At 35.7% G+C, this 144,179-nt stretch overlaps 6 protein-coding genes, 1 long non-coding RNA gene, 3 other non-coding genes and 5 pseudogenes across 11 annotated transcripts; 2 read left to right on the forward strand and 13 right to left on the reverse strand.

The window, feature by feature from the left end:
* The first annotated feature begins 28,103 nt into the window (after positions 1–28,103).
* TRNAY-GUA (transfer RNA tyrosine (anticodon GUA)) lies at positions 28,104–28,187 on the forward strand. Its single transcript has one exon. It is a non-coding gene; the product is annotated as a tRNA-Tyr (tRNA).
* A 2,367-nt stretch (positions 28,188–30,554) lies between these two features.
* On the reverse strand, positions 30,555–30,625 carry TRNAC-GCA (transfer RNA cysteine (anticodon GCA)). Its single transcript has one exon. It is a non-coding gene; the product is annotated as a tRNA-Cys (tRNA).
* Positions 30,626–31,378: 753 nt separating this feature from the next.
* Positions 31,379–31,466, forward strand: TRNAS-GCU (transfer RNA serine (anticodon GCU)). Its single transcript has one exon. It is a non-coding gene; the product is annotated as a tRNA-Ser (tRNA).
* A 3,768-nt stretch (positions 31,467–35,234) lies between these two features.
* On the reverse strand, positions 35,235–38,733 carry LOC143576829 (non-canonical heme oxygenase HOZ, chloroplastic-like). Its single transcript, XM_077060844.1, has 12 exons — positions 38,639–38,733; positions 38,403–38,450; positions 38,008–38,094; positions 37,744–37,842; positions 37,568–37,663; positions 37,412–37,477; positions 36,760–36,850; positions 36,617–36,684; positions 36,477–36,542; positions 35,657–35,707; positions 35,500–35,564; positions 35,235–35,362 (listed from the first exon to the last, which is right to left on the reverse strand). The coding sequence occupies exons 1-12, from the start codon at positions 38,657–38,659 to the stop codon at positions 35,305–35,307; spliced, it is 816 nt and encodes a 271-aa protein (XP_076916959.1). The 5' UTR covers positions 38,660–38,733; the 3' UTR covers positions 35,235–35,304.
* A 3,324-nt stretch (positions 38,734–42,057) lies between these two features.
* Positions 42,058–52,271, reverse strand: LOC143578647 (norbelladine synthase-like; annotated as a pseudogene).
* A 1,503-nt stretch (positions 52,272–53,774) lies between these two features.
* LOC143576848 (norbelladine synthase-like) lies at positions 53,775–54,656 on the reverse strand. Its single transcript, XM_077060858.1, has 2 exons — positions 54,456–54,656; positions 53,775–54,067 (listed from the first exon to the last, which is right to left on the reverse strand). Exons 1-2 carry the CDS (start codon positions 54,637–54,639, stop codon positions 53,775–53,777), a joined length of 477 nt encoding a protein of 158 aa, XP_076916973.1. The 5' UTR covers positions 54,640–54,656.
* A 1,026-nt stretch (positions 54,657–55,682) lies between these two features.
* On the reverse strand, positions 55,683–56,383 carry LOC143576838 (norbelladine synthase-like). The gene is made up of 2 exons (XM_077060851.1): positions 56,206–56,383; positions 55,683–55,975 (listed from the first exon to the last, which is right to left on the reverse strand). Exons 1-2 carry the CDS (start codon positions 56,378–56,380, stop codon positions 55,683–55,685), a joined length of 468 nt encoding a protein of 155 aa, XP_076916966.1. The 5' UTR covers positions 56,381–56,383.
* Positions 56,384–58,774: 2,391 nt separating this feature from the next.
* LOC143578657 (protein SINE1 pseudogene) lies at positions 58,775–60,524 on the reverse strand (annotated as a pseudogene).
* Positions 60,525–65,014: 4,490 nt separating this feature from the next.
* LOC143576859 (myb-related protein 2-like) lies at positions 65,015–67,637 on the reverse strand. Its single transcript, XM_077060865.1, has 7 exons — positions 67,514–67,637; positions 67,154–67,361; positions 66,989–67,065; positions 66,228–66,288; positions 66,041–66,119; positions 65,899–65,968; positions 65,015–65,671 (listed from the first exon to the last, which is right to left on the reverse strand). The coding sequence occupies exons 1-7, from the start codon at positions 67,517–67,519 to the stop codon at positions 65,108–65,110; spliced, it is 1,065 nt and encodes a 354-aa protein (XP_076916980.1). The 5' UTR covers positions 67,520–67,637; the 3' UTR covers positions 65,015–65,107.
* Positions 67,638–77,598: 9,961 nt separating this feature from the next.
* On the reverse strand, positions 77,599–78,913 carry LOC143577736 (uncharacterized). Its single transcript, XM_077061488.1, has one exon. The coding sequence runs from the start codon at positions 78,853–78,855 to the stop codon at positions 77,872–77,874; it is 984 nt and encodes a 327-aa protein (XP_076917603.1). The 5' UTR covers positions 78,856–78,913; the 3' UTR covers positions 77,599–77,871.
* A 418-nt stretch (positions 78,914–79,331) lies between these two features.
* Positions 79,332–84,456, reverse strand: LOC143577727 (uncharacterized). The gene is made up of 9 exons (XM_077061483.1): positions 84,356–84,456; positions 84,048–84,261; positions 82,555–82,911; positions 82,215–82,474; positions 81,880–82,021; positions 80,800–81,177; positions 80,587–80,718; positions 79,646–79,774; positions 79,332–79,577 (listed from the first exon to the last, which is right to left on the reverse strand). The coding sequence occupies exons 2-8, from the start codon at positions 84,165–84,167 to the stop codon at positions 79,649–79,651; spliced, it is 1,515 nt and encodes a 504-aa protein (XP_076917598.1). The 5' UTR covers positions 84,168–84,261; positions 84,356–84,456; the 3' UTR covers positions 79,332–79,577; positions 79,646–79,648.
* A 3,250-nt stretch (positions 84,457–87,706) lies between these two features.
* On the reverse strand, positions 87,707–95,857 carry LOC143577745 (kinesin-like protein KIN-7K, chloroplastic; annotated as a pseudogene). The gene is made up of 21 exons (XR_013143160.1): positions 95,629–95,857; positions 95,349–95,447; positions 94,700–94,789; positions 94,380–94,432; positions 93,775–93,840; positions 93,634–93,687; positions 93,431–93,490; positions 92,980–93,058; positions 92,039–92,106; positions 91,842–91,904; positions 91,417–91,520; positions 91,226–91,330; positions 91,022–91,127; positions 90,770–90,916; positions 90,353–90,532; positions 90,111–90,269; positions 89,809–90,018; positions 89,525–89,707; positions 89,409–89,456; positions 89,184–89,321; positions 87,707–88,418 (listed from the first exon to the last, which is right to left on the reverse strand). The product of XR_013143160.1 is annotated as a kinesin-like protein KIN-7K, chloroplastic (transcript).
* A 15,710-nt stretch (positions 95,858–111,567) lies between these two features.
* Positions 111,568–113,720, reverse strand: LOC143576870 (uncharacterized). Its single transcript, XR_013143011.1, has 3 exons — positions 113,253–113,720; positions 111,981–112,387; positions 111,568–111,614 (listed from the first exon to the last, which is right to left on the reverse strand). It is a non-coding gene; the product is annotated as an uncharacterized LOC143576870 (long non-coding RNA).
* A 7,284-nt stretch (positions 113,721–121,004) lies between these two features.
* Positions 121,005–121,648, reverse strand: LOC143576874 (dirigent protein 21 pseudogene; annotated as a pseudogene).
* A 2,122-nt stretch (positions 121,649–123,770) lies between these two features.
* On the reverse strand, positions 123,771–124,401 carry LOC143576886 (dirigent protein 21 pseudogene; annotated as a pseudogene).
* Between the last annotated feature and the right edge of the window lie 19,778 nt (positions 124,402–144,179).

Below are 144,179 nucleotides of genomic sequence, written 5' to 3' on the forward strand. Positions count from 1 at the left end.
CGTAGCTAAATGCCTGACTTGTTCTAAAGTAAAAGCTGAACACCAACGCCCATCTGGTTTGCTCGAACAACCAGAATTTCCTACGTGGAAATGGGAATGTGTAGCGATGGACTTTATTACCAAGTTACCTTTGACAGCAAGCAAACATGATAGCATTTGGGTAATAGTGGATCGTTTGACTAAGTCTGCTCACTTTATGCCCATTCGTGAAAACTACCGTGTTGAGCAACTCGCGCAGCTTTATGTCAAGGAAATTGTCTGCCGCCATGGTACTCCTTTGAGCATCATATCCGATCGCGATGGCCGTTTTATATCTCGCTTTTGGAAATCTCTCCAATCTGCGCTAGGAACTCGCTTGGACATGAGTACGGCATATCATCCCCAGACTGACGGTCAGTCTGAGCGAACTATTCAGACTCTTGAGGATATGCTCCGATCTTGTGTTCTTGATTTTGGAGGTAATTGGGATTCGCACCTGCCTTTGATCGAGTTCTCTTATAATAACAGCTATCATTCCAGTATCGGTATGGCCCCATTTGAAGCACTTTACGGTCGTAAGTGCCGCTCCCCGATTTGTTGGAGCGAAGTGGGAGAAGCTCAAATCACAGGACCCGAACTTGTTCAAGAGACAACCGATAAAATCGCCAAGATCCGTGATCATCTGCTGACTGCCAGAAGCCGACAGAAGAGTTACGCAGATCGTAGGCGAAAGCCTCTCGAATTTCAAGTTGGTGATCTTGTTCTCCTCAAAGTGTCGCCTTGGAAATGTGTTGTCCGCTTTGGGAAGAAGGGTAAGCTTGCTCCTCGTTATGTTGGTCCATTCAAGATTCTCGCGCGTGTGGGAAAAGTTGCCTACAGACTTGACCTGCCGCCCGCGCTCAGTAATGTGCATCCAACGTTCCATGTATCCAATCTCAAGAAGTGTTTAGCTGACGAGAACCTTCACATTCCACTTGATGAAGTTCAAGTTGATGAAACTATGCATTTCGTTGAGAAGCCTGTTGAGATTATGGATCGCGAGGTAAAGCAAACCAAGTGCAGTCGTATCCCTATCGTGAAAGTTCGCTGGGAGTCCAAGCGCGGAGCCGAGTTTACATGGGAAAGGGAAGATCAAATGAAGATCAAGTACCTGTAACACCCCGACCAAAGGCGGATTATACATCGGGGCGCCACATATTGCTTCATTACTCGCGACACTATTGGTGTCAATATTTATTAATACACATTTTATCGCGCACGCGCAGCGGGGAAAATGAAGAACATAAATCAAACATAAATTAATATATTATAAATTATAACATTCGAACAACATTAACTTGTCTTGATACATTTTAATTCTAGGTCCAAAAGTAAAAACGTCCTACGTGTCCACAAGCTCCAAAACAGCTACTGCAAACCTGAACATGTGTTAAAATAAACGTCAAACACTTGCGTGTTGGTGAGAAATCAAGTTTAATAGATAATCATAGATAATCACAGTAAATCTGCGCGCAACACGTGTATGTCTAGAGTTTAACAAGGGTGTAATCAGATTGTGATCAAGCCTAAGATAGTTCATAGATCATAGTTCAATCCATGCTCCCAATTGAGCATAAAAACGAGAAAACATCTGTGCAAGTGTAAACAAAGAAAACCGTAAACGATAGGTCTCCCGTGTTCAACTAATGGTACCAACGGAACTGCGGAATAGGCCGAACAAAGCGGTTAATGATACACACATACAAATAAACAGCCAAGTAAACGTCCTCAACACATGGGATACTGCGCGACTAAAGTTCATAAACAAGTTTAAGACTCAAGTTTTGTATGAACACATGAACATCCCAAAGCATTTAAAATAAAAAGGGATTAGATACGAGATAACTCACTTGATAAACGATGCGGTGATAGATGTGCAAGAATCAACTCTTAAACAAGCAAAGTTAACCTATAATTAAAGATTATTGTTTTAACGATTGGTTTTAAGTCTTGATTATAAGTTAGCATAATTAATAAGTAAATTATAATATATATTACCGGAAAAGCAGGAAGAACAAGGAGGAAGACGGAGGCAGAGAGGAAGACGGCAGAGAGAGCAAGGAGCAAGAGAACAGGAGAGATTAAGTGTTTTGTGTGTGATGTGTTATGAAAAATAATACTATTATTTATAGAAAAACCCTAGGAGACATAATCCCTAGAAAAGGGGAAAAGATCTCAAAAAGCAAAAGATTCCAAAAGCAAAAGATATCAAAAGATATGGCAGCTGCAGGGGGCAAGATAAAGCTGTCAGGGAACAGTAAAAAGCATGGGCGGATCAGATAAAGGTACTGGTCAAGCATGGCAAAAGCAGATCTCAAAAGATAATGTCAGTCACTTTTTCTACCAACCAATGGGGGTTGGTACGCATGCTGCGCCGAAAGTAACTATTCAGACATTAGATAGGTTAGGTCAACAGCACAGAAGATAAGACAACACAAAAGCAAACGGCTAGATTAAACAGAAGAAAACTCAAAGGTTTAGCGCGAGAAGGCTGAGTGCGCGAGCGCGAAGGCTGGCACAACAATCCTTAGCGCACTGCGGGAAGAATCACAAATCCTTAGCGTGCTGCGTGAAGAACAAGAATTCTAAGCGCATCGCGGGAAGAACATACATTCTTAGCGCATTGCGGGAAGAACATGCATTCTTAGCGCGCTGCGAGAAGAGTTCTCTTCACGCATCGCAGGAACAAGATGTCTTCACGCAGGCTTCCATGTAAGGAGTCTGGCGCGTGGAGCTGCAGACATCCTTAGGCGGGAAGAACCAAAGGACAAGCAAAGGAGGGAAACAAAGCGTAAGGGCGGGACGGCGACAAGAGGGAAAAGAAGGCGGAAAGAGAGAAGGAAGAGGGACGGGACGGCGGAACGAAAGAGAGAGAGAGAGGCGGGAAGGAAAATATATATTATTATAAAAAGTAAAATATAAGTATAAATATTAAATAATAAAAGAGAGATCGGGTCAGAGAAACGGGTACCTGGGTCGGGTCGGATCGGGGCAGATGTCACAGTCTCCCCTACTTTAAGAAATTTCGTCCCGAAATTTATCTCGAAGTAGGTTGCGCAGAGAACAGGTGCGGGTACTTGATCTTCATTTGATCTTCCCTTTCCCATGTAAACTCGGCTCCGCGCTTGGACTCCCAGCGAACTTTCACGATAGGGATACGACTGCGCTTGGTTTGCTTAACCTCGCGATCCATAATCTCAACAGGCTTCTCAATGAAATGCATGGATTCATCAACTTGAACTTCATCAAGTGGAATGTGAAGGTTCTCGTCAGCTAAACACTTCTTGAGATTGGAAACATGGAACGTTGGATGCACATTACTGAGCGCGAGCGGCAGGTCAAGTCTGTAGGCAACTTTTCCCACACGCGCGAGAATCTTGAATGGACCAACATAACGAGGAGCAAGCTTACCCTTCTTCCCAAAGCGGACAACACCTTTCCAAGGCGACACTTTGAGGAGAACAAGATCACCAACTTGAAATTCGAGAGGCTTTCGCCTACGATCTGCGTAACTCTTCTGTCGGCTTCTGGCAGTCAGCAAATGATCACGGATCTTGGCGATTTTATCGGTTGTCTCTTGAACAAGTTCGGGTCCTGTGATTTGAGTTTCACCCACTTCGCTCCAACAAATCGGGGAGCGGCATTTACGACCGTAAAGTGCTTCAAATGGGGCCATACCGATACTGGAATGATAGCTGTTGTTATAAGAAAACTCGATCAAAGGCAGGTGTGAATCCCAATTACCTCCAAAATCAAGAACACAAGATCGGAGCATATCCTCAAGAGTTTGAATAGTTCGCTCAGACTGACCGTCAGTCTGAGGATGATATGCCGTACTCATGTCCAAGCGAGTTCCTAGCGCAGATTGGAGAGATTTCCAAAAGCGAGATACAAAACGGCCATCGCGATCGGATATGATGCTCAAAGGAGTACCATGGCGGCAGACGATTTCCTTGACATAAAGCTGCGCGAGATGCTCAACACGGTAGTTTTCACGAATGGGCAGAAAGTGAGCAGACTTAGTCAATCGATCCACTATTACCCAAATGCTATCATGTTTGCTTGCTGTCAAAGGTAACTTGGTAATAAAGTCCATCGCTATACCTTCCCATTTCCACGTAGGAATTTCTGGTTGTTCGAGCAAACCAGATGGGCGTTGGTGTTCAGCTTTAACTTTAGAACAAGTCAGGCACTTAGCTACGAACACAGCAATATCCTTTTTCATGCCAGGCCACCAATAAGTTATGCGCAAATCCTTGTACATCTTATCGGCGCCAGGATGAATAGAATATCGAGATTTGTGCGCTTCACTCAGGATATCAGCGCGAAGATTCTCATCAAAGGGAATCCAGATGCGATTAAGATAGCAGAGAATTCCACTCAGATTAGGGACAAAAAGTGCTTCCGCGCCACACGCTAACTCGGCGCGAAGGTTACCATTACTGATGGATGCGCGCTGCGCGTCACGAATACGCGATTCAAGGTTGCTTTGAATCGGCGCGAAGTGAAGCTGGGTGCGCGGCAAGATACAGTTAAGCTGGCAGGGTTTTCGGCTGAGCGCATCGGCTACCACATTAGCCTTACCAGGATGATACCGGATCTCACAATCGTAATCGCTGATGAGTTCGTTCCATCGGCGTTGCCTCATGTTAAGTTCCTTTTGATCAAAGATATGCTGAAGGCTTTTATGGTCAGTGTAGAGGATACACTTAGTACCATAAAGGTAGTGTCTCCAGATCTTCAAGGCAAAAACAACTGCACCAAGCTCGAGGTCGTGAGTTGTATAATTCTTTTCATGAACCTTAAGTTGCCTTGATGCGTAAGCGATAACCTTGCCTCGTTGCATAAGAACACAACCGAGACCTTGATTGGAGGCATCGCAGTACACGACAAAATCATCATTACCCTCAGGTAGCGCAAGAACAGGAGCTTCACACAACAGACGCTTGAGCGTTAGAAAGGCTTCTTCTTGCTTCGAGCCCCAAATATACGGTTTACCTTTGTGCGTTAGAGCTGTTAAAGGCAAAGCGATCTTCGAGAAGTTCGAAATGAAACGCCGGTAATAACCAGCTAAGCCCAGAAAGGAACGGATCTCAGAAGGAGAGGATGGCGTAATCCAGTTCTTGATTGCTTCAATCTTGGATGGGTCGACATGAATACCCATCTTATTTACAACATGACCAAGAAACTGTACTTCATCAGACCAAAATTCACACTTGGAAAGCTTAGCATAGAGTTGCTCGGCTCTAAGCTTTTGCAATACCAATCGGAGATGTTGCTCATGCTCGGCCTTGGTCTTAGAATACACCAGAACATCATCGATAAACACGATCACGAATTTATCCAAGAAAGGCCTACACACCCGATTCATAAGATCCATGAAAACGGCGGGTGCGTTGGTTAAACCGAAGGACATGACCAAGAATTCAAAATGGCCATAACGAGTACGAAAAGCAGTCTTCGGAACATCTTCATCGCGGATACGCAACTGGTGATAGCCAGAGCGGAGATCAATCTTCGAGAAACAAGAGGCACCTTGGAGTTGATCAAAGAGGTCGTCAATACGCGGTAAGGGATACCGGTTTTTAATGGTGAGTTTGTTCAACTCGCGGTAATCAATACACATGCGAAACGATCCATCTTTCTTTTTAACGAACAACACCGGAGCACCCCAGGGCGAAGAGCTAGGGCGAATGAATCCTTTAGCAGTCAACTCTTGAAGTTGGCTGGCCAATTCTTGCATCTCAGCGGGTGCCAGACGGTAAGGAGATTTAGCAACGGGGGAAGCACCAGGGACAAGATCAACACGAAACTCGACTTCACGAGCGGGAGGGATACCAGGAAGATCATCAGGAAAAACTTCAGGAAAATCACGCACAACAGGGATATCGCGAAGCTTCTTTCCTTCATCGGGTTTAACCACATGGGCTAGAAATGCAATACACTTCTTCCGCATGAGTCTTTGGGCTTCGGCGCAAGACATAAGTTTAAGACCACTGGAGGGTTTTTCGCCGTAGATATGAAGATCACCATTTTCTCGAGGTATGCGAATCAACTTCTTGGCGCAAATAACTTCGGCGCGATTCTTCGAGAGCCAGTCCATACCAATAATAACATCAAAGCTCCCAAGAGGCATGGGGATGAGGTCGATCAGAAAATCGTTTTCGTTAAGGTTAAGCGTACAATCCTTGATCACAGAGTTAATTAAAACAGTTTCGCCATTAGCCAATTCAACTGAAAAATTTTCTTTTAAATTATCGCGCGGTCGCGCAAGCTTCTGCTCGAAGGCGCGAGAGATAAAACTTCGATCGGCGCCAGTATCAAAAAGCATAGATGCATAAAATCCGTTAAGCAAAAATGTACCATTAACTACGTCGTTATTCGCTTGCGCTTGGTGCGCGGTTATGTTAAAAGCTCGGCCACGCGTCACTTGGTTCGAAATTTGGTTCACCGGATTCGCTTGAGTAATCTGAACTTGTAGCCTTGGGCACGCGTTCCGGAAATGACTTGGATCACCGCAGTTAAAGCACGATCTGGGTCGTGGGTTTTGGTAAGTTGGCTGTGGGTTCTGTGGGTAGGCTGGTGGTGTTGGCGCAATTGGATTGGAGGGAGGGGTTCTACAGTACTCAACGGAGTGACCTACGCGGCCACATCGGTTACATTGTCGACACGGGACTTGAGGTGGGTGATGAAGTCTACAGGTTGGGCAAAAGGGTTGGTTTCCTGTGTAAGGTTTCTTAGTTGGCGGGGCAGGAAGTGCTGGATTGGTTAAGGCATAGTTGTGGACTACAGGAGGTGCTGGGTAGGTTGACAGTGGGTTAGGCGCGTAAACTGGTTGATAAATTGGTTGCTGGACAATGGGCAGGTTGGTAAGCGCATAGGCTTGTCTGCGCCTACGTTTCTGGTTATGGTTTGAGGGTTCTGGTTTGGTTTCTGTTGGTTCAGGGACAGTCTTGGTGGGTTTGGTCTTCTCAGTTCCCCGCAGGAACAGGGTTCCTGCTCTGACATGGTTGTCGCTGAGCACAGCGGCCAATTCGACGGCGTCAGAGAGGGTAACTGGGTTTCTGGCCCATACAGAATCTTGAATTTCCATGGGGAGACCCCCAAGGAATTTCTCGATTGCCCGGCGGGAAGGGGTAACAAGGTGAGGGACCAGTAAGCTTAGCTCGTGGAAGCGCGTCGCGTACTCGCGCGCTTCACCGCTGTATTGCTTCAAGTTCCAGAATTCTTCCTCCAGGCGCTTAACTTCGTTGGGAGGGCAGAATTCTCGCGTAAGAATTTCCTTGAATTCCTCCCATGTCATGCTAGAAGCAGCCTCTGCGCCACGCGCATGAGCTACTCCATTCCACCATGTAAGCGCTCTGGATTCCAGGACACTGGAAGCATATAGGGTTCGTCTTTCTGAGGGGCATTGGGTATGGAGGAAAGCGTTTTCAATCTTCTCAAGCCATTGGAGCATCACGGTGGCTCCTTCAAGACCTGTGAACTTCGGAGGGTTACCCGCATTAAAGGACTTAATGTTATAACTCGAGGTATTAGCATTGTTTTGGCTCAAAGCTTGGGCTATTGCGGCGGCCATTTCCTGGGAACGTTGCTGTCTACGCATGCGCGAGGCTTCTCTTCTCTGAAATCGGCGAGATAGCGGAGGCATTCTATAAAAATTTTAATTTTAGTTAATGTCTTGGTTTTTATCGCAAAGTTTTAATCTTATAAAGCTTGGTTTCACGGAGTTAGATACTATCAAAAGTTAAAGTAAAATAAATGATCCTAAATGCAGACTTAATAAAGGTAACAAATTCGAATCAAGAATCGACAATTCATGTATCACCATGACTTTCCGAATTCCCAATTTAAAATATACGGGCAAACGAGTATTGGAGATTGACGATTCATGTATCACCATGACTTTTCAATCCTCAATATAAAACATACAAGAAAATGAGCATTGGAGGTTGACAATTCATGTATCACCATGACTTTTCAAGTCTCCAACCTCAGAACATAATCGTAAATGGAAATTGAAAATCAACTATTCATGTATCACCATGACTTTTCGGATTTTCAACCCCAACAAACGAATATGTAAGTAAAATCAATAAAAATCGAAATTCACAAAAATCGAAATATCGCGGAATAAAATCATATACTGCGCAAGCGCGAGCATATTCATAAATAACGAGTAATTAACAATAAGCGCGCAAACATGAGATTTCTCTCATGCGCGAGAAGGGACTCTTAGGTATTCTAGGCCGTTACGTCTAACCACCTATCCTAAAGTCAACGAGCTCTGATACCAATCTGTAACACCCCGACCAAAGGCGGATTATACATCGGGGCGCCACATATTGCTTCATTACTCGCGACACTATTGGTGTCAATATTTATTAATACACATTTTATCGCGCACGCGCAGCGGGGAAAATGAAGAACATAAATCAAACATAAATTAATATATTATAAATTATAACATTCGAACAACATTAACTTGTCTTGATACATTTTAATTCTAGGTCCAAAAGTAAAAACGTCCTACGTGTCCACAAGCTCCAAAACAGCTACTGCAAACCTGAACATGTGTTAAAATAAACGTCAAACACTTGCGTGTTGGTGAGAAATCAAGTTTAATAGATAATCATAGATAATCACAGTAAATCTGCGCGCAACACGTGTATGTCTAGAGTTTAACAAGGGTGTAATCAGATTGTGATCAAGCCTAAGATAGTTCATAGATCATAGTTCAATCCATGCTCCCAATTGAGCATAAAAACGAGAAAACATCTGTGCAAGTGTAAACAAAGAAAACCGTAAACGATAGGTCTCCCGTGTTCAACTAATGGTACCAACGGAACTGCGGAATAGGCCGAACAAAGCGGTTAATGATACACACATACAAATAAACAGCCAAGTAAACGTCCTCAACACATGGGATACTGCGCGACTAAAGTTCATAAACAAGTTTAAGACTCAAGTTTTGTATGAACACATGAACATCCCAAAGCATTTAAAATAAAAAGGGATTAGATACGAGATAACTCACTTGATAAACGATGCGGTGATAGATGTGCAAGAATCAACTCTTAAACAAGCAAAGTTAACCTATAATTAAAGATTATTGTTTTAACGATTGGTTTTAAGTCTTGATTATAAGTTAGCATAATTAATAAGTAAATTATAATATATATTACCGGAAAAGCAGGAAGAACAAGGAGGAAGACGGAGGCAGAGAGGAAGACGGCAGAGAGAGCAAGGAGCAAGAGAACAGGAGAGATTAAGTGTTTTGTGTGTGATGTGTTATGAAAAATAATACTATTATTTATAGAAAAACCCTAGGAGACATAACCCCTAGAAAAGGGGAAAAGATCTCAAAAAGCAAAAGATTCCAAAAGCAAAAGATATCAAAAGATATGGCAGCTGCAGAGGGCAAGATAAAGCTGTCAGGGAACAGTAAAAAGCATGGGCGGATCAGATAAAGGTACTGGTCAAGCATAGCAAAAGCAGATCTCAAAAGATAATGTCAGTCACTTTTTCTACCAACCAATGGGGGTTGGTACGCATGCTGCGCCGAAAGTAACTATTCAGACATTAGATAGGTTAGGTCAACAGCACAGAAGATAAGACAACACAAAAGCAAACGGCTAGATTAAACAGAAGAAAACTCAAAGGTTTAGCGCGAGAAGGCTGAGTGCGCGAGCGCGAAGGCTGGCACAACAATCCTTAGCGCACTGCGGGAAGAATCACAAATCCTTAGCGTGCTGCGTGAAGAACAAGAATTCTAAGCGCATCGCGGGAAGAACATACATTCTTAGCGCATTGCGGGAAGAACATGCATTCTTAGCGCGCTGCGAGAAGAGTTCTCTTCACGCATCGCAGGAACAAGATGTCTTCACGCAGGCTTCCATGTAAGGAGTCTGGCGCGTGGAGCTGCAGACATCCTTAGGCGGGAAGAACCAAAGGACAAGCAAAGGAGGGAAACAAAGCGTAAGGGCGGGACGGCGACAAGAGGGAAAAGAAGGCGGAAAGAGAGAAGGAAGAGGGACGGGACGGCGGAACGAAAGAGAGAGAGAGAGGCGGGAAGGAAAATATATATTATTATAAAAAGTAAAATATAAGTATAAATATTAAATAATAAAAGAGAGATCGGGTCAGAGAAACGGGTACCTGGGTCGGGTCGGATCGGGGCAGATGTCACAGTACCCGCACCTGTTCTCTGCGCAACCTACTTCGAGATAAATTTCGGGACGAAATTTCTTAAAGTAGGGGAGACTGTGACATCTGCCCTGATCCGACCCGACCCAGGTACCCGTTTCTCTGACCCGATCTCTTTCTTTTATGATTTAATATTTATTTATACTTATACTTTATTTTTAATAATAATAATATATTTTCCTTCCCGCCTCTTTCTCTCTCTCTCTTTTTCTTTCCGCCGTCCCGTCCCTCTCCTTCTCTCTTTCCGCCTTCTTTTCCCTCTTGTCGCCGTCCCGCCCTTAAGCCTTGTTTCCCTCTTTTTCTTCTAACTCTTTTGTTCCTTCCCGCCTAAGGTTGTCTGCGCAGACCCCTTGCAAGGAATCCTGCGTGAAGACCACCTGTTTCAGCGATACGCGAGACGAACTCTTCTCGCAGCGCGCTAAGAATTGTAATTCTTCTCGCAGCGCGCTAAGAACGGTAGTTCTTCCCGCGACGCGCTAAGGATTTGTAGTTCTTCTCGCAGCGCGCTAAGAATCGTAGTTCATCCCTCGACGCGCGAAGAATTATAGTTCTTCCCGCGGCGCGCTAGGAATTCTAGTTCCTCCCGCGGCGCGCTAAGAAATGTGATTCTTCCCGCGACGCGCTTAGAAATGTAGTTCTTTCCGCGACGCGTTAAGGTTGTTTCTGTCTGCCTTCGCGCTCGCGCTCTCTTGACCTTCTGTGTCTGCCTTCGCGCCTTAGCCTTCTCGCGCTGAACCCTTTGAGTTTTCTTCTGTTTAATCTAGCCGTTGCTTTTGTGTTGTCTTATCTTTTGTGCTGTTGACCTAATCTGCTTTATGTCTGAAAAGTTACTTTCGGCGCAGCATGCGCACCAACCCCATTGGTTGGCAGATAAAGTGACTGACATTATCTTTGGAGATCTGCTTTTGCCATGCTTGACCAGTACCTTTATCTGATCCGCCCATGCTTTTTACTGTTAACCTGTCAGCTTTATCTTGCCCCCTGCAGCTGCCATATCTTTCCATATCTTTTGCTTTTGGATTCTTATGCTTTTTGATATCTTTTGCTTGATCCTGTTATAGATCCTTTCCCCTTTTCTAGGGATTATGTCTCCTAGGGTTTTCCTATAAATAATAGTAATATTTTCATAACACTAAACACACAAAACACTTAATCTCTCCTGTTCTCTTGCCCCTTGCTCTCTCTGCCGTCTTCCTCTCTGCCTCCGTCTTCCTCCCTATTCTGCCCTGCTTTTCCGGTAATATATATATATTATATATAATAATTTACTTATTAATTATGCTAACTTATAATCAAGACTTAAACCAATCATTAAAACAATAATCTTATTTATAGGTTAACTTGTGCTTGTTTAAAGTTGGTTCTTGCTTTATCTTACACCGCATCGTTTATCAAGTGAGTAATCTCGTACCTAATCCCTTTTTGCTTTTAATGTTTTGGGATGTTCATGTGTTCATACAAACTTAGAGTCTTAAACTTGTTTATGAACTTTAGTCGCGCAGTATCCCATGTGTTGAGGACGTAGACTTGGCTGTTTATTTGTATGTGTGGATCATTAACCGTCTTGTCGGTCTATTCCGCAGTTTTCATGGTACCATTAGATGAACACGGGAGAACTATCGTTTATGATTTTCTCTTTTGTTTACACATGCACAGTTTGTCTTGTTTGTGAGCTCAATTGTGAGCACTGGCAGTCTTATGAATCTTAGAGTTGGTCCCGATCAGATTACACCTTTGTTGAAAACCAGACATACACATGTTGCGCGCAGATTTATTGTTATCTATGTATTGTATTGAACTTGATTTCTCACCAACACGCAAGTGTTTGACGTTTATTTTAACACATGTTCAGGTTTGCAGTAGCTGTTTTGGAGCTTGTGGACACATAGGAAGTTTCTTTATTTTGGACCTAGATTAAAATGTATCAAGACAAGTTATTGCTGTTCGAATATTTTGCCTTATAATATATTGATTTATGATGATTTATGTTATCTTGTGTTTACCCTGCGCGTGCGCGAATGAATGTATTTATTAAATATTGACACCCAATAGTGTCACGAGTAATGAAACAATATGTGGCGCCCCGATGTATAATCCGCCTTTGGTCGGGGTGTTACAACAGACATACTAACCATGAGGCAAGTGACTGTCTCTAGGGCGAGTGAAGTCCGATTATGTGGTTTGTGCGTATGTTTAGTTCCAATGAGATGGGATTGAGACCCACTGAGTCGTTGAACACTATTGGTGTTATGTCATTACGAATTGTGAAAATGTTTTATTGAGTCAGCGTATTCACCAGCATATAGCTGACGTATTTTCAAACTGTTTTCTGGTAATCAAGAGTAAGGTATAGAGAAGGATATGCCAATGGAGATAGAAGATCACTAGGCATAGAATGCAGCTGGTGGCTCAGCTAATTTTGTAATGAAGCATATATATTAAACTTGTTTTAAACAAATACATTTTGTAAAACAAACAAGGGTATTTAATTCCCTATGTTATAAAAGTAAATATTTTAAATTAATATTTTTCGCTGCAAACTTTGATAAATTGACAAAAGTGATACCAACTGTGAGTCACACGCCTAGGTCCGAAGGCGGGGTGTGACATGGGGAATTGACATGCATCTTGCATGTGGAAAGAGAAAATCAATAAATGTGTTATCCCTATACCCTTACCCGTATCTAATACTTGATTTCACGTTGTTTTACCTCTTGCTTAACAATTGTATTGTGTATTAGGTTTGTACCTCTATTTTTCTCTGCTTCTCTTGATGTCATAATCTTTCTTGTTTTGGCTTTTCTCTCTCTCTATGACTCCAACGCCATGACCTACCTTCTACTGTATCGACAGACGATGATGATATGCTAGGCTGAGTGACAATGATGTGTTAGGCTTCGTTGTCGTTCTCTCCATCGCCGACGATTACCCCCAATCCACATGCGGAGATGCTACTCACCAGGTCAATTAGAAGGGTTACAACCCTACTATCTACAACGGCTTACGTTGATCATCGGATGATGCGTTTCAAGTGAAATCTCGAATCTGTTTGATTCAGGAACGTGCCCCCAAATAATGGAACACGAAAGCTAAGGTTACGTGATGTTAATTTCTGATTTGAAATTGATTGTTGTTACGGTAATGATAGGTTCGAGCCACTATACAAATTGTGCACAAACCATAAATTTTGTTAGGTCGTTGGGTTTTCAAATTGATAGGAAAATGAATTGTTTTTCATGCTAGATGTCTGTATAATCTCATATGGTGCTTCTTTATCTCTTATTTTGTAGTGTCTCAATTAGTTAAGAGGTGCATAGAAACATTGTGCAAGCAATTTGTAAGCTCATTTAAGAAAGGGTGTGATGTTTTGGAGTTGACTTTCAACATTGATAGTATCGTTCTTAAGTTTAGTACTCTGTGTGTTTCTGGTCATGGGGTTTTACCTGCTTTGATTGGTTAGCTAGGTATTGAAGATAAGGGCATAAATAGTTTAGTTAATTGGGTGTTTATTCATGCAGAGGGTTAATCATTTGCTTCAACTGAATTTAAAGTGGTGTAAATGTTGCTACCAAACTTCAACTGTCAATTTATCATTTTTCTGTAAACGAAAGTAATGTGGTGTAATGAGGCAAACATGAATAGGAATTGTAGATACATGTTGAATATAGTGAATCTTGAGACAACAGGGTCGAAGATATAGGACGACATGAGTAGCGAGTACTATGGAGTAAGTGTAACTAGATTTGTTTTTGCACTTTATTCATTTAACTTTTTTGCAATTAATGAATCGAAAGGTTGTCTAAACTGTTAGTGTGACATTCGTCAATTTCGGGTTTTGTTTGTATTCGTTTTTGTATTTGTTTATTATGTAAACCGACCCGATTTGTAAACCGAAGCTTATGTTATAATCAAAATGATGGATTTATGTTACAATATTGTTTCACACTTGTTGGGTCTTGAAAACATCCTACCTTTATTTTTATTTTTATTTATTTATTTATTTATTTTATTATTTTTTTTGTTGTTTTGTGTTTTTGTCTTGATCCATTTTGCATGAAAACTCTTGTGTCTCACACTCATATTTGACCACCAACATTACCCTATATATACACCACCTTTCCTCTTCATTTTCCCTTGCTACAACTCCAAAAAAAAAAAACTCTCTCAAACATCAAAGATTCAAGGTTATCTTCTTAAGTGTTCTTGAAGGATTTTGGTCTTTCATCTTAATTAGTTTATGTAGCCTTATTAATACTTGTTTATGGCTGTGCAACATATATATAATATACACCCCTTGTTTACCTTTGGTAGTTACTTCTCCGATTCCGGTCGGTGAGGTTTCGGACCCCATAAGGCAAGGTTTCATGGAGGACTTCGTGTCCTTGATATATATACATCTATATAACTTGTTCATACATATTAATCTTGCTTATTTTAGTTTGTTGGTCATGTTTACAAGTTCCATGGTTATGGGTTTTTAAGAGTCTATGCTTCGGTTTAACCGTAAATAGCTCTAAACCGTAAACCGAACTTTGTTACTAGTTTTGTTTGTTTAAACATACTTAGTGTTAGATCTAAGTTTCTAAAATCATTTTTACAAATTCTATGGTTATGGGTTTGTAGAATCTTATCTCGGTCTTAACCCGAAACACGATCCGAACCGAAAACCGAACTTTTGTTTAAAGACTTCATTGTTAACTTTTGGTATTTTTTATTTGTACATTATTATACAAGTTATTTAGTGTTTGGACATGTGGAAACCATCTATGAACTTGTTGTAAGATGGAAACCGAACCAAACCGATTCTTGCTCGCTTAAGACACACAAGTGTGTTTTTTTTAGCCATCAAGACTTGTATATTTCTTTAAAAATAGTTACAAATTGATTTTTAAATATTTTCTTAAGTACTTGGAAATGTTGGATCCAACTTGATCTCATAACAAAGTTTGGACCGACAAAACCGAACACTCGCTTAACGTGCGTTGTTAGTTCTAAAACAATGGAACTACATACTTGGTTAAGTCTTATTAAATTTTATTGAGTTATCTCATAACATTCATTATTTTGGAAAGTTGACTTTGGGTTTGACCAATCATCAAGACCCGAACCGACAATCCGAACACTCGATAAAAAAACTCGTTTTAGTATCTTTATTCCAAAGGGATTTGCATTCTTGCATTTTACACACCTTATTACTTAACATAGGTTGAGTAAATATTAAGGTTAGATACTTTAACCCGGTTTCGAGTAAACTTACATTTTTAAAGGGTTATTATTTTAAATTCTTAAATAGTCACATTTTAAACCTTGAACTTTAATTATTTACATTTCTCAACATTTATTTTGTTTAAAGACCTTCAAGACAACCTTTCTAAATTCAAGACTTCTTTTCTTTTTAGGCATTGTGCGTAAAACTCGTCGTTCCGACAAATCTCCAAATTATCATCTTTCAAGTTTACTAATTGAAGGTGAGTACTTCATACCCCATTTTCCATCTTTTATTTTGGGGGTGACATTTCATACTTATTCAACAAAATGCTTTATATTTGAATCTTAAACCACAAACGTAGTTGTATACTTTACCTAAATAATTGCTCGATTTGGTGTTCTATGTTTATATGCCTATGTGTTTATCGCTTTTGGTTGGTGGAACTATAAAATCCTAGACTATTTGGCATCCCCTTATAGCAAGGTGTCGTTAACGTAATGCAATTAACGATAACTATAAAATCCTAGACTATTTGGCATCCCCTTATAGCTAGGTGTCGCTAATGTGTTTAGCGATATCTATTTATCCAAATTACCACTTTTATTTATCGTTTCGTATGCAAGTTTTGTGGCAATATTTATTATATACTAATATGATTAAACTTATGAATTGCTCACCGACCTTTGTGTTGACAAACTTTATTTTATGAAATGTTGCAGGTTTGCATCTTGGTTGATTTATGATTGTGAAGAAAACGACATCAAAGACCTTAGGATATTAGTAAAAATGAACAATATCAATTTGCCATATTTTGTGATATCTTGTTTATGGTTATTTTATGGATAATTGTTATGTGACATTTTCGATATTGTGAAATGAAATGAGTTTATTAAATACTGTCACTTTAATTAGTGTCATGTGCTTATGGACAATCGTTACACCTCGGCATGTTCCGCCGCCTTTGGTCGGGGTGTGACAGTTAGTTACCTAAATACATTTGTCTTAGGGAATTTTACACTAAAATGCGATCTTGTATTGGTATTCCTACACCACTCTTTAAACTGTGTTTACGACTTGTTTTATGTGATGCTTTGCTTCCACTCTTTATGTTGTGTTTACAAGTTAATTATGGCTTAAACTGATCGGTTGATCAGGTACTAAAGTGGGCTGCTATAAAGATGTTTGGCTGCTAAAAATATGTTGGACTGCAGACCTTTTTTTAACGTCTTTCAGAAAATGTTAAACAACCTGAAAGTTAAGAATTCAAAGCTATGATGGTCATAATCAAGGAGATTCAATTTACTCTCAAGCACCAAGATTTGAGCTTTAGTTACGGTTTTAGTGTTTCACACCACCACTGTAACGCGAGTCAAGGGGGTTAAATTACTAGTTATATATAATATTAAATACATTCATGATAATTTGCTTTTCCTTTTTTTATTCCTAAGACATTATGCATATGCTGATTTTTTTAATCGACATCCAAAAAATAACTCTACATTATACAGAAAAATTGAACAATTGCAAGGTAGGTTGACCACACACCCAGCGGTTGACCCAAAAAATAATATCACAGCGGTCGGAACTATTCAAAGGGTCTGATGTGCATACTAAATACTAAAATGTTTGCCTCTATTCGGGTCAGGTAACATAGCAAATAGATAAAACCAAATTAATTTCTATTTCGTATCACAAATACGTCAATCAATTAGAATTTAATAAAAAGAATACGATATCTTTATAGTTCTCGATAAATTTTCGTTTTTATAATTGTTCTCAATGAATTTTCGTTTTTAGACATGTTTATAAATGTGTGTGAATATATATAAAATCTAGACACTTTTAAAGTAAACTGATAATCTAATTGAGTCTAAGTAAAGAAAAAGCTGAATAACTGAAAAAGCAATAAAAAATATAGGGGTATTTATTTTCAATTTTACCATTAATAAATATTACATATCAGTAAAAATATTCAAGCTTGAGTCTTTGACAAGAGTTGCACGTGTCAGTCACAAACTCACATTTAGAACAAAATATTTTGGTGGATGTGTTATGTTACAAATAGACTCCTACTGACTAGTCTAAATGACTTTAAAGGATAACAAGTGCCATCTTTTAAAAAATAAGAGCATTCTTATCCTTTTTTCTATTTTTAAATCCAAAATTACATAAAACACACTATTCTCTCTCATTCTTAATTAAATAATATTTTTCTATACCTTTATCATTATCTTTGCTCTCTCATTCACACGTAACAACTTTCAAAATATATTAAAAAATTTGTAGGGTGCTATAAGAATTTTTCAAATATGCAGAAAAATCACTACATTTTCTTTCTCATCCGCTCACAATACCCTAAATCACTCTTTGTATTAAAAAAAAACCTCACTCACTAAATTTGATGGACATATTGCGGATGCTCTAAGACCTATAACCATCGAAAAACTTCCGGTGAACTCTTAATAACATTTTCTCTTTTTTTTTCCTTAAGTCAGCTTTCCCTTTTTCTTTCATCGAAATTTCACAGGGGTCGATGTTGAAATTTCACAAGGGTCGGCCAAAAATCTTTAACATTGAGGATAATGTTAACCTCAAGTGTGGGGATTGGGGGGGGGATTGAATTTTTTAGTGCCTTATAGTAGCTTGATTGTGGGTAAAAGCCGGAATTTTAAATTGTTAATTGCTGTTATTAATGTCAAGTTAGAGGTCTTTGGTCATAGTCAGTTTTAAGCTTCTCGAAAGTTTTCTCATCACATGTTTTTCAAAAAGGGAAAACTCAAATGGGATCTTTTAGATGGGGATTACAAGTCAACGGGGCGGGTACACATGTTTCATATCGGCAGCCCATTTCCTCCCGTGTGTGTGTGAGTTAGCCCTATATTTAATAATATATAGATACACATGTCATATGAGTGATTTTAGTGCAACCAGTATGCTCATGATATCTAGAATTTTTTTGTCATATGCATGTCCACATCTTAATACCACCACCCGGATGGAAAATTAAGACTATAGAAACCCACATATATTGGCCTTTACATAAATAATACCCCCTACCCTATATTATCCCCTAGGAGTCAAGTTTGAGCATTTTCCATTTCTAGTGTAAACCCTACATTACAAGCCTTGTCAGCATTAGCCTTTTATTTTTGTCTTGCGTGATGAAATCCAGCATGCTAGAGTTGTATAGAGTTAGTTGTAGAGCATAATACACAATGCATCATGTCTGAAGTTATCTTTAATATAAAAAAATGAAAAAGAAAGAAAAAAAAGTTGAAAAATCAGGAAAGCCAAAAAGAGTTAGTAAAGTAGCTATTGAAAGTTGTAAATAATAGTTTAGTTGTTTGAATAAACTAGGTTTCATCTACCACAAGTCACTAAATAATTCCAATTCCACACCCGAGCCCTAGCCACAACAAAACCTTTTAGTCATAGTCTAGTGGTTAATGGTTAGAGATATGACTAGATTTCAAGCATATTAGTTTGTTTTCATACTTGGTATTGAGGGCAAAGAGATGCTGGCACATTTTGTGCTGGTCCAGATATTAAACCGAGAGGAACGATATATTTGTGAGGGGTGTGATCAAGTGTGCCTTAATCGGAAACAAAGTACACTTGTTTGGGCAGTTCCATTGTTCTAAATGCATCATCAAAAATCTGTTTGATGGGTTGTCAATCTTGACAGTATGAGTCTTGAGACTTGGGTATGACCTTAGACCTTACTAGTATTAAAGATGATAATTGATAAACCATCGATCGAGGTGGATGTGTTGCACGATGAGTTGCTTGAGGGCAAGCAAATGATAAGTGGGGGAACGTGATGAGTGGGTAAAAGAATGTGTTTTTAATGTCTAATATCGTGTGTTTTAGTTATTTATATATTGAACACAATTACTTTGAGATCTTTTATGCATGTAGGTGTTCGGTGCTTAATGCAGCTGGATGGAGCTTAAGGAAAGCTATTTGGATGATACCTGTGAGTTAATATGAAGTTAAGCGAGGCCAGTAGCCAAGATATGGAGGAAAAATAAAAAAGACCAAACAAGCAGCGAGTTGCACTGTCAGGGCCGCAAAGAGGTACGCAAATCATGCAGTTTTTGGAGGAAGCCCGCAACTTGCGGTCCCATGACAACAACTTGCGGCCTAGTTCAATATAAGACGCTAATCTTGGGTTTTTTCTTTCATATGTAAACATAATATTAGGGTTACCAAATATCAAATTCTTCCATCCATTTTGGGGTATTGGGAAGCGATTTTCCAGGATCAAAAAATTTCCCGATCATCAATTCTTTTATGGTTTCATCCTTCCAACCAACAACTGAAGGATTCATGATGCAGAGGCAAGGCTAAATCGGTCATGACCACTTTAGGTGTAGGGTTTGCTGATGTGCTAAAAGCAGTTATATAAAAACACGCTAATCTAGACACTAAGTGATAAATTCTAGGCTCTTAAACTTAACTAAACTACTAACCGGCAAGTGAATCGGTCGACTCTAGTACAGCTAAGTAAGTCCGGATATCGAACCCACGAGACTCTTTAATTACGTAAACTAGCTAATTAGACCCAACTAATACTGACACGACTATTTATTTATATTTTAAGGGGGGGGGTTAATGAAAACTAGACTAATTAAGAAAAACAAGTAAAATAAACAACAGACAATTTAGTAGATTTGAAATCAGATGACGATGAAAAACCACCTAGGCTAGAATCCCCTAAGTTTCAGCTTTCAATTAACCAGGAAAATATTTAGTTATGGAACTGAGATCGTAAAATAGACGCTTAAAAGAAAACCCGAACAAGACCCCTGACCCTTCTTAAAAAGACACCTATGGGTTTCTAATAAGTTTTAACGCACATCAGTATTAAAAATCAAGTTTCCTAACGGTCACCTAATTAATTATGGACCAGTTCCTTTATACGAAATCCTACCTTACAGCGCGGAAATCAAAGGCAATTCAATATATTTAATTGATTTAGTAGACAATAATAGATAATCAATACTATACGGAATTCTCACGAAGAACTAAATCTAGCAAGATTAAATAATAAAGATTTACCAATAATCTAGCACCTTACAGCTATTTAGGTTAGCAGCACACTTAGGTTTATTTAATTAAATAATATTATTCCTATGATCTTATTCGAAATCAATCATAAAATAGTAAAAAACACAAAGTAGATGACCTAATAGCAACCTATCATAACGAAAAACAATAATCAATGAAACTATGGAATAATAAAACTCAACAAACAACCCTAAGCACAAATATGCATCAATTTAATATAATTAAATCTTTTACTAGTTCATAAAACCATAACAATAAATAAATCCCAAGTCAAAATCAAACGTCAAAATAGGTTCATCATAAGCCTAGGCAGTTTATAATGTTTAGCCAAGCATCATAAAATCAAACAAAACAATGATAAAGGAAATCATGGTGAAAAATAATGTAAACGGAAGAAAATAGGTGATAAAGCACGTAGTCTTTGTTCTTGATCGAGGAGCACTTCACCGGCTGATTCCTTGCCTTCAAACCCGCCAAAATATGCAATCCTAAGCTTTAGGAAACTCCAAATTCGGCTCTGGTTCGCAGGGTATTCTTAGGGTTAAGTTTAGGGGTGTTTATATAGGTTTTCTGGGCCCAAAATTGGTAAAAACGCAAGAAAATTCTAGAATATGGGTGCCCGGAGCGCCCCGCGGCGGCGTTTTACCTTCTGGTCGTGCGGCGCCGCAGGCTAGGGGGTGGAAGCTAACCGGTCTGGTCCGGTTCAATTCTGATGCGGTCCGGTTCGTTTCTGATGCGGTCCGGGTCAATTCTGATGCTCCGGTTCTCTGGTTTGGCTCATTTTAGCTTGTTTTTCGCTCTTTTTAACCACGATAAACCTCTGAAACCTACATTATTCAAATATATTAGTATTATACAAATTCTAATAAAAACCAAACAAAAACTAATAAAATATTATATAAAATATACAAGGGATTTATATATATTTAGCATTATATCATTTGCATATGAACTGATTATTTTTATGATCATTAAATGTGTTGGATTTGGTTTTGATTAATCTTTTGGTTGATTAAATCTATATTTTATTGGAACCGATTAGACAATTGTTTTTCTGGGACTTTCGTTTATCATCAATTATTTGGTTCATGTTCACTATCATTTAGGATTTAGTTTTATCGTCATTGAACCATTTGCCATTAATCATTTATATATGTTAAGTTTCATATTAACAAACTGGTAATTAGGTAAACCACGTTTAGTTGTGGCAATTCTTCATATTAGGTTTTGTGAATTATCATAACCAAACTTTTGTGTCTAGTAATTATTTATCCATTTTATAAACGAATCATGCCTATGTGATTTCCCAGTTGGTATATATTATCATTAGTCAGCTTATTGGATATCCTGAACCTGAAGTGTAGTCACTGTTTCTCATATTGTGTTACAACCAAATCAATTTTCAAACCACTTGACATCGTCTATCCATGTAATTTAAGTATTAGCAAGTCATGAGTCTAACTTGCAGTTTCGACTTATTCCATGTGGATTCGACACCTTACTTACCCTATCTAGTAAAGGTAATTTTTACAAATGTTTTTAATTGACCTTTCAACATCGATCACTCAGCTCTATAACCACACCCAACATTCTACTAAATCATATAATGGTTTGTACAAATATCAACATTACTTTAGTATTCATGATCAGACGCTGCAGTAAACCTATACAACACTGAACGAAATTCCTCTTCCTTTCTGTAGTTATCCTGTTAAGAAAGATGCAATGTCACAAATTAAACAAAGTTTGAACTCCGCAATAATTAGACAAATCAAATTAAGTTAATCGACCAGATGCAAAACTGTGAGCAATTTACAAGTTATGTGAATTTGTAAAAAAAAAAAAAGTTTTGGTTTTTGGCATCTATTTAAATAATTTGAAAAGTTGGCGCCGAAGATGAATTTTGGCATAAAATAAAATGTTTTGGTTTTTTTTGGGTACCCGCTCTCCGATGGCGAAATCGAAAACCCCTCAAATTTCAACACCCTCCAAATCCATATTTATAAGTTATAACAAAAGCCACCATCTCATTCCCATTCAATCTCAGTCCATCCATTTGTAACAATCAGTAACATGGATGAAACCATCTGTTTATTCGATAACAAGGAAAACGTATCTCCAATCTTTGCAAGTAACCAAATCATCAATCGTAAGCTAAGTCCCAAGATGACGTTGAAGAAGCAGAATAAGAAGTGTAGGAAGCCGCTTATGGATATTACTAATCTCATCGTCGATTCTCTCAATCAATCTCCGCCAGTTGCTCGTTTGTCAGCTGACCTTAGAGGATCCCAGCCCCCCGGCACAACATGTTTATTCTCGGCAGCGAGCAGACTGCAGTTGTGTTCAATTACTCGATCTAGTAATCTTGTTTCTGTCGATGAGGGACGTTGCAAATCGTTGCGGTTTAATTTTAGATATTGGATTAGTTTAGATATATAGGTTTATATTATTTTTAGGATGAAATCCCATTGATTAATATAAACACTTTGCACAAAGGTGTGACTTTACTTTATCAAAAATAAAAAACTTGAAAACTTTACAATCAAACAAATAAACTAAGGTTGATATTTATACTCATCGACGTAATCGCCGTCAACGTAGTCAAAGTGTGTGACTATATTCTGACTATTTAGCCTCGAGCACTATAAATTACCGATGCATGGGTACTATGGTATGAATGAGTTACAACATAAACTATCCGATTGAGTTTAACCAATATTCGAGCTACAGCCCAAACAATCTGATTGAGTTTAACCAATAAATGAGTTTTCAATCTAGCCAAAGTAACCAACTATCTGATTGGTTACTTTTTTAAACAGTAACCAACTCATTTTTTTTTTCTTTTTTAAACGGCAACAAAAGTAGAAAACATTCATACTAGCAAGATACTAGTCAAAACAACATCCCAACAACAAATTTACACAAATCCTCCCATGACAAAACTGATAGATTCATCAACCCGATTTTCCTTCCCAGTTCATTTGCAGCGGTGTACCTAAAGTCCGGATTGGGTTACCCGAAGGTGCCCGATTGGGTTACAAGAAATATCTTATATTTAAAAAGCTTGAGTCTCGAAGATCGGGCTCGTTGCTCGCTCGATAAAAGCTTGAATAAAACTAACTATAAAAAGTTGATTTTAAACATCTTAAACTGATTCGAGTCATGGCTCGGCTCGATCAAGTCATGGCTCGTTGGCTCGATATTAAGCTCGTTTAACTTCAAAATCAAGCTAGAGCCTAGCTAAGTTGCCTTGTTTAATTTCGAGCCCGAGCTCAAAACCAACTTGCCTCGACTCGGACTCAACTCATGGACAGCCCTAATCATAATCCATCACTTATCGGGCTAGTAGTATGGTAGTGCAAGATATAGTAAAATTTGAGGTGCTAAGAAAGCATTATTATTATAAAAAATGTAATTCATCCATAATTACATAAATTCAGCAAAAACTGAGACAATCACAAGCAGTTATATAATATATCCATCAATCAAATTGAACCGATAATAATTTCAAATTTCAATCAATACACAATATTTATAGATCTCAAAACCATCACAAAATTGCATACACAAAGAATGAATTCACATTAAAAATTAAAAAAAAATAATAATAATAGCAACAGTATGACCAACTCAACTCAACTCAATACAATACAAAACAATCTCCGGCATATAAATCAATAAACCGAATTAAAACAAGTAACCGATCATAAGAGCGACAAGAGAAGCAACTGCCGTAGGAACAAACTCGCCTGCGTCTGAAGCCGGACCAGGTGCAGCTGCCGGAGCTTCTTGAGCTCCCACATTACTCACGGCCATCAACATAACGGCCACGGCGGCGAAGAGCTTCATCATCTTCATTGATTCCATTGGTGTAATTTGAATGATTGATTGTGAATTAGGGGGGTAGGGTTAGGGTTAATATAGGGGTGAGTGGAGTGTGTAGGGATGGGCTGACCGGACTGCCCGAGTGTGGACAGGGTGTTTATGTGGGCCTGCCCGACAGCTGTAGCCAACGGTTGGGTTGTCTTTACGTGGGCTCCACCATTTGTATAGCATTTATTGAAAGAAAAGGAAAAGGGGATTAATGATTTGTGTGGTTTGTATTGGAAAGCTTTTTTTTTGAATTTTAAATTGCGTGAAAAGACGATTTAATCCTACTTGTGATACATGTTATGGTTCTGCTTAGGCTTTACCAAGGGGTAATTTCGACTTTTGGTAACTAGGAATTAGATATTTTAAGTGCTTGGAAGTTATGGAAATTGACGTTTAATTTTTGTCATAAAAGTTGGCACATGGTGTATATTTTTTAAAGTTATTGTTTTAAGTTTTTTTCCTACGTTTATTAACGTGATTTTTTTTATAAGTTGGCACATGAGGTATAATAGTTATTGTTATTAATAAGAGATGTTGTATTCGTACACATTTTGTGTATTTGCCGTCGTTTTTTTCTAGGTTGCCATACATTATTTGTGAATAACCAAAGCCTTACTAATAACATAAGGACAACTTAGTGGTTATGACGTTACGTAACGGTTCCCTCCTGCTAGACTAGTTTTGTTTGGAAATAACGTCCAAGTATTAACTATTAAGATGATGAATGTGATTTTTTGAAGAACAATGTCATTTTTAGTTAAACTGATCTAAATTTTAGGGTCTTAAGAGGTTATATCTGAATCGGTTATAGATAGAGTGTGCTTGGTTTACTACAAAACATCACTTAATGGTTTATGAAGTCTCTTAGGGTAAGTTTTAGAAACATTCTGAATAATTTAACACAAAATTGTCAAATAACCCCTTAAAATGATAAACCACACGTTCTTCGAATGTAACGTCCAACTTTTAGAAATAATAGATAAAGAAATATTTAATAAAGTTTGTTATTTAATCGTCGTATAATAATAAATAATAAATTAAAATGAGAGATGATATGCTTAATGGATATGGACTTAACAATAATAAAATATGGACTTAGTGGATTAATGAGCCTAAGGTCTATGAGCTAAGGGTATAAATACCCCTTAAATCTTTCCTAAAATCCTAGATCTCATATTCCCCACCCTTTCCATATTTGCCAAACACCTCAAGAAAACACACACTTAGCCGTTTCTCCTTGACGTCGCGTGTCGGATTCAAAAGTAAGAGATTCAAAGTTGTTTTGTGTCAGTCCATATCAAGTAACAAAGATCGAGCTAGGCAAAAATTGTTCAAAACCCAAGGAGGTACGTTTCATAACGAAAGCTTGTTGATTTAGGCTCGGCTCATTTAGTATTTTTAGATCTAGCTAAAACCGGGCTTTAAAATCGATAAAGGTTCGAACTTTATCATAAACGAGCTATATCTTAGTTGAGTATAATATAGAAATAAAATAATAATAATAATAATAATAGATAATATTAGATGTAATATTAATAATAATAAGGCTACAGGTGGCCTTGTGATTGACGAAAATAATATTAATAATAATATCAAACTGTAGCAGTGTGCTTTCATGTCACCTTGTTAATAAGATTAATAAAATAATATAACCATAACATGAAATGGAAACAATAAAGAAGGAAGGAAGCTGCAGCAAACAACATGTATATATAAATAACTTGGATGGAAGGAATAACATCAAGTCTTGATGGTGGAATGGTTAGTATACGGAGATGAGAACCGGAGGTCCTGGGTTTGAATCCTAGCTTTCGCACAAATTCTCTTTATGCGATGAAGGCTATGCGAAACAGACCAGGTCCAAGCGTAGCGAACTGAGAGGTTCATGCGATGTGAACTTCATTTCTAGTTAATCCAAGATAATCCAACAAAATAAACCAAACCAACCAACTTCGTTATCTCCGTATAACCCGATATATTTTAAGATAAATAATCAATTAAAGAAAAGGAATATATTTGTATATTTATATATAATTAAAAGAAAGGTACATATATATATACATACACAATAATATATTAAAGGAAAGCAACATATATTAATAAAGAAGAGAAATATATATATATATATATATATATATATATATATATTTTGTTGCCTACTCACGCGAACCCATATCCTTGCTTTTCTATCAATTTCTAATTCTAATCTTCCTCCCCAATCTGATATTATGGTGCCAGTATAGACCGAAATTCCGTTATCGTTTAATTCTGACTGGTAATAAATACCGGGACTTTGCAATATTTGATTGATCACAATTCTATAGATTCCATTTACTATAAAAGCTCCCAGAGAAGTCATTAGAGGGATCTTTCCTATCAAAATTGTTTGTTCTTGGATATACTTACGCCTATCGTTTTTCCAAATGAGTCTCGCCGATACATATAATTCAGAAGAATATGTGAGTGATTCATACATAGCATCTCTTTCCTTTATCAGGGGTTCTACCAATTGATATCTTTCCAAAAATAATTCAAAGTCAATTTCTTGATTTGTATCTTCAATTTTTGGAAACTTAGAAAGCTCCTCTGCCAAACCCTGATCAATGAACCTACAAAATCCTTCAAATTGTATCTGATTAAATCCAGGTATTGTGGACATTGCGTCTATCCCGGATTATTTTGAAATTGTAAGTTATTTATATTCATCCATATCGAATTCTAAAAAAAAAAAAAAAATACCATTTAGGCTGGCTCATTATCCATCAAATATCAAATAAAATCCTATAGATCTGGCAATGATGGAATTTCGATTCTATGAATCTTTGACTGGAATCTATGAGATAGGTGAAATAAAAATTGATACTGAACTTATTTTAAGAGATGCAACTGGAACGGAATTTATAAAACAGTCCTAGAAAAAGAATTCTACCATTTAGGCTTACTCTGCTTTGGGATTTTTTTAGAATATCAAATATCAAAACTGATTCAGTTTCTTATATTATAATGTATAATATAATGTATAACGGTATTGAAATTCTAATTTACTTGAATATAATATTGAATACCAGAAAACTATATGAATGTTGTATTTATTAACTTAACATTTATTAACTTAACATTAACACGCGCGGATATACCTAATCTATATTTCCGTCTTCTCTATTCTTTTATTGCCCTCCTGTCCTGTCGTCAATTGACAGTATGACTTAGGGCGCAATATAATTTAAGTGGTCAAATACTATTTTGGTAAAGCACCTTGAATCCACTTGATAGTAAAGGATCTTGGATCCAACGCAGAACCCTTTGTGAATGAGAGATATAAAGACGAGAAAGACCAATAAAATCAAGTTTCAAGGTTGTAATTGAATGGTAAAGTTTGATTTGATTACCATTAACCTCCAGAATAGTTAACGAGTTTTTCGGTTTGATTCACATCTCCAAAAGGTCTGAGTTATATTAAGGTAAGGTGGCCAAAGGCCCCTATGGTCCACTGGTTACGACCTCTCTCTTTCACGGAGAAAACGAGGGTTCAAGTCCCTCTAGGGGTATACCAATACTCAAGACTATAGGAGTGAGATTTTCTATCAAGTGATCCATCTTTGTCAAGTCCTTCTAATAGTCTACTCAGTGGGACTTTGTATTTTATATAAAGTGATATGTATTTGTCAAATCTGCCTGGGAGACGAAAGGAAGTTGATTATGGAACGTCTAAAATGAATTAGGCGTTGGGTCGATGCCCGAGTGGTTAATGGGGACGGACTGTAAATTCGTTGACAATATGTCTACGCTGGTTCAAATCCAGCTCGGCCCAACAATTTGTCAATCTACTATCAGATGGTAGAACCCTCTTGTTCTTAAAAAATACCTGATACGAAAAAATACCTGATACGAGAGAATAAAAAAGAATCCAAAATTTCTGCTAGATCTCTTCTTATTTCCCTGGGATTGTAGTTCAATAGGCAAGAGCACCGCCGTCAAGGCGGACGTTGCGGGTTCGAGCCCCGTCAGTCCCGACGGATCCAATAAGTACATCAATTCGCCTCTCGATTTTCTGTGAAAGAAGGGACAGAGAGCATAATTGAATTCCGAAGGTGTTTCCCTTCTTTTTTTCAGGATTCTGTCGAAGAAAGAACAAACCCTAAACTAAAAAATAACTAAAATAGTGAAGTTGATAGAATATTCCATCTTTTCTCCCGCGACTCATCTTTCTCATACTTATTTGTCTTCCAAAGAAATTTAGATCATTAAAATTTAGAACCTAATTCCTCTCTTTTTCCACTTCGCTTGTATTGTTTGTTGGGTTTTTGTAGTTGGGGCGGGTGGTTAGAGTTCGTTTGAGGTTCTATAAGGAAGACCTAAGGAAGGTAGGTTATAGAAAATAAAGAAAAGAAGGATAAATAAAGTAAAGGGGTTTTTGATTGGTCCGGGAATCCCATTTTGGATTCAGTATGGATAAAAGATGTTCGTATGTTATACTATTCAATTCTCGACGACGAATTAATTTAATAGCTCAGATATTGTTATTCATGATATTGATCCGATTCAAGATCATCGATAGGTAATGCATTCATTGAATTGACAGGTGAAAGATTTATCATCTATGGGATTAGATCCCGAGTTATTTTGAAAAAAAAAACGATGAGATTATGGAAGTAAATATTCTTGCATTTATTGCTACTGCACTGTTCATTTTAATTCCTACTGCTTTTCTACTTATAATTTACGTAAAAACAGCCAGTCAAAATGATTAATTACTTTAAATGAAACTTGACTTCTGAATTCTTATCAATAGTTGAAGAAATCAAATGAAAAGTATTCTATTTTTGTTTTGCGCCTTAAATGAAATCAACGGGCTATAATCGGCGGTATTCTATGAGATCCGAGAGTATGGTAAGTAAGAAATTGATTTCTTACTTATCATACTCTCTATTAGTGTTATAGTAGTGTATAAAATTGTTTCTAATAAAGTTGGTATACTATATTAGCTTCTATCTTCAATATATGTAGTTATTAATCCATATATGGAATTTACGTAGGACCCAATTCTATTTCTTTGATACATCTATTTATTCCGATGAATCTGAAATAATTGTTTTGTTTTACTGTTATAGAATACATTGATCCACTATAATCCAATGGAATTTGGAAACGAAGATATTTTGATTTGAAAATGATTTCAATTCAAATCAAAAATGCGTTGCAGAACGATCTATAAAACAATTGATACCGTTTCATTCCTCAACTAAATTAGGAGTGCTTCTAAAGTCCACTTCTTCCCCATACTACGAGTGAAAGGGAAAATGTAAAGACTACCATTAAAGCAGCCCAAGCGAGACTTACTATATCCATGTGAATTATGTCCCTTATCTCTATGATAGAATTATTTCATTATTGCTCACTAATAATAGTAGAATAAATGGTCCAGAGTCAAAAAGGGATTCTGGGCGAACACTATTGATGAACCAATCAAAAAATCCATTTCAGAAATTTCTATATGATTTATAATCGGGAAAGACTAAACACAAGTAAAATAAAAAATCAAAACTACAAAGGAATGTTACTAATGGAACATCTAGTAATAAAATAAGAGGGCACATTCCTTTTTTTCTTGCCCTTCAAAGTAAAAATAAATCAATTGCTATCTATTACAAACTTTTTCCTATTTGATCTAATCCGTACCCTTTCCCGATTGTCTCTCTGAAGGAGTTGGGAGATAGTATATTATACTTTTGACGAGAGGTTAAAAAAAAAAGAATCATTTTTTTCATGTTTTTTTCTATAAATTATCCATCTCAATCTAATAGTGATTGAATGCCTGAACACTCAGAGATTCTCGCGAGCCTATATATGTAGATTACACAGTATAGAAATAGAAAGAACTTCCCCCAACCAGTAGTTAAATTATCTCCAATCAAGACCCAATAAGTAGACATTACACTAGTAGTAGAAAGGAATCGGGAAGTCTTGCTTCGACCATTAAAATCAAACATTAAAATCAAATCTTTCTTTTCATTTTGGATTCAAAGATTTCCGATTTCCAATCTTTTACAAAATCCCCAGAACGGATGTTTAGAATCAACCAAGTATTAACAGTCCCCTTATTCTGTTCTGGCTGGGTAAAATTAGGTTGAGTTATATCAGCAGAACAGAATAAGAGATTCCGATTCGTTTGCTGATGAGGCGGCACCCGGATTTGAACTGGGGAAAAAGGATTTGCAGTCCCCCGCCTTACCACTCGGCCATGCCGCCAAAACGATACACAATAGGAGAAATTTTTACCTTTTTTGTTGGATTACTCAATTTTAGTTTATTGTACTTGCATCCCCTTTTGAATCCTTTTTCTAACTAAACTTATCAAAATTAGAAAAAAACCCTTTTCCCCTTTTGATTGTCCCTTCGATTGATTGTATAGTATCTCAAAACACACAATGCCAAAAAGCTTCCCCTCACTTTTCTATTGAAAAATCAAATGTATATTTTCACTCAAAAAAACCAAAATTTATGACAAACGGGATATTCGTTGACTGAGAATTCGTCAATGATTCTTGGATTTGAATCTGAAATTTGGTTTGCCAAACGACATAAGAAAATACAAATTGATACATACTTGATTTATCCTTTTCTTGATTTATTCTTTTGAATCAAAAATCCTTCTCAATTTCCATTATAACAAAAATGATAAGTATATGTAAACCCCAGAACGGAAATTGTTACACAGGTACTAAATTGGCTATTTAGAGTATGTTGCCTATAAATAAAAAAATGAAGGGAATTTTTTGTAACAAAAAAAGGCCCGGCTGGGTATTGACCGGGCCAGGCCAAAAAGGCACTTCGAATAAAATAAAAGCAAGAAGGTCTTCTTTTTTTATCTTTCTATTTTGATCTTTCGAGCATCTAAATGGAATTGCTAATTCTATAATAACGATAAAGAATGTGAAAGAAATACTTAATTTAATCCTTACTTGATGTGTAATGTAACATAGTAATTATCTTTTTCAATTGGGAGAGATGGCTGAGTGGACGAAAGCGGCGGATTGCTAATCCGTTGTACGAGTTATTCGTACCGAGGGTTCGAATCCCTCTCTTTCCGTTGATGACTTTCTATTTTTTTTTCTAGTTAAGTGTGTGGAATAGCTAAAAGAAAATAAAAATATGAAGAAAATTGTAAAATAAAGCAAGAAAAACAATTTATTCTTCACGTCCAGGATTACGTCTGGATCATTGGATAGGAATCCAAAGATGAAGAGAGAAACAAAGAATATTACTACTGTGTAAACGAAAAGTTTGAGAGTAAGCATTACACAACCTCCAAGATCATTTTTTGAAAAAGAAAAACGAGAGAAAAGAAAAGATAATAGATCCTCCATTTTTATATCACATATCTTATTTTGACACCAAGAAATGAATTCTAAAATAGAAAAGAATGTTCAGAAATTCAAATGAAGTTGTGAAGTTGAAATTTCAAAAGAGTCTTTGATTACCAGAAATCACTTTCATACCCCCAATTAGATGTTGTAAGCGACCCTAAGCTAATAAGGTATTTTGCCAGAAAGGAAAAAGGGAAGAACTTGTATCAGTATCTCAATTTCAATTCAAACATGGGTTTGATTCACACTCCATGTTCTGAGAAATCTTTACCATCCGAAAAGAGGAAAAAACGGAGTCTTTGTCTAAAGAAATGCGTTGAGAAAGGGCAGATGTATAGAACTTTTCAACGAGATAGTGCTTATTCAACTCTCTCAAAATGGAATCTATTCCAAACATATATGCCATGGTTCCTTACTTCGACAGGGTACAGATATCTAAAGTTTTTATTTTAGATACTTTTTCAGACCTATTGCCGATACTAAGTAGCAGCCAAAAATTTGTATCCATTTTTCATGATATTATGCATGGATCAGATATATCATGGCTAATTCTTCAGAAAAAATTATGTCTTCCAAAATGGAATCTGATAAGTGAGATTTCGAGTAAGTGTTTCCATAATCTTCTTCTGTCCGAAGAAATGATTCATCGAAATAATGAGTCACCATTGATATCGGCACATCTGACAAATGTTCGGGAGTTCCTCTATGCAATCCTTTTCCTTCTTCTTGTTGCTGCATATCTCGTTTGTACACATCTTCTCTTTGTTTTCGGGGCCTCTAGTGAGTTACAGACAGAGTTTGAAAAGGTCAAATCTTTGATGATTCCATCATCTATGATTGAGTTGCGAAAACTTCTGGATAGGTATCCTACATCTGAACCGAATTCTTTCTGGTTAAAGAATCTCTTTCTAGTTGCTCTGAAACAATTAGGAGCTTCTCTAGGCGGCAACATGCTATTGGGTGGTGGTCCCGCTTATGGGGTCAAATCAAGACGCTCTAAGAAGAAATATTTGAATACCAATCTCATCGATCTCATAAGTATCATACCAAATCCCATCAATCGAATCACTTTTTCGAGAAATACGAGAAATCTAAGTCATACAAGTAAAGAGATCTATTCATTGATAAGAAAAAGAAAAAACGTGAACGGGGACTGGATTGATGATAAAATAGAATCCTGGGTTGCAAACAGTGATTCGATTGATGATGAAAAAAGAGAATTCTTTGTTCAGTTCTCCACCTTAACGACAGAAAAAAGGATTGATCAAATTTTATTGAGTCTGACTCATAGTGATCATTTATCAAAGAATGACTTTGGTTATCAAATGATTGAACAACCGGGAGCAATTTACTTACGAGACTTAGTTGACATTCATAAAAAGTATCTAATGAATTATGAGTTCAATACATCCTCTTTAGCAGAAAGACGGATATTCCTTGCTCATTATCAGACAATCACTTATTCACAAACTTCGTGTGGGGCTAATAGTTTTCATTTACCATCTCATGGAAAACCCTTTTCGCTCCGCTTGGCCTTATCTCTCTCTAGGGGTATTTTAGTGATAGGTTCTATAGGAACTGGACGATCTTATTTGGTCAAATACCTAGCGAAAAACTCCTATCTTCCTTTCATTACGGTATTTCTGAACAAGTTCCTGGATAAAAAGTTTCAAGGTTTTGACGATATTGATGCTAGTGACGATATTGATGCTAGTGACGATATCCTTGATATGGAGCCGGAACTGCTAACTAGCATGAATGCGCTAACTATGAATATGATGCCTGAAGATGAAGACCTACTTTATATCACCCTTCTATATATATATATATATATATATATATATATATATATATATATATTAATGGGAGGATATGAACGCGAATTAAAGACCGTCGTTAAATAAAGTTATTTCGTTAGATTTGTTAGCTCAAACAAACGAGCCTAGCTTATCAAGTACGCTAGATTAATAAATACAAATTTAATTAATTGTGTTAGTACATGGTTAATTAATGAATATATATGTTAAACAGTTAGCCGCGCTCAACTCAGGAAGGGAATTACTATAAACGGCGAACGTAACAGGATCCATGTGAGTTCTAGCCCCTTTTATGTGTTATGTTTTCGGTGCTGTGTGCATACTACGATGTGTTTAGATTTATACAATTAACTTAAATGGTATGTGTATATTAGATATATGTTTGTGTGTGAATGTGAATGTTATGGGTTGATTAATTAGTATGCACGTAATGTTATATTAGTTATGATTGAAGGAATTAGAAGGAAATGAAATGAAGTTAGAATGGTATGTATGTTAGAGGGCACTGGGCCCTAATAATAACCGAGGTATGTATGACACTGAACCCTTATAATATCCAAGGTAAGTAGGGACTGGACTCTGAGGAGATCCAAGGTATGAAGGACACCGGATCCTTATAAATTCCGAGGTATGTAGGGCACTGGACCCTTATAATATCCAAGGTAAGTGAGGACCGGATCTTTATAGTATCCAAGGTATGTTGTCAGTAAGAAGTATGAATGTATGTACGTATGTATTATTGAATGATAGACGAACAGGTAAGTATTAATATGTATCTTCGGACGCGTATTGGTAAGCAAGTGAATGTATTGTATGGTTAATTAACTAGAACTCACTCAGCGTGACTGACTTTTAGTATGCACGCAAACAAGTAGAATGAGACAAGTTGCTTGATGAGGACACGTGGCAAATAAAAGGAAGACTGTCATCGCTATGAAGAAGACACCGTGTCGTTTTATGTTTATGGATTTATGTTATGATATTTTAAGACAAGAAGGTTATGTTATGAATGAATGACTGACTTTTATTTCCGCGAAATGTTTTAATTAACTCTGATTTTACGAATTATGTGAATGAGTAAATCCAACCAGTGAGAAAGTAGGGTTCCCGGGTCGGGGGGCCTTACATTGGAAAACACTAATTTGGTGATAAACCAAATATAATTTGATCAAAATGACGGATTTAAAGGTGAGTTGGTCATATGCTAAGGGGAAAATATGCCCATGATCAAAATTTGCAAAGAATTAACAGTAAAAAGTTTACTTGTATGTAAAAATAGCTTATATGAGCAACTGAATTCAGAATACGATAGTGGCCAAACTAAATCATGTAGCAAATCAAACTCAGCATTTTTAACAATGTAATTTATGAAAGGTTGTGTGTTCAATTTCAGCTTAAAGTATGGTGGTATTCACACTGAAAGTGAACACTGTAAACAAAAGGCGATGAAAAACATAAATGGTGATAAAACTAAATTTAGCGACGGTTGATATGTGGAATTTGTTTCAAGTACAAGGAAATGGTCTATACATGCAGTCCAGGTTCGCCTAGATGAGACCGAAGCCAAATCTAAATTATAGCTCGAATTTGTAGTTTAACATTTTAAACCTTATTTTTTAGCATTTCATTTTCAATTAAAGGGTATATATGATACACATAATACAATCAATCATGTAACTTTCAGCAGCATTAAAACAATGATTAAAAATCAACTTTAAACTTCTTTCACTTTAACTTAGCGCCATCAGCCCACCCGAGACTTAGCAGCTTGAAGCATTTCAATTATGAGCGCCTTTACGTCCCTACAAAGTTCAAAAATTAACATGAAAGTTGAATAATCAGTTGAAAATATAATCTATCATTGCATCGTATAAACGAGTCCCAAAAGATGAAAAACACTAAAGTGGAATAAACAAATGAGACATTTTTCATAACTTACTTTCTTTCTTCCGCACGTCTAGGGAACGCAACCCGAAGTTTGAAGTTTTTATCTTTATAACCAGCCTACCATAAAGATGAAAAACAAAAGGTAAAAAAATTATAAATAATAGTCTCAAGATGTATCATGTATGCATAGTTGAAAAGATATTATTCACCTTTACATTAAAGCCAAGGCTATCGACATCCAACATGTATGCAAAGTCCACCTACAGAGTGTAGACTTGAGTAAAGTCCATGTTTCATGATTTCAAACAAAACCCTTAAAATGTTTATTTTTGGTGACCATGAGGACCCGTTAGGAAGGTAGGTTTGAACCTCAGACCTCTGGTAGAGGGGAATAAGATGCTTAGGCCTGTAAATGAACCAAACATTCAATGAACCGTTTGGTGGCAGGAAGTTTGTTTTGTGTTCGCTTATTTAATAAAAGAACGAACATGAACTAAACTTTTTGTACATTTAGTTGAAGTGTTAAACAAACGAACATGAACACATGCATCATTCATTCATTTAAGTTCATTCGTTTATGTGTGTCCGTTTATATATTCATTAAGATTTTTTAGACCCACAAAAATTTAGACAATAACTATTAATTTTTTAGGCCGGTTGATTGGTGTTCACTTTAACTAGAGTTTGATCGGTTATATCCGTTCATCTATTTTCAGCTATGCTCGTTCATGAACCGTCCGTTTACACTATTAACAAACGAACACGCTCATTCTCTTAACGAGCGAACACGAACAAGAAACCCTATTCATTTAATTGTTCGTGTTCGATCGTTTATTCCGTTAGTCAAATAAACGCACACGAACAATTGAAGATGCCCCGTTTGTGTTTGTTCGGTTCATTTACAGGCCTACATATGCTTACCACAGCACCACCTCTTGAAGCTAAACGTTTAAACTTGTAATAATGTTATTTTATTTGTTTATTGAAAATGAGAAAACAAGTATGAAGCAACTAAGGATTAGAAATTACTGGAACTGATGTCGAATGTTGAACTATGAGTTTTGTATCATTTGCATGGTCTTTATTCATGTGTGACTGCATTGAAACATAATAAGTTGTTTAATGAAAAAAACAAAATATAGAACAAAAAGAGCAGAAAATAATAATACCGTTATAGGTTTAGAAAACTGATATATTTGATCCACCTTTGCTTCTCTAAACTCATTGTTGGTGAACTCTGGACAAATGTAACAATATAATTCTAATTTGAAAACAAATCTTTAACACTTCAAATCATTTAAAAAATACAAACCTTCTGAATGAAATAAAGATGTAGCAACACCAGAAACGAAGCGTACGACTTTTGGTTCAATGCGTAAAAATATAAAGTCATCAAAGTCAACCTTCATCATACCAAAGTGATATAATCAAATTAAAGGCATAAAAGCACAAATATGTGAGTACCAATGAAGCCAACTTTTAACCCGTTTATAAACAAATGAACAGACAGGAACAAAAAAAATTGTTCATTTAGTTAAACGAACAAACATTGACGCATGTCTCGCTCGTTCATTTATGTTCGTGAACGTTCGTTTAGGTTCGTTCATTTAAATTAGTTTATGTTCGTTTGTTTAAGTTTGTTTGTTAATATATTCATTTAAACTTTTTTGTCCATTACAACTTAGTATAGTTTTAACAAGTTTTTAGGCCCAGCACATGGTTCTTCACATTACTTTTAACAAGTTTTAGCTCAGTTACGTCTGTTCATCTAAGTTCAGTTACATTCTTTCGTGAACCTTTCGTTTATACTGTTAATGAACAAACATAAACGAACACGTACAAGAAAATACCGTTCATTTAATTGTTCGTGTTCGAGAGTTTGTTCGGTTAAAGTTGAACGAACGAACACGAACATGGTTGTTCGGTTCGTTTACCAGCCATGTTTAGTCAACAACAAACGTTACCCAAACTGCATCGGGATGTCTAGCCAAATATGTTGTACGAACCACATCTCTCTCATTTTCAAGAACCTATATAATTTAAAAAACTTATGAATACTAAATCAAATGACATATTTTTAAAGCAAACTCATTAAACATAATAACCAAACGATTACTCACAGAAACAGCATCACCATATAGAGTTATAATTATATCTGCTCTATCTTCTGGATCTTTAGCAATAATTAATGAACATTTAGGGTTAGCAAGGAGGTCCTGTAAAAATACCGAAACTTACACTAATTAAGCTGTTAAAGCAAATGTAATGAGACTAAAATCCAATTGTCTATGCAAACCTTTGTATGAATTGCCAAATTACTGACTGCTAATATTGGAAATCCATTATCATCACAGGCAAAATCAACCATCGATCCTGATGGATAACCCTCATGCTTCTACAAAGTTCATCAATAAATGTGAATCTGTTATCCGTCAAGTAGAATCTCTAATGACTGCAACAGAGTGATTATCTGCTTGCTAACACTTACGCTAATCATAAACTCTATAAGTAATTACTTTTTAGGTTGATGAATTAAGAATTAAAAAAACTGAAAAAGAACCTGAGAGAAGGTAGAAAGCACGCTACGAGTGCTGTGATAAAGGACAGTTTTGGCTTCCTCAATTGGAGGCAGTCTAGCAACCTTTTCCTACAATAACAAACAAAACCCTAACTGAAATCATATTCACAATAAACATAGCTAAATTAGTAATTAGTATGCCTAGTTATCTTTCTAATGATGTATGATATGAATAAAGTAATGATAATGAACACTCTAAATTTATATTCCAAATTCCAATGCTCTAAAATAAACAAGGAATTTATGCAAATTGATGTAATCATATATGATCAGGAAGATAATTAGGAGGAATTAGTTATTATTAGTAAAATTAGTTTGTAATCAGGTTAAACCTAATGCAAACATACAATAGACATTAAATTAGGTTACAAAAGTACCTGATGAGCTTCGATCAGCTGAAACACTTGGTCAACAGCAGCATCACTCTAGTAAATCAAACGGTTAAACAATATCAGAAAACGATTATAAGTAGGTAACACATGCGTAACTGCGATTATATAGACCTAATTTGGCAAAATTTTGAATACTGATTCACTGACGAATATGCACAACTAGCTATGATTGAAGACCTAAATCGATTAAATAAATTGTTAGAGAAAACAAATAAAGTTACCTGAGAAGGAATTGAGGTCATGGCGGAAGACGACGGCGATCGTGAACAAGAGAGACGAGATGGAGATGAAGATGAAGATGATCATTTTTCGGATTGATTATTAAAACTTAAAAGTTAAAGCGTCAAAGTTGTTGAAGGAATCGAGTAAACCGAAGCTATGCAATTTATTATATTTTAATTTGTTATTTTTTATTTTTGAATGGGCCAATAAATCTACAAATTGGCTGGTGTCTAAATTCATCGTCTCGGGATACACAGTCATGGAAAAAACCCTCACCCAAGACCAATAGTGCGGTGAGATAAAACCCGGTTAGTCCAAGGATACAACTAGTGAAAGTCACCTAATCGACTAGTCCCCCACCATCATCCTGGTGCCTCTGAAACTAAATGTTGTGAGCAAGAATCGAACTTGGGTCATATGGAACACCAAGTCTCTTCCTTACCACTCTATCACTAGCTCATTGGCTTTAAAAAATGGATAATTACCCACCTGGTACCCAACGAGTAATCGATATTGGATGCAATTTTATAACCGGGTATTGTGTGTAATGGCATTGACACATAATAATTGTTACAATCTTTACAGTTTATCATGGATCACCTTTAACGTTCAATCGCTCATGTAGTATCTGTTTGATTATTAGAATATCATGGTATTGTTTCTTTTTATACGGATGGAAAATTATCCGAACCTCCTTACTTCTGCCATGGACCCGATCAAACATGATTACATATGTAGTTCTCTTCACATCTAATAAAAGCGTCAATTGATGGTAATAGAACTTCGACTTGCTTTATATACTAATCATCCTTATTTGACTATAACCTGACCGGTCTCAACCATTCGTGAAAACCTTATATTTGTAACACGGTTATTTTATATGTAGTCATCAGTCTTATTACTTCCCAAACAATCTATTCAAGATTTAAAAAACATTTCAAAATGTTATTTCTTGTAAAACCTATATGATTATTGATTATACTATTTCTTAGAATAAAAAAGGCCGATAGGTATTTTAATAAACCATTTATTCTCATGGTGTTCTTATGTTTCGCTTCAACTATAATACACCTAGACAGTTATGCAACCACGTCCTGCGCATGTAAGTCATTCTATTTAAAAGAAGGTGACATTGGAAAAAGTGTCTTGATCAACTCGGTTAAGGAAATCACATGAACCCAAAAGTGAAAGCCAAAGAATATGAGCATTCGGGTACAAAACGTGTTCGGGTAGCATCCCTGAAAGCCTGATAGATTGGTAAAATGTGTGTAACACGTTTGCGCATGTGCAATAAATGGTAGTGTTTTAACACATTCGTACGTATGCATTAAATTGCAATATAATGCATGTGTATTATTCTTCTAAGTCGTTGCTAAAAAAAGTCGTTTTACTTAAATATCGTCATGTATTAAATGCACACAAACTAAAAATCTTCATCTTTGAAAATTATTATCGTCGTAAACAATTAATCTTCATTACACTTGACGATGCCACAAGATAAGATCCACACATCTTAACAAAATAAACACAAATTGAAACAACAAAATGATCATTTCAAACACACATTAAAGTCTACACATCGAAACAAGCATTAATCAAAGAGATCGTACGCCGGAGAACAAATTCATCAATCAATCAATCAATCTTCATCTGACGAATACGAAGACGACGACGAATAGAAACTGTTGAAATTAGGCGGAAAGCAGAAGAAGGTCCACAAGCAAAGTGCGAATCGCCGAAATTGTTGAAACGGGAAGCAGAAGAGGAGATGAAGAACGTGTTGGCTGCTTAATCGTTCAGGATTACAAGCTACGTATTGGCATATATCGGCGGATATGTTGGCCACTGCCACCACCAGCGGACTGTTCACCACCATCGTTGATCGGATTTGAGGCTTTTGGAATTGACGAGTGTGTGAATTTGATCTGAAATGAGATTTTATTTATTATAGGGCTGAATTTATTGGTATAAATTGGGAACCCACAGGTGACGTCACAAAAACCGCCACCATTTAATTTCGAAAAGTGATGGGACGTGACTATGGAAGTTGTTCGTTTTTCATTCTTTATTTTTTAATTATTCTTTTTATGTACATAAACTTTTAATATTTAATTTATTTTTTTAAAGTGTTTGGATTTGTCCTCAACACCTGAGTGAGTTTTCCGAATATGGAATATCAATCGTCCATACTGATTTTGACGCTCCAGACATGACTCAACTAGGAACACCATCCCATTAGGGGTGCAAACGAGCCTAGCCGGGCCTGAGCTCGACTATGCTCAAACTCGGCTCGTTTAACTTACACAGAGCTTGAGCTAGAGCTCAGCTCGTTTCGAGCTCTATTTTCAAAGCTCGAGCTCGTGAGTAGATTTTTAAGCTCGAGCTCAGCTTGTTTACTATATATCAACTATTTTTTATTTAATTATAATTATTTTTATATATTTTTTTCTATTATAATTTTATGTATAAAATAATATATATTATTGAGTTACTTTTATCTATTTTTCATAACGTTATATATATTAATTAATAATTATTAAATATATATTTTTAAAATTTATATAAATGGCAGGCTCGTTTAGGCTCGCGAGCTGGCTCGAACTCGATAAGTGAAGTTTGGGCTCAGGCTCTTTTATTAAACGAGCTTACTTTTAGGCTCGGGTTCGGGCTCGAGCTCGATTAAGCTCAGCTCAATCGAGCTTTTTAACGAACCGATCTCGAGTAGCTCGCGAGTAGCTCAGCTCAATTGCACCCCTACATCCCATCACTGTGAGAAAACCCTTTTGAGTCATATTTCGAATACGAGATTTCAAGGATCTGGAGCTTTAACTATCATTCCATGTCATCGGCTTAGAAGATCAATTGATGTAGCATTTGATAATTTCGAATACAGTGATACACTAACTAATATTAACGGATGAAGTTATGCGTGAATTTGATATGGTTGATTTGAGATAACCACTCTCCATAAACATAATAAATTAAATAAGAGGCTTAAACATTTTTATTCTTCCATTCGTTCATAATAGAAGACTATAAATACTAAATAAAAGTGCTAATGGCAAATATAATAAGAATCTTAAAGATAAGACTAATGCCATGAGAAATATTTACGGAGTCAATGTTGAACATTTGAGTTATGCGTCTTTGACTTGTTCTTGCATTCAAAATCATTTTTTGATTGGGTTGTAGACTATTTGATGGATCCTCATTATGGTCAGGTCATGGACATTGGGTTAATGGCCTGAAGATCATATCAGAATTCAACCAAAACATACAAGTAGTTATAAATTGATAAAAACATATGCATAAATAAGTTGAATTTACTAGCTAGTTGTCATGTAATACATTATATATGGGCGAACAAACACCTTTATTGATATTTGATAACACTAGATAGCTAAAACATTTTTTTGAATCAAGTAGAATTTAAGAGATGTTCATTAGCGATCTTTATAAGAACAATAAACGGTTCAATGGTGGCTAGTGATGCATTATCGGTAGCATCTTCTTTAACCTCGTACTCAATTGTCATTTTCACAACACAAGATGAGCCCGTATCATCATTCATGTTGTTCTTCACCTCAATGCGTACTTTATAAAGCGTAAACCCAAAATCCAGAAATCATCCGTATATGATCTCTACTTCCTTCACCAGCCACCATGTTATCATTGTCGACCATTGTGTACTTTGTAAGAATAAATATATTTATGTATGGCCATCATTATCATTTATATAATAATAGATCAAAATAATTAAATTATACCTTATTATTATATTAGCTAGGTAATTGTTGATGGACCATATTATCATTACTTGCTAATCAAGGGTCTCCCCTTGGGTGTATATAAATACATGGAAAAGATTAATTAACATCATTAGAAAAACCTAACTCTCACATTAAAGAAATTCGTGACCCATATATCTCTCCATATTTGGTTTCCTCAAAAACCATAATCCCTATCATTAACATACATCCTAAAGGGGAACTCGACCAAGCTAACTATCATGTCATCTACATCCTTCTCTAGACGGTTACTACTTCCCATACTGTAACAGTTATGTTTTACTTATGGGTTTATCATAACATTCATGTTTTCTATTACATACGTGAAGAACTGATCAACATGTGGTATCAGAGAGATGTTGATTAATCAGTTCTTTATGTTTTCCCTAAATCTGGATCTAAACCGGAAGACATGAACTAAAATCTGATAACCCTAATTCTGTTTTTTTATTATTATTAACCTTTTGAACTTATTGAAATCTGGTTATATATAAACTGTTTAAAAACAATCTTATAACCAATCTCACATTAAAAACCTGTTAAAAACTTTATGTTTTTTCGATGGTGTTCTTCGTGTTCATCATGGGTTTTTCGAAAATATGACATATTTTGGTTAAAATTCGGATTATGATTATGTTTTTCCTAAAATAATTGAATAAACAAATCTTCAAAGATTTTTAAATTTTGAATAATTATGGAAAACATAAATTTCAAAATTCAAACAAATCTTAGAAATAAAATTAATCTCTAAAGAATTTGAACCCAAATATGTTTACCCTAAATAATTTGGATTTTAGTGCTTACCGAAATCTTGGTCAAACCAAGATCTCATAACACCGAAATCTCAAAAGATTGAGATCTCATCAAAACTAAAATCTCATTAATCTCATTAAAACCGAAATCTTGGTTAAAACAGAGATCTCATTAAAACCGAGATCTCATTAAAAACCGAGATCTCATTAAAACCGAAACCCAAATAAAAACCGAGAACTCAAGTGTTAACCGAGAACTCATAATTTCCGAGATCTCATAAAACCGAAAACACAAAATTTTTTTAAATGTTTTGTAAAACACTTAAAATATAAATATATATTGATTAATTTTTTACAAAACATAAAAAAAAGGCTTAAACTTGAATAAATTGTTGATGTAAACTTCTGCCCAAAGGTGATGCATTACATCTAACATATCATTCAAGTCTTAATACAAGCTATTAATTAATTAATGTTTTGTAAGACACTTAAAATATAAATATATATTGATTAATTTTTACAAAACATAAAAATGCTTAAACTTGAATAAATTGTTGATGTAAACTTCTGCCCAAAGATGATGCATTACATCTAACATATAATTCAAGTCTTAATACAAGCTATTAATTAATTAATGTTTTGTAAGACACTTAAAATATAAATATATATTGATTAATTTTTACAAAACATAAAAATGCTTAAACTTGAATAAATTGTTGATGTAAACTTCTGCCCAAAGGTGATGCATTACATCTAACATATCATTCAAGTCTTAATACAAGCTATTAATTAATTAATGTTTTGTAAGACACTTAAAATATTAATATATATTGATTAATTTTTACAAACCATAAAAAGGCTTAAACTTGAATAAATTGTTGATGTAAACTTCTGCCCAAATGTGATGCATTACATCTAACATATCATTCAAGTCTTAATACAAGCCATGTTAGTTTAGCCTAACATGATTTAAATGTATAGCTTCTGCCCAAAGGTGATGAGTTACATTTAAATCAAGCAAAACTAACTCGTGCATAATTAAAATGATTGTTTCACTTCTGCCCAAAGGTGATTTGTTACAATTGTTTTGCACATATACTTAAATAAATTTTAATTTTGCCCAAAGGTGATTTATTTTTTATTTAAGTAGAACTTTTAATTACTATAGTCTATTAGTTTGATGTTAATAACAAACATATCACATCTTCAATAAAATAAAACGATTCTCACATTAATGATGCTTCATTAATCTAATGATCACAAAATTTATTCTATCTTACTTTAATATCCCATTACATTACTCATTATAATTTTCTTCCTAGAAATTACTATCTCATTCAAATCATCCACTCTAATGTAAAACCCAATATGTTTTGCCTCAAAAGAGTTTCATTAACTTTTAGCTCTTCTCATTTTTATGATTATCCCTCAAGACATGACCATCCCGTTGCTCCTTCTAATAATAGTAATAAAGAAGAAACCTAGAGCATAAATGGGATGAGTCAAACATAATGTCTCTTATGATAGTAATAAACTCATGCTATCAAATAGAGTTATTTTAGATTTAGTTTTCCCTAAAACTAATCTAATATCTAGAAAATAATCAAAATAACTCCTAAGATGCATACATTCCTTCTTAAAATTCTAAATATAAGGTCCAATGGCATTATTAAATACATCATAATGTACAGTATCATGACATGACACATAAAATTAAGGGCTCACACATGAAAATAAGTATAATTTTCTAGTACAATAAATACTACATTTTTCAAAAATACAATTTGATGCCTTAAGAATCAACTATAATACTCAAAAGTACCAAAGGAAAATGAGTGTGTTGATCACCAACATATGTACAAGAAAAGAAATGTCTGGTACTAGAAATTAAGATATTATTTCACTACCATTAAAATAAACCTAAAAGAGGATAATTCTAAGGTTCATGGACAAAATACAAATATTGCTTTCAGCTTTAAGTTCTCTAAGGAAAAGCCTCACTGCAAATATATGTCATTTTACTAGGCATAAACAATAAGACTATCCATAATTTAAAAGAACAACTAGTTGAAATAAGTAGTCACATATTCATGATAGTTAAGTTTGTTAATTCTATATTCCAATTAACACATGATAGGTTGATTCTAGTTCTTTTTATGTTTCCTTACCAAAAATCAACGAATAACTAAAATGAGTGTTGGTGACAAAATTAAATGTTCAAGTTATTATAAGCCATAACAAACTGTTTTAATTATGCTCTACGATACCTTATAAATTCTGGTGTTTAATCAGAATTTAGTATCAATACTTAAGCTACATTATGACAGTTGTAAGGTTTGCATAGCCAACATAAAGTCACTCTTATACTCTCATATTATTTGTTATCAATATCTGGATTGAAACATTTATAAAATAGAACTAGATGATACTATATACTTTCACAACTTTTGTTATCATGAAAAATTAAAAATTTGACAAAAGATAAATGAGACCAATGAAATTCATTCATTGAAACCAAAATTTCATGAGAAATCATGACATGGTTGATGAGGATGATTTTTCATCTAATCTCATTCGAAGAGATTTTAAAATCATGTGTTAGATGCCCTAAACATCACTAGGCTTAAGGAATAAATATGGGTCCACCCGAAGTTATATTTCACTGACATTCATAGAACTTATTCTAAATGGAATATTCAGACATAATTTATCATTTAACAACTATTTTCTTGTATCTAATCTATCTTCTATGGTCCACGGTCTTATAGAGATCCATTCATATATACTTAATTTAATATGATTTCTTCTAAATATGTCCCTAAGTTTCTTATGACACATGGACGTTAAGGAAATCAAATTAAGTCTAACATATGAATGAAAGGTTCATACGTCACGTACATCATTGAAACTTCTCATGTATCTTTCCCAAGAGATTTGAAGATCATTGGGAGCATTAAGTGTCTTAATCATAACTTGCAAGATTTGCAAGAGGTGGGGGTGAAAACTTGATATCATCTCAATTTACACCTCTTGTATAAGACACTGCTCCATCATAACATTGTTCCATCAAAATTCATCTCCTCAAAATTTAATGCTACTCTTACAAAAGTTTCATTATTGCTTAGATGTGGGCATATAGATCTCTTTCTAAACTAATCCTCACTAAGAGAAACTACAACAACGTGCATCATTAACTTGTTTCTCTATTAGAATCTATTAGTCTTCAAATATTGACATTAAGCATGCTAATTTTCTAAAGGTTTCTAAGGTTAGTTAGAGCAGTAAAAGTCCTTATAATGACTTGTCATAGGTACAAGAGGCAGGGGGAAGAGAGTCACTAAATTTTACTCCGAATTTAACTCCTATTTCACCTCTTGTACACCATACTGCACCAACTCTTACACACTTAGAATCATGAGAATGATAGCAACCTAAACAAGAGCTAATCCATAAAACTGAAACTTCTAATAAACCTAATAATTAACTCAGGAGGTCATCTAAGTTTTTAAAAACCTACTAATTTTGATGATTATATAACCTCCTTAACTAAAGTTGAAATGGATATTGGAAAGTTTACTGATCCTACAATTAAACCATTAATATCAATCAATCTTTTGAATGGAATAAAGCTATTATTAGCAATCTAAATTAAATTCTATAAGTCATAGTCACGTTTGGGATTTGGTTGAATCACCTAAGAGTGTTCATAAGTAAACTAAATCCTAATACAAACGTTAAGACACTACGAAACACGATTGATTATTAAAGGTTATATTCAAGAGATAATAAATCATTAAAGAATCTTCTTAATTGCCCTTATTACAAAAAATTTCTTTAAGGATGATCATTGTTCAAGTAGCTTATAATATTTAAGAGCTACATTACATGAACATTTAAGCAACTTTTCCTAGCAACTGACTTGCATATTTACATGTTCATAAAGCAACTTGAAGTTTTAAACTAAAGGTCAAAGAACATTTAGTCTGTAAGTCAATATAATCCATGTATGGGTTAATGCAAACATCAAAATGTGATGAAACCTTTATACAATAATTTTCATCAACAACTAAGTGGATCAATGTACCTACCTCAAGATGAGTAGGAGCAACTAAAAACAAACTTGTCCTTATATAGATGACATTCTTTTGACAAGTATATGTTACATAAGTCTAAGTATTGTTTATACATACTTTAATATGATAATCTCAAGAGATATCCCTTACATAATAGATATCAAAACATTATGAGATAAACCCAAAGGGACGTTAGTCTTGTTCCATAAATTTTACTCTAAATGGGTCCTTACACATGCAACAAACAATATTGCTCTTCTTTAGAGGATAATAGGGTCACTGAGATTATTTCATTGTGCTTCATTAATTAGAAGCCTTTATATAGGTACAAGTCTATACTCGTTCAGATATTACTCGAATTGCAACACACTAGATATGTCTAGATTAATGCGAAGCATCTAAAAGAGTATTGAAATTATCTTTAAAGGAAACGAGGGACTATAATTTAAAAGAATAAGTGAGAATTCAAACCAATTGATTACTCTAAATTTTGTTATGTTCAAAGATAACATAATATAATTTTTGGGATATATTCTTATGTCAGAAGATAATCTATCTCATGGAGTAGTCATAATAAACTGATAACAACAATCTAAATTTTAATGACACAATATGTTGATTAAATCTCAACGCAATTGTCAATAAATGTTGAAAATTTATCATTGGACTCATAGGTTTATTAACTCCATATAAACTATATATTGAAGACTTATTATGATAAAATCAGCTACGACGTTTTCTCAAACAGTAACAGTTCGAGAGGTGCTGCATTAAATTTCAATATGAAATAAATTATTCGTTTATGAACGAATTGAGGAAACTAAATTCTCATATCGAATACATTCATGATATGCTTAAGGATCCTATAACTAAAGGTCTATTACCCATAAGTCTTATATATGAAAGCGCTTATAATAAAGACGGGATTATTTATGACCATGTATAAAAGTATATCATTATATGAATGACTAATTCTAATTGACTAATTATTAATTTTTCTCATCAGTTTTGATTTTGTATGTCTCTTAATATGTTCTGTATGCGTAATGACGTATAGACAAATTAATATACAAATCAAATATTTGAAGGGCTTACTTATAAAATTTTGATCATAACTACTTAGGTTTTAAACAAGGACTGCAGTATGATTAATGGGGGTCTTAAGCTGATGTTCAATTCAATGCCTATATTTCTCTGCTCCAGTTTGAGTTTAAAGCTAAAATGAGTGTTAAAATCTGCAGACTAATCTAATGCTCATAATAAATGATTATTCGACTAAGTGGGGAAATGTAAGAATAAATATGTGGATATATATATTTATGTATGGCCATCATTATCATTTATATAATAATAGATCAAAATAATTAAATTATACCTTATTATTATATTAGTTAGGTAATTGTTGATGGACCATATTATCATTATTTGCTAATCAAGGGTTTCCCCTTGGATGTATATAAGTACATGAAAGAAATTAATTAACATCATTAGAAAAACCTAACTCTCACATTAAAGAAATTCGTGACCCCTATATCTCTCCATATTCGGTTTCCTCAAGAACCCTAATCCTCATCATTAACATACATCCTAAAGGGGAACTCGACCAAGCTGACTATCATGTCATCTACATCCTTCTCCGGGCGGTTACTACTTCCCCTATTGTAACAGGTATATTTTACTTATAGGTTTATCATAACATTCATGTTTTCTATTACATACGTGAAGAACTGATCAACATACTTTTCCATGCAACATGAAATCCCAGACTTTACACAAGCACTAGCAAGGTTTTGAAAACTCGTAATATCCAATATCTCATTTTTATTTGAATAACAAATTTTTTCACCTAAAAGACTGAAATCCCCTAACCTTGTACTTACGAGGACTTGAACCCACAACGTCATATTTGGAGAGGCAAACACCATATGACTAGACCACCTGATCATGGGTTTCTAATATCACATAATTAAGCTTCTTTGACCGTTCGTTAGTTGAAACGTTCGGCTGCTTGTGGGAACGACGAACCAAGTAAATCAGACTGGGTTCGTGATAATTAAATACTCATGTTTTTTTCAAATCCTCATTTTGTGATAATTAAATAGTATCAAGACTTTATATTTTATTTATTTAAACCTTAATATCTATTACAAATTCACACCAAAACCTAAAATATTTTCATTTATTGTTTTGAACTAGCTAGATAAATACATAATTTTAATTTATATATTTTCTCTGACATTCAATAAAAAATATGGTCCAACAAGTTGACCGGCCAGTGGTCCGATGATTGATGAAAACATAGATCATAGCAAACAAAATAAGATAGTCCACAAAACAACATAGAAGCGTTAGTACCTGTGACACCCGGTAATTTCCCAATCCCATAAACCAAGTAATCAACCTAGTTATTAGGTGATTGTGAATATTATGCGCGCCATGTTATGATCAGCGCGGGCATATGTTATATGCGCCATGCGCGGATGCGATGCGCGCCATGTTATGATCAGCGCGGGCATATGTTATATGCGCCATGCGCGGATGCGATGCGCGCCATGTTATGATCAGCGCGGGCATATGTTATATGTGCCATGCGCGGATGCGATGCGCGCCATGTTATGATCAGCGCGGGCATATGTTATATGCGCCATGCGCGGATGCGATGCGCGCCATGTTATGATCAGCGCGGGCATATATTATATGCGCCACGCGCACAGGTTTTTGTTGTGTTTTCATGACAACTTAATTTTATGTCGTTTTTGTCTAATGGGTTGCATACCTCTTCAATGATCCATAAGTAAAACTATGTTCAAACAATATCCTAATTTCCTAATTAAAACCCAAATCATTTATGCGCGCGCGGAAAAAGGGAACTAACCTCCCCGCATGGCGGGAACATTGAGAGCTAGTTTGTTTGAAGCTCCAAGATGGAATTGACTTCAACATAACTGATCACTATGTTGAAATACCAAGGCCTCATGGAGAATCTACAAGTGAAACTCAACGTCCCTGACTACGAGAAGGTTACGCACCTACCCGCATCAAATAAAAGGGAGTTATGTGCGACACCTGCGGGAAGAATCCCCGCGGGACACCTTAAAACTAAACCCTTTACGCATGAACGTCTGCACAGAAACCAACCACCTTTTCGCTTAAATCCAAAAGTTCACCCTGTTAATAAACTCCGAGAACGCTGGTTCCAGCAGAGCTAGATGGACCCGCAGGATTCCTTATAAGGACGCCTGCGCAGTGATACGCGCAGGATTCGCTACAAGGACGCTTGCGCGAAGACCAACTGGAGCCGCCGGACCCACAACGTTCAAAGAAATGGCCTACACGCAGAAGGCTATACGCGCAAGGCTACACGCACAAAACACTTAGTCTATTCTTCAGATGTAAGAGGATTACCCCCGCCCAGAAAAAACCAGTTGCGTGTTTCAGAGATTTTTACCTTTTGAATGTACACTGACAACAGTACCAGGGAAAGTATACTGTAACACGAAATGTCAGCTGTCAGCCGCACCTACTCTCACCAACCACAGTCCTGCATGTACTGTCAAATCTATCAGAATCTTTATAACCACTTCCTAGGACCATCACCCCCATCCCTAAAATAAATAATAATAAACCCCATACCTTGTCATCATTACACCCAATATGATAAGATTTCAATCCCCTAAATCAAGGGATTGTGTTCCCTTGAATTTGCCTATAAATAAGTATCAATTCTTGAATAAAAATATCACACAAACACACTTCAAACTCCTCTCTTAAACCTGTAATTCTGCACTAACCATCTCCCGAGCGTCCGTTTCCAGTTCCGTTTCCATCACTAGACTTCCAATTTCGAGGCTAACATCAGGAAACCCGAATCTCGTTTAATCTCTCTCTAAACCATCACTTAACAAGAATCACAGGTGAGTCTCACAGCCCCTATTTTCACTGTTTTTAAACTGTTTTCGGGGCGAGGGACACGTGTTTAAATTATGTTTTATCATGGTATATTTACAAGCAATGCAAACGATTATCTGTTCATGGTGTTTATCTTGGTTTTCAATGTGAGTGCGCAAGAACAAGAAAGTGATCACTTCGTCAATGGAACTCTAAGGGTAGGGACTACTGTGTTTGATCAACCCGCTCGTAGGGGTCGCACCTCTTTGCATAGACGAGTGCCTAGTATGGTCATGGGGTAGTACTACTGGTTGTAAAGCCCGCTCGTAGGGGTCGCACCTCTTTGCATGGACGAGCGCCTAGTTTTCCGAGCACAACGTCCGCGCGTAACCCGCGGGACGGTATTATTTTCGCTCGTAGTGGCAGCGCCACTTTGCATGGACGAGCACGGTTTTCAGAAATGTCCGCGCATAACCCGCGGGACGGCTTTATCAAGCATATGTTTTAATGATGTTATCAGAAATATGTTTCAATATGGTTTTATCAAGGATATGATGCAATACGATTTATCAAGTCACCAAAACTTGTGAACTCACTCAGTTTATACTGATTCAAATGTTTTTACGTGTCTTTCAGGTGATAATTAGTAGCGCAAGGAGTCACACATAGAGCACTTCACGCAGAACATCTATAAAAATGGTTTTTTGAAGATTTTAGTTCTATCCCTTCCACACGCGTGGTTGTTCCCGCCGTGTAAGGGGATATGGCGCGGAAATCTTCAACGTTTTTCATATGTGGATGTTTTTATATGTAATTCTAAACAATGTAATGTATTTTGTACTAGACATTTCATGCGCAATGGAAAATTTATTTGAATGTTTGCAATGACCCGTGCTTGATTATCAATTCCCACTCGCGCGCACCCGGCTGTTTCCGCCGTTTAGGGCCGGGTGTGACAGTACCAGGTTTGAAAGTGACCTTGACGATGGTACTGACACCGCCATCACCTTCAATGATGTTGAGTTTCTCAAAGGTGTGTTTAGCCGCAATCTCTGGAAGTTTAATGGTACCGTAGAGCTGCCAGGCTTTCTCTGCTGCCACCTTCACTTCTTCCGACAAAGATCCAAACATTTTATCTGGCGTACGTACCAGGTTTTATGTTTACGACCGGCTGGTTTGTGTTGGGTTGAGCAGGGGTATGTGTAGAAGACTAGAAGCCATTAAGATATATACAAAGAAGTCATGGTAATAGCTGTCTTATGTTTAAATAAATAAGAAGTTTTGTTTTGATTATCTGATTTAAAAATAGAAAAAAAGAAAGGCCGGTGATGCTTACACATTGATGCTGAATATCTCATTTAAGCTAATTATATTAGGTAACTAAGAATTATGTATGTTAAGTATTGAGAGAGAAATTCGATATAGTCAACGATTGTCAACTGTTACTAAAGTCAGCTCTGTGTTTGGTCAACGTTTTGTGGATTAGTTTAGTAGAATTAAGGCTTTAGCTTGCTTAGCCGACGACACTGATTTGGTTGCATCTCATTGGTTAGAATCAGGAACCACTATGAGATTTACCGGCTAAAAATGTATCAAATTTGAAAATATTCATATAGAAGAATATTAGGATGTTTCATAATTCTAGTTATGAACAAGCTATTCTATGTCGACATTTTATAATTTTTATTTCTCTTTAGAAAGAATTTATTGATTCATATAATTTTTTATGCAATATAGTTTATTTGATTTTCATTTCCATTGTTCCTCCTTCGATATAGCTAGGTATTACTAGTATCTGAATTTGGTGTTTTTATTTGCCATATGGTACTTATACTAGTTACCTTGAAATCGCATGTAATTAGCACTTTACATACTTGTATGCTCTTTTGATAGACTTGATATGTATCTCATTTGAAATGATAAGTGATGATATTTGTTAGTTGTTTGGTATAATATGGTGTTTCTTTTGAATATGATATGTAATCGCTTATTATAACACAGTGTTTCTTTTGAATATGACATGATTACGTACGATTTGATTCGACCTTCATAGATATGGTAACATAAGCGTGTCTCCGACACCGTTTGTGCGGTCAGCGACCTCTACAACTAATTTTTCGAGTGCATTTTAACTCATTGTGATGTGTTATTATTGTGTTTTGACACAAGACGCATAAGTCAACTTTACTAAATTAGAATATGTGGGGTTTGGTGGATGGTTGTGAACTTGTGTTATGCCAACATATTGGTGTCAGATCTAGTTCTTCAATATTATGTGCAATCGATCGATATCTCATTATGTTTTGACGTTTCGTTTGTTGATTTTGTTTGATTTGACCATTCAGTGTTTCTTCGTATCCACTCTTATCTTATATATATGTTGATTACCTTATATTTTTATTTATCCATTGTTTTGGAAATGGGACCGGTCTCATGACAACTATCGCTGAACGAGCCTATCTATCACGACATATCGTGATTCGTACTTCTCAACTACAGGCGTGGTTATTCCAAGTATTCAATGAATTCAAATGAAAGCCTTTACAGTATACATTATATAGTATTACACATGATGAGAGTTAAACAACTTTATTAATATTTGATAACACTATACAATTAAAACGTTGTTTTGACTTAACTAGAGCTTAAGAGATGTTCGTTTGCGAACTTCATGAGAACAACAAATGGCTCAATGGTAGCAAGTGATGCGTTGTCAGCAGCCTCTTCCTTAACCTCGTACTCTACTATCATTTTCACAACACATGATGAACCCGTCTCATCATTTGTGTTGTCCTTAACCTCAATACGAATTCTATAAAGTGTAAATCCAAAATCCAAATGTCCTCCTTCTATGATCTCTACTTCTCTCATCATATTATCATTGTCAATCATTGTGAACTTCTCTTTGCAATATGAAATCCTAGACTCTGCTTAATCACCAACAAATTCTTGAAAAATCACAATTTATAAAAGCACATGATTATATTATTTAAAAATTCTTAACAATGAAATGAGGGGGTTAGGGGTGCACACATCCTCCAAGCTTAGTCATGGTGTGCGCATATATAAGAGCATCTACAATATTAGATTTTAAAACCGAGTTTACATTTTTAGTTGACCAACATCTCGAGTCATCCTACAAAGACAATCACACACTCTCTATCCTCCCTTCCACAAAACCCACCTCCCTTATTTCTCTCTCATTTAGATCACATCGTACCCTTTATTATTCTTAAAAGTATATCCCAAACAACTTGTTAAGATTCACTAATATATCAACAAAATACCATAGAAGCGTTTGAAATACGGCGTCACCTGGTTTAAATTTGACCTTGATGACAGTACCAACACCACCATCACCTTCAACGACGTCGATGCTCTCAAGGGTGTGTTTTGCGGCGATCTCTCCAAGTTTGATCGTGCCATAGAGCTGCCAGGCTTTGTCTGCTGTCACCTTCACTTCCACTTCTTCTGACAAATATCCGAACATTTTAGACATTTAGTTATGCTTATCCTTGGTTTATCTTCCAAATTGAGGGTATATGTAGAAAATATCAACGTACTTACACGTGTGATTGATAAATAACAAAATAAGTGATAAAAGTCATATAATGATGGCTCTTTTATGTTTAAATAAATTAATTAATTACGTTTTATTTTCCGATGAATTAAAAAGATAGTTTAATTTAATATATTTCCGTTTACTTGTCTATTTATTGCAAAAGTATATTCTAACGATCGAACACCAGGCAATAAAACATGTCCCCTTAAGTATTCATGTTGTTTCTTGTATAAATCAATTAACATCCGCTCTTCATAGACAAATTAGGGATTCCCGGTTAAACGTTGACAAATTGGCATGTACAACGTCCATTAATAATGTTTGTCCGCTTCGTTTATGTTATATAACTTAATTTTAATATGAGTAAAATGCGGTTTTCGTCCATGTGGTTTATCTAAATATGCCGTTTTAGTCCAGTAGTTTCAAATTTGCAACTTTCGTTCATGTAGTTTCGTTTTACTTGCAATTAACCCCGACCCCACTAACCCCGTTAAGTCTGGTCGTTAAATCCATCATAGTGCCATTCATGTGAGAACAGTTTTGTCCTTTTTTCCCAAATGCACCACAGCCCCTCTCGTGAGGGGGCTTGCGAATTAAGACTAAGGTTTATTTGTGAAGAAAAGGGGCAAAACTGCCCCTCACATGAATGGCACGCTGATGGATTTAACGACCAGACTTAACGAGGTTAGTGGGGTCGGGTTTAATTGTAAGTGAAATGAAATCAAAGGGACAAAAATCACAAACTTGAAACTATTGGACTAAAACCGATATTTGGACAAACCATAGAGACGAAAACTGCAGTTTACTCTTTTAATATTTTAAGAAAAGAATACAAACTTCATTAACTTGAGAAGATCATTAACAGATGCTCACTAAATGAAAGTTTTTAGCCTTTTATGCGTAGGTGAATAAGCTACTTAACTACCTTAATATTAATGCTTGAAACATCTGTTAGTACATAACGAAAACAAATTTTTACCTTAAGTAGAACTTAAGAGATCTTCATTCGCGAACTTCATAAGAGCAACATACGGCTCGATGGTGACAAATGACGCGTTATCGGCGACCTCCTCCTTAACCTCATACTCGATTGTAATTTTCACAATGCACGATGAACCCGTCTCGTCCCTCGTGTTGTCCTTCACCTCAATGCGAACTCTATAAAGAGTAAACCCTAAATCCAAATACCCTCCTTCTATCATCTCGGCTTCTTTCACCATCTTATCGTTATCGATCATTGTGTACTTTTCCTTGTATGGTGAAAGCCCAGACCCTGCAAAATTACTAACAAAGTTATAAATGCTGAATATCATAACTAAATAATACCAAAAGTCTTGTAGCCTAGTGCTATGAACGTGTGTACATAGTGGTGTTCCTCAAGTGGTTGAGGGTTTTCGTCCCATGGTGGACAAAAGTGTACATTTGGGATTATTGGTTAATGAGTGTGCGAGTTAGCTGTTAAAAAATATGCTAATTGATCAATCTTGTATTAGTAACATGCACCTGGTTTGAAAGTGATCTTGATGATGGTACCAACACCCCCATCGCCTTCAATGACTTCGAGGCTCTCAAGGATGTGTTTAGCCGCGATGTCTCCAATTTTGATCGTGCCGTAGAGCTGCCAGGCTTTATCTGCTGCCACCTTCACTTCAACTTCTTCCGACAAAGATCCAAACATTTTATCCGCCGTATGTATAATGTACGAGGTTTTATGTTTATGGTTGTTTCATGTTGAGTTGAAGGTATATGTAGAAGCCATTAAGATACATTGAAGATAGTTCATGTGTGGTTGAGAAAGAATTTGTGGAGATAAATTGCCTACCAGAAAATATTGAATGTTTATAGTTTTAAGCATAACCAAATCTATACTGTATAACAAATAAAAGTTTCCTTATGTCACATGTAATTCCTTTATGCATTTCTTACTATTTTTTTCCGCTTCTCTAGTCTCTCCTATTAATTATACATTAACTATACATTTTTAAAGTTCTTTTTATATATTTTTTGTTTAATCATTTCTCTAATTGCTTTTACAAAACATATTTTATTTCTTAAAAACGTTAGGTTTGCTTATAAAACATTTTTAGAAACTGAACATTTTCATTATTTAATTTGTCTTATATAAATTATATGGTTTTTATATGTAAGAAAACATTTACATGTATATGAAAAATCTTAGCACCTAAAACTTACTTAGCGGGTTCATTGTTAAAAATACGTGGATCTTTAACTGAACCCAGCCCGCCTTCTTTTCCCCTATAACCGTAATCTCTTTCTTTCTATCAATATATTGTCAATCAAAACCTTATTAATTCTCTTTTACTGCACATTTCGGCTGACTGAAAGCTGTCTTCTATTGATGCCTGGTTCGTATTGTTCCGATTGTACTGTTTATGCTCTCATAATTCTATTTTACTTTAGTTGTTACCATATTTTTAGTGTATCGTCTACTGTTGTATCGAAAGAAGTATTTAGAGATTTATGATTTATTTTTAAGATTGTGAATTGTAGTTGTAATTTTGCTTCATACTTATTAATGTATTACTCAACTTTATTTATCAAAAGTTATCACTTACAGAATTCAAGTTGTCAAGCTCATGTATGACATGGGTATTTAACCTAGTTCATAATAAATAGATTTTCATGTTTAAAAAAAAATTTCCTTTGATTAATTGATTTTTTTAAGTGATTACTTTTGCATTTTGTGTTGGTGTAACTATATAGAATAGTTACCAAGCTTTCCACCGGTAAAATTAGTTACTGATATTGTTTTAAGAAATCAGTCACAAATTAAAATTTTTTATTTAAAGAAAATGTAACATAAAAATAGTCGCAAAATTGGTCTCAGTTTTAATTTTAAAATTTTTAAAGGACTGTAATAAAATTTGGTTACCAAATTGGTCCCAAAAAATATCACTTGAGATTGCTTTCAAGAAAATGTATGGATGATTGATTGTTGTATTTTTTTTAAGTGATCTAAAAGGCCATTAAAAAAAAGTTGCTATCATTGATTAATTTGCAAAATCAGCCGTAAACTTATTTTACAACTCGAAAGGATACCACTCAATATGTCTCCTTAGTGAAACGTTGATCAAAATTGATTAATAATGGTTAAAGATTGGTCGTATATATAAATATAAGTGACTCGTTTATTATTAAGACGTGATTACAAGCCGATTTGACCTATTATATTCCAATATGACTCATTAAGAATTAAGATCTCAAACAGCTATTAAGTTAATTATCATGATTCCTCAAATACTTGGTAAGTTAATATAACTCGTTGTGGGACATCAGTGTTGATTCTAACTCTTGGTCTTGTAATGTTAATGAGGGTTGGTTAATTGCCAAATGAGCTTGGAGTTGGTCTAGTAGCTGAAAGGCTTGGGCAATGCGGGCATGGAACTTGGTGCAGTTGCTGGGCTTAAAGTCAGAGTAGCTATGTGGAGTTATGGACATTTGTTTTAGCATAACCCGCATTTGTGTGGCGGGCCCGTTTCCTCTAAAAGTGATCATATTCTGTGTCGGTTACTCTTGTTCTTGGTCATAGCTCTCGTTAGAGCTTCGACTATGAGTTGTTTCTGTTTTATTCTTGTTTGTATATGCTCTTCGTTCTTGAGATGAGATTTAGATTTGTGATAAACGTTCATTGTCTGAGATAATAAATACCGGATGTCGTATTTGTGACAATTAGGTCACCAAACATTGTTGACTTTGGTCTGGTCAAATATGGTCAACATACATATCAATCTTGATTAACCATTGTCAAATTATGTCATGATTAAACATAGCTAATCATTTGGTTTAATGTTTCGGTTTTAGATTTTTATGACTGCAATCGAACCGAAAACAAAATAATACAATTAACACTTTTTAATAACTCCATCCAAATAGCCCAAATGCAACTTTCTTTATACAAATAATCCAATTCAAATCTAGATACAGATCTGTACCACAACTATTCGGAAGCTCAAGAAACATTGAAATCATATCAATTTTTATATATTTGAAAACCGAATATAAACTTGAAAACCCCAAACTTTAGTTCCTTAGTTGTTGTCAAACATCAAAACTAGGTGGGTACGAGTTTGTAACCGTCATCTATACCTTGTACACAGACATACCAAACAACCGCAACCAACAAAACAAACAGCCAAGAATAAACCTTGGCAGCAGACAATATCCTCGATTTCACCTGCGTTTCAGGAACAAGTTCTTGACACTCTTCCACATGATTGCTCCCATTTATGGAGATGTCTTCAGTTGAAGACACCGTTTCTGAGGTACCGTTAAAGAGTTCATCTTTATTGGTAAAACACTCGTTAAAATCGTTTTGATCATAATTTGAATTTGATCTCCCGTTATATTTGCTTGAAGACGAGCTTCTGAATCTTCTGCTTTGATTTCTAGAACTGTCGTCGTCTGGAAAGCGAAGAGGCTGGCTTAGTTTGCTAGGAGTCGTGAAATGGTTACTGTTGTCAGCATTTACATACGACGATCGTGTCTTCTGAAACAAAAGCAAGCATAACATTAGATCAGGAATCGAATCGTTCGATGAACACTAGTGTTAAAAAAACAATTTTAAAACACTCAAAGCTAATTAAAATTTTAAAAATTTAAATTTATTTAATGACACAAGAAAAGACTAGTGTTGAAATAAAACAATTTAAAAAATCAAAATTTTGAACAAAATATGTTTCGGGTCAACCTAATACCAGAAACTATATATTTTCACCCGAACCCATTCTAACCCGTTACTCCACTTGCCCAGCCCGCTTAAATAGTTAAATTATACTCACCTGAGGACTCGAAGTCCGACTTCTTGAGCCACCAGTAATCGAGCTTCTAAGCAAAAAGCCCGAAAACTCATCCTCATAATCTTCTCGGGCCTCTAACGTTTCAATCACACTACCAGGATTACTCATTTGACCCGATAACAACCCGTCTTTAAAAGACACATCTGCATTACTCCACAATATTCGTTTCGCCATATGTATTCCTTCAGTAACTGCCTCGTTAACATCCATGATTTCGCCTTGTTGAAATTTCTGAAACTCTTCAATCACAAAGGTTAATTCCGATATTATACACTTATAATCCAAACTCATCATCAAACAATTAACCATTCGAATAGCCGACAACCGCTTCCTAGAATCCCCCTCATTTACACCCACATTCAAAACCCGAACACCAGCCCGAACCAACAACCTCGCATAACCCTCAACAACGAGCCCATTCCGTTTAGCCAAAGCCATGACCAAACCCATATGCGCATCACCCTCCAAACCCGCAGCAACCCGTTGGCACACCTCATTGACCGTCTGACTCGAACAAAACCGCCAATCATCCAATTCCACAAGCCCTTTTAAGCAACAGGCCGCACCCGACGACAAACTCTCGTTCCTTGATAAAAGTGAATCCGAAAGCGGTTTACAAAGCGAGTGCATAACTTGTTGCTTTCGGGCTTCGGGTGTTGTCGGGTCGATCCCATATCGTGCAATGGCGGAGACCGCTTTCGAACAAACTTGATGGAGACTTAACGGGCCCGGGTTAGAACTCAACGCCTTGATGATGATCAACATGATTTTGTCGATATGTGGGACGATTATCGGGCCGTGAACACACGCAATATCTTCATAAAGAGAGATATCGAATTCGGTTAATCGGGTCTCGGAAACTTGAGCAAGAAAGATTGGGATTGAAATTGAATCCAAATCTTTGACTAAAGATTTAATTGTTTTCATTGCTAAGTTTCTAGTTTCTTGATCTTGATTCATATTATCGAACTCAAGTTTAATCATCTGGGTCAAGTTTCTTCCCATTCTACTGTGCGGATTTGATCAAAACACTGAAGCAAAAGGATTGTAATCTACCTGTGTGTTTCTTGGGAGTCAAGTTCACCTTGATCTTTGATGATGAAATATGAGACTATTTTATTATTTGATTTGATTTGATTTGATTTGGTTTCCCCCTTATTTTTGGTAAGGATTTGATTTTAGGGTTTCTATATTATTTCAAATCTTTGTCTTAATTTCTCCCGGCTGGCTTTTCTTCTTTCACCACTATGCCCCCAACCTAACTCCGTAAAGTCTTACCGGGTCAAAGGTTAGACAGACCCTTCCCGGGCGGACTGTTGTTTGACCCAGATGACGTCATAAATAATTTAAATATATAATTCATATACATATAAAAAATAATAATAATAATAAACTTTAATGTTTATTTATGTTTTATACATTGCTTTTTAAATATAAATGATTTATGCTTGATCAATAGAGACGTCAATGACACTTGGTTTGTTAGCTCATGGAGTAGTTATTAAAGCTTCTATATCTGAAATGACCCAAATTCAAATCCCGACATGCACATTTTATTTTGGATTTAATAAAAAATGGATTTTACTGGTTCACCCACCGGGTCGACTGCCACCCGCAAAACCCGGCCGGGTTTTTAGAAACGGCCCGAATACACTGACCCAACCCTGTATAGGGACCGGGCGGGCCGGACCGGGTTTCAAAACGCTGAAAAGAAGAGAGACGAGTCTTATACACATCCAACTAATCACCAATTTTCTTTTCTTTTGTTTAAATAGTAGATAAACAACAACATGAAATTTAAAGGACGGGTTAGATAAAACTTTTTGTCTACGTGATAATGACGTACTGTGACTTATGCACTTTTTAGTTAAATCATAACAAGTAACCCAAAACATTACGTGCTTAGAATACTTTTCTATATTTTTTTTCCAACAAATACAATTTCTAATACAATCACTATACTTTCTTGTTCTTTTTCTCCTTCTCAGTTTCTACTAGGCCACAAACTCTAAACTCGTAACATGTACGAATTAATGATACTGATCTTATCTAACCGAAAGGTAAAGGCTTTGGCCTTTGGGTGAGAGGTCCAGGGTTCGATCCCTGGCAATGGCGATTTAATATAAATAGTAGGAGGAAAGCATTAACATTCAAAAAAAAAAGAAAAAAAAGAAAAGAATAAAAAAGTATAAGTGTTATCAATTTGTATATTTTTTTTTTATAAAATTTCATGCTTTATTGTTGAGTAATATGACATGTAAAAAAGTTGAGCCAATATGAGCTCAATTCAAATCTAGTTCGTATCTTAAATATATATAAACAAAACCTTTAAAAGCTCGCTGGTTGCTTTAGTTGTAAAATGGAAGTTTCTCATGCATTTGACCCAAATTCACGAGTATGGGTCTCACCAAACTCATATAGCCTTTAAACGTGTTATAACATCTTATTAAATTAAAAAGTAATCTTACCAAATATTTGATATAAAAAATCCTATAAAATAGGGATATACTAAAAACTTAAATTTGATTTTTTTAGAAAAATATATTATTTATAATTAACAAACATTTTATAATAAAAAAAAAATAAAAAGGTCATAGGTCTCACCAAACTCAGATAGTTTTTAAACCGGGTTATAACATCTTATTTATTTGTGAAACACTTTCATCATCAAACCTAAATATATTATTAACTTTCTTACAATAAATAGAATTAAAATCCAAAAAAATATATAAATATTAAAAATAAATAACGTAAAACAACCCCTGTAATACGAGGAATAAAAACCAGTGACTTATTAGAGCCCTATCTAAAGTTTGAACTTCCCTTATATGAACACTTTTTAAAGTTTTGTATTGTTCTTCAAGAATTTTAGGAAGACCAAGGAACCAGAAAAACCCATTAAGTCATTAACCCATAACCGAATTAACCAACATAGCCGAATGAACAGCTGATGGTTCAATTTTTAGTTTTGGACATAAACGACAATTGCAGTTTGTTTCCGTACTCCCTAAGCCAAACTTGGCCAACCACAATCAACCAGTTTTCAGAATCCTATAACTGAATTTCAATTTCAGTTCACTTAGGGCTTAAAACTAAAGCGAACCATCCTATGCACACGCCTAACGAAAACAGATGTTACCTAGTACCAAAAGTCTGACTATTTTCATGTCATGCCATGAATTACCACCGTAGAAGAAAAAAACAACAGTTTACTATGATTTGTAAAGAAATTGGATTGCAAAAAAAATATAATGAACGGCTACAACTTCGTGTAACATCACATTTTGCACCTTTGTCATACAAGATTTCTGTTGTTACCCACATTTTCAAATTTGGAATCTTGGTTATTTTGTGAAGTGCTATACAACACATAAAACTTGATTGTTAACGCGGAAGTTCTTGGCAAGTTGGACAAAACCATTTTCCGTTAAACATCGCCTCTGGTGTCAACCCAACACACGAGTAATGAAACCACTCTCCACCTTGACACTATCAAACACCAAAAACAACATTTTTGTTAATAAGTTTGACCATATAATAAGAAACCAACATACAAGTTTGATCACTGCAGCTTACAGAAAATTTGATTTCGGGTCGGTGGTCCGAAATCAGAAAATTTGTCGGGTTGTTTACTAATCTTTTCAACAGGAACGCCGGTCGTATGAGACCAAGTGGCAGTGATGATTTGGCGGTTTACAATTTCACGGTCGAAGAGTGGAGGCAGGAGTGTTTGCGGAGGTATGGGACGGTGAAGACGTGGGACGATTTAAAGTTGTGGGAGAGGTTGAAAAGGTGTTCCAAGTGGGTTGAGCTTGTGGCGCCGGACCATGATGCGGAAGTAGGGCCGAAACGGACTAAAACTAGTTCGTCTGGAGCATATAGCACTTCCGCCGGGTCGGATTGCCGCGTTGGATTCGACCTAAACATTGCGGGGGAGGAAACGTCTTCACCGCCGAGGAGGCGGCCATTGGGAAGGGACGCCAAGGGGAAAAAACCGGCTGAGGGGGGAGCCGTAAACATCGTCGATCTTGTTGAATCCCTCAATAAATTCAACAAAACCATGGAGGTGGTCTCTAATGACAAAAGGGAAAAAAGTCGAATGAGAGATTTGGACTTCCTTACAAGAGACTTCAGTAACCTAAATCCGGCCGATCAAATGCTGATGGAAAAGCAAAAGGAACGTATCCGAAAGAGGTTGATCGAAGAAGACCAAGCCGAAGAATAAGAATAATGTTTTTTTAGTACTTTAATTTTTATTTTATTTTTAGATATTAATGTGTTTTTTTTTAATGTGTGTTTTTTTTAATAATTTATGAGTTTTTTTAATAATACGTTTTTTGAATATATTTATAAAAAAATAAAAAAAAAATCCGCTGGAGCCCCTCCACACCAGGGCCAGGGGCTCCAGCAGGGGCTCCAACAACCCCCTTATCCAGTTTCTCTCTCTGCCACACGTCACAATATTATTGGCTGGAGCCCCCACTCGCGCCCCCGTTAGAGCCCCCCACACCCCTCAGCCTTAGGATATAGGAATGAAGTTTCATTTAGGTAAAATATGTATTATGTAATTATGTGTGATTATGCTGGTTGACTTTTGATGTGATATTTGACTTGGGGTATGATTTAAGAATCAAATTTCTTTTAGGTATGATTCTGTTATGTTTGATATATGATTGTAGTTTTTAAATGGTTTCTTGTTAGATGTAAATTATGCTTGAAAGTTGAAACATTTTTTTTACCTCGTGCTACATGACCCAGACTTGAAATTTCTATAACAATGATACGCTTGAAGAAGTCAATTAAAGAATATGGACTATAGAGAAGTGCGTAGATTTTTGTCTTAGTTACATCTAGCTTTGCTGATACTTTCATGATTCGTGAGGCATTATTCTTATTTTTGTCATATTAAACAACAATATTTTATATTATTTCTAACGTTACGAAGTATTTCTAACGTTACAAGAATAAACTTTTGTATTTATTATAACCGCTACTAATATTATATATACTGTATAATGTATATTAGATATTATAAGACATCTATGAACATTTTGTTCATTCAAAACATATTTATAAAAATTATATATTTTAGATGAATGGGTTGAGAGAAATGATTGTGTTGAGGTCCAAAAGGCCCAACCTTGTGTTAAATACTGATAGTTAAGGTGCAACAATTCAACATAAGACACATGATATCAATTGAATTTTGACATGAATTTAATACATAAAATTATTTTGTATCGGTGTCATGTTACATGATTTTATACCGGATGAACATATTTTGATACTTCTTTTCTAACTTGATTTATTTCAACCAGATTTGATTGAAGCCTGCTTTAACCTTAATAAGATTGTTACTTTTAGGCTATGTGTTATGGGCTAACTAGAGGCCCCTAATTGTGGCAAGCATTGTCTTCCTTACTTAGCCCACAACGGATGGTCTTATAAAACTGTGTTTTTGACCCGGACATGTTATTCATGTTTCTCCAACTATTCTATGCAACAAAAAAAAATCTGTAAATGCAATACAATATCTTTAATCCCTTGCCATTAATAACAAAGATAACTCTACAATATATTAATATCTATTACCAACCAAGTCCATTCAAATCAAAATGTTTGCAACTTGAAGCTGCATCATTTCCATCATGGGCATTAAGGTCCAAACTTTGTCCAAAATATGGCATTTGCAGCTTCTGTGGCATCTCACTGATCTCTTCCTTGACATAGTCTGTGTTGTTTTGATCCATTAAAATGACCGTTTCGCCCCTATCCATAAATCTTCTATTGGTGTTCCATTCACTGCTCTTAAGTCCTCCAACACTCATTGACAAGTCACACCTCTTGCTTCTGTTGACATCTTCACACTCATTCTCAACCTTCTTTGACTTTAAAAGGGTCAAACCAATCAGTTCTTGTTTGGTTTGTTGACCTTCACCGTAAGTCAAGCAACTCTTGACCGAACAGTCGGTTAATGCAGTGTTTAGGCAGTGAGTAGACACTTTAGACACCAAGTCAGATAGTTGAACCTTTGCAGCCTCTAGTCCTACTGACCCTAAGTTTTGCCTTCCAAGTGTTTCTTGCGCCTTTTCGAGAACCGACTGTAAGTATTTTCCTTGTGCTTCGATTCGAAGCTGTAAGTGTCTTTGCACCTATTCAAATTAAAAGAATATTTTCAAACAATTTTGGATTATTATCTAACAATTTTTTATTATTCTCATATATTTTTAGATAACTTTCGGACATTTTTAAATTATTTTCCAACATTTTTAGATCAGTTTGAAACATTTTTAGATAATTTTTAAAAAGTTTTTGACTATTTTCAAACATTTTTAGATTTTTTTATGCTGTTAGTTGTATTGTTATATTGATAGCATACCTCAAGTTGCTCATGCAGTCTTCTTTGAGCTTCAATTTGCATCTGTATGGCTTCACTTATCTGCGGGTTTCTGAGTGGATAATTGTACCGTTAGAACAACAAACGTTAACTTACGACTGTACAACTAATAACTGTTTCTTACTTGTTTGTTTGAGGGCAAACACTCGAGTTGCTCATGCGCGTTCCATTTGTTTCACTAACCGCATCTCCCGCCACCATATCTGCAGCCCAAATATTTGTTATCATGAATTATCCTCTTTTTTTTTGTCTTTTACAAAATTGGGTCAAAACATATTAAAAAGATTTGAATTGATTGTTAGAGTTCTTACCAACTTTGTTTGTGCCAACACTATTAGTTTGCCTATATTGATTCTTACTCATCCTGTATTTCTGCCAACCAAAAAGTGCAAATTAATTTTGTGCACTTGTTTAACTGTTTTAAGTCATTAAGAACTAGAGGTGCTAAATATGTCGTGTTCGTGGGTTTGGTAGGTCCTACCTAACACGAACCTTAAAATCATGTCATGTGAACCTGAACACAACCCGTTTGACTCAAACTTTTTAGCACTTTAAAAATTCATTTTCACAACAAAATACAAATGTATATAAAACAAGTATATTTTAGTTATAAAATCGAATGCCAATTTTTCTTTCAAGTTGTAAATTTTGGCATTAAATACAGAACTAATTTAATTATAAAATAAAATACAAATGGGTTAAATGGTCAACCCGTGAATCCACCAAGTTGGCACGAACAGAATCCGTTTAACCAAATGGGCTCGCAGGTTGAGCTGAAACTGAATCAAACCTGTTTATACTAAACCCAAACCATCTAATTTCGTGTCATGTCGTGTTATAAAAGAACACCTAAAATGGAAACCGGTCATAAGTTGTTAAAAGCTTATTTATAATGCAGAAAGCCTATAAAATCATTTTTATTATATGCTATTTGTACTCTTACCTTATACACCAACTATTAGTAAAAAAATAAAGAAAAGTTGGACTAAACGTCTTTCGGGCCAACCAACCAACCCAGCCCGTCCACTTTGCCACCTCTAACTAAGAACTATGATTGGCATGTCTTTTTTACCTGGAGATGACTCTTTAAGTGGTATAAAGTAAGCCCAGGAATGCCCATTAGCTTCAAAACTGATTTTGGTGTAGCCTCTATAATAAAAAATAACACAATAAACATCAAGTCCTTTTCTTTTCTTTTCTATTATTATTTTTAGAAAGTTTCAAAATATGCACTTACTATCTGCTCCTCCAAGCTGGTTGACCGCTTCGATGAACCGTTCATGAAGATCCGGTGTCCATTTGAGTCTTGGTTTAGCATCAGTCGATAGAACAAGTCCCGAGTCCCCTCCATTATTCCCACCTTGCAAAAACAAGTGTCTTTCGGGTGTAATTGACATTCTTGGTGTCAAATGAATGTTCTTTCCTTCTTGATGATGGTGATACATCTTTAAACCAAAAAATATAAAGATTTTTTGTTAGTTTCATTTTATCAAACATATAATATATGCCACTTTGTTTTGGAAGTGATCATGCAATATAACAAAACATTTTTGTAAAATAACCCGTGAATACAAATAATACTCGGTTTGATACATACCTGCATGCTTTAATATCTCTTCAAAGTTTGAAATTTGATTCTTGTGTATTCTAAAATATGTGTCTTGATACTATAACACCTCTTATCTACAACTTATTATCCACATGTTGACGGTATGCACGCTCACCTCGCTATATATAGAAAATGGACAACGGGTGGAAGGAAGAGGGGGGTGGAAAGGGTGCTTTCCAAGTGAAGCATAGAATCTTGGACAGATCTAATGAAGGAATAACACTAAACACCCATCCAATCTTCGTGGCGACATGTAAATAAACTCACTTTTATTATTCTGAGACCAAAATCTATAACTCTGTTGCACTATAAAACTCTTAACACTTTACAATGGGTAGCAGAATAGATCCACAAATATTGTAAAGTGAAAAGAACCTTATTCCAATATTTTTCATGCAGGTATCCACTGTCTTTAAGCGCGTATTAGTTCTCGTAACATTAGTACTAATGAAATGAATGACACATATCTTTCATCTTTCTGTATTGAGGATATAGATAATGACATAAAGGAGATCTTGAGTTAAATTTGGAGAAACGGAAGGAGATTATTATTATTATGTTGACTAAAGCATCTGCAACTTGGAATATATAATTAAATACACACAACTAGAAATATTAAAAATGAAAAGATTCTTCTTCTTGGAGGGCAGGCATGGAACAAGAACACATTCCCTTTTGTCCCCTTCAATATGTTTGGTACTTATTCAGCCTAAACAGTATTTTAAATCTTGTGGAGCCTCTACCAAGATCTTTGTGTTCTTCGGTAAGTATGCAACAGACGGCCGGCTGGCCTTCAAGAATTTAAGCTGAGGTGGGTCCCTTTGAAAAGAATGAACGATCGAATAACGGGTTGTACTTTACTCCATGCTTGCATTTGATGAGCAGATGCACATCTGATATGTATCTTCTCACATGTAATAATAATGGATTCATAATGCATTTATACACCAACATCAGTTTTCATCTCCTGTCACAACTTTCACTTCATGTACTCATTCTTGAAGGATGAAACATCATATTTTTAGTAATTTTACATACAAATTACAAAGCACTTTAAAAATGAAAAACCATGTGTGTGTATATATATATATATATAGGGGTGGGTTAAAATAAAAATAAGTAGTTTCCTAGGAATGATAGGAATAAATCATAGCCATTGGATCATGTTAATTAATGGTTGAGATTTAAAATTACCAAAAACCGATATAGTTTCATAGAATTACTCTTTCATCTTTATACCCGACATAGTTTCCTAAAATTATTCTTTGATCATATGTTATAATGCCACATGTCAAAAATCTATTGGTTCTTACCATTCCTTGGAAACTTCTTATTCTTATTTGAACCCATTTCCATATAAAGTAAAAAATTGGAGAAATGAATCTTGACCATTAGATATATATCAAAGACTTATATTGATTATGGCATTTTTGTAATAATATGTATATGTTTTTAATGAGTTTTAATAGAAAAGGGTAGAGCTGTAATTTCGTTGTTATAACAAATATAGAAACTCATAAATGTCAGAGAGAATCCCATTGACTCTGAAATAAATATAAACCAGTTTACAAAAATGCATTTGTTAATACAGATTTCTACACAAGGAACAAAGACTCCTACATTGACTCTGAACCAATTGACCACCTATACAAACTCCTATACAATGTGATATGTAGACTTCTACACATGCAAACATGATGGAGTTACCAACATTAGTTGACGTAGAGCCTACATAGTTGCAAATGTGTTCCTACAATGTTATGATTAACCTACACTTTAATGATAAATCCACATAGAATACATTTATTATTTTTTCCTACATTGATATTATAAACATACACTAAAATAATAAACCTACATAGAATACATTATATTTGTTTATCCCTACGTTGTTATGATAAACATATACTTTAATGATATACCTAAAATAGAATGCATTACTTGTTTTTTTATAATGATATGTTTCGTTTGATATATTTTATTTTGTCAATGCATAGTATGTGTGGTTACGGTGTTTTGCCAAAATATGTTTGTGCATACAACCTACACATGCTTTTATGCAACAAAAACATAAAAATTTCGAATTGTAAAGCAAGAACTTATAGGCAACAATTTTTTTAATATGAATTAATCTACATGTTAAATAATATATCTTTATATATTTAATGTGATTAAAAATTAAAACCAAAATAAAACACAAAAAATAAAAAAAGTAAAAAAATAAACAATAAACAATAATGGATATAGGTATACAAATAACAAAACTAACAATTTATACAATAAGAAAAATAAAAAATATAAATAATAAATGAAAATCGATATATAAATAAATAAATAGAATAACGTGTAGGATGTGTAGTTGTAAATTTAAGTATATATTATGTTATGTGTAAATTGTGTAGGGTTTATTTAAAAACTATGTATTGGTTTTCTATATATAGGTACTTGATTTTATTTTTTAAAATTGTGTAAGTTTTTTCTAAAAATTATGTAGGTATTAACTGAGCATTGTGTAGTGTTTTTTAATATTTTTACAAATTGTGTAGGTTGTGTAGGTATTAATTTAAGTGTACATAATGATATGTGTAAGTACGTTGTGTAGGATTATTCTATAAGTTGTGTTGGGTTTTATCTGAAAATTGTGTATTGGTTATGTGTAGGCTAGTGATGAAGAGACTTATGTTTTCTAAGTTCGGGATCACCGACATCACCCGTTGATTGAGAACTTGATTCGTGACTTTCAGAAAGTTTTGAAGAATTGGTTAACTTGGTTATACAAGTTCCTTTTATGGTGTTTAGTGTTACTTTGAACTAATAAATTGACCATAGTTAAATTTCAATGTATTTGTTTCATTTAATGTAACGTACGTTGGTTGTTTATATTGTCAACTTTTACTTTTAATAATGGTAAAAACACAACATTAAAGAAGATTAGATAATCATATAAAACGCTATGAGATGAAAAAAAGATTGCACTAGTAATGTGCCTTTATTCATAATAATCTATTTAACAAAGTATGTTTGTGGGAACTGGGAAGGAAATGATCTACCTACCCAAAGTGAACGCGTTGAGTTGATATGTAGGATGGTGTAGTGGATTTTACGTGAAATATGACTTATATCAAAATAATAAGAAATGTAATACAAATAAAAAAAATGAATCAACATGCATTGTTAATTTAAGAAACAAATAAGTAAAATACTAAAAAGTTAATTCATTGTAAAACTTCTATAATTTAAAACTTACCATATATAAACATTTTAATCTTTACCATTATACCCTTACAATTAATTAAAAGAAAAAAGCAAAATAAAATTTTTAATTGGTATAAAGGATTTCTCCAACTTCTCACACTAATATGATTTCTTCATTGAACTCAACCATATATATCCAAAATTTCCTATGTAAATAATACGTACAAGTACCCTAGACAAATCTTACATATATCATCCGTGGGCATAAGAAATATTGGGACTCATGCGGAATACGCCAACTGTCAGGGGCGGATCTAGCCTTTTAGGACGAGTGCACACGCTTCACCCACAAATATTAACACTTACAAACTTGATAGTTAATAAACACACACGCATATGTAACACTCGTAAGCTATATATGTGACATTTGTCAATTTCGGGTTATTTTATACTTGTATTCTTAATGTAAACCCGACCCGTTTTGTATCCCGAACCTTTCGATATTATCAAAATGATGAATTGTATGTTAAATATTTGTTTTATAGTTGTTGGATAAAAAAAACACCCTTTTCGGTTCTTAAAATTTCCCGAAAACGCTCAAAACGAACTCCAGGGACTAAAACTACCAAAATGGAGACTTGAAGGACCCATTTGTAGTTTGTGCTTTCTTGGGTCTATAACCAACCCATTTTCATGAAACACCCTTTATGAAAGACCCATTCAACTTACCCTATATACACACACCCATCTTCTTCATTTGTGCTTGCTCATTTCTTCATTTCTCTCTCAAATTCTTGAATTCTAAGGTTGTTCTTCATAAGCTAATCTTTCATTTTAACTAACTTCTCAAAACTTAAAGCTTTATGTTACAACATATATATAATATACACTCCTTGTTTACCTTCGGTCTTTCATTTCTCCGGTCTCGGCCGGTTGAAATGTCGGACTAGTAAGGCAAGGTTACATGGAGGACTTTGTAGTCCTTGTTTATATATTTAACAAATCTAACCATATAACTTGTTATACTTGCTTAAATTCTACATATTTTAGTTTATTTTTCATATTTGTCAAGTTCCATGGTATTGGGTATGTGGTGACTAGCCTCGGTTTCATCCCGAGTTGAGAACCGAACCAAAAACCGAACTTTTGTTTAAAAGCATTATTGTTAACTTTTTGAATGTAAAACTTGAGTATTATTATTTATAAGTTATTTTACAAGTTCCATAGTAATTGGGTATGTGGTAACCATCCTCGGTCTTATTCCGAGTCAAGGACCGAACCAAAAACCGAACTTTTGTTTAAAAGCTTTATTGTTAACTTTTTGAATGTAAAACTTGAGTATTATTATTTATAAGTTATTTTACAAGTTCCATGATAATTGGGTATGTGGTAACCATCCTCGGTCTTATTCCGAGTCAAGGACCGAACCAAAAAAACCGAACTAAACCGAGTTCACTCGCTTAAGACACACAAGTGTGTTTTTAGCCACCAAAACTCATATTTTTCTTCAAGATTATATTTTAAATCAATTTTAGTTAATTTCTAAACATACTTGGCATGTCGGTAACCAACTTGATCTTATAACAAGTTCGAACCGATAAGGTCGTATACTCGTTTAACGAACGTTAAGGTTCTTCACAATAGAACTACATACTTGGTTAAGTCTATTTTGATTTTATTGAGTTATCTCATAACATTTATTATTTTGGGAAGTTAACTGTGAGCTTGGTCAATTATCAAGTCTCGAACCGACAAACCCGAACACTCATTTAAACCTCGTTTTGGTATTCTTATAACCAAAGGTTTTGCAATATCGCATTTTAACCCACATTATATTACTTAACATAGGTTGAGTAAAAAAAGAAAAAAACTAATGAATAGAATACCGAGACCCCGGTTTCGAGTAAACTTATTTTACAAAACTCGTTTCTTTAATTTCTTAAATATTTACATTTTAAATCCTAAACTTTATTTATTTACTTTATTTGTCATGTATTTTATTTTAAACCCTTCCAAGACTACCTACTAACACAAGACCCGTTTAATATAGGTCTTGCTCGTTAAACCGATCTCTCCGATTATTCACGACACTATCTTTCAAGTTACTTGTTAATGTGAGTACTTTTTCATCCCCCGTTTTCCATCTTTCGTTTTGGGGGTGGCATTGCATACTTATTCAAATTCAAATGATGTATACTTGAGTCTTAAACCACAACACGTATTGTATATGTTTACTTAAATAAATGCTCGATTTGATGTTATATGCTTTACATGAGTATGAAATGTTATTCTCCAGCTCAAAGATGGTAACATGAAAAGAAAGAATAGATAGAGAGATTCTTTAAGAATAGAGTCTTGGAATCTTACATGAAGTGAAGCCAATAGGTCTTATTCTCAAGTCAAGAATGTTATGTTGTGTTGTGTTAAGCCTTGTTCCTTTCTACTCAAGACCACACAAAATGGATTCCCACCCACACCCATCATACCTTTTTACTATTTTCAGTTAAGATTATACTCCATCCGTTTTAACGAAAATTGGCACCATGTTCGTTGTAGGACATCCCACGAAAATTGCGTTTTTTTCCCTTTCAATATGGCGGTAATTGTTACAGCGTGAAGTAGGAGAAACGAGTTATGGGGGTTTTGTTTAAGTTGAAACAAGTTGAGTTGCCTATTCTTATATAAATAAAACGATTTAAGATGTTGGAATTATTGAAATCTGGTTTTAATGGAAAACTTGTCTCTCACCAATCAATATTATTCGTTTTGCCCACAACCAGCTCACAAACTTGTTTTTGTTTGTCAAGTGGAGATTTCCTAGGAGACCAGACGCCGTTGAATTACTCTCATCCAACTTGCAAGCATACTTAACCGTGTAGCTCTCCACTAATCCATCGTCAATGCGCCTAGAACGTGCTGATTCATTTGCGGGCAGACATTCATGTGTTAACGTCTTATGTGTAATTTGGCTAGGGTGTTACATTAAACGTGTTTTTTTCATTTACATGTTAACTTTTTTTTTTGCCAGATACAACTTTCATGTTCACTTAGTAATTAATTTTGCCTAAAAACGGAAAGTCTATCTGCCTTTCGGTCGTAATGAAATGGTACGCCGAATTGTGATTAATTACTCTAAGGTCCTGTTCGTTTCAAGGATTTTGAAGAAATTCTAAGGAATGGGATTGTAAATCCTGTTCATTTCATTAAATGAAAGAATGAGAATGGAAACTAAATCCCATCAAATCCCACATTTTATGGGATTTTAAAATCTCACCTATTTTATAAGGATTGTTATGGAAAGTAAAAATCCCTCTTAAAAAAATTCGAAAAAATTAATAAAAAAATAATAACTCAAAATATAAATCAAAAACGAAAAATGTGAAAAAACTAAAACGTTTCCGCCATTTCCCTCGTTCTTCAAAAAAATAAAATAAAAAAAAACAAAAAAAAAAACACGAGAATGAAGAAGATTCCAATTCCAATACATATTAACTAACCAAACACATGATAAGGATCCTCAAACATTTCATTCCAATTCCAATTCCAATTCCAATTCCAAATCCTTTAAAAAAAGTCCGTGAAACGAACGCGTCCTACGAGTTTTGACTTGATAGTTTTAGAAACTTTAGGTATTATGTTGTGTGACTGAACATTTTAAAACTCAATACGTCAATAGCTTGAAAAGTATGGTTTCCCGAATCTTTTTATCTATTAATAAATATTGAAAGATTTGTTATGACTTATGAGCCCCAAAAGGGTTTAGAAGTGGAATGGTGGGCTTTTGTTGCAAACGAATCTCGTGCCTCCTTTATGTAAAAGTTGTTAAACAAATGGCCCTTTTTTTAACGGCTAATACGGAGTCCTTAAGCGCCTCCAAGTTATTTCTAGTTATAGGGAAAACCCACTCCTGAAGGCCTTTGGTGGTAAAATTCGGACGCCCTTAGAATCAAACTGAATATCACAAAGATCTCATTCTTTGTTCATTAATTACACTATCATAATTAAGTGTTACATCTTTATCAAATTGGAGTACTTGGAACCATGTAATTTCAAGGAAAGTATTTCGACATTTAAAAGTATTTGCTCCTCTATTGTTCTAAATCAATTGAAAAAACATAAATAAAATAAAATTTGCATCGGTATAAAATTGAACTTCAATTATGATTTATGAGCTTACATACTAATACTAAGACTACATTTAAAACGAGACATGTAGAGTAGCACAAAGAGAGTATGGTTCCATGATAATCAAAGTTCATCGTGGACAGAAGCAATATCAATAACACCATGGGTTATGGTATTTGGTATTTTTGAGTGAGTCAGATATAAAGCCTCAAAATCAATATGGACGATTGATATCACGTATCAAAAAGGCTCACTCGGGATTCGGGGAAAGTTCCAAATGTTGTTAAAAAAAACAACACCATGGCTAAAAGTTTGTTGATGACTCCTAGAACATGTCTAAAGCTCGTGCAAATAAAGCAATGTTATGCCAAATGCAGACCGAACGTGTGTATAGGTAAATGAAATTTTACAAAACAAAGTTAAAAACACTTTGTTTTGCTCCAAAAGACAACTTAATGTCTCAGAGTTGACATGATGGACGGGTTGTGATAATTGACAAGAGGCCAATATTAACATTAGATGATATTATACTTCTAAAATTAAGCATTAGAATCTTACACCAAAGTTACTACCAAAAGGGATCATTCAAAGGTAGCGTGCGATATGATTGCATAGACAAAACAACTATTCTCAACAAGCATAGCATGTTTTAAACGACAGTACTTATTAAAGTTTGTTCAAAACGTTAAATTTTTTTCATAAGAAGCACTACCATCGTAACACATATTGATCATAACTTCAGTTAAAACCCCCCACCTTTTACAGCGAGGAAGCATGTTCACATGACATCATACACATTTGTGCGTTTGAAAATCCATGTTCCAAGGTTTTGTATTCAGTTTAGTTCGTGCGTTGGTTAATGGTTATACAACATATAATTAATAGTGGTTTAATTAGGAACTTTAACAAATATTCGAAGCACATAATTTAAGCCAACTTGGATACAAGTTCAGTGCTCCTATGATAAGTTCATTAAAAGCTAGGAGATGCCCACAACTTGGCTAGTGAAATTCATTCTAAATAAGTGGGCACAACATGACTAGGGACTTATGGCAAGTTTATTCCATCCTTTAGGTCATTATCGAATTTTAACAAATTACATGCTTTCCATTCAACAAAATATATCTAGACATTTAGATAAAACACATGTGACCATTACTAAGAGCATCTCCAACGCTAGGAAACACAAGGACGCCAACTTGACGTTTGAGAGGAATTGTCTATGTGTGTCTAGTGAGATTGGTATCGAAGTTCTTGATAAATAAGAATGAGGGATGAGGTGTGTCGTGTTTGTTTTTTATTTCTTTTTTTCCTTTACCGTTTATTTTAATTTCATACAGACTTTGTACATCATTTTATATAGTATTTGGGTAATTGGGAAGAATAATAAAAAATATGTAATGTTTCCTTTTAACACAGATTGATTCTTGTATTATGTTAGCAAAATCTATATTTCACTTATATGATTTTTGATTAACAAAGCATTTGTTTATGTGTCATAAGTTAATTAATTTTTGTACCAATAATTTGGCTTATTAAAAAATAATTTGGTGGTAAAATTTAAATGTAAAATGTGATAATAATATAGACATGAAAGGATATTTATGGGAAAATATAACATTTGAGAGAAAATAAGTGTTTTTGAATGATACATTAAAATCTGATGTAAAACCTTACGTATCGCATCTTGTAAGTGTTTTTTTTTGGGGGGTTGGGGGGGGGTTGCTGCATTGGAATACTTTAACACTGCTTGTAAAATAAAAATATAAAATTAACATAAAAAAACATGATATGGTTAGCATCCTAACATATGGAAGTTGGCAAGTTCATTAACACAACGTAGGTGACATGGCACATGCTATTGGACACCGTAGGCCATATGGTCAAGATGTATCCAATTTTTATAGTTTCAACTATCGGCATCCTTTGGCTCATATAATTGCATAGTTTTGCTAAATTCCAAACAGACCTTATAGTGGTCATGCTACACCACACCATTTCTTTGGTTGAAAAATGACTTCATTTGTCTTTCAAAATTGTGGCTGATAAGATAATCAAAATTACATCTTAGAACTATATCTCTAGTACTTATAAGCTTAGGATGCCATAAAATAAAATCTAGAATCGAATTTAATTCACATCTTAGAGCAAAGCCCTACATAGAACTACATGAATTTCACGAGGTCTTTAGATGACTAACGATGGGAAGTAACCCTCGTACCACCATCTACGAATTTACAACCAGTCACCTCACTTCCCTCGTTCTCTAGTTGTAGCGATCCAGCTTGGGCAATATGGCATAATAAGCCCTCAAATTTATCTACACATCTCCATTGCATCCACTTTCAAACGTTTCAAACGTATCTAAATGAGTCACATCAAATTTGCACCCATATTTAAAAACACTTGTTTCCTTTCCATTAATACGTCCAGTTTTAAACACCTTTTATATGTTTGCTGGTGTTGCAAATTTTGGACATGAACAAACGAATACCCAGCGGGCTCTTGCCTTCAGTGGTGATGCCAAAATACAGACACCAACACGCTTCATGTGGCCGTCTGTTTGCAACCATTGGAGCTACTTTACTTCATAGCTTCATATAATATATTTAGTTAATATTGCAACTTGCAAGCATTTGAAAACGTTACATGTTCGTTAGGTTTATAAAAATTCAGTATGCTATAACAATATAAGATTATGGCTATTGCAATTATTATCAACTGATTGAATTAAACGATTTAAGAAACCGTATTAGTAGTTTCTTTAACGATTTAAAAACTGCATTAGTAGTTTCATTGCGTGTTTACACGATAAAACTTCGAAATCAACCATTTGAGATCAAACATAAATTTAAACAAAAGCAACAAAGAAAGAACGAGTATAAAATTGGCCAAAATTACCAAAACAAGAAACATGCTGAATGAATAAGTTTCACAAGATTATTGCATTTTGCGTACCAAATAAAAATCGAATTACCTTAAACTCAAGACTCAAACTCAAATCTTCAAAATCTCAAAAACTGTTTTTAAAAGATGGAAAATTTTATCCCATTGCTTGCTGCAAATAAGTTGTATTCCTCCACATCCTTCACAACCCCACAACTATCCACATTCACGTCCACCTCTTCTTTCACACACCTCGCGGTCGGATTAAACCCGTTTGAAACATCAACAGGCCCACCAAAGTGAAACAGAGAAAACCCCGCATTACCCTTTTGTGTTTTATCCGAATTCTCATTTTCATTATGTCCATTTTGTGCCTTTTCAGAATTCACATGCCCGCCTTTGAAAGGGATAGTCATGTTGACCGGTGGGACAGCTTGGTACATAGGGAGTTGACCATGGTTAAGCGGTGGTGGGTGGAGCCCACCAACACCATACTGAACATAACGTGAATTCCCGTACCCAAACGGGCCAGGGCTAGCAAACATATAGTGGTTTGGATGGGGTAACGGGCCTAATGGAACGAGCCCATTGGGTGGGCCTGTGGTCCATGGAACCGGGCCCTGGTGGTAATAACCCATGGAAGGAGGTTGAAACACAGGAAAGTGAATGCTCTGAGCTTGCAATGGTGGCGGAATAATATTACTATTATTATTCCCCGTAACACTTTCAGCTGTTTCCGACAATAGCTCACTCGCGTTCTCTTTAACCATTTCAGCCAGATGATTCGCGTACTCGGAATCTGACGTGGACGACGACTCGGCATTTTGCGGGTTTGAAGAAAATGAAGTGTTTCCGTCTCCTTCACTCAGACTTGATGAACAGCTATCGGTGCTAGTCGACAAATCTGTTGTCCCACTTTCGGGCTCCGGCTCGGGTTCAATGTGAACATTACTTTTTGATTCCTCCAAATTGTCATCCTTAACACTGGTAGCATCCAAATCGGGCCCATTTGGTGAATTCACAAGCTTGACGGGTTTGATGACATCAGCAGACGTGTTAGTGACATCAGCAGAATCTAAATTGCTTCTAGGCTCCCATACTTTCTTTGTATTTCCCGATATCATTTTGGTCTTAGGTCGTTCCCGAACCGATTCAGCTTGATTATTATTAAATTTGTTTCTGCGAGAATACGGTTTTGAAGTATCGGTATCGGGTTCAGGTGTACCTAATTTGGGTCGATAATAAGTCTGTTGACACAATGCGATCTGTCATTGTACCTTGACCCGTTTGACTGGGTAACGGGCTTATTCAGTCCGTTTAAGTTTCCGTTTCTTGAAGTCTCGAACCCGTCACTGTGATATCGTGGGCCTGGTTTGTTGACCGTTGACCCATAGTCAAACCGCCGTCTATCAGACCATTTAGAAGGTTGATCATGTTGATAATCTTTCCATGATTTCGGTCTCCTACGGTTGTGTTTCAACTGATCACCATTAGCTAATAACTGATTCCCATCTTTTGGCTTCTCATCATAGTCAAACATTTGGTCTTCTCGAGCATTATAATCGTCTGATGTGGGCATGAATGATAGTGGGTCTTCCTGTTCTTGTTCTTCGTAACACGTATTGTCATTGATGTCGGGCTCGTTACTAACACTTGTTAATTCCTCTTTACCGGGATCAAGAACAGAAGTTTGACTAAGTTGGCCACAGTTTTTGTCTTTTTCTTGTTCCTTAATTCTTAACCTTTCTTTCCTACGAAGTTTTTTTTCTTTTTCTTTTACCCTTCTGCGTTCTTTTCGCTCTTCTTCGTCTCATTTTTCTTTTTCTTCTTCTTCAAGGAGTTTAAACTGAGGAAGAATAAAATTATAATATGACCCAAATTAATTAATTTATATATAAACGGGTCGACGCGTACCTGTTATTCTAAAGTAATGATGTCCTTGCACGCGACTATTACACGTTTTTCCAATAATTTTAACGCGAGAGACACAAACATGCTATGTGCATTTTGGCGTGCGGTTCCTTCTCTGAAAGCCTTTTCAACCTACAATAAAATAATAACCCTATATTAACAGAGTCTTTATTTAAATAATCATGATAAATGTTATATACAAAAAATGGAGATATGATTTTATGGGTACAGTATAGCCTCAATAAACAAATAACCACACTCAATTAACTTCTTTGGTCCTGAATTTTTATTATTGTTATTATTATTAACAAAACCGACAAAAACATAGCCTCTCATTATATAGGTCTGTAAACGATCAAAAGAACACAAACGTGGGAATGTTCATGTTCGTTCTTAACTGAACACAAACAATTAAATTGAACAATTTTATTTTTTCATGTTCAATTGTTAAAAATCTAAACGAACAGTTCATGAACGTAAACAAACCCAATCGAACAAAATTGCGGAAAATCATACAATTATACAATATTTGGAATGGTTGATATAAATGGGTTCAACAAACATAATATATAATATATTTAACATTTAAAAAAAATTTAAATTACATAGTTAAATGGATTAAACAAACATAAACGAATGAACATAAATAAAAGAACGTATAAATGAACATAATTTTGTTCATGTTCATTCATTTACTAAATAAACAAACATAAACGAACTTCCCGTCGTCTATCATTAAATGAACTTTCTTTTGGTTATAAAGGTATTCATTTATTGAGGTTTTATTGTATTAAATGCTATATAATATATTGGCCTAGAAAATGTAATTGTTTTTCCTTTCTCACATGATTGACGGTTTTCTTGCAGCAAAAAGGCAAGTAAAATGATCGAAGATCACTAAATAACGAAAAATAACTTATTTCATCATATATTATTATATATACCTGTTCTTTAAAAATAACCGTTGCAGCATCTAAAAGAAACTCTCTAGCAAGTTCGGGACTCTTCGCATGTTTTTGGGGACGGGAGCATTCTCCATCTAATTCGTTCCCATCTTTGTCCACGGATTCATCATCCTGAAATCGTTTACATATAAAGAAACATGCAAATAAAAAATAAGACTCAAAAAAGAAATAATAAAAAAAAATTATAACCACCTCTTCTTCCTCGGCCTCTTCTGCATGCTCAAAGAATCTTCTAATGTTATCACCTCTATTGATTGTAACGAAACCATCACCAACTACAAGCCTTCCATGAACACAATGCTGACCTTTCAAAGCATGAGCTTTGACCGAAACTTCATCGTAAGGTTCATGTTTATCGGTTATGCATGCGCGTAGAGTGATGTAACATGAGTTTACATCGGCTAGTTTTAAAATAATGGCTTTAACACTTGAATTTAAGCCCACATTTTCAAAAGTTTTTAAATCAGATTTGCCTGCACCGGTTCCAACAGCCCATTCATAATGGTTATATATTCCTTTAGAGTCCGCATAGTTTTGATGCCACGCGGCTTGAATTGTGTCAAGAGTCACCTGCAAGATGAATAATATAACATTACATCACTCTAAGTTTGCATTAATTCTTTTAACTTTAGCCTAACAAACAAATGGACACAATTAAACAACCAGGGTTTTCTTGTTCGAGTTTGTTCATTGAGAAAATGAACATGTTCAATTTTGTTCGTGTTTGTTTATGAACATTCATTAATAACAAATGATTCACTAACATAGAGGAATGAACATAACTGAGCCAAAACGAGTTAAGAGTAAAGTGAAAAACAATGCTTTGGGCACTTGGGCCTAAAAGTTGATTAAAACTAAAGTATTAAACTAAGTTATAATGGGTCGAAAATTTTGAACGGAAATACTAGCAAATGTAAACAAACGAACTTTCACGAACATAAATAAACGAACAAGACATGTTGCCATGTTCGTATGTTTAACTTAATGAACAAAATTATTTGTTCATGTTCATTCATTTATTAAATAAATGAACATAAACAACTTCCAGCCTCATTTACAAGCATATCTGTTTTACTTGTTTGGCCCAGGACATGATAACACAAATATTATTCCAATAGTAATCTTAACTATTGATTAAAAAGTTTGTTTTGGATATTTTATGCATTAAAACAAATTTTAACAAATTTTAACCTAGTGGGCCCGGTTGATGGTTTTCCTTTTATGCTAACTTTCATTTTAGAAAAGCATGTGTGGTTAATGGTTATGACATACCTCACACTGGAAGCTTGTATCAGCCACACAAAACCAGCTCGTGCAACGGGTTTCTTTTCTCATGCGTTTAAGTTCTTTTAGCTCCTTGAACTCACAGATTACATTCTTTCTGCAATCTCTACAAAACCTTTTGCTATCAAACCTGTGAAATTAATAACAAGTCAAAAGTTAATAAATTTCTCGAATCTTAGAAGTTTATATTACGATATTCAAACCCTTAACCCCTTCTACATGGAAACATTCTTAAACCATTAATGAAGTGATGTTATGGTTCATTATAACAATATCTCATTAAACTAGTCCAGAGTTTTATAAACCAAGACCGCAAAACCTACCTATACATTAATCGTTCCATAAAATCTTCTTCCTTCATTCTTAAAAGAGAAAAACGTGTCTCTTCGCCTAATGCTGACCAAAAGTCAACCAAAGTATCAACTGAAAGTCTTGCGGTATGCAAAGCACACGTCTCACGTGTTCCATGACCTCTACCATACCCCACCATCCCATGACTAATCCACCCACGACCGCCTCCACCACACGCATCGGGATAAAGTAATTCCCGTTCACGCTCCCGTGCTTTAGCACTATCAAATACCTAATTTGACCATAATATGAGATAACATTAAAACAATAATCAGTGATAATGATACAATTACACAGATATCAAGAATATACATTTTGTAGTCCCTTCAAATATTTTGAACAAATGTAGCAATCAAGAAGAGTAAGTGTTCCGTCTCGAGTGGTAGTTAAGCCTCCCCAAGGATGAACAGATGGATCTTGAATAGCATCACCATTATTGCTGCCCTCGGTTTTCATACAAACATTCTCAACAGTTTGAGATTTTGAGGTTACAAGTCCATTTCCTTCATGCTGCAATGACTTTCCATACATGATAATCTGCATAAAACCTTCTAGAAGCAACCCGTTGCATCTTGAGCAGTACATATTTTTGCGTGCTTGTTCAAAAAGAGTTTGTTTGTCAATCCTCAGAAGCTCCCGCCTTGCTTGCAGTGGTAAGTCACTCCAAAACTACAATAAACACATAAAGAGTAAAATCAATACTTAACACTTCTTATTTGAGATAGATATGATATGACTAGTGTGAATCAACAATATGAACTCAATTCTTTCAACATTACATTGCATTGTGAAGCAAGCACACAATTGTTATAAAGGAATTCAACCAGACTATAATAAACACATAAAAGTAAACCCAATACTTAACACTTATTAATTGAGACGGCTATATATACATACATGACTGGTGCGAATCAACAATATGAACTCAATTCTTCCAACATGACATCGCATTGTATTTCCATGATGTAAGCACATCAACACAAACTATATTTAGCACATAAAAGTAAAACCAATACTTAACACTTATTATTTGAGACATGATACCACTGGTGTGAATCAACAATATAAACTCGATGCTTTCAACATAACATTGCATTGTATTTCCATGATGAAAGCACACAATTGTTATAAATAAATTCAACATAACATAATTATATTTAACACATAAAAGTAAAATCAATACTTAACACATATTATTTGAGATAAATACGACATGACTAGACTGAATCAACAATATGAACTCAATTCTTCCAACATTACATCGCATTGTATTTCCATGATGTAAGCACACAATTGTTATAAATAAATTCAGCATACTATATTTAGCACATAAAAGTAAAACCAATACCAAACACTTATTATTTGAGACAAATACAACATGACTAGACTGAATCAACAATACGAACTCAATTCTTCCAACATTACATCACATTGCATTACCGTGATGTAAGCACACAAATGTTATAAATGAATTCAACATCACTATATTTAGCACATAAAAGTAAAACCAATACCAAACACTTTATATAAAGCAAGCTCCAACAAATGATGAATTGTAGTTCTAATATGCAACAGAATCAGTTACAACTACCATTACACTTTTGCTAGTAGTGTCAACCTTATTAACAGTCAACACTCAACCAATTTATAACCCTAAATAATTACAAAACACATACAAGTACAGATCCAAATAAACCCTAGGTTCACAAAACCATTAAGATCTAACCACAAACTCAATCAAATACCACACAGCCACCACACAACCAATTAACACAAAGCAAAACAATCGCATCTAATTAAACTACCTTCTGAAGCTGATTATAACTAACATCATCGCGATGTTTAGACCAAAAGCCAGTCGACGAAGAAACTGGTCCATACGACGTCGTTGTATCGCCGCCACAATCATGCGCTAATTCCGGCATCGTTTCGTTCAATCTCGTATCGATTTATCCATTAATCAATCCAGTTTTCAATTAAGATCAATCGAATTGTTACAATAACAATAGCAGTAACAATCTGATCCAAAAATAAAGCGAATTAGCGATGGATGATTGTAAGAGGTGATTAAATGAATCTAGAATTATGTTGTAATAATAATAATAATTAATACCTGATGAATCGGTGTGAGGATTTAGAGAGCGATAGAGTCGAAGAAGAAGAACATAATAATAATAATAATAATAATAATAATAAGGGTTTTCGATGAGATTTGGATGTGTGTATTTATATTGTGTTTGTATGTAGAAAGAGGCTGGCTGCACCCATTTGTCACGGTTAAAATGAGCACTTACTATCTTCATCTTTATTACTCTTTTTCCTTTTTTTTTTCTTTTTACTTGTAATATTTTATACATTTATTATCATCATTCATTATTACTTTTAATATTATTTTCTTTACTTTAATTCGTCTTTATTGTAATCAATGAACTAGGGATGAGGATGAGCATTTTGTACAGTATTCCGCATCAGTATTTTTGGTATCGGATGGTGCTATATCATATAGAGATAAGCATTTGATAACAAGTATCAATTTTTGGTACCGGTAAGGTACCACCATCTATTTTTGAGTGCGGTATTCGGTACCTGCTTTTCGAGAAATTCAATATTAGTATTTTCAGTGACAGTATGACACCGATCTCGTTCCTACAATGAACCACTTACTAAGTTACTATTATTATCTAATTTTTAATGGTAAACTGACCTATTTTTAAATGCTTTTAAAAACCACCTATATATGTAGCTTAGAGGATTTGAGCCCTTCATCTTTAGGATAGATCGGAAACATCTTACCACCATATCATGTCCTTTAACAAATGGCAATGGTTCTCAGTTAATGTATAAAATGAAAACCCATTTGAGTTGAGAAAACCTGTGAAAACTTTTTGTAACATCGCTTTTTGTTTTACATATGTAATATATGATGTTGCATTTAATGCAAAACATCGAAAAATAAAAAAAAAATGTTTTGCTACTTTTTACGTTTTTTACTAACTTTTACATATATTTTTAGAATAAAGAAAAAGTTTAATTTACTTTTACATTTTTTATTAGCTTTAATTTTGAATCACAATATTCAAATTTTAATCAAAAATATGTGGTCGAGAATGAGTTTATATAGTTTTCTCAACTAAAATGAGTTTTTATTTTATCCTAGTTAGGCTATGTATTCTTATTATAGTTTCTAATTTAGTCCCTTGTATAATGCAATCAATGAAACCCTAATTGGTTGTGTATAAAAGAAGATTATATTTGATCAAACAAGAAATAAAGCTTTAAGAAGAATTGATGTGATCTACATAGTGCTTTTGATTCAAACTTTAAGTTGGGAATCCACATCTATTTTTGCAAGATATCGAACCAGGATATGATATTTTACTATAAATGAAACCAATGTCGGTTTTCACTTCATTAAATTTCACGAATATTTTTGCATCTTATAGTTCTTTATAGGAGAAACTAATGATGCGAGCGGCCATAACAACCCTAATTGATGATTGTTGTGTGGATCTTCTTAGGATTACTGAAGCATTTACGGTTACAATAGAATTTTTTACTATAATCAAAAGATAACAATTATTTTTAAGCTGTTAATTTTTTAAAAACTATGATGCTCAATGCTTATAAATTCATATATTTAATAAAATTTACCTCTATATAATTCACATCAATATTTCCTCTTTAAGGTTGGTCAGTCTCACCAGCACCAATTAAGTTGTGATTAAACAGATTGTTAAAACCTTTTTTTCTCTTTGACCATCTAATGTTGGGTTAGTCTCCAAGTCTTGTGGGCCTCAATTGGGTAGGTAGTCATGTTTGATTGGGTGTTTTTCCAACAATTATAGATTATTATTATTATTATTATTATTATTATTATTATTATTATTATTATTATTATTATTATTATTATTATTATAAAAGTATTCATGATTTACGTGGGTTTTCTTATTATTATCATTATCTTTATGTAATTAGTTTCCTAACTAACCAAATGAGAAAAACCCATGTTATTATAAAGAGAAAAAAAACTTATCTCAACCATTGATCATGACTAATCAATGGTTTAGATTGATCAGTGAAATTATTGTTACTAATTAAAATTTTGATAAGTTATTTTAATTCTTAAGTGTAGAATATGATATTCACCGTATTTATGACTGTAAAATATCTACTATCAAAACAAAATATGTAAGATTGCTTATTTCTCTCTCGTTTTTGTATTTCCTAACATAAAATGCATATTAAAAAATGATTCCAAAAACATTTTGTTGAAAAAGTTTGAAGGAAAATGAAAAACAAACTTTGATAGTGAAGCCAGGTAGGAATGAATGGTACTGTTTTAATGATGTAGTGCAAGTTGGAATCCTAAAAAATGTCAGTTTTAAAGGAACGGGTTTAGTTTGCAAACAACTAAATGAAGTTACAATAAATAAAAACTCCACATATATACACAAATAAACTTGTACGTTCTGGAGTTATGTGGTATAGTTGTTTCAATAAAGGTAGTCTCACAGATAACACGTCAGTCTGATATGATACAAATTAATCGTAACCGAGCCTAAACCATAAAAGCAACTTTTTTATGAAATGACTTAATCGAATCATTGGTTATTTGGTTAGTCCACTTTACTGTATTCTTTTCGAAACCCCTAATTTTGATGTTCACACGTGTTATAATGTGTTACAACGCATGATTTATCGTAATAAAGTTAAAGAGAATTCTAAATCATTAAAATAAAGTTTGGTTCTGCTTCTTCGTGGTTTCCCAATAAATTTATCTTTTGTACTATATTATAATATATTTCACTGTATCGTATTAGATTATATTAACCCAATTACGTCACGTATTGTATTGTATCCCATCGTGTCATATTGAATCGTATCGTAGCGTATCATATCATCTACTATTGGACCATATTGTCATTATTTATATTATATTATATTATCTTATAATATACTAGTTTTATTTTATTATATTATGGTATATTATATATTTCTTAATTATATATTTAATAAGAAATAATTTGGTGACGGGGATAAGCCAAAGCTATGGTCTGGTCTTAAACTCGAATAGGTGTTAAATACCTTTCAAAAGTAATTTTATTGATTGGTGACTCTTGTTTTCACAAGTTAACATGTGAATTTGGACCACTAATTCACGTGAATTTAGATAATTTTATACCAAAGTTATGTGACTTTTGTTTTAGCTTCTTTTTATGCTTCCCTTTGGTTTCGTGGGAAAAGTACTTGCGTTTTTGTATGTAAGTGCGGTCATTTTCATCATAGAGTTAATACTTACATAAAAAAATCCATGTTAAAAAGAAGATAAATTATGTGAGTATTAGTACAGTCAAGTGTAAATATATGATATATTTACCGACTGTTTTATAACTTTATATAACCCACTATAATTTGTTTTTTGTTCGAAAACCTAAATTATAACCAGTGGAACTAAGCAGGTTCAAGTAAATACAAAAGAACATAACATTATACTTAGGAAAAACATTTCAGAAAATACCCAAACGAACCATTGGTCAAACAAAGATCATTTCATTCCTTTAAATACAAGAACCAGCTCACACATGGCTAAAGCACTGTTGGTGACTGGCACGACACAAGGTCCCAACCATCAACCCTTTGACTCTCTCTACTTGACTCAGACGGCTCGGTTTCCTCACCTTGTGGTCTCTTAAGCTTAGCCACCATAACCCACATGTTTGCAAGCTCGTTTTCAAGATACTTTTCTCTCTGCTTCGACTCATCTAACTGTTGTTGTAACTCGGTTTCCTTTTTATCCTTTTTGGATATCATTGATTCATAAGCCGTCTCTCTTTCCCTACTCAATGAAGCTCTCTTTTTAACTCCATTTGAGTTGGACTTTGTTCTTTCGGTCTCGCGTTTCGTCCGTTTTTAGTGGGACCTGATGATGGTGTTTTACGTGGGGTTGGTGAGTGTTTGGGTGCAGTGGCGGCGGCTAACTCGGCTGTTAGTCGCTCATTGTGGTTCATTAGTTTTGCAACTTCTTCGGCTAGAGCTGTGAGCTCGACTGCTGCAGCTGAAGCTAGTCCTTTAGCATATGAGCTGTCGTCTGCTAGTTTTCGGTTTCGAGCTTCTAAGTCATCTTTTGACTCGGTCAACTCAGTTACTTTTTGTTTGAGTTGTTCAATCTCATACGCCTGGTTTTAAGGAACGAATATTAGCATTCTCAACCTTTTTTTGGTTACCATGAGAACCTGGTTTGTTAACGAGCCGAGCCCAAGCCAAGGTAAGCTTTGGCTCATTAGCTCACTCGTTTAGCTGGCTCGTTGGCTTGTTTAAATTAGAGCCCCAAATTTAAATATTAAATAATATATAACCCAAATTTTAATATATAAATTAAACCTTTTGTAGTTTATTACTTATGCATTATTTGTATATTAAAGATATCATTCTTTTTCATTTTATATTATCAAGACGTGTAAATATATAAAACTAATTTTTATTAAATGAACGAGTTGGCTTGAGCTCAACATTTCAGCTCGTTAAGATAAACGAGTGGAGCCCGAGCCAAACCTAGATCGGCTCGTTTACATCCCTAATTGGGTCAAATGAGTTGAAAGTCGCCCAAAAGTGTGTATACATGCGTACACCTACGGTGATAATAATAATAATAATAATAATAATAATAATAATAATAATAATAATAGTAATACTTTTTCGTAATCATATTTAACACATTATTACTTCAAACAAGATTAAGAAAAGTGTTTGGTGGTTAACCTAGCCAAACATGACTATACTAAAAATCACCCCCCTAATGTTTTTTCTGTTCAGAAATTCAAATTCAATTAATTATAATATATGGTTTTAATAATCTTTTTATATATTTTAACTACTTTTTAAAAATTTAAATAAGATGGAACCTCTAAAAAGAAGTATTTACATATGAAAGATTAACAAACCTGAGCTTGCTGAAGCAAAACTTCCTTTGTTTCTTCGGGTTTGGCAAACTCTTTCTCGGTTTGAGGTTCACAGTTTGCATCTGAAAGATGTTGTTTTAAGGATGCAATGGCTTCTTTTAGTCCTTCACATTCAATTATCTTGCAGAAATCAAAAATATTGATACATCAGAAAACAAAGAATATCAAGAAGCAACAGAAATCTGCACTGGACGTTTACAATTGTACCTTTTGGTTGAGCTGTTCTTGTATTACTCGATTCTCCTCGGTTTTCACCTGTTAATCAAAATGATATAACATCTATGCAATAATAATAAACATATAAATATTGCAAGATGAAATACCTCAAGTTCAAAGGATTTCTCATTTAATTGTGCTTCAAGCGCATTAACATTCAGGAATTCCTTTTCGGTATCTTGTATAACTTTGTGTGACAACCGAGTATTTAAATGCATCGCCACCTCACCAGACAAAACCTTTTGTTCCTCACTCAATAGATCAATTTGGTCATCCGTCTTCACACCACCCTATACAACAACAGTAACAGTAATAGTAGCATTAACAACAACAACAATAATAATAATAATTATTATTATTATTATTATTTTAAACAATAAAGAGCGCATACCGGAGGAGTCTCTTGTGACAAAAAGTTATCATCGACAACTTGTTGATCTAGTTTGGGCTCCAATAAGAACTCAGCAGATGAGCTAATAGATTCAATAGGAAGATTATGATTATGATTTCCAGGTGGAGGAGTTGAAAGTGGACTAATGGATTTGACTCCACTTGACTTGTCACTTGTACTGGTCAAAGCCCTAGAGAGATTATCTCGTTTCTAGTAAAAGAAGTCAAAACTTATAAGCAAAATCATAAATCAGTCTAGTGATAACATATATTGACTTAAATATAACAAACTATTGAACTAACCCGCAGTTTTAACCAGTTAAGTAATCCGGGCTTTTTTATCTTTTTATCATCCTTGAATAAATCATTGTTAATTTCCACATTTCCATCAACAGAAACACGTAACTCGATGTTTTCATCATCTAAAGTTGAGTCACGTCTTCTGTGCGGAAGATACGCCAGCTGTCCATTTAAAGAGATCATTTTTATTGCCAGCTGTAATAAAATATTATGAAGTAAAACAGTAACACTTGACGAATGCTGACCTCTTCTTCCCCAAAAGAATGTCCTCTTCTAAGAGGGCGATGAGAAAACCTAGACGCGTGTGATGATTTGTTGGAGACTAATATTAATTTTGTTAATCGTTGTATTCGGCTTAATAAAGCTTCTTTAGCCTCTTCTTCTTGTTCAATTCTAGATTGCAACCCGACTTCACCGTCTTCTAGCTTTACACATTACATGAACGCAAAATAATCAGTTATATATGATTAAAAAAACAATGCCATTTGTTGTTTGGGCTCAGTTCTTTCAGTTTGCTTTTTTTGGTTTCATGCACACCCATTGCTCCGTTTTAACTATTATTTTTACGTTGACTGAGATAACAAAAAACAACCCAAAGTGGCCCACTTTTGTGCAAATGGGTCAAAATTTCCACATTGACCTAATCAACCCGAAGAATGTACCTTTTGTTTAAGGATAACAATATCATCTCCTCCACTATGCTTCACTTGAGAAACAGTTAAAACGCCCCCTTTTAACTGTTCCAACTCGTCTTTTAATAATCGAATTTCATTTTGATATTTCTTAATAAGGGACTTCTCGTCAACGATCTTCCAAAGTCAAAAGGGTTATTGACTTATTTCCAACAAAATGTTTAGAAAACACTTATCTTCAAGTACCGAAAAATAAAATGAACATGTCACATTGTTACATACCTTGTTTTGAGCAGCCTGAATTTCAATGTGCTTTGCACGGCGCAAATTTTAACGTGTTATGTGTTTCTTCTGAATTGCTTGATGAAGGAGTAACAGTGCAAATGAGCTGGAATTAAGAAAAAAAATAGTAATATGGTTATAATGTTATAATAATATAATGTTATATCACTATATGCATTATTTTATTTACATTAACTGACTTACTGATACTCTTCCATGACCACCTAATGAAGACTGAAGAAGCCTGGTTAACTTTGAGTCCCGGTATGGTATGTGGGAAGCTTTCCCGTCTGTTAATTTTGATATGACCTGTGATATTTCCAAAAGTTAGTTAATAAACAATTTAAATAAAGTAAAAAGACATAAAAATGATTTTGCAATGATTGAGGTCTCACGGTTCCAAGAGATAACAGGCTTTTATTAATATACTATCCTTCTTTCTATGTACACCAGTGGTTTCAACTTTCGAGCTCTCAGAACCAGCCAAATCTACAAGGTTCTGCAAAAGTGAAATAAATACAAGTTGTTTGACTAAAACCAAATCAATAAAATTTACATCTACATTTTACACTAGTGGAAAATTTAAAAATAATAAAAAGCTATACCTTAACTAACGAACATGAACATGTTCATTTTGTTATGTTCATGTTCATGTTCATTTTCTTAACGAACAAGCACGGGCAAGTAAACCTCGTTCGTTTAACTGTCCGTTCAATCATTTGTTTGGTTAGAGTTAGACGAACAAACACAAACATGCTCCTTTCGTGTTCGGTTTTTTACAAGCCTAGTTACAAGAATAAGATGAGGTTCAGATACATACCAGCTGTGAAAAGTTAACAGGGCCTTTTTCACCATTTTCCCCACATGGGCTGCTCTCTATTGTCTGTTAAAAGGTAAAAAGACTATGAAGCATGTTTAAATTCAAAAATAAATGGTGAACCGAATAGGCAAGTATTTTCTAGAAGCAAACAGATAATGTTACAATTATGCAATGAACAAACTAGATAATTCAGTTACCAGAGTAAATATCGTGTGACTTCTGCTGCTGAGCAAGTTATAGTTTGTTGAACCAACATGTCTGTGCTCTGGAAAACAAAATGACAAAATACCAAAAAGTCAATTACATTCCCACAAATGAAAGCAAAATAGTAGCAAACAAACAAAGCCAGTTGGATTTAACTTATACAATACAAATGCATAGATGATGCACAGTAATGACAAAATTATCACAAATGACATGTCTGTGTCATACTCATATCATTGATTAAAGATAGATAGTTTCAATAGAGGCCAAAAAAATGATCAGTGCTCACATTATGTTGTAAGAACCTACCCAATGCTAAAAATAAAAATAAAAATAAAAGTTAAGAAAAAACTAGGCCTGTAAACAATCCGAACATTCAATGAACCATTCGGCAGGAAGTTCTATTAAGTTCTTTCATTTACTAAAGAAACAAGCATTAACATAATTTTTTGTTCATTTAGTTAAACGAATGAACATATACACATGTCCCGTTGGTTTATGTTCCTCCATTTACATTCGTTTATATCCATTTATAATCGTTCATTTATGTTCGTTCATTTGAATATTCATTCAAAACTTTCTATTACTGATATGAATGTAAAGTTAACTTGAGTTTCAGATTTTAAAACCCTTTTACTTTTGAAATGTTGGATGTAATAATGATGGTATTTTTAGACTTTAATTAGAATATTCACGTTTGCTTTTAACTGGTATTCGTTCATTTAGAACATAAACAAACATGAACAAGCCCTGTTCACGATTGTTCGTTCATTTACAAGCTAGGCAAAACCATTGCAACTTTCCAGAAAAGACAAGAGAGTTTGGCAATTTCACGTAACCACGCAAAAAGAATAATTAAGTACCAAATTATATGGTTTACACTTTATATATATTCGGTGAAAAACATTAATATTTGAAGGCCCAAAAAGCGTACCTTCTCCAGCTGCAATAAGAGAAAGAACATGAGCAGGAGATAACACAATTTCCTCATTTATTCCTTCAACAAAGGCTCCCTGCAAGAAACATTTATTCCACAAATTTGTCAGATTGACAGTTATTATAAAATTGTATAGTAGGGTTAAAAAAAATGGTGTGAGGAATAGTAGTATATTTAGGTACTTAACCCTTCATTGTTTAAGCTAACTCAAACTATTTTGTTTATTAGATTATTCCAAATTTCTGTAATTAACAACCAATTCTAATAGTTAAAGTGATTAGCAGAAGCTTTGTAACTTCTTTTATTAATGTCTATATTCAACTTAAAATGCAATAATGATTCTAGCATTTCATGTTTTGCATCAAAATATTGCATTGAGATTATTAAAAGGGCAGTTTCATGCCTCTAAGTAACATATCAAAACAAGCATCAGAAGATGATGGATTACCTGACTATCCTCTCGTATTCTTAGATTCTGTCCTGCTGGATTTAACAGGTCATTAACAACCTGAGAAAATACACATTTAAAAAAGCATCTATTATGACATGAGGTTTGCGACAAGCTTTTTATATATGTTTGCCCATTTGCACCAGGTTCTTTTTTGTTATGTAGACAGTACTAACAGTAGAATATAGGAAGAAAATTCTTACTTCATTGTAAATTTCCAAATACGAGACACGAAGGAGAAATTCACGATTTGGAGTCTGCAAAATAAATAGTAGTTAGTTTATCTTCCTCTTCAAACAAAATTTAACTTATAAGATGGTATCAGAACTCACAAATAACCATACCTCTTGAATAATACTAAAAGCATCCTTTACTGCAAAGGGAATAATTACTGGGGACCTCTGATCACCCTGTCTTGTGTGTATGATCAGAATACCAAAATAAATACACTGAAGAGTGAAGAATCTTAATACGATTGAAAGACTCATAAAGAAAATATATTTTAACATGTGCAAAATCAAATGGGTTGTTAAAGATAATGCTTGGATATGCTTCTGTTACTTGTAACAAGTGGATGCTCAAGTGCTTATCAAATTATAACTACTTTAAGGGACACCAGATAAGATGATCAAACGTGACATTGTTATGAAAAACTTACGACATAAGATGCATTTGATGAAATGGTAGAATAAAGTCCCTCAATTCAGGTTAAAGAAGGGATAAATATGTAATTTTATTTTACCCTTAGATAAGTCCATAAAAAAACAGCTTACTACAGCTTCATGCCAAAAAAACCAGCTAATTAGTTCCAAAACACGCATCCAAACAACCCTCAATACGTTTGCTAGTTTAATATAATACAATACTGATAGCTAGCTGAAACAGATATCAAAAACTCAAAACAGCATAAAATACTCGAGCAATAAATTGAGAGCAGTGATATACTTACATGCATGGTGTGAGTCTTTCCACTACTCGTCACACCATAGGCAAAAATAGTTCCTGTGATTGAAGCAGATCATGTAAGATTTATATGCAAACAGATCATCTCCTTTGCCACAAGATCTTAATTATAAGAAAAATGCAGCAGGATATTTCAAGTAGAAAAAAGAAAAATAACAAGAACACTACAGCACAGCTACAGAAACTGATACGTTGACTCTTAACTAAGGAATGCAATATCTGTTTTCTGCAGATTCCATGTCCGGATTTGAAAATTCTATATGAGTACAGAAAAAAGAGAAAGCCAAATAAAAGAATAGATAATACCATTGACACCTTCCATTGCACTGCTAACAACATGCTGGGCTGCAATATCATACACCTGGCGCGTTGTGGTTGTGGGTCCAAATACCCGATCTAGATACGAATTACGGCAAGAAAAAAATAAGAGAAATGAGACTTAAAAAGCCAGTCAAGAAATATAAAACCACAAAAGGTCCAAATTATAAAGATCCCAAATTATATTAAACATATGAATACAAATTAATTTTAGATATATGCTAACTCGCATTTGCATGAACAAATTATTATGTCTATCAACACTCAACAGAGTTTTAAGCTGGATATGGAAATGAGAGAAAAACAATTCAACTAGCTTTTCACTCTTTATTACTTTCCACATAAGCAACTATACTTTTCAGTATCTCTGTCTCCCATCAGTAACACAATTTCCCCTAATTATTTAACTTTCTAGATTACTAAATTGGGCAATATATATCCAATATCACTAGCAATTGCAATAGAAGTAACCGTTGAAACAAAAGCATGTTATAAGAAGTCAACAAATCATTTATCAGTAATCAATTGTGCAACTACTGATGTCATAGTCATACTTTATCCATTTTCCATAATTTCATATTACAAGCACACTAAATATTAATAAATATCATAAACAAAACCTAATCAATAATCATACCATACGCATAAGCAATCGTCGGATTCTCCTCATTCCGTAATATTGTTTCGCCATCGGCATACCACGCAATCTCTTCTCCTCGCCGTATCTCCCTCGGACATTAATCACAAAGTTATTCAACATAAAAAACATAATAATAAGTTTAATAACACATAATTTTATTATTATTATTATTATTATTATTATTATTATTGTTATTATTATTATTATTATTATTATTATTATTATTATTATGCAATAATAATAATAATAGAGAATTGTGTACCACGAAATGATCACCTGAGAGGCCGAAAGCGAACGGTAACAGTAACATTCTCCTTGGATCTCTGAAAACCTAAGGGAATATTCGGCGAGTAGACGTACTGCAGCTTGCTTCTAGCGGATGACGCCGGAGAGCTGAGATTATCAACGGAAGCTTCCGGAAACTGCTTCGAAGATGACGAGGTTGAAGACGAAGGCGTATTTGGAAGTCGATTTCCTCGTCGACTCCATTGATGACTGATAATTGCAATTGGATTAGGTGCACGTGAACGCAATTAACGGTTGTGGTGAATCGGAAGTGGAAAATGATCAGATCTGGAGATGGTAATGGTGAATTGAGAGTGGTTGAATGAAGAGATGAGTTTACATGAAAGCAGAGTAATGAGACCTCGCCTTTTTAATCTTACATGGAAGAAGAAAAAGGTGTGTATGTATGTATGTTTCTGAGTTCTGAGTGCTGTCTGGCTACCGCATTGACTGTAGAGTGTATCGTCTCGATCCTTTTGGGGGGTTTGGGATAATTACTTTCGGAATATGTTTTTTTTTAACTTGTTATTAGACGGTTGGATAGAGCCGCTACAAGGGAGTTTTGTTTTACGTGGCGTCATGTTATTATAGGTTTTATCTAGCTAAACTGGTTTAGCGGATTGAGTCTCGTTCAAATCATTACATTATTATTATTTTTATATTAAGAAAATAATAAAGCCGATCAGTCAACAAACACCTCCTTCCCCTTATCATGCGCTTTGTGGGAAGTGCCCCCACCACAAGACAGCCCATAGCGCCTCGGGAGGTGGTGTTCTCGGCGCTATGAGGGCTTTTTGGGTGGGAAAAGCTTCCAACCACGCATAGTCTTAGCATTCTCGGTACTTAATCTATCATTATCTATATAATTATATTACAAAATGTAACATTTTTTTTCTTATCGATTAAATAACACTTTTTCGTTCTTTTATCATAACATTTTTTTTACTTCTTCACCTACAACCACTTTTAAAAAAACATTACAAATTATATATGGTGAATAGTGTTTCTCCAAATTTACTCATGAACAATAACGTTTTTCCTCCACTCACAATTACTCCAAACTATATAGATAATCGACTCATATAATTATAAAGTACCTGTCGTGAATGGTCTAATTACTACATAAAAATTTGAAAGGAAATAATTATAAATTAGTATAATTGACAACTTTGGTGCCACAAAAGTTTTTTAAGATTATGAGTTTGAGTATTTAGTTAATTACTTTCAAAATTTACTCAAATTGTTGAGTTGGTTTGATGGTTGATGGAATATTTCTTAATCCTTAATTTACTAATCAACCCAAGTTCAAGTCCCCAATTTCAAGATTTACTCAAATTTTTTTTTTGCTATTCTTTTTTCTTTGGTTAGTTGGAGATTGGAATTCATTATATTAATATCTCTTTTGTTTCTTTTATGTTATAATCATTTATTATTATTATTATTATTATTATTTTCTTTTAATATGACAATTTTATAAAATTATTATTTGGGTTTATTTTCGATACGGTAGCGAACTTATTCAATACCGAACGAATTCGCGTTGATTCATCATCTTAACACCTGGTTTTACCGGCTGAATAAACGTTGTATTAAATATGTTATTTTTTTGTATCCGAACGAACTCGCGTGTTGCACCGCCGCAACACGGCGGGTTTATATCTAGTTAAAAATATTTAAAAACTTGTCGAATCGACGACCTGATTCAATTGGTCAGCATCACTTCATAACCAAATAGTCCAAATAAAGACAACTCAACGGGAACAACTTGACTTCTTGCATAGGTGGTTCCTAATCCAAATCAATTACAAGAACACTTAATTTGAAGTAGATAATATTTTAGTTGTTTTGTTATCCTGAACATTAAAGATCTGGATTTTTATAATCTCTTACTAAGTTAACATAGCTTATACTTTAAAGTTGATGGTGTAGAACATAATTTAAAATGAATATAAAAAGACTTATCTTTTGTGGATGCACTTCTCACAAATTCATCTCTCCTCATCGGTCGTCACTTTCCCTCCATCCTCCTTTCTACTAGTTCACTAAAGCCCTTGTTAGACGCCTGTTATATGTACTCTATATTCTCATTAATAGAATAAATATATTTTATAATAAGCTTACTTTTTATAATGCTAAACATATACTTGAATGGTTAAAAATAATTATAAAACACTTAAAACTTCTTAGTTGATAAAGTTTTAACCACAATAAAATCACTTAAACTTCCTAATGATTCTAGTTAGCTTTTGTATTAGATGTCGCACAGTTGGATGATATTACTTCGTTTAATTTTATGTTTTCTAATTCTTTTATTAAACTTTTAGAGTTTATATGTTGATAGATAAGTGTGACATCCCGTATATGAAGAATGGATTCGTTATATAATATACATGTGGTCCATTTAACGTTGTCTTGTTGTGTCTTTGAGGTTTTAAACTCGTTTAGTTGTTATTACACTTGTAGAGCATCTTCAATAAGATTGTTTTTTACATTAATGCAATGTATAAAATTTGTTTTATCAGTTGTTTGCGTGTAGGTTTATAAGAGTGACATTTGGTTTTTCTAAGCCTTCATACAAAGTGTCTTATGTTTATTTTTTATGTAGAACACATGTAGTTTTTGTATGAACACAATATAGAACATGAAGATTTTATTATCGTTTCCTTATTTATCGTTTGGTATTTGTCTAGGTATTTAGCTCTCTTTTATTTGGACAAATTATTATGAAATAAAAATACCAAATTGGTTATGGTATCTGATGTTCGGTTTATTTGTACATATATTAGTGTGTTAACTTAGTCGTTTTATTCGTTTAGTTTAGTAACTTTGGTACTTCATACGTGTTTATTGTGTTTCAGGTCATATGTGCTTAACGCACTTAATTTGGACCTGTACGGGCACGGAATGAAGACCGGGGATGTCCAGCACGCGAACCGAGACACTAATTTGGACTTGCTGAGTAAAGTCACCCATAGCGTAGCGCGATGGGTGTGGAAGGCTGGGCACGCGATGCCCTTCATTTATTACTGCTCTGACTTTTGGTCCATCGCGTAGCGCAATGGACCAGGAAAGGAGATCATCGCGCTACGCGATGGTCCCCAGAATCGTGAAAGTTAGGGTTTGATGTTTTATTTCGTTTTGACGATCCTATACGCCATTATTCACTATCCAGACGATTTTTAGAGCATCAAGGAGGAGAACCATTGATCCCATTCATCTTAAGGCCCCGTACATGATCCTATCCATCATAACCGAAGCCCGAGAGATGCCGAGACGCAGCTAGATCCTTTGAGTCATACCCGAGATGTATAGTTTGTAATATTTCAGTTTATTTCTCATGTACTAGAACAACTAATTGTAATTGTTTTGATGTTAATCTATGAGTATTGATGTTTAGTATGTTCGTATAATCAGTCAGTTTAGGTTTATTTCGTTCTGAACGATTAGTTTGTCGATTGCTATAATAATTGCTCATAGGATTGTTTTAACCTGTTAATTGCAAGAAAGCATACATTTGCTCTTAGTTGAGTCACATTGGCAGTGACCGTTTGATAACCAGTGCCGTGTGTTAGCGAGCGTAGATGCCTATGGTTTGACCGGTTAGTCAGTCTGTAGTTGACACAAGATAGTTTATCTGTTAAGTGCATGAGTTTGCTGTTAGGTTGCTTACTTGGATTCCCGGGTGTGATTTGCTTTGTCTGATTGATTGAATACTTGATTACTTGTTTGATTATTCTAAAACTCAAATTCATTTGCTAGTGTGATCAGCACTTTGATAGAATTCACTTCATAATGTTAGGAATCGATTTCACTGCACACTGACCACATACTCCTCGTGGTTCGACACCATACTTACCCTGACTGGTTTTAGGTGATTAGGACACTGATTTAATAGTTTTTGACTAGATAGCGACAGTCTAGCATCAGTATCAGAGCGGGTATCCAACCGCTCGAACCTATCCAAACCCTAAACTCACCACAACCGCCACCGCCGCCGGAGCTCCGGCCGTCGCACAACCAATTGGTTCAAGATTTGCAGCCACTCATCAGCCCTTCTTCTCTAATGCACCGCCAACATCTTTGACGATCTTTTATTGTCGCCGCCAAACCCTAATCAAAACAAATCAGCTGTCGTCGCTATAAAACAATCACCACAAGATCACCGGCGTTGCCCTTTTTCTGAAAACCCCAAATCTAATTTGATCACGACGTTGAGATTAATGAGCACAAGATTGTAAAGTTAGGTGGAAGAGAAAAGAAATCACAAAGAATTGAAGACATGGAGATGTTTGTTGACTGCTCTCAGAATTTGAAATGATACAACAATTTTCTTTATGTAATTGTTTATTCAATTTTGTTTTAACCAAAAAAAAACTACATAAACATGTACCACAACGAAGCCGATACAGTCCTATTCCCGGTTTAAACAACAATCAATACCAGCAATTTCTTGGAATTTTTGCTCTTAAAGGTGCCCCCGTTAAAACTGAAGCCCCGCCAATTGCCAATATACAAGGTAAATTTGACACCGGTAGTAAGTGGGTTGTGGATTCGGGTGCTACCGATAACATAACTCACGGGCTTGATTGGTTTGATAATGATCTGAAGAAAACATGTGAGTTGCCCGTGACTATACCCAACGGTTTATCCATTCCGGTGGAAGGAAGAGGGTCATGCATCCTACCCAATGAAATACGAATTAACAATGTTTTACACGATCCAACATTTACATGCAATCTCTTATCTGTCAGTCGTTTAGCGAATGATTTGCAGTGTGCAGTAACGTTTTTCCTGGATTTTTGTATTATGCATGCCTTGAACTCGAGGAGGTTGATTGGGGTAGGTGAATGTAAACAAGGCCTATATCATATAAGCATGGTAGGAAGCGCGAGAAAAGCAATGGCAACTGTTAGTGATCTGTGGCATAAACGTCTTGGACATGCTTCGCATGGGAAACTTAGCCTTTTGGATTTGGTTAAAAATGACTCTCCGGGAACAAACATTACGTTTTGTGATTCTTCACTAGGGCCAAATTTACCAGATTGCCTTTTCCACTAAGTTCGATATAAACCCAAAACTGTTTTGAGCTTTTACATTGTGATATATGGGGAAGGTACAGAACTCCTTCACTCCTTCACTCACGGGTGCCAACTATTTTTTAATAGTAGTTGATGATTATAGTCGGTCTGTGTGGGTATTCCTTTTAAAACACAAGTCTGAGGCAAGTGACTATTTAATTGGTTTTCACAAAATGATTAAGACGCAGTTTAATAAAATAGTCAAGAGAATTAGAAGTGATAATGGAGGTGAATTTAACTCGAACAAAATGCTCAGCTTTTACACCGAACATGGTATTCTCTTGGAGACCACTTGCCCACATACCCCGCAACAAAACGGAGTGGTGGAGCGAAAACACCGTCATTTCCTCGAAACAGCAAGGGCTATGAAATTTGAAGCTAAGTTACCCACACGTTTTTGGGGAGAATGCATTATGACAACAGCTTACATTATAAATCGGTTTCCTTCGGAAGTCATTAAAAACAAAGCCCCTAATGAGATCATTTATGGACAAAACCAGATTATGAAAGTTTAAAGGTTTTTGGGTGCCTTGCTTACTATCGTAGCACTAAAACGAAGGGGGGCAAGTTTGAGGAACAGGGGAGACCGAGAATATTTTTGGGTTACCCACGGGGTATTAAAGGTTACAAGATTTATGATGCAAAGAATGGAAAAATGATTGTGTCTAGAGACGTGAGGTTTGTTGAAAGCACATTTCCTTATGATCCACACATTGACCAAGAGGAAGATGAAGAATCGGAAATTTTTGAGTTTCCAACATGGTACTATGATGATCAAAATCCACATGAAAACACAGGCAATATATATGAAGAGAATGAGCCAGAACCAAATAACTCAAACAATGACATGAATAAGAATATGCATGAAGGTGACCATGCAAAATGATACAAACTATGAAATTTTGCCACAAAATAAAGGGCCGACCCAAGTGGCAGAACCCATGGCCCAAATTGAAAACATTGTCCAAGCCAATGTGCCCGAACCCACACAGAAACAGAAATAGAACATGAAGAACCTACCAAGGAAAAACGAACTAGAACTCGTCCTGCTCGACTCAATGATTTTATTTCTCCCACCATCTATCGATCAAGCTTTACCTCAACAGTCCTCGACGGTATATCCTATTGCCAATTTTATTTCTTATGATAAATTTTCTAATTCACATAAAGCCTTTTTAACGGCCATCAATTTAAATGATGAGCCAAAGACTTTTAAGCAAGCTGTTCGGGATGAAAATTGGATAGAGGCAATGAAGAAAGAAATAAAGTCACTTGAAACTAATGGTACGTGGACCCTTGAGGATCTACCGGAGGGAAAACGAGCTATAGATTCAAAGTGGGTGTACAAATTAAAATACAAACCAAATAGGGAAATAGAAAGATACAAAGCAAGGTTAGTAGCAAAAGGTTTTACTCAAATGGAAGGAATTGACTTCCATGACACCTTTGCCCCTATGGCAAAACTCGTCACCGTTCGTACACTCTTGGCTGTTGTAGTAAAGAAGAATTGCATAATTCATCAGTTGGATATCAATAATACATTTTTGCATGGTGACTTGAACGAAGAAATTTACATGAAGATTCCACAAGGTTTTGATAAAGGGAAAGAAACAAAGGTTTGCAAGCTAAAGAAATCACTCTATGGGTTGAAACAAGCATCCAGGAATTGGTATCAAAAGTTTACATCGGCTTTGCTTGAGTTTGGATTTGAACAATCTAAACCCGATCACTCACTTTTTATGTGTAAAAGAGGAAGTACATTTGTGGCGGCTCTTATTTATTTAGATGGTGTTATATTAGTGGGTAACAACTCAAAGAAAATTGAAGAAACAAATAGTTTTCTTGACAGAAAAAACAGCATCAAAGACCTTGGTGTTCTGAAATACTTTTTGGAATCGAAGTAGCACGGAAAAAAGATGGTCTTGTCCTGAGTCAAAGAAAGTATGTGATGGACATTTTAGAAGATAGTGGTATGTTGGGTTGTAAACCAAGTGCTTTTCCTATGGAACAGAACCCCAAACTTGGTAGGGGCGATGAAGAAGTGCGCGTTGATGCTAGCAAGTATAGACGATTAGTGGGTCAACTTCTCTATTTACAAGCAACCAGACCAAACATTACTTATTCTGTGAACGTTCTTAGTCAGTTTGTTGCTGATCTTAGACAGAATCACATGGAAGCAGCTATAAGAGTTCTCAGATACTTGAAGTCCACTCCTGGTCAAGGTATTTTACTTCCAAATAGTGGCGGGGTGAATCTCATTGGGTATACCGATTCAAATTGGCTTGGGTGTCAAGATACAAGACGGTCACGAACCAGTTATGTTTTACTTCTAGGAGGGGCTCCTATTTCTTGGAAATCGAAAAGACAGTCTGTTGTATACAGATCTTCCGCTGAAGCTGAGTATCAGGCTATGGCATCGACAGTCAGTGAAGTTTTATGGGTCCGATGGCTCTTGAAACATTTGGATGTCTCCCAGACCGATCTGACACAATTATTCTGTGATAATATAGCTGTCAAACATATAGCAAATAATCCAATTTTTCATGAACGCACGAAGCATGTCGAAATGGATTGCTATTTTGTCAGAGAACGCGTGGAGTCGAAGGATATTGAGCCGTTACACATTGACACAAAGGAACAAATTGCTGACTTGTTCACGAAAGCTCTTTGTTCTAGACAGTTGCGGTTTCTACTTGACAAGTTAGAAATTTGTGACCTGCATGCTCCAACTTGCGAAGGAGTATAGAACATGAAGATTTTATTATCGTTTCTTTATTTATCGTTTGGTATTTGTCTATGTATTTAGCTCTCTCTTATTTGGACAAATTATTATGAAATAAAAATACCAAATTGTTTACACGATATGTCACGTCTAAAAAACATGGAGAAAGATCATACAAGACTTATAAATTATCAAACAAACAACATTTATACTTATATTATATTGAGGCTGTTTGATAGCTTGTGTTAAATCATTTAACATATGTTTCTGAAACTTACGCATTAAAAGGCTTTATGGATTATTAAAATGTGTATTTTTAGTTAACCAAATACACTCTGCATCTGACTGATTCATAGGTAACATCTTAATATAATCATTAAGAGATTACAAAACCGCTTGTTTCAATGGCTTTTAACTCAAACATTTAACATATGAATAGCATTTACATATGTGCAAGTCATTTAATTACACATTCTAAACAAAATAGATAAGATACAGTTGTTAAATAACATATACATGAATGATGAAACAAACGAAAAGACACGATTGACCAATTACACTGGTCGAAAAGAAGAATGTGAAAATTTGTATAGCATTTACATCAATTAGCTTGTGGTGCACGTCCACCGATTTCTTTTCTTATTATAGAATTCTAACGCTCCACTGCTAAACAATACATCTAAACAAAATCGACTCGACAAGGATAGAGAAGAATGCTCTAATAGCAAAACCTAACAACAATCTAAACAAAATCGACTCGATTAAGCAAACACAACCCCCACCCCCACCCTCGCCATCAATTGTTAAAGTGTAGTCGGAGATTAAGAGATGGTAGGTTAGTCGGATATAGCAAGGTGAGAGTGAGGTGGTGATGGGTAGTAATTAAAATAGTTAATGCGTAAATTTGTAACTATAAAAAGTGTGTGGCTCATAATTGTAACTCTGAAGAAAATTGTGAAGTGATGATAAGCACCACCCTATTGAAAGAATTGACTAACAAAGAATTCACAAGCATCTCGTAGCCTTGTGAACAACATGGACCAAAAGGCCAAAAGTGGACGCAGACATCCACGTGTCCACTGTCTAATGAGTCCATTTTCTATATTGCTAGTTCACTTTGTATGCAATCAAAAATTAAAAGAAATGAAGAAATAATGATGTAAACACTAACTGGACAAACGTATCAAAGTAATGTATCAAAGCAATGTTAAAAGAAAGATATTGTATCAAAGTAATTATTATTTATTAGTTAAACTTTGTATGTTTTTCATAGACAACGCGTCATGAAGGCGAGAGTTTGGTGTTAGCCCCTGCCATAGTGCCACCTAGTAATAGAGTCGCGGAACACCACATGTGGTGTGGTGGGGCGTGGTTGTAGGTTTTGCGAGCCTAGTAAGTAGTAACGGGTGCTAGGAAGGAGCATGGGGAAGTGTGGACATAGTCGTTAGGCGTTACTAAAAAAATAAACTTTAAAATATTAAATTTAAAATCTATAAATATCCTTACATTTTCACTGTAAAATCATTATACCTTCTTCCAAATTTTATACAATCTTTAATGTTTTTGCACAACTTCTACATTATCTCCACACAATGAATCCCTTCAAATTTTATACAATCTTCAATTGTTGTCGCCCCGAATTAGACCCCGGGCAAAACGAAGAATATAATTTATGCGATTGGTACCTATCCACCCAACCGCCACAACAGGTTCCTGAAACACAACCAACACACCCACACCTGTACCAAAGTGACAACACCAATTCAAACTCATAATCAAACACAAAACATGAATAAAAAGCCTAATTTAAACCATGACAACAAAACCAAACTGATTCTAAAACCATTAAAAAACACAAAATACAAATCCAAACCCTAAACATAAATCTTAAATAACATAGCAATGACCAAAGTTAAGGATCCCATCCAATGGCCAAATGGGGAACGACCTAATGCTAGTAAATCATTGCCATGCCATTATGTGATGCATGCGGATATGTAGTGGTACCATGACACCATCATAGGTACTAGTTTGTAAAAATATTATCATCCTCATGATAATTGTGACAAACAAGCACATGTTGCAAGTATCTCTATTTGCATATCATAGTTGAAATTATATTCGCTTCAACCAAGCTACTAATGATTAAAGCGTGTTTGCTCTATCTTCATCATGGACTCCATCATCTATTTTTATAATTTAATGTGAACTATTTTACCATAAAAAGATATAGAACATAAAGTCATTAATTCGTATGACTTGCATTTTCGTCAAATCTTAACATGTATCACAAATGCTGTATTTTCTTTTCATTCTTAAAATTTCTAAGATCTTAATCTCTTGCCAATCTTCGTTCGGTTGGCGTGTTGATATTCAAAATCATTGTTATTCATTATGTCAACCAATCAGCCATCCTCCTCGTTAGATCTCATTTCTTCGTAGTGTGAAAGAATACATGCACATATTTGTGTGGTAAAAAATTTTGTCATGACAATTAAAATGATTTCATTATGTTACCAAAGATAGTAACCCGGTTCAATTGATCTATACCGGTTTTGACTAGACCCAAACTGTTCTGTTGCAAAATAGTTTCAGCGCATAGTCTTCAATCGGTTTCACATTGACGGATTGATTTTGAATCAATTTATAAACCAGTTTAGCATGCCTACATACCTGTTTTTCACCTTCACATAAAACTAGTAAATTACCTGCGCGTTGCGCGTCCAAATTTGTCGGTAAAACCCGGGCGTGATAGCGGAGAGTCAAACGCTAATTCGATGGATATTGGCTACGTTTGTTACATTATCGGAACTAAACCTAAAAAAAATTCATTAAATTAGCATGCTTAAAATAAAAACCAAAAATGGTAACGACACTCATATAAAGTATTATTAAAAAAATAACATATTTATTGGCAAAATCTGGCTATTGGTGCCCTGGCGTTGGTAAAACCCAAGCTTTACTACGGCGGGCCAACATGAATTCAGTTAGTGTCGGTTATGGTCGTTACAGTACAAGCAACGTTGGTAGACCCCTAGAGTTATCGGTTTCGGTCGTTGAGGTGTGAAGCCAACGGAAATTTGACTGATGTAACTTCAAGTTCGTTCACGGTACCGGGACTAAAAAACCTCGTTAGGTTACATTCGCACATACTGGAATTAAAGCCAAAAAATATATATAAAAGTTGAGTTAGACCAGTGGGGTGACGTTGGCCAGTAAAACCCGGGTGTTGGTCAAACCCGACCGACCGTTGTCGATTTTGATCAGTGTATATAAGCGAATTCAGTAGATTAAAACAAAAAAATAACCAGAAAAAAAATTAACATTTAATCGATTACATCTGGTATCAAAACTTAAAACGAACAAAAAAAAATGACCAGCGCTGGACCGTCACTTGACCCAATAGGGGCCAAGCGACACCAAACTTTAACTTTACTTATATTAAATAAATAAATAATTATATATAGATAGATAATAGATAATTAGATAGATGATAGTAGCATTTTCTGTGTATCTTTTGAAGTATGTAGAATTTGAACTGTGTTGCAACTTGCAAGAATCTATCACCGGTTGTAAAATGTGCACATTAAAGTAATGAGTTTAATAAAGTTTGATTGGTTGAAGTGCCAACATCGTGTTATCTATTTGTTTGAGTTTAATGAATAAAATACTAAAACTTATAATAGAACTCCTTAATAAAATATAAGTTTGAAATGTTGTAAACATAACATTTAAATTGCATTTTGATTTTGTGTTCTAACATATTAAATGACTAAAAAACAAGAATCGGGTCACTTCCGTATTAAGCCAACGATTGAGTAAATGTGTCTTGCTTGGGTTGAGCTAATGGGTCTACAATGCTTTAGAAAAATGTGCTTTATGCTTAAAAAAAATTAACTAATTAGGTATTTCATGTCAAAATTTAAAAGATTATGTTTTATGTCATAATATAAACGTGAATATTTTATATGTACTAGTGGTATATGTTGAAGTATAAGTATATTATATATATAGGAGAAGTATAGTTTGAAAACCTTCTTGAATTGAGAAAACCCGTGAAAACCCTATGTAACATCGTTTTTTTTTTTGTTACATGTAATATTTGTTGTTACATTTAATATAAAACATCGAAAATATAAAAAAAATGTTTTGCTATTTTTTTAGTAATTTTTATATATGTTTTCAGGAGAGAGACAATGTAAATAAACTTTTACATTTTTTATTAACTTTAATTGTGGACTACAAGATTTAATCTTTAATTAAAAACATGTGGTTGAGAATAGGTTTCTAGAGTTTTCATAACTTAAGTGGGTTTTTATTCTAACCTAACCCATTATATATATATATTAAAAATCAAATTGTAGTTATTTCACAATAAATACTATTCATGAAATAGTATAAGAAATAAACCAATTAGTTCTTCACACATGTGTAAGACTTTTTCAATGGTAGTTAATTTTCAAGTTAGGCACATCTTTATAGAAAACATTTATTTTCAAGTTTGGTTTTAACATCCTTTTTATTTTCATAATTAATTTTTAACATAGATTATTTTCTCTTACATATTTTAAAATACTATGTTTTTTTAAATTCCGAACATACGGTTAGGAGTCATGACATGCGCATTTTAATTTACGTTTCAGTATGATCATCTACCGTAGTCGGATTCCGCCCTTAATGACGTTGGAGTTGCAATGGCTTTAACAATTGTCATCTATTGTTGAATATTGAAATCGGCCGCCCCGGTAACGCGGTGGTCAAAAACCTTGTTAAAAAAGAAAACAAAAATTTCAGAATGAAAGAAATACTTGTCATGTTTGGCTCATGTGTCTAGCATGATTTTTCTTTTAAGAAATAAAATTCGTTAAAAAGAATTGAAATTTAGAGAAGCTTAATTTGGAATTGAAATTTGTAAAAAGGATTTGGATTTTAAAGCCATTGAAACTATCAAACAAATACGATCAACATTACCTATCATAACACAACCGATGACACCCCACCCATAAAGCAGCGCCGCAACAACCGCCTATCGGTTGCCAATACCACTCCACACCCTAGCCTACTGAGTAGCACAGTCCACCAACTAACGACCTACATACCTCTGTGCACATTTTTTTAAAAAGTATGTATATGTTAATAACCCCGATCGACTCTTATAAAATTTTGACATTGACCATCTTTTAGAAATATAATAATTTTATTTATATAACCACTAAAACATGTACTTCCAACATCTATATAACAACTTTAATACTAATAAACATTTTTTATTTCCACAAATATTTCTTTGGAATAAATTATCAGCTACTCAATGTCCCAACCATTATATGGTGACGGAACATGAGATTTGGTGGACTACGTCTTTCTCATTTTGTCACTTTCAAACATTGACAGTCTACTTATTTTTATATATATATATATATATATAGGAGAGCGTTTAAATGAAAACTCTTACTTAAGTTAAAAACTTTATGAAAACTACAATCAGCCAATCATGTAATTTTGTTTTCTTTTTTTGTTTTTTTTAATAAAGGGCATATGAGTAATTTTTCCCCTAAATTTTTGGAGTTAATCTCTTCTCATTCTTCACATCTTAAAATAACATACATAAAATCTCTGCTTATGATTTTGTTTCAAATGCCGAAATAGAAAAGTAGGTCATGGGGTATTCCAAGCCGTCGGAGAACGCCGAATCATGAGCATAACCGGCAACCGCCTTCGATCTGAGATTGATGACTTGGTGAGGGAACCCTAGCCGCCGCAAACAAGTCAGCCACGACTAAATCGGGCCGTCTTTTACCGTCACCAACCATCCGGGATATGTTCAAAGGGGGGGGGGGGAAACTAAAGATTAATTGGCCGTTGCCGGAAAACGAACCGGAGCTTGGTGACTGGTTCAACACCGCCGCCGAAAAAACCATTGAGAGGAGCGAACGACCAAAATACAAACTGCATCTTCATCTAATCTATTTATGATGTATGTGTTTCGATCTGCATCTATACTCTTACGTATGAAACAACATTTTTATTTTGATTAGTTTTTAGGTTGGGGTTTTATCTAGATTAGTTTTAATTAATATTTATTTGAAAATCCTATCTTTATATATATGCTTTCAATCTTTTACATTTTTTTAAAAACTTTTTTGTTTAGGAATGGCTTAGATTTCAGTGATGGGTCGAAGAAGACATACATGGAAGATGATGATGATGGGTAAAAAAAATTGATGCATCATTGATGATGATGATGATGGGTGAGGAATTTGTTATAGCGTCTGCTTGAAGGGACACGACAAATACAATGAAGAAACGAAACTGTCATGCGTAACGCTTTTAGTACATATACGTATCGCCACCGGTACACATACGTATCGTCGCGGTACTCACGCCGTTTGATACATATACCAAACGGGTGTTTGTTTCCGTTGATACACATACGTATCGCCGTCGATACACATACGTATAGCCGCTGTACACATACGTATCGTCGACGTTACATGCGTATCGCCGCGGTACACATGTGTATCGCCGTTGGTACTTACATGTATCGCCGCGGTACACATGTGTATCGTCGTTGATACATATACTAAACGGTGTTTGTTTCTATAATATCATTTTATGGTTTGTGACATTTCACTTGTAATAAAATATGTATTTCGTCATGTATTTCTTTTATTTTATAAATGTATTACATGGTATCTGTTGATGAATGAGCCATATGTATGTAACTTGGTATTTTGTTTTCTATAATTCTTAACTATTACATTACGGCATACATAGAAAGTTCACATATTAGAAAGTTTACATATGTGTAGCACATCTTCCTAATAAGAAACAAAAATTAGAAAAACGAAAAGGAGTTTAAGAGAGAGAGAGACGATGAAAATAAAATTAAGAAATTGAAGAGTAATAGACCTAGAGAGAGAAAAATCAGACAAGATTAAAGAAATCTGAATTAAACGAGAGGAAGAGAAAGAAATGAAATGCATGAAAGTCAAGAAAGAAATAATTGCATGGAAAGTCGATGGTTTTTTGGTTGCCTAAATTGCCCTTTTGTATTAAAAAAACTGTCATAAAGTTCACAATAATTACAATCATGCCACTATTAATATAAGCCATTGATTATATAGATCAATAGTTATATATTAGTTTTCATAGTTTTCAATTATAAATTGGTTTTCATTTGAACCCTCTCCATATATATATATATATATATATATATATATATGGAGAGGGTTCAAATGAAAACCAATTTATAATTGAAAACTATGAAAAATATATATATATATATATAGGCTAAGTATAAAATGATAATCCGTTTGAGTTGTGAAAACTCTAGAAACCCATTTTTAACCACATGTTTTTAATTAATGTTTAAATCTTGTGGTCCACAATTAAAGTGAATAAAAAATGTAAATATAAATATAACTTTTTATCCCTCCTGAAAACATATATAAAAATTAGTAAAAAAATGTTAAAAATAGCAAAACATTTTTTTTTATATTTCGATGTTTTGTATTAAATGTTACAACATATATTACATGTAACAAAAAAAAAACGATGTTACATAGGGTTTTCGCGGGTTTTCACAACTCAAGTGAGTTTTCATTTTAACCTTACCCTATATATATATATATGTATACTAGGTTAGGTACCCGTGTGCATCACGGGTTTAACAAATTTAAATTTGCAAGTCTAAAAACATTTGAAATATCATAAAAAAATTTTGAGTATTAAATATAAAAAGTAGAAACATACATTGTAGTTAAAAAAAAATAGTAACACATTTATCATAGAACATGTAAAATATTATATGATCGAACACAAGATAGATGATACAGTTATTCATCTAGTGAGTAAAAAAATACAAAAAGTGGTAAATTATAGTAACTACAGACGAAATTAAGTTACAATCAAATTTGACGAAGTTAAACATAAATCACAATATTAATAATTTGTAAGTTTACCATCTGCATCCAATATTAAAAATTTGACTTCGTCTCTGCTCTTGACTCTTGATAGTGTCACATACAACTGTCCATGGCTGAAAACCGGCTGTGTTAACAAACAACTTTGATAGTGACTCTCCTGGGCTTTTGTTCATCTATTAGGTCTGATTTCCAAGTACAATCTAGCACCCGATATCCTCAAATTAGTTGATTATCAAACCTTTTATTGTATCTGTAACCATAAACACATACTTATATTACAAATAATATATAAGCTTTAAACATGCAGTATATGTGAGTGCCTATATGGCTAAGATTATATGATAAAAAATTGTACAAAAACATTTTCTTTAAAATTACAAAAAAGAACATCAAATAAGTATCATATGAACACAAAATTGTACAAAAATCCTTCAGGTAATCAACATAATCACAAACTTATAAGTTATATGCATGTATATGAAAAAGAACATTTATTTAATAATTACGAAAACAAACATCAAATAGATATGCAAGTGTGTTATGGTTGATTAACTATATTAGATAAAAAATATATATATATATTTGTTGTGAATGAGTCTTTGAGAAACAAAATTACCTGACCCAGTTATAGCTCGATTTGGGTTATATATTATCTCTAAAAGTTTCTTTAATAATGCCAGCAATGCTCCAGAAAAAAGGCAACATAGCCAATTATGTAAATCAATAATAAGCTGCAACCTAACAACGGATCATGTTGCAAGTAAAAAGGGTCATCAGTCTTACATTTTTATCATTATATTTAACAGTAAGTTAGTATCATACAATAATAACTTGGAAGCTACAACATACCCAAGTATGGTGGCTAACACGTGTGTACTTCAACTCTGCAAGGCGATGCATCTAAAGGAAATGTAAGACCGCCCAAATAAGCTTGGATGCCTAAGAAATTAGTGGTATGTTTGGTTGTCCGATTATATCTCACAAATATAAGCCAAATAAAGAAGGCAGTTGTAGCTCTATTACCTGCTAAATTAGCCAAAACATGAAACTTTATAATATGGCATTTTAAAAACAGTCCTAATTTTAAATAGAAAAACTACAATATAATACAATGTACAGTTACTTTTTACATACATATGCAACATATAAACATATATCACTTTTTCATAATGAACTGCAACATTAATTCTTTCAATCTTGTTCAAGGCAAACTACAACATTAATTCTTCCAATCTTGTTCAAGGCATAAAATAGATTAAACTCATACTAATATACTATGAGTAATTATCTCAAGATTTAATCCCATAATAACTACCAAACCAGAAGCCACCAATGGTAAAACCTGTCCAACTTATCCAAATGTTTTTCCAGCAAATGAAGCTTCTACATCGAGTGATGCTAGTGCAGTGGCTAAACCCATATTGCAAATAATATCGTCTCCAAAAAATATATTTAAACTATTTATATATAAGTTAAGTGCAAAAATAAAAAAGGAGATAGTACAAATAATTTATACTCAATTGATTTAATTACCTACTATACTTTTTCCAGACCCAAATGCATCTAAAATGGTGATGGCATTCCTACCAGTATCAAAGTTATTAAATCAAGGTAATTCTACAAAGTTGGTGTTTTTACCAATATAACCAAAGGTTAATGGTAGAACACTTGATGAGTTACAGGCACGTAGATAAAAAAATCGATATTTGTAACTATAATTTCATATTTGGAAACACAATAATTAAAATCAGCTAAACTTATAAGATAACAAATTTAATTGATCAATGAACCCCAACAGAAGTAGCATACATGATATACATTCCCAAGCCTAAACATCAAAAAGTTTGTAAAACACATAGAAAGAATGAATTAAGAACGAATTGTGTACCTAACCGCCATAGCAAGATTTAACAAAACTGTTTTCTGATCGGAATTGAAGAATACGGTGCTAGATTTGATCGAAACATAAGCATACGGTGGCCAGATCTGATAGAATAAGAAGAATATGGTGGTCGGATCTGATTGAATAAGAAGTATACGATGGCCGAATGTGATCGACTAAGAAGAATACGGTGGCCGGATCGTTGAGACATGGATGATAGTATGAAGCTATGATAGGAATTGCAGTATTGAAGAGAAGAGAAAGAGAGAATAGATTTCGGTAAGGATGATTTAGGGTTTGTATGAATGACGGCGAATCAGCGGTGGTTACAGGTTAGTAGATGTAAATCGAGTCGGGTAAGGATTTTAAACGGGTTTCTAAATGGAGTGTGGTGGGAGGCGGGAATGTGAGACTAATAATGTTGTAAATGGATGACACGTGGCGTAATGAAAGTTTTATTTATTTAGTAGTATAGATATAAGGGTTCAAATAAGAATAAAGAGTTTCTAGGAATGGTAAGAACCAATAGATTTTTGACATTTGGCATTAAAATCTATGGTAAAAGAATAATTCTAGGAAACTATGTTGGTTATAATGGTGAAAGAGTAATTCTAGGAAACTATGTCGGTTTTTTATAATTTTAAATCTCAACCCTTAGATCCCCTAATCTAATGGCCCACAATTATTCTTACTATTCCTAAAAAAACATTGTCTTTTTACAATAGCCTATCCATATATATATATCATTTTAACATTCTTAGAAAAATATAAATATAATATTCAAAAGTTAGTGGTGTCCGGATCCCAAAATCCGATATATATATATATATCATTTTAACATTCTTAGAAAAATATAAATATAATATTCAAAAGTTAGTGGTGTCCGGATCCCAAAATCCGACCCGTTCAAGCTTGTAGGCTCGTCAATCAGCTTAGATTCATCCCACAAAATTTATGGAGGACATGTTGGCATCGAAACAAGACGTTTTGGAACATATTTGCATTCCAAATTTGTGCTTCTTTCGAACCAATGCAACAAGTGAAATTAATCACAAAGTTATTGCCCTTCTCATTAACCTTAACCGGGTATTTATAATATATTTGCAATACACTCATAGAGTCATAGACCAACAATAATAACTCTAGCTAACTACTGACTAGGCAGGACTCAAGAGATGTTATGATATACGTGACTGATGTAGATGATATACAATATATTTAGAGATCCTACTTTATTACAGCCACTCAGTTGAAGCTATAGGTTAACGAATGCTGAGACTGGACCGAGAATCATTGAGCATGATTGTACCGAAAAACCACCCAAGCTATTGAGAATGATATATAAGAGAGTATTGGTTATGAAGAGTTGATCAACTATGTTCACGAAATAATAGAAGAGTGTTACAATTTATTTCATGTAAAACAGATCATTTTACTACAATAATCTTGTTTTGTTATTCTTATAACAATTGTTATTATGTTAATTATTTTTATATATACAAATTTTTATTGTGAACCAATGTTACCTCGCATTTTATAACAAAATCACCCGTGATATCTTTATTTTTATTATATTATTATTATTTTCATTTTTTCATCATTCATCAAAATAAATTAAACACAAAATTTTAATTAAATTATGGTACTTGTGGAGAATTCATTCACATGAGTGGCTGAAACTGGAAATATAGGGGGGCACACATAAATAAATGAATGATTACTCAACATTGACATGGAAATTGATATCTTTTGGGTCGACCGTCATTATCAACCGGATTACGTTGTCAATTTATCACCAAGAGCAATTAATATGCTACAATTTATTATATTATTATACACTAACACATGGTAGTTTGTCACTATTCGTGTGAAAGAGAAACATTAAAATATATCTAGAACAATGACGTAGATTCAGCAAAATATATAAGTGGTTTTTATAGCATGTTTTTTCTTTTTTTTTCCCATAAACTACTTGCACGCATCACCTGTCTATAAAAGAATATCTTATATTAACAAACGTAAAAATCATGTTAAGTAAATAACACACTATTTAAAGAAAGAAAAATATAGAAAACCCCTTTATTCGGTTCTTTTCTTTCTTTTTTTCCCCCAGAATATACAATTTGGCTTTATTATATACTATGGCTGCTTTTTATGAATGCAAGGTTAGAGGAGTGGAAAATAGTTGGTAAGGTTATAACGATTAGTCGCTCAAAGACTGAGTACCTTTATTCCTTTATTGTGATTTCGGTAGAGTTGAAGACAATGTTAACACTTAGATTACCACTGATGGCCTGGTGGTTCATCAAGCAACTAGGTTCATGTATTTAGGATATTTTATACAAAGTGATGGAGAGTTTGATAGTGACGTAGCCCACTACATCCAGGTTAGCTGGTGTAAGTGAAGAGCAACCTCTGGGGTTTTGTGTGATGAGTTCCAACAAAATTAAAGTGAAAGTTTTATAGGGTTGCAGTTAAACCGACTATGCTATATGGGACGATACTGTTGGGCCATCAAGAAGACACAAACACAAAAGATGGAGGTAGCATAGATGAGAATGTTGAGGTGGATGTGTGAGAACACAGTGTTAAACATGATAAGAAATAATGTTCTTAATGAAAGGTTTGGAGTAACTAATAAATCAGATAAGATTAAGGAGGCTGGATTGAGATGAAGAGGAGGCAAATCACATAGTATGTTAGAGTAGCAGAAACCCTTACTTGGAGGTAGGAGAGTAGTAGGCCCAAAGTTAATTGGGATTAGTAAATTGGACATGACTTGGTTTTTCTTCCTAGACTTTACATGTAATTACGTGCTTGTATTTATGTCTACTTTTTTTTTTCTTCTTTTCTTTTCTTTCTTTATTTTTTTTTTCACTTATTGCTTTTACCGGTAGCCTTTTGTTTATACATTTTGATTCTTGGTTTTTGTCTGTCGTGTGTATTGGAGCTGAAGGTCTCTTCCAACGCAGCTAGTGGTGCAAATGAGCCGAGTTACTTGCGAGTTATTCAAGATCGGCTCGTTAAAAAGCTCGATCGAGCCGAGCTTAATCGAGCCCGAGCCCGAGCTTCACTTATCGAGCTCGAGTCGGCTCGCGAGCCTAAACGAGCCTGTCATTTATATAATTTTTTAAAATATATATTTAATAATTGTTAATTAATATATATAATTTTCTGAAAAAATAAACAAAAATAACTAAATAATATATATTATTTTATAAATAAAATTATAATAGAAAAAATATATAAAAATAATTATAATTATATAAAAAAAAGTTGATATATAGTAAACGAGCAACTTGAAAATCTACTCACGAGCCGAGTTCGAGCCTAGTCGAGCTCTGGCTCAGGTCGTTTGCACCCCTAGACGCAGCCTCTCTATCTTCAGTGATAGAGGCAAGACTCGCCTATATCCCATCCTTTTCGAACTCTACATATAACTAACTATTTGTGAGATTTACTGAATATGATTGTTGTTGCTGCTCCTTTTTATGACATTGTTGATTTCTACATCATCTGAATATAGTTTTTGCGTGAATAATTTATCTCAATAATAATTGAAAAGTTGATATGCCATACGAGTTAATGGTCATTTAAAGTTTTAAACATGAATGATAGACCTAAATTATCCAAAGTAATTATCAAAGTTACAAATAATTAAATTATAAAAATTGTAAAAAATATATCTTTATAAAACAAATAAGTTGCTTAATGTGTTAATATAATTATTCAAACAAACATAAATACTAAAATTAAATAAAAGGTATCTTAAATATACATTTTTATGAAATAAATAAGTTATTTAAGTTTTTTTTATCTTTTTTTGAACAACTAGTTAGTTAACTAATAAAATTTTGTCAAATCCAGCAAATAAAAGTGATAAAAATATTTGTTCAAAAATTCCATTTTAAATTGAATGAGTTATAGGAGTTAAACCATGAGTGTCGAAATAGCAATTTATTTTAAAAATATGTATTTAAGGACATTGATTGTCGAACTCGAAGCCTCGTAGAGTCGTAGGAAGATTTTATAGATTATTAATTGGGCTCACAGTCACAGAGGCCATGGTCTTTACAATGGGCCTTTGCCTATACAAATTTGCTAGTTTTTAGAACTTCGGCTAATTAAATCGTTATATACGAATTTCTCATGACACAATCACAAATGCAAGCTTGCACATCCAAGCCGGTTCGTAAACCGAAAGGAACTGACTTTAAAACCGGTTTGATACCGAACCAATCAGTGGGTTGTAATAGTTGAAACTGGTCAAAACCAATTTTGACCTTGTCTGACCAAAACTAATTTTGTGCACCTCTGTTCAAATCTATGAAATGATTTTTATATAAACTTTGACTCAAACTTTCAACTCCTTATATAGTCTTGAAAATGTTAAGTTGTTAGGCTAGCGATAATACAAATGTATTGAGCCTCTATCTTTAACCCACAACAAATTCAAAGTTTCAATGAAGTTGTTCCAATACTTAACAAAGTAATATAGTTTTCATACTTACGAAGGAAATATTTGTAGTTGTGTGTGCTTTATTCTTGTATTTTGCTCTGTGTTAGTGTCTCCTTTAGAGGACAATTTATATTCCTTTATTAACTAACATTTCTCTAGGGTGTACGATACTATTAACAATTGTTCCATAGGATCATGCTCATTGGTTGATGACCATAGAGGATTTCAATAATCAAGAAACCGGAGACAACTTATGCCGACAATTTATATGATAGCAAAAAAGAAACAAACAGTAGAAAAGAAGACGTTAATTATAGTATCATATGTTCAAAGATTATGCTACACAATAGAGATGTGTCCACAAAAAGATTTAATATATTCTTTGCCTTGTTGCCAGTTGAAATAGCAATGGCAAAAAAATTATGTGGAGAATAATGAAGATCAAAGAAAGAGGAAATACGTGTATATAAATATATTTGAGATTTTAACTTTTTTTTTAAGTATTTTGTTGTTTGGTGTAATTGTGTAACTGGTCCACCAAAAAAGTGTTGCATGGCCTGTATGTAAACTTCAATTTGCTGGGCTGGTGTATGGGCCTACTTTCAAAACACAACTAAACAAATCCAAAACATGAATGCATTAGTCAACTCACTACATCACACATGCTTTACAGTTTACCCTCAAAAAAACCATACTAAAGGGAGCAGTTCTCTATAAACTTTCAACGATTTTGTATTTTAAGGGCAGTTCTTTCACGGACTTTTTTTAAAGGATTTTGAATTGGAATTGGAATGGAATGGAATGGAATGGAATGTTTGAGAATCTCTTTCATGTGTTTGGTTGGTTAACAGGTATTGGATTGGAATCTTCTTCATTCTCGGTTTTTTTTTTTTTGAAGAACGAGGACAACGAAGGAAACGTTTTAGTTTTTTTACATTTTTCGTTTTCGATTTATATTTTGAGTTATGGTTTTTTTATTAATTTTTTTGGAGGGGTTAATAAAAACCCCTCCAAAAAAATTAAAAAAAAACCATAACTCAAAATATAAATCAAAAACGAAAAATGTAAAAAAACTAAAATGTTTCCGTCTTTGCCCTCGTTCTTCAAAAAAAAAAAACGACCCGAAACTCATTCTGACCCGAACCTTTTGACCCTAACCCGTTCCGACCGAACCAAAACGACCCTAACCCATTCTGACCCTAACCCGTTCTGACCCATGACCCATTTCGACCCAACCCAACCCATTTGCCACCCCTAGTGATTAGGGTTAATAAAACAATCATTTATTTTCCATAACAATCTTTATAAAATATGTGGGATTTTAAATCCTATGAAATGTGGGATTTAGTTTTCATTCCCATTCTTTTATTTAATGAAACAAACATATCAATTCATGGGATTTAAAATCTTATTCCTTAGAATTCCTTCCAAATCCTTGAAACGAACAGGACCTAAGGATATTGGTGGGCCAAACCTTTTTTTAATTTCTTTTGATTTAAAAAAGATGCTTCATATAATTTATGAACTTCCAAACATGTTAAATTGTGCGGTTGTGCCCCATCGAGACCTTTATGTCCATTGATTAAATTGTGAGCCCATTACTCCATAGCCCACTTGGATAAGCTCCTTATTACTTATTAGCAATATTGATCAATCAGAAACCTGTGTAATCGGTTGTAGAAAAAATGTATTGTAGAAAACAGCGCTTGGATGCGGGTTTTCTGCTTCTTGATGTTCTTGTACATTTAGTTTTTTGTAACTAGTTTTGTTGCGACTAGAATGAACTAATTATTTCACTCCAAATAAATAGTTAGAAGCGGAGTTTATTCATCAAAACACTAAGTAATGATTATTGCGATTTCCGATCAAAATAATAAATAGTATCTTTAACCTAACATTCTGGCTCCTAGTTTTATTTGTATGCTAGTATGCAACTAACAAAAACATATATTCTAAAATAAAAAATAATATATAAAATTAAATTATTATTATTATTATTATTATTATTATTTATCGAAACAAACCCATTAATGCATGTGAAGGTGGACGGTGTGAAGTTTGAAGATTTGGCAGGTCAAAATTGGTAGGTGATCTAACCTCAGATCTATTAAATTTATTTACCGTACTGTATCCTCTAGAAAAAAGACTTTAAATATATTTATCACATTTTTGGTCCCTTTTAATTAAATAAGCTTACTTTGAAGAAAATAGTTGATCCACATACTTTTGAGTTTTTTCACATATCACTAGGTTGTAGGGGTGAGCCGTGAGCAAAACTTAACTGAAAACTGAACCATTATCAACTTAAAATTATCTGATGATAACCGAATATAGTAACTTTATTTATAGCGCGTATACAAACAAAACAGTATAAGTGAAAGTAAAAAACAATAGTAGTAATATACAAAAACACGAATATATTATTAGATTTATTGATGTCCACTTGTAACAAAACGAATATAATATACAAGACACGTATAACAAAATAATATTTGTACCTTTATATAGATTATATGAAAAAAGATTTACAGAATATTTTATCATTCTTAACTTGGACCCCTTCGGATTCTTGAGTCAATAAGAGCCGCACGTATTTATTCCACAATGACCATAAGAAGTTATGCCCATTTTATTAGCCTTTTAATGAAAAGAAAAGAAGCATATATGCTGGTATATTTTTGTAAGAGAGTTTTGTAAATTATATGGTATGATTATGAGTTGTTGTGAGTAGAGGAGAGAAAAAATGTTATATGAGAAAGTTAAATTTGGGGTTTCACTGTTCACACCGTATAATTTTTTAATATTTTTGGAAAGTGGTTGTGAGTGAATGAGAGAGAAAAGATAGTGATAAAGGTACAAAAATGATTATTTAATTAAACAGAAGAAAGAAAATGTTGTGATTTTTAGTGTAATTACTAGTATATGATAATATCGCTATATGGTAAGAAATGAATTGAGAATGCTCTTACACATGTATTCCACTTTTAAAAAACAACAATTAATATAATAAAAATCGGATTTAGTATCCACTTATAATGTCCCACAAAAAATTACAACAATAAAATAAAATTGCCACCAAAATCAAACTAATCTTATATTTATAAGACAAGTATGAATGCATGATATAAATGGACATTTGTTCCATAAGATACGATGATATAAGATAGAGCTCAATATAAGTTACAATGTTACCAGATAAAATAACCTAAATAGCAAAACTATTACTCAAGGAAATCATACTACACTAGGGTACATCATAAGTATGTTAAATCACTCATTTTTTATTAAAAAACCAGAAAATAAAACAAATGTTTCATAAGATCATCCTTCAACTCAGCAATCAATAATGTAAGACATAAACATTATACTCAACAACCGCGTCACCAGTTTTAAAATCAAGTGTGTGAGTCTTCGCAAGCGCATAACCACGTGCAAATCGAAAAAGCCCACTTCCACCAACAATCGGCATCTCTCTCATTGGTGCCATCACATGATTCGTCCCAAGTATGCTCAAAGTGCTACCATTATATTTCCCTTCCAAAAACACATAATTCAAAGCCATTAGCAATCGGACTTCATTTAAACAAGCAGATGCATATACCCCTTGAGCTCTTCCCACAATCTTGGAGGTTGGTTCTGGTCCCACGGTCAACGGGTCATCGATGATGACCGTACCACCAAACCCGGTTCGGGAGGTGTTGGTCATGGGTGCCTCGGCCACCCGAACCACGGATGGGTGGGGACCGGATACTATGTCATGGAAGTAGAAGTGGAGGTGACTTAGCTTTTCTTTTTTTAAACCAAGTGATTTTGATGATAGTTTTCTTGAAAATTGATGGGATTGGGCTTGAAAGAGAGATGAAAATAATATGAAGATTGTGAAGATGATGTATTTGTGGTTTGAGAGAGTTTGGGCCATGGTGGAGATGAAGTGATTGAGGGTGTGTGGGAATTGGGAAATTATATTAATAGACCTAGCTTTTTCATACTATATTCGGAAATCGGAATACCAACTTCCAACGTGTTTTACTCATTTTGTTAAAAGTATGTTATTATCTATACTTTTTTTTATAATATATTGTTTGATTTGATTGGAATAATCTTTTCTCGAAAGTCTATATATTAAGACCTTCTAGAGTAAATTATACAATTCTAAAGAATAGTTTACATTAGAACGTGGCATATTTTTATAATTTTATTCATCAATTTTAATTAAATTAACATTGGTGGTACGTGTTGAGTTAATTACGAATTAGTGAATTACCCTATATATTATTTTCGAAATTCGGTTTCACTTAAATAAATGAATAATCACTGCTTATTTTTTACAATTCCTTTTAATGATTGTCGTGGTTTTGATGTTGGTTGTTGACCGGTGTGTGCATGTGTGCCCGTGATTTTCGGCTGTCTATGGTGGCTGTGGTGACTGGTGTATTATGTTGTTTTCGTGGTGGTTGGCACTCTGCTATTTGGGCGGTAACCTATGTTGTAGTCATAGTGGATATGTGAGTCTCGAGTAACTTAATTAATTCACATTTCGAGTTTTTATAGGTTGGCTATATTTTCTTTTCATTTGTATTTTTTGAGTAATGCTAAGATTTTCATATATTCATGGGTTTGTTTTTCTTTATCGCAAACCTAGTACAATGCATGAATTATAAAAAAACTCGTTTATATTTAACTATTTGTGAAATTATAACGCAACAATAAAGTTTTATTTTAAGAATATGTAATTTTGAGTCATATTATACATGTTAGGTCCAACCCATCAACACTAGTTTGGTAAATATTATTTAAAGAATATCAAAGTGGTAAATGTTTTTTCCAACTACAATAGTTTGAAAAAAAAAACTCTTGGATTCATTATGTCATTTATTTGGACACCTTTTTTTTAACTATTACTAAAAAGCTCGCCGTCAAGAAAATAATCAACTAAACGATAATCGTTGACCCTACAAACGTGATAAATTAATTAGCCTAACCATCTAATCTAATCTAACTATCTAACTTCTAACTATACTATTAAAGTAAGATGATTTTTTCACATTACATCATTTTAGGGCCCACATATAGGATGTCACGTAGATGCCATGAGAGAACTTTCCCATTTTATCATATCTTCTTTTAAACACAGTATTTGACACGGACCTTTTTAGTTACGCTATAACCTATAGCTGTTTTTCATACTAGAACAATGGCCCGATTTATCCTCAAATGTATCCATCTTCATATGACAGCAACTAGTAAGGCCTTGTGAAATTTAGAAAAATAAATTATTGTGTGACGCAAGCCAAATTATTGTTTGATGCAAGCCTCAAAACCCAAGACATCATGCTTCAAACTAAAAATGTTTGTCAACTCCACTTAAGTAGCAATTGTGTTGGATTTCTTGATTTGTAAAATATATATTGCTATTCACTTATAATTAATAATAGCAATCATTAAACTTTAAGTGAATATCCAATGTTGTATTAAAAGAGCTTTTAGAGATTTATAAATTATAAAATTTTGTTTATCATTGTTTATAAGTTATAACAATCAATTATGCAATTTTTTATGCTTAATTCTTGTTATGTAGTTGTTATGGCTTGCCAATTGGGTAGTCAATGGTGCAACACTCCTTTCATCTTCGTTTTTACCATTCGGGATTTACTAGACGTGAAGAAGTTATTGCCATTTTATTAGCTTCTTTAATGAAAAGAAAAGAAGCAATATGGTGATACATACAATTAATAGAATATAAAAATCGGATTTAGCATCTAGTTATAATGTCCAACAAAAATTGACAATAATAACAATTGTCCGAAAAATCAAACTATTCGAACTTACTGTCATGATATAATTAAAAAATTGTAGCATAAAATACGATGATATGAGATAGATTTCTATAAAGTTGCATCATTACGTGATAATATAAACACAATAGAACAAATAGAAAAAATATATATATATTATTCAAGAAAATCATACTACGTTAGTCACGCAAAAACAGTGCATTCGATCATTTTCTATTTAACAAACAAGAAAATAATACAAAGGTTTCATAACATCATCCTTAAAACACAATAATCAATAATGTAGTACATAAACATCGTACTCAACGACTGCATCACCGGTTTTAAAATCAAGCGTGTGAGTCTTTGCTAGTGCATAACCACGTGCAAATCGAAAAAGCCCAGTTCCACCAACAATCGGCATCTCTCTCACTGGTGACATCACATGATTCGTCCCTAGTATACTCAAAGTGCTACCATTATACTTTTCTTCTGTAAACACATAATTCAAAACCATTAATAATCGAGTTTCAGCTAAACAAGTAGATGCATATATCCCTTGAGCTCTCCCCACTATCTTGGAGGTTATTTTTGGACCATCGGTCAACGGGTCATCAATCATGACCATGCCACCGAATCCAGTTTGGGAGTTGTTGGTCATGGTGGCCTCAGCCACCCTAACCGCGGTCGGGTGGTCACCAGATAATATGTCATGAAAGTAGAAGTGGAGATGACTTAGCTTTTCTCTTTTTAAACCTAGTGATATTGATGATAATATTCTTGAAAATTGATGGGATTGTGTTTGAAAGAGATATGATATTATGAAGAGGGTTAAAATGGTGAATATGTGTTTGGGGAGAATTTGGGCCATGATGAGATAAAGAGATCGAGGGTAGTGTAATGTGGTGTGTGGGAAATGATATTAATAGACCTAACTTGTTCATGCTATATATTCGAAATGCCATATGCCAACATCTTTAGTCACTTTGTTATAATATGTTATCAATGAATATGTTCTTATATATACTTTTTTTTAATAATAATATAACGTTTGATTGGAATAATCTCTTCTAGAAACTTACATATATTAAGATTTTTTAGCACATTATACAAGTCTTTACTAGCTTACTTTATTACATTAGTGTGTATTATACTTTTGTTCACCGACTTCGTTTACTTAGTATTGTGAAGAAACACTAAGTGACCCCGGGCAGATTATAGGTAATCTGGGGGCTAAGTAATGTTTCCCACGAAGGTTAGGTCCAGCAGAGTAAGTTGTACTTCAGGGAACCTGCAAAACAGACACCGTAAGCTCGTCACTGAGAAGGGGGGGGTTCCTCCTTGTGACCACCCTCCGGCGTGAGAATCAGTCTATATTGCTCTTTGAATATAAAAGTATATGAATACTATTAGAGCAGTTATCAAGTAAGTTATACGAGATAGTAGATGATGAAATGATAATACCATTTGCTGTCTTTTATAGCCGAAGGTGGGTATCCAAGGGGTTTAGCCGGCCCAACACGCTACCAACTGTAACCTATGCACGTGCCTTGCCTGTGAGTGGTGGACAGGTAGCGTCTGACATAGAGCAGGCGTGCCGTGCACTCTTCGTCTTCTACCAACTGCAGGCTAGGCACGTGCTCTGGCAGGAGTTGGTGAGCAGGCGGCGGCTATTGGTCACAGTGCAGTGGCGTGCTGTCTGCCACGCTGCTGTCAGTGAGCTGTCGCATTCTTGGTCAGATCTTTTGTCTTTACCTCGCCAGGTATCACGCAAAAGATCCTCCATCATACGGACTGGCCCATTTTGGCGGGAGTTTTCCCCCTCCCGCCTTTGCTCATTCTTTCAGGTGACACTGAATATTTGTAAGTGTTAAGCCTTATGCGTGTAGCTATGCTGTGCGGGTAGCCTTCCCTGATGGCTTGTATCCGCAACTGCGGGAACAGGCGGGTTACTTTACCATTGGGAGGCTTTTCCCTGCGTATGCAGCTTGCATACTGCGCGTAGGCTTCTCTGAGCATGGTGGGTCCTGCGGGAGTAGATGGTCTTTGCGCAGACATCCCTGTTCAAGGTGAGTCATGCGGGACCAACTGAGCCCTGCTGGGACCTACCTCTTCAAGTCCCCCCAGTCCAATGTTCTTCTCATGAATGTCTAATAAAGTGAGGTGAACTTTTGGACTTAAGCAAAGGGTTTTGAAAAGGGGTTTTTGTAAGGTTTTCCATGGGGGTTCTTCCCGCGGAAGTCCTTGTCACTTGCAGAAATTCCCGAGTTTCCTGCTTGGTCTTTGGGTATGATGCGGGTAGGTCTGTAACCTCCTCGCAAGTCAGGAGCACTGAGTCTTAGTTGTGCGGATTCTCCCTGTGGTTCTGGTAGGTTTTGAACATAGTGATCAATTATGTTTAAACCACCAATTCCATCTTGGAGCCTCAAACAACGTAGTACTCGATGTTCCCGCTATGCGGGGATGTTATTTCCGCTTCCGCAAGCATTGCCCAGAAGATCCTTCTTGGTTTCAATTCTCAGCGGGTGCTAGGTATGTGAAGGGTTTTGCCTTTACACTGTACCCGCACCCGTCTTACGGTTACTTTACTTCCAAGGTATTCCTGGCGTCCATTCCCTGCGGGTGCTAGGTATGTGAAGGGTTTTGCCTTTACACTGTACCCGCACCCGTCTTATGGTTACTTGGTTGCCAAATATTTTGGCTTCAATTCCCTGCGGGTGTTAGGTATGTGAAGGGTTTTGCCTTTACACTGTACCCACACCCGGCTTATGGTTACTTGTTTGCCAAGGGGTATTTTCCCGCTTATTTTTTGAACCTTAAGTCTTCAAATTTTTAAATTTTGAAATTTGAAGGGTTGGTGGATGGATAACAACCCAATACCTCAAACGTCGTGCGACGGTTTCTTCTGACTGTGTCAGGACGTGCCAGAAGTTATGGCGACATGACATTATGTGGTCATTCCAGTTGCTTTTTCAGGCGCGTGGGCACGGGATTTCGGGCGCGTGGCCGCGAAATCTCTGGCACACGTCATTTTGACAGCTGTTGCCAGTTTGTTTTTGCCACGCGTCATAGTGTCATTGCACCTTTGCTTTCTCTTTCTTCCGTATTAAATGCATCGCATTAATTGCGATTACTATATAAAGGGGGAGAAGGTTATTTGCAATTCACACTTTCCACTTTCATCTCTTCTTCTCAAGTAATTTCCGGCGAATTTCTTTTTCAGTAAAGCATTATTCCGAAATCTCTTCTTCCACCATGTCTTCTCACGATGCTGATGACCAGAAGACTGCTGGTGAATGCCAGTGTTCTCTTCCTGCCGAGCTGTACCAGTATATCGTCAGGAAGTTCATGCTCGAGTCTCTCGAGCCTGAGTTTCCTGAGCCCCACCATACTGTGTACGATGCCCCAAGTGGCAAGATCGGGGTTTATGCTGCATTCTTTGTCTATGGGAACCTTAGGTTTCCGTTGACAAAGTTTGTGTACCGTGTCCTAGAGAGGCACGGTGTGCACTTGACAGAGGTGCACCCCATGGCTATTGCCAAGGTCCGGCACTTTGAGTGGGTGTGCCGGATACTGGGCCTTGAGCCCCTCGTTGACCGCCTGATGACCTTCTATACTTGGAGGTGCATCCAAGGGTGGTACACTCTTACAACCCGTATCAAGGGTTTAAAGATTTGTGCCACCGAGCGGAGTCTTCGCTCATGGAGGAGAGAGTTCTTCTTCATATCCGCTCGAGCCATCCCCATTGCCATGAAGTTCAAGAATGGCCAGCTGCTTCCGAACCTTCCCGCCATCAACTACGAGGAGGCGGAATGGTTCGCGAAGATATCCCGGGTCCAGTCCCCGGTTTTCCGTTTTCCAGAGTCGGCGATGGTGATGCTGGGGATGAGCCGGGTGTGGAAGGCGGCGAATGCGGATAAGGTTCCGATCGTCCTTGAATATGGTTCGAACTCTACCCCTTATGGTATGTCTTGTTTCTTTTTGCTGACTACGATTTTTTCTAACTTTCTTGTTGATTTCAGAGGGTAACGATCTTCAATCGCTCCTGAATCCGCGGGAGGAAGATGGTCCTGCGCGGATGGGTACTCGTGCTCTGGACGAGAACGAGTTGCCCATCTTAGAGCAGACTGCGGGTCGGTTCGTGGAGGTTTACCCGCCAGGCCAAGAGATCCTGAGCCACCGACGGCCAGGTAAGCCTATCTTCTACCCTGATCCTCTCAATGCTGTGCCTGCTGCTGGAGTTCATGACATTTCTTCTTCTGAGGAATCCGCAGAAGGTCCTCCGCTGGTGCGGAAGAAAAAGGCTGCCGTCGGGAAAGGCAAGGAGAAGGTGGCCTCTACGGCCGACCCGGTAGTCCTATCTGACTCGGAGTCAGATAATGCAGAGGTGGCGGGGAAGCCCGGTGGTGAAGAGACCACCGTTCCGGAGGCTGCAGGTGTTACCTCCGGGGAGGCAGCGACGACGACGGTTACCGGTGTTAAGAGGCCGGCTCCATCGGGTTCGCCCCCGCTCGTCCGTGCGTTCAAGCTCAAGAGACCCCGTAAGTACCCCCATAATTCTTGTCTAGATTTGTTTCGAATAAATTTTTCTAACACTTTTGCTCGTGCAGGTGCGGATGTTGACGCATTCCAGGGTGGAGTTGGAGTAAGTATTCCCCCGCCAATGACGGTAGGCTCGGTCAGCCTTCCCGAGGCGTCGACCCAAGCGTCTACGCTTGCTTCCGCTGGTTCCAGCCTTCCTGAGGCTGTTCCAGCTGCGAAGGTGTCTCCGCCGGCCGTGAGTGCAGTTTTTACAGCATCTTTCACGGAGCCGGCGGTCACTGTTGCTGAGCAGTCGGCGCCAACAATGGCTACCACGGCGGCTGCCACTATACCTGCGCCAACGGCACCGACGGCCGGACCATCAGGTACGCGCCGGGCTTCCCGCCGATCTATGCCACCTTCCCGTCTGCCTGACCTGTTGGATGGATTTCCTTTAGGTTCAGGTGATGGGTTTGGCGGCTATCGGCCTGTTATTGACCCTACAGGTACGTAGGGTTCTTTTTTCTTTGTATATTTTTGTCATCTTTTCCTAACTGCCTTTGTTTCTTTTGCAGTGTCGGATTCCAATGAAGTGTATGTTCCAAGATGGAACATACGCCGAGGAACAACCCTTCGCACCCCTGTGGAGTGCGTGGACTGGGCTCGCCACGCTGCTCCTCATGGTGCGTTGGGGGAAGCCATGGCTAGCTACCAAGAGGGTAGGCTAACCAATGAGCTTCGGGTTCTCCAGGCCCGAACGCAGCCCCGCGTCGAGCTGCTTTGTCGTGAAAACGACAAGTTAAAAGCAGCTCGCGCCAAAGATGTATCTGAAGCGCGGGCTCTTCGGGAGGAGAACCGGCAGTTGGCCGCTGCCGCAGCCGAGAAGGAGAAGGCATTCAAGGCCCTCGAGGTTGAAGTCCAGGCGCGACTCGAGGCCCGCTCCAAGGCTGCCCAAGCTGTGAATGAACAGCTTCGGCTGGCTAAGGAGACTGCGCGAAACTCAACTGAGAGGGCTGCCAAGGCTGAAGCTGTTGCTGAGCCGCTTCGCGAAGAGAATGAGCAGCTTAAATGCAAATTAAAAGCTCTTCAACATGCTCATGACGCCTTGGCAATGGAAGATGCCAAGAAGCTGCAAGAGATCCTTGACCAGAGGGGGGTGCTTGACCGCACTGAGAGGAAACTTCAAAGCGTCGAAGAAGCTGCCGCCAAGGAAATTCAACTTGCCAACCTTGATAAAAGCGGAGCCGAACGTGCTTACAAAGAAAGTCAAGCTACCCTCCAATGGCTGCTTCGAGAAGCGTTGCCTCAGGTATCCTCTTTTTCTTTACGCTTTCTGCTCGTAATTAGAAAATGTTCTAACTTTAATTCTTTTGTAGGTTGTGCGTCAGGTCCTTTCAGAGACCTCTTATGACGATGCGATGAGCGCAGCCCTCAACGCTTCTCATGAGGATGGGCAGAAGACTGGCTTCCTGCTTGGTCTAGGGTTTGCTGAGAGAGGCTTTCCGCCCTCCAACTTCCCTTTATTCAATGTTAACACTGAAGCTGCTTATGACCAAGCTGTGAACCAGTACGCTGCCTTCCCGCATCCAGTGGTGGAGAAGGTGAATGAAGCTGCTGCTGCTGATGATGGGCTAAACATCCTTAAGGCTTTCCTTGGGCAGCCGCGCTCTGATGGTGCTGGCCCAAGCGGAGGTGGCCCTGAAGCCTGATCCTGAAGATCCCTTCCCGCTGCTAGGATAGACTTAGCTTTGTATAGATTTCTTTTAGGCGGGTAGTTACCCAGCCATTCTTGTAATTGATTGTGAAATATTAATCTCTTTGCGTATAAGATTGTTATTTCCTTCCTTGGGTTCCTTGCTTTATAAACTTATGACTTGCATACTTAGTTTGATTTAGCAATTTTCCAAGTGTTTAGAATAAGAACCTTTGAACGTGGTTGATGATGGGTTAAAGTTTCGCCTCCTCCTTCGTGATTGTGCGGGTAAAACCGTCACTTGCACTTGGTAGGATGGCTAATCTTTACCCTCTATCTGACCTGCGTGTAGGTTTCCTTTTCGAAATTTCTAAGGCATTAAGTTAAACCTTTGAACGTGGTTGATAATGGACTAAAGTTTTCGCTTCCTCTTTCGTGATTGTGCGGGTGTAACCGTCACTTGCACTTAGTAGGATGGCTTTAACTTTAGACCTATATCTGACCTGCGTGTAGGTTTTTCTTCTTTTTTAAGTGTTCATAAGTTAACCTTTTAACGTGGTAGATGGTAAGTTAAGTTTGGCTTCCTTGTTCGTGATTGTGCGGGTAAGACCGTCACTTGCACTTACAAGGATGGCTAAACTTTACCTTCATCTGACCTGCGTGTAGGTTTTCCTTAGAACTTTTTAACATTTTGGCGTTGTGTTTATGCGGGTATTGCCGCCTTCCACACGCAACTACTTCTTCCCGTAAGGGAAGTTCATAGGTTACAAGCTATCAATATATCATGAAAGGAGAATCATTTCCATTAGAAGTGGCTCTAGGCCTTTTCTTTACAAGTTGGAATTGATCTACATATAACATTTGCGTAATTGAGCTCCATTCCATGTTCTAGGGATGGGAGTGCCATCGAGCCTTTCGAGCCGGTACGCGCCCTTTCCCAGAACTTCTTTGATAATGTATGGCCCTTCCCAAATCGGGGCCAACTTTCCTGGGCGTTGTTGGTTCGAAGCCTCGTTGTTACGCAGTATGTAGTCTCCTTCCTTGAAGTTGCAGAGTTTTACCCGCGTGTTGTAGTACTTTTGCATTTGTCGTTTGTAGTTTTCTTCACGCACGGCGGCTAAGTCTCTGCGCTCTTCGGTTAGCATAAGGTCTAACCGTCTTTCCGCATCATTGTCTTCTGGTTGGATTAAGACCCTTGGTGAGGGTAAACCGATTTCGACTGGGATCATGGCTTCAGTGCCATAAGTGAGACTGAACGGGGTTTCTCCCGTACTGGTCTTCTTCAGCGTTCTGTTTGCCCAAAGGACGTGCGGAAGCTCGTCCACCCAGCCGGATCTGTGTTCCAAGAGTCTTTTCTTGATGCCTTCGACGATGCTCTTGTTTGCTCTTTCTACCTCACCGTTACCTTGCGGGTGTGCCACTGAGGTAAAGGTGTGGGTGATTTGAAGTTCTTTCAGCCACTGCTGTAGCTTCTTGTCAGCAAAGTTGGTGCCATTGTCGCTTACCAAATTCTGTGGAAGTCCAAAACGACAAATAATAAATTCCCAAATAAATTTTTTGATATGCTTTGCAGTTGTTTGGGCTAAAGGTTTCGCTTCTATCCATTTGGTGAAGTAGTCAATGGCTACCACTAGGAACTGAACATTCCCAGCTGCTGTTGGAAATGGGCCTGTCACGTCAATGGCCCACTTCTGAAATGGCCACGAGGAAGTGACAGGAACAAGTTCATTTTTCGGGCGATGCGTGTTGGGTGCGTAAAGCTGACAAGATCTGCATTTTCTGATGTATGCCAACGCGTCCATATGCATACCCGGCCAGAAGTATCCCGCGTTGTTTAGCTTGGCTACCACAGCGCGGGGGCCTGCGTGTACTCCACAGATGCCTTCGTGAACCTCCCTTAGGAGGTAGTCAGCATCTTGGTTGTCTACGCATCTTAACAATGGGCCAAGAAAGTTACGTCTGTAAAGGGTGTCATTGACCAGCTGATAATTCAGTGCTTTACAGCGTAGTTTTCTTGCCTGTGACTTCGACTCTGGTAACGTTCCTGCTTCAAGGTATTTTATTATTGGGGTCATCCATGTTTCTGTACCGGTTTGGATGACACAAATTTCCTTGTGCGGGACTGATGGTGTTTCGAGGAGTTCCACGCGGATGTCCTTTCCCAAGTGGGTGAAGGCCAGTGATGCAAGCTTACTTAACGCATCCGCAGATTTGTTTTCGCTGCGCTTGACATGTATCACTTTACAATCATTAAAATCGCGCATGATGGCTTTGGCCTGGGCGAGGTACAGGGCCATTGTGTCATTTACAGCCGTGTACGTCCCGTTTATTTGGTTTGCCACTAGCATGGAATCTACATGGGCTTCCAAATTTGTTACACCCATTTTACGCGCAATCCTCAATCCGGCCAGGAATGCTTCATATTCAGCTTCGTTATTCGTACTTGGGAAATCCAGCCGAATAGCATAAGTATATTCCTGGCCTGCTGGGTTTGTTAATTTTAACCCTGCGCCTGAACCCTCGTTACTAGCTGCTCCATCAGTGTAGAGTCGCCAGACCTCATCGATTTCGTGTGCTGGGGAGGGTTGAACCTCCTCCTGGCACTCTTTCTCCCGCGCAGCGGGGACTTCTGCAATAAAATCAGCCAGGACCTGGCCTTTAATGGCTGGTCTCGGCTTGTATTGAATCGCATATTCTCCCAATTCAATTGCCCATTTGGCTAGGCGTCCCGATAACTCGGGTTTGCCTAGAACATTTGAGAGTTTGAAGTTGGTGAGAATAGTGATTGGGTGACCCTGGAAATATCGTCTCAACCTGCGTGAAGCGTGTATAAGTGCCAAGACCAGTTTTTCCAGGGTAGAGTACCGGGTTTCCGCGTCTGCCAGCACGCGGCTAACATAATAGATTGGCATCTGGATGCCTTTTCGTTCTACAAGCAGGACTGCCCCGGTTGCTCTTTCTGTTGCGGAGAGGTATAGGATTAACTCCTCTCCCGCTTGTGGTGCTGTGAGTGTTGGGAGTTCGATCAGGCGTGATCGAATCTCCTGGAAAGCTGCTTCCGCTTCTGGTGTCCAGCGGAAGTGCGTTTTCTTTAAACAATTTCTTAGTGTTGACACAAATGGGAACGACCTATCCGCATGGTTTGCCAAAAAGCGGTTAAGCGCGACTAGTCGTCCGTTCAGTGTTTGAGCCTGTTTTATGGTGGTAGGTGATTCCATTTTGACAATGGCTTCGACTTTTTCAGGGTTCGCTCTGAAGCCATCTTTAGTAATAATGACTCCCAAGAACTTCCCTTCTTCCACCCCAAATGAACACTTGCTCGGGTTGAGCTTCATGTTTATCTTTCTGAGCGTGTTGAAAGTTTCCTCAATGTCTTTCAACATCGCCTCTGGCTCGGGGCTTTTGATGACCAAATCATCCATATAGACTTCCAAGTTTCTCCCAATTTGGGCGTGAAACTCTTTGTCCATTAGTCGTTGGTACGTGGACCCGGCGTTCTTAAGTCCGAATGGCATCATTTTATAACAAAATGTGCCATCGGGCGTCCGAAAGGCGGTTTTGTCCTGGTCATCTACAGCCATGTGGATTTGATGGTACCCCTTATACGCATCCAAGAAGCATTTAAGGCGAAATGGTGCCACCGAATCCACCTTGAGATCAATTTCTGGTAACGGATAACAATCTTTGGGGCATGCTTTGTTCAAATCTTTGAAATCTATGCACATGCGCCATTGTTTGTTATTCTTCGGTACCATTACGGGATTTGCAACCCACGTTTGATATTTGCTAACGCGCACGATGCCCGCATCAAGGAGTTCCTTGACTTGGGTTCTGCACGCGTTGGTTTGCTCGGGCCCCATTACTCTGCGCTTTTGTACGATCGGCGTAACGGCCGGATCGCATTTGAGCTTATGCTCTGCCTTACTCCGGGGTACACCAGTCATGTCGGCTGGTGTCCACGCGAAGATGTCTGCGTTTCGCTGCAGTAAGCGCTTGAGTAAGGTGCGTGTTGGATCAACAATTGTCGGGCCAATGGTAACGGCCTGATCAGGATATTTCCCATTGAATGCCCACTGTTCAGGTTCAGTGATGGTTTGTTTGGCCATCTTCGGTTTGGGTTTAGAAGAGACAGATGCGATGCATACCTGGGGAATGCCCGTGATCATCGCTACGCCGTCAGTTGTTGGCCATCCCATCATGCCGTGGACTGAGGATACCACGGCGTTGAATCTTGCCATCCCGTCTCTCCCGAATAGGATGTCATACGTATGATGTGGTTTTTTCATTACAACAAAATCCACATCCTCCGTGCGTGAATAATTCCCATCGGTGAGAGTGACGGGGAAAGATAGGATGCCCAAGGGAGTGTTCATGCTGCCGTCAAACCCCTCCATTGAAGCGTAGACCGTCTCCAGGCGTTCCTTGTCTTCATCGTCGAGCTTGTCGAAGAACTGCCTGTACATCACTGTCGACGATGCGCCATTGTCAACGAGTGTGCGGGAGGTGATGTAGTGCCCCAGCTGGCTTTTAATGACAATGGGGCCTTCTTTGTTTGGGCCTCCCGGCACTCGCGGGAAGCGCACTTCTGCTTCCTTCCATGCGCATGGCTCGGTCATCGGTCTCTTTCTTCCTCTGACCTTACCATGGACCATGTTGATGCTGATGTCGACGGGCTTTCGTCCGTTACCCCTGTACCTGTTGTCGTTTCTTCCCCCTTTCTTGATAGATGCCACGAGGTGTTGCAACCTCCCATCCTTGACGAATGTCTCAACGATGTCCCTCAAGGATGTGCACTCCTCAGTGCTGTGGCCCTTTGTCCCATGGAAGTCACAAGACTTGCTTTGATCCGCATTGGGTTTCTGTCGGATCGCTGGGGCTTTTGGCCATGGCAGTTTTTCCGTGGCAAATATCTCCGTGACGCTCTTGGTGAGTGGCGTCCAACGGTTCTTCCGGTTGGAAGGGTGCGTGTTGTCCCTTCCGCCAACCAGAGGGCGAGAGCTTGAGGGGGTGTCAAAGTTAATCCTTGACTGCCAAATACCTTGCCGCCTCTTTTTGTTTAGCCGGGCGGCTCTCACATTGTTCTCCCTTGTCCTCTGTGTGTAGAGGTTTGTATTCTGGGGGAGATCTCTTCCCAGCTGTTTCTCCGTTTCGGCAAAGCGCTTGGCTGCCGTCATTATGGCATCCCATGTGGATGGCATGCCGTCTTTACCCGTCAAAGTGCGGATAAGTTCTGGGTACTCAGCGCCCTGAATGAAAGCGGCTGCGAACGAGGTCTTCGCTGACGTTGCCCAGACTCAGCTTCTTGGAGTTGAAGCGGGTGATGAAGTCCAGTAAGGATTCATCCTCTTCTCTCACACAGTTGAGGATCGTCCACTGCTCCTCAGTGTGCTTCCTCTGTTGACTAAACTGTTGACTGAACTTGTTCTGGAAGTCTGCCCAGTCATAAATGTGGTGGACCGGTAAACGGTCAAACCATGCTCTGGCTGCTCCTACCAGAGTCATCTGGAACATGTAGCACCACGTGGGCTCCGTCCAGTTACTGACGGTTGCCCCCGCAATGAACCTGTTCAGATGGTCATCTGGGTCGGATAGACCATCGTATGTGCCAATGTTGGACATTTGTTTGGCACTCCTCGGGGCGATTGCTTCTGCAATGTCCCTAGCAAATTTTGACCTTCCTGCGTTTGTGGCAGTAGGTCTAAAGGCTTTGGAGAAGTCACGCGAGCTTTTCTCCGTGACTGGTTGGAATGCTTCCCCAAAATTCCTTTTTGGCTGGGGGTCCGTTTCCTTACGCTTCCCTTTCGCCCTATGGCGAGGGTTCGCGTCGGTGTCGGAGTCTTCCCTCTCGTCGTCTGAGTACTCGCACTCACTACTCATGTTGAGGTGCTGGCGAGTACTACCGAATTCCTCAGCTTGTTGGACTGAACGCAAGCGTTCTTCCAACTCAGCCTGAAATTCTCTTTGACGTGCCTCGGCCCATGCCTTCACTTGATCAAGTGTTTGGCGAGGGGCTCGAGTTCGTTTTTCCAGCTGGGCATCAGTGAATCCCAGTGGAATATTTACTCCACTTGCCCCTACATGAGTGACTGGGGTAGTGTTCGTAAAATGTACTTCACTTCCCCCAGCTTGGGTGGCTGGGGTAGTGTTTGTAAACATTGTGTTGCCGGTGTTTACCCCAGTGGCTGGGGTTGTGGTTACCGGAGTTTCTCTAGTCATCTTGGAAGTTTGAAAAACTGGAGAAAGATGTAGTTCTAGCTTTTATGCACGGATGGCGCCAATGAAGAAACACTAAGTGACCCCGGGCAGATTATAGGTAATCTGGGGGCTAAGTAATGTTTCCCACGAAGGTTAGGTCCAGCAGAGTAAGTTGTACTTCAGGGAACCTGCAAAACAGACACCGTAAGCTCGTCACTGAGAAGGGGGGGGTTCCTCCTTGTGACCACCCTCCGGCGTGAGAATCAGTCTATATTGCTCTTTGAATATAAAAGTATATGAATACTATTAGAGCAGTTATCAAGTAAGTTATACGAGATAGTAGATGATGAAATGATAATACCATTTGCTGTCTTTTATAGCCGAAGGTGGGTATCCAAGGGGTTTAGCCGGCCCAACACGCTACCAACTGTAACCTATGCACGTGCCTTGCCTGTGAGTGGTGGACAGGTAGCGTCTGACATAGAGCAGGCGTGCCGTGCACTCTTCGTCTTCTACCAACTGCAGGCTAGGCACGTGCTCTGGCAGGAGTTGGTGAGCAGGCGGCGGCTATTGGTCACAGTGCAGTGGCGTGCTGTCTGCCACGCTGCTGTCAGTGAGCTGTCGCATTCTTGGTCAGATCTTTTGTCTTTACCTCGCCAGGTATCACGCAAAAGATCCTCCATCATACGGACTGGCCCATTTTGGCGGGAGTTTTCCCCCTCCCGCCTTTGCTCATTATTTCAGGTGACACTGAATATTTGTAAGTGTTAAGCCTTATGCGTGTAGCTATGCTGTGCGGGTAGCCTTCCCTGATGGCTTGTATCCGCAACTGCGGGAACAGGCGGGTTACTTTACCATTGGGAGGCTTTTCCCTGCGTATGCAGCTTGCATACTGCGCGTAGGCTTCTCTGAGCATGGTGGGTCCTGCGGGAGTAGATGGTCTTTGCGCAGACATCCCTGTTCAAGGTGAGTCATGCGGGACCAACTGAGCCCTGCTGGGACCTACCTCTTCATATTGATAGCTTATTGCTTATTTGTCTTCTATATGTAATGATGACGCTTAAGTTTTAATGGCATCCATCCATGAATTCATATTTAACTAGACAACGCATCTTCAAAAAATTAATCAATCAAACGATAAGCATTGTCTCTACAAGCGATAAATGAATAAACCAAACCATAAAGCATTATAATAATTCAACTATACAGTTTAAAATGCTCACGTATGTCATACAGTTGTTGTCATTTGGTAATCTGTACTTTCACTTTCGGTTATTGTGTTTGAGATCTACTAGTTGTGCAGAAAAGTCGACCCTAACCCGGTTAAATCGAAAACAGGTCGTATGGTGATATTAACTTGGTGGTGTTTATCAGTGGCGGAGCCACATTATCCTCACCAGGTTTGGCCGAACCCGGAATTTTTTCGGTTTTACATATAACCAATAGTGTTGAATTAATGGGCGAACCCGCTCTTTTTTGTCAAGCGAACCTAGTATCGTTCTAAAAAATGTATTTGAACCCATTGTTTGTGAAAAAGTTAGTTATATTCTTTTAATTAGTAATGAATATTCCTTTTATAAATTACAAAAAGCTTTTTAAAAAACTATAAATTTTATTAGCAAACATCATATATGGGTCAATAATAATCCATATATATAGATTATTAAAAAGCCCAAAATTACTCATAGAATGGATCAATAAGCTCAACCCAATTAACATTTTTAAACATAATACCTAAATAATAAACAAACAAACAAAAACATCGGTCATCGCCTCAGCAACCAATTAACTTCTTTCTATTGACCAAACGATCATTGCCTCATCGCCTTCGCCGGTTCGCCTCAAGGTTTCAACGATCGTCAACAACCAATATCCATTGGTCTATCGTTTGTTAACTATTTTTTTTTCAATAAATCATGTGAAGACGGCTTTGCATAATTATTTGGGTGACAATTATATGAATGATGCGTGTATTTGCTGTATTAAAAATGAGTTCTTTTTTAAAGTCACGATTGAAGATATCGTTTTCAAAACATAAAAACGTGTAGAGAACAATTAGATATGTAATATCTTTTTATTTAATATAACTTTATATTTTATTAATTGTTAATGATATATTTTTGTTATGATAGTGATATTGTATTTTATTTATCGGACCTAACGATCGACTCGACCCGACCCATTCAGGCCCGAAAACTTTCACGCTAGATAAAAAATATCAAACACCAAAAAATTCTCTAACTCATAAGAAAAAATTTCTGGCTCTGTCACTAGTGTTAAAGGCTTGGAACGAGTCTATCCAGCAAAAAGACACTTGTTAACACGTTATTGGAGGAGTTACACAAGCTTTCTATGGTCAAATTAGAGTCAAGTTGGAGTCTCTAGAATGAGTAGATTGGTGTATATTTTAGTTCTCACAATTGTAGTATGTTTTATATGCTTTGATGTTGGTGTTTTTGGCATCTAGTCACTTGCTAGTTATGTCCATTAATAAAAAATTTCTATAGACATTAAAAGAAAAAAATAAAGAATTGTTAATAAAAAAATTCTCTTGACATTTAAATTCTCTCTTTCTCTTTCTCTTTCTTTTCTTTTTTCTTTATCTTTTTATTAGCCGATAATAATCCCAACTTTAAAAATCATTACCAGCGGTCCCAACTTTCAACTATTTTTGTCTCAATGGTCCTCCGTTAAAAAACACTTAACGTCGCTACGTTTTTTCCGGAGTTTCAAACCGATGTTTCAGGGCTTTTGATCGAAAGAATGATACGATTCGACTGATGTAAAACTTATCTCGAAATGATGATTCAAATGACTTGATTTTTGTTAATTGGAAATTCAAACACCCGAATTGAAACATCGTTTCGTCGCTTGGATCACCGTTTCGAGATAAGTTTTACATCGGTCGACTTGTATCGTTTTTTCGATCAAAAGCTCTAAGACATCGGGTTGAAACTCGCGATATAAACGGCGTTAAGTGTTTTTTAACGGAGGACCATTGAGACAAAAATAGTTGAAAGTTGAGACTGCTACTAGTGATTTTTAAAATTGGAATTATTATCGGCCAATACATAAAAGTTGAGATTATTTATTTCCAATTTTTCTTCTTTTTATTTTTCTTTTCTAGTTTTTGAACAAGTTGTTTGAATTTTGAATGGAACGGGCTTAAAACTTGGAATGGGCCAGAAAATCAACCCTCTTAAAATGGGCTTATCTAAAAGAAAATTTAAAAATATGAATTAACAAATACAAATACATTAATGACTCTTTCGCGAGCATCAACAAACGTAAATGAATGAATGACGTGTTTATATTTTTTTATTTATTAAATAAACAAGCGCTAACTTTTCACTGCACAGCTTATGGATGATTATTAAATACAAAGTCGGAGAAAATGGATATACAAGTATATTTGCATAGCTTAATCACCTACACACTACCACAAACCAGATTTTATTTGCACCTTTTTGACATAATGATGAATTGGTGATCATTACAATCTATGTTAGTACCACGTGTTTTCAAATGTGTTTATGTTCCTAGAAGTTTAGAGGATCCATAGGCCAGTTTTTGATACTGAAGTGAATTTTATTGCAGTGATATTTAATTAAAATTTCAATTTTATGTATTATTAATTTAACTTTTTATATATAGATTGTCACGCTGTCCAAAAAAAATAATAAAAATATAAACTAAACTACTAAAGTTCTAAAAGTGAAGTCAAATCTTTCATTAGTTAAGTGTAAAACCAAAATTTCAATGTGCAACATTGCTATTCAAAGTGGTTATTTTATTTTTATTATTATTATTATTATTATTATTATTATTATTTATTTTAATTTTTTGGTATGCTTCTTCACAAATCTGGTTATATCTTATTTGATATTTTGATTTATAGAGTAAAATAAAGTAAACATCTTAATAAAGGATATCACTTATTATATAAGAATTGTTTCTTTATTTTACACGTATTTTTGGACAATAAAAAAAAACAAATAGATTATTGAAAAATAATTTTGTGAATACACACATTAAACATACGGTAAATATGTAAGCTTCTCAAACCTTAACTCGCCTTCGAAGACGATAATCAATAATGAAGGGCGTAAACATGGTACTCGAAGGTAGCATCACCATTGCTGACATTGACGAATTGAGTATTTGTGAGCGCATAACCACGAGCAAATCAGAAAAGCCCTGACCCTCCAACGATTGGCATCTCTCTCACCGGCAAGTTAAATTGATTTCTCCCTAAGATACTCAAACTGCTACCGTTGTATTTACCATCTGTAAAAACAAAATTTATGGTAAATAAATACCCAGGGTTATTTAAGTCAGCAGATGCAACTATCCCTTGCGCCCTTCCCACAATCTTTGAGGTTAGTTCAGGACCCATGGTCAATGGGTCATCAATGACAACCGTTGCTCCAAACCCGGTTTTGGAGGTGTTGGTTATGACAGATTGAGCCACTCGTACGATGGTAGGCTGGCTGCTACTAAGTACGTCACGAAAGTAAAATCGGAGGTGGGTTAGCATTTCTTTCTTTAAACCGAGTGACTTTGGTGACAACATTTTTGAAAATTGATGGGATTGTGCTTGCAATAAAAGTGCAAACAAGAAAATGGTAACAATGGTATAATTTGTTTTTGGAGAATTGGTGCCATGGTTGAGACAGAGGGAGAGAGTTTGAAGATGTCTAAAATGGCGGTGTTTACTCTATATAAATAATCATTAATGAACTGAATATTACCTTAAAAATTATAATCCAGATTGTTATGTCTCAAGTTGCATCAATAACATAATATATACTATTTGATAAAATATTTTATATAAAACAGATGCCAGAAACAATTGCTTTTATAATAACATAATAAATTAATAATAGCATCTTGTGTTTGTTTAGCATAAAAGAACTTAATCCCATAGCAATTTAAACAGTTCCTCTAAGTCGTTGACCTTTTGTATGTCATTCCAAAAAACGTGACCAAGTCAGAGCTTATCCCGTTTTCATCACAATGTGAGATCCATTTTTCCTAGACTACTAATTAACCTCTTTTTGGTTTCTGTGTTTTAATTGTACTACCAAAACTTATGAAATAAAGATGTTTTATTCCAATGCCGGATTGAACTCTGGTATTCTTCTCAAAAGACAAGAGCCTTACCATTCAGGCTAAGCTGGAATGGCTTTATTTCTCAATATATATCTTCAATTTTTACGGAGTAATCACTTGGGAAGCTTCACTAGCCTGCCTAATGCCTTTCGTAGATGACGCCATCCCCGGGCAGCCAGATGTGCAAATTAGGCTGTGTGTAGTGGGGTGATTTTAGGGCGATTTTGGTTGAAAATCGCCCTCCACACCGCCTCCCTAGGCGATTGGGGGGGGGGGGGGGACAAATACATGTCGCCGTTCAACTTGGGAAAAAAATAATATTGTATTATTATTTGGCAGTTTAGGGCGATTTTGGGCTGCAAACCACTACATCCTAAAATGAAAATTGCTCATATTTACGTGGTGTCACGTGTCGAATATCTCCCCCCCCAATAGCCCCTCCACTATACATGTACTTATTTATATATTTTTTTAAACATGTTCTATAAATATTAGTTATTATTATAATATGTATTAGAATATATCAAACACTACATTGATTTGGTAGCAAATTGGCCATTAATCTATGAATGTGGAGCACGTCTCATGAGATGACCTAATGTGATCAAGTCAAGGAATTGGATTTAACAAGTATTGGGTTTAACTTTTAAGCTAGTCGTAAATATTAAATGTTATAGAATTACTATGGTTATTAATTTGTTTTAACTAATTGTAATTTATTAGTTGATATATGTAAGCAGAGCCGGCTCAACGTCTTCGGAAGCCTAAAACTACATACAATGTTGAAGCCTTTTTCTTTTCTTTATATGGATGATATGCAATGATAATGGATTTGAAGCAATCCTTCTTAGTCTGTGGCCTATCAATGAGTTACTAATTTTAAAAGAAATCTACTTTCAAAATCTCATAATACATATTACATAACTCCTATTTAAGATTGAGGCCCTATAAAACTGGAGGCCTAAAGCTATTGTCTCATTTAGCTTACTCACAAGACGGCCATGTATATAAGATGGTTGACAATTGACATTGACAAATTATATATATATATATATATATATATATATATATATTTAAAATGCATCTTTTGGTTATCACACATGAAGGAGCTCAAGATGATATCATGGTTAACAGGTAAACTCACGATATATTATTCAATAAGCAACCGGCTATATATAGCCTACAAACAGCACCGTTCGCCAGAAAAGTAGAAACAAACCCTAAGACTCGCACACGTACGTAAGACTCGATCAAACTAAAACAAACCTTGACTGGACCCTAACAAACACGTGGGTATATAACCCATTATTAACCGGACCTACTAAATAAAAAAAAACCCAAACACAAGGCACACCAAAAAGCCTAACAAATTCCTCCCCTAAACTAAAGAAGGTCTCATTCTTCTTGTTTAATTCTTGAACTCCCATCCACTCTCTTAGCTGAACAAAAGTGGCAAGCTTCATAGGTTTAGTCATGATATCAGCTAGCTGCTCTTCAGTCTTGCAGAACTCAAGCTTCACAACATCCTGGTTCACCAAATCTCTTAAGTAGTGGAACCGAACATCAATGTGTTTTGTTCTTCGATGCATCACGGGGTTTTTCGAGAGCTTAATACTTGACCTGTTGTCGCATAGAACTTCTAATGGCCCACTTAATTTTTCTCCCAAATCTTCCAGCAATCCCTTTAGCCAAACACAATGACACGCACAAGAGGTAGCTGCCATGTACTCCGCCTCCGTCGATGACAGGGTAACAATGTCTTGTTTACGTGAGCTCCAGCATATTGCGGCGTTGCTAAACATGCATACATATCTCGAAGTGCATCGCCGATCTTCAACGTCCCTTGCATAATCACTATCCGTGTACGCTGCTAGCTTACTAGCCGAAAACCTTTCATACATTCGTCCATAATCATATGTACCTTTTAAGTACCTTAGAACACGTTTTGCAGCCATCATGTGTTCTTTCATTGGGTTAGCCATAAACCTTGAGAGCAGACTAACTACATACATCACATCGGGTTGATTCACAGTTAAGTACATCAAACTTCCAATTAATCTTTTATAAATTGTTGAGTCAACTTCCTCCCCTACTCCAACCTTAGTGAGAACAGTACCCGGGACTATAGGGTTATTTACTGAGTTGCCTTCTCACATATGAAACCTCTCTAGAATTTCCTTTGCGTATTGTTTTTGGCAAAGAGAAATTCCAGTAGGTGTTTGCTGAACTTCTATACCGAGGAAAAATCTCATAACCCCAAGATCTGTCATTTCAAATTCTTGTTGCATGGACTGTTTGAAAGCTGCACACATCATAGCATCGTTTCCGACATAAATCAAATCATCAACATATAAACTTACTATGATTACCTTATGCCAAACACGCTTGATAAACAAAGTATGATCATACTTGCTTTTCTTGAAACCTTCGCGTAAGAAATAACCTTCTATTCGGTTGAACCAAGCTCTAGGGGCTTGCTTTAATCCATATAAAGCCTTATTCAACTTGTAAACCTTTGTTTCCTCACCTTTTTTGATGAAACCTATTGGTTGTTCAACATACACCAATTATTTAAGTTCTCCGTGCAAAAACGCACTCTTTACATCTAGTTGGAACACCTTCCAATCTCTTTGAGCAGCCACAGCAAGTAACGTTCGAATGGTATCCCAATGAGCAACGGGAGCGAACACTTCATTGTAATCAACTCCTTCTTCTGTGCATACCCTTTTACCACGAGCCTAGCTTTATACTTGTCAACCTTACCATCAGCATTAAGTTTCGTTTTGAATACCCATTTGACACCAATCTGCTTTACCCCCATCGGTGCTTCTACGAGATCCCATGTATGATTCTGTTCAATAGCCATGATTTCACTCTCCATGGCTGTAACCCATTTCGCTTCTTTACTAGCATCTTCATAGGTTGTAGGGTCATCTAGTGTACTATAAATTGCAAACCCTACACCTTCAATGTCTTCATCGGACATTACTTCTCCCACATGGTAATCTTCCATCCAAACTGGACTTTTTCGAGTTCTTGTTGATGGTCCAGCTTGTGCTTCGGCTTGTATCTCGGTTTCATTTGGGTCATTTCTATCAAAATTAATAGCTTCATTAGAGACACCAGCATTTAAGTTAGTACCTGCTTATTCTGTATTTATTGAGGTGGGCTCCACATTG

Source organism: Bidens hawaiensis, unplaced genomic scaffold (genome assembly GCF_021521415.1).
Source record: "Bidens hawaiensis isolate Kalapana, Puna unplaced genomic scaffold, B.hawaiensis_p1.1 tig00001461_1, whole genome shotgun sequence".
Lineage (NCBI taxonomy): Eukaryota > Viridiplantae > Streptophyta > Magnoliopsida > Asterales > Asteraceae > Bidens > Bidens hawaiensis.

Excerpts from the sequence above, each read along its gene's own strand:
- LOC143576829 (XM_077060844.1), bottom strand. The coding sequence starts at position 38,659 with ATGACCTCAATTCCTTCTCAG. Across the intron at positions 37,478-37,567 it reads TATATGGTGATGCTGTTTCT|GTTCTTGAAAATGAGAGAGA; the intron begins GTGAGTAATCGT and ends TAAATTATATAG. Across the intron at positions 36,851-37,411 it reads GACATCCCGATGCAGTTTGG|GTTGACTTTGATGACTTTAT; the intron begins GTAACGTTTGTT and ends GGTATGATGAAG.
- LOC143576848 (XM_077060858.1), bottom strand. The coding sequence starts at position 54,639 with ATGTCTAAAATGTTCGGATATTTGTCAGAAGAAGTGGAAGTGAAGGTG. Across the intron at positions 54,068-54,455 it reads CAAGGTCAAATTTAAACCAG|AGTCTAGGATTTCATATTGC; the intron begins GTGACGCCGTAT and ends GTGATTAAGCAG.
- LOC143576838 (XM_077060851.1), bottom strand. The coding sequence starts at position 56,380 with ATGTTTGGATCTTTGTCGGAAGAAGTTGAAGTGAAGGTGGCAGCAGAT. Across the intron at positions 55,976-56,205 it reads CAAGATCACTTTCAAACCAG|GGTCTGGGCTTTCACCATAC; the intron begins GTGCATGTTACT and ends GTAATTTTGCAG.
- LOC143576859 (XM_077060865.1), bottom strand. Across the intron at positions 66,289-66,988 it reads ACTTAAAGAGTCATCTCCAG|AAATACAGGATGAGTAAGAA; the intron begins GTAAAAAAGACA and ends TTTGGTTGGCAG. Across the intron at positions 65,672-65,898 it reads GACTGCATGAGCAACTTGAG|GTGCAAAGACACTTACAGCT; the intron begins GTATGCTATCAA and ends TAATTTGAATAG.
- LOC143577736 (XM_077061488.1), bottom strand. The coding sequence starts at position 78,855 with ATGATATCGGGAAATACAAAGAAAGTATGGGAGCCTAGAAGCAATTTA.
- LOC143577727 (XM_077061483.1), bottom strand. The coding sequence starts at position 84,167 with ATGCCGGAATTAGCGCATGATTGTGGCGGCGATACAACGACGTCGTAT. Across the intron at positions 82,912-84,047 it reads GTTATAATCAGCTTCAGAAG|TTTTGGAGTGACTTACCACT; the intron begins GTAGTTTAATTA and ends TGTTTATTGTAG. Across the intron at positions 82,022-82,214 it reads ATGGAACGATTAATGTATAG|GTTTGATAGCAAAAGGTTTT; the intron begins GTAGGTTTTGCG and ends TTAATTTCACAG.